This window comes from Quercus lobata, chromosome 10, assembly GCF_001633185.2.
Source record: "Quercus lobata isolate SW786 chromosome 10, ValleyOak3.0 Primary Assembly, whole genome shotgun sequence".
Lineage (NCBI taxonomy): Eukaryota > Viridiplantae > Streptophyta > Magnoliopsida > Fagales > Fagaceae > Quercus > Quercus lobata.
This window is the reverse complement of record NC_044913.1, coordinates 27,551,718-27,695,896: the sequence shown is the minus strand read 5'-3', so window position 1 is coordinate 27,695,896 and position 144,179 is coordinate 27,551,718. Positions and strand designations below refer to the sequence as shown.

Sequence of the window (144,179 nt, the reverse complement as noted above, 5' to 3'; positions counted from 1 at the left end):
CTCGGTAATCTACTAACGGGAAACTCATATGTGACAAACGGACTGCTCAATTGACACATTAAATGTTAACATGATTATTAAAATAATAATAATAATTTATTTGACATATAAAAATGCCATGTGAGCATATAAATTATTAATAATTTTAATTTAAACTGAAAATAAAATTTTGATTTGAATTAAAATTTTAATTTCTCAATTATTCTAGGGATATAACTTTTGGTACAATTTTGTATAACAACTCGTCATGTGGTGAGTTATGATTGGTAAAAATATGTTAGTGGGTCATATAAAAACACACTCTTATAAATTATAACTCATTATATAATGAATTATGACATAAAATTATGTCAAAATTTGTGCCCTTTGCGTAATTAAATACGAAATCGGCAATTGTATATACTCAGCGCAAAACTTGAAAAAATTGTCCCTATCGTGAATATCTTCTTGTTTATATTATAAATTAATTTATGATCTTCAAAAGTTGATTACGTGTTTGACTGTGCTGGTGATATTGATTTTTCAAGGCCATCCATCTTCTTTTAATATTATAAAATTAATGTGATCTTTACATTTTGATAAAGTTGATTTGTGTATGACAGTTGGTGGTTTTGATCCTTCAATGCCCACCATCTTCTTGCCTTTCACTTGTATCTACAGTCTCTTATCTCTTTTTTCGTGTTAGCATCGTTTCATGCAATTTCCTATGTATAAAAGCAATTGGCAGACTTTAGCTTGGTTATTGTACTTGAAGTTGACTATTGATTTTTTTCTTGAGAAGAAAGTTGACTATTGATGATGGTTTGTTGTTTCTGTGTAGTAATATATTATATATTATCAATTGCGTGTCTTCTGAAGTTTACACAGACGTGTTTAAAAGTTTTGTTTAGTTGGCTTCTTATATAATATATGTTTTTTGCCTTAAAGTTATACTTTTTTTGAATTGCAGTGCCGTGTTAATTTTTTCTAGATTGTTGTGTAGTATAAAAAATACTTCGGTTGAATTTTGAGAATTCAATTTGATGGAGTTTTGTTTTGACAGAAATGTCAAATGAAACTGTGCCGGTTGCTGCCCCTATTATTGTTCTGATTAATCATGGAGAAAAGTCAGAAAAATTCAATGGTATTGAGTTTAAGAGATGGCAACAAAAAAATGTTGTTCTATCTCACAACACTGAATTTGGCAAAATTCTTGTATGAGAACGCTCCAAATCTCAAGAAAAATGAGAAGGATAAGCAAGTGGTTGTTGTTGTGGAAGCTATTAGAAACCTAGAGGTTCCTAATGGGGATGAATATGAATTGTAAGGAGATTGATATGAATTATAGAGAAATTGACTTAATTCGAGATAGTCACTCTCCATAGAGAAAAAAAGAAATTAAGACAGAAAGATGCACTAAGCAATGGTTTATTCTTCAATTCATATCTAATGTTGAATTATAATTATGTATTTATTGGAGATTAGCTCTAATCTCATTGACCCACATAGCTTAAGATAATTGGCTAGTTAATTCAACACGTGCTCTATGAATTAAACCATGTGTTAAATGAGATATATGTGCTCAAATCCTAATTAATTCATCATAATCTCAGCTAACTAAAGGGATTGCAACAATTATTTCATGTTCCTAACATTTTCCTCCCCTTGAAAACACCTTGCCCACAAGGTGTTGTTATTGAATGACACCTTCATGAGGGGGAACCGACTACTAATCCAATACGTCAAAGCATCTTGACCATCGAACTCATCAAATATTTCCAAGCATTTAACCACAGCCCAAAATAGAGTAGCATAATATGAAAAGCTAGCAGTCTTGATACCAGCACTCATTGAAAATCAACATCATGTTTCAGTGTTGTCCTTCGCATTAAACAATGAGTTGTAGCAACAACCAATGCGAACGGTAGCGCTAACTGCACATGTAGATTCATAGTAATAATATTGCCGCGTTGACTCTATAAAAGTTTCATTGCATTGCCACTTTTGCTTTCCTTGTGTTGATAATGTTGTGAATAATATTGTTTCTAAAGACAATTCTTGATGCCCTTCCACGTGTTCCAGCCTAAGGAAACCAAGACTTCCACCATTAGCAAGATACATTCCATTACATGGAAAAGCAATGCTAGCATTGGAACCTTGGCACTTCCCACTGTTGCCACCAAGAACTTGAACGTGTCCTTATGCATTTAGGACACCATATGTCATTGTAAGGGCTTCAGAAGGAGAGTTATAAGTGGCGGCTTTCCAGATTGTAGCCAAGAGCCCTTCTTGGTACATTAACTTGGGCTTGCCACAAAGAAGTAGCCACGTATGAGAGAAATTTTCAAACCAAGAAGGAAATGTGATTTCTTCTACACTTTCAAATCGTAATTCAGAGACAAAATTCCATCTGATCAGAACCAATGGACTACCAAGTTTCCTGCCTTGGTGATTGCCCCATAAGAGAGAGACTTGGTCACCATAGCCCAGTCCAAGATCAACTTGAGCCCCACTTAATAGCATCAAGCCCCATTTCTTTAAGAGACCAGGATAATCCTTCAGAATTACTTCTCCGATGAAACCCACCTGCATTAAGACATGTTAATCAATGTGCTCAGTTTTAAGACCAATAAACCGTGAACCAAGTGACACATCTTCACTAGCATACTTCTGCAATATAGACTTGTTGATGGAGATGCATGTGACCTCAACAAGAAGGCCTAGATTAATCTCAACAAGTTGATTTTCCTCCAATTTTTCTTCGGTCTTTGTCATTCGTACTCCAGCTTCCATTGCACCAAGAAGTTGAAACTCTTCTTCGGACATGTTTTCAAGATCCTCCTGCATCCTTGAAAGTTCTTCTTTCATGGCCATGTTAGATTCAACCAAGACCTTGACCTTCTCTTGTTAGTCATATTCACCCATCTTGAGATCAACGGCTCTGATACCAAATGTTAGGAACCTAGAGGTTCCTAATGGGGATGGATAGGAATTGTAGGGGGATTGATAGAAATTGTAGAGAAATTAACTTAATTCGAGGTAGTCACCCTCCATAGAGAAAGAAAGAGATTAAGAGAGAAAGATGCACTAAGCAATGGTTTATTCTTTAATTCATATCTAATGTTGAATTACAATTATGTATTTATCGGAGACTATTTCTAATCTCATTGGCCCACATGGCTTAAGATAATTGGCTAGTTAATTCAACATGTGCTCTATGAATTAAACCATATGTTAAATGAGCTACATATGCTCAAATCCTAACTTATCCTAATCTCAACTAACTAACTAACTAAAGGGATTGCAACAATTATTACAACAATTATTTCATATTCCTAACAGAAGCATGGAAACATGCTGACTTCCTATACAAAAACTATATTCTAAATGGATTGGACAACACATTGTATAATGTGTATAGTTCAATCAAGACAGCAAAAAAATTGTGGGATTCCTTGGACAAGAAATACAAGACAGAAGATGCTGGAACTAAAAAGTTCATTGTGGGCAAACTTCTGGATTACAAAATGGTGGATTCCTAAACTGTGCTTAGTCAAGTGCAAGAGCTACAAGTAATCCTACATGAAATTCATGCTGAAGGTATGTCTGTAAGTGAATCTTTTCAAGTGGCTACTATCATTGACAAACTGCCTTCATCTTGGAAAGATTTCAAAAATTACTTGAAGCATAAGGGCAAGGAGATGCGGCTAGAAGACTTGATCGTAAGATTGAGAATTGAGGAGGACAATCGTTCTTCAGAAAATGCTGTAAGGAATCACTACATGGAATCTAAAGAAAACATTGTGGAGCATAATAAAAATAAGAGGAAGTACTCCGATGAAAGCTCGAATCAAGGAACCAATGGGGGTAACTTTACAAAGTTCAACGGAAAATGCTATGTGTGTGGCAAGATGGGCCATCGTGCTAAGGACTACCATAAGCATAAGGATCAAGGGACCAAGAAAGGCTCTCAAGCTAATAGTACTGGAGTGGAAAAACTTTCTAAAGATGTTAATGATATAGACCTTTCTGTAGTGATTTCTGAAGTGAACTTGGTAGGAGAAGATACCAAGGAATGGTGGATGGGTACTGGGTCTACTCACCATATATGTTTAGATCAGAATTTGTTTTCTTCATACCATCCCGTGGACAATGGAGAAGAAATATTCATGGGTAATTCAAGAAAAGGAAAGGTAATATTGAAGATGATTTCAGGCAAGGAACTTACTTTGAATGATGTGCTGCATGTGCCAGATATTCGTAAAAATCTTATTTCTTGCACACTGTTGAGTAAAAATGGTTTCAAACTGGTTATTGAATCTGATAAGTTTGTACTCACAAAGAATGGCATGTATGTGGAAAAGGGTTATATGAGTAATGGGCTATTCAAAATTAATATTGAGTGATTCTGTATTATTGCAAGTGTGGATTTGGTTTATAATAATTTAAGCTTGATACTGTAGTGGTGTGATACTGTAGTTGTGTGATATAGAGGTGACTTTTATATATATAGCTTGTAGTTTATGTACGTTTGTATTGTAAAAGTATATATAATACCTCAGGAGGCCTTTTACCGTTAGTGATATTAGACCCGTTAGTACACTAGATTTTCCATGTTCTAACTTAACTAACTTACCTCTCAAAAAAAAAAAAAAAAAAAAAACCTCAGGAGGCCTATATGTTTTTAATGTTATATAATATAGAATTAGTTTATTATTAATTTCTTTCTCAAAAAAAAAAAAGTTTATTATTAATTTCAGCTTCTCTTTAACTGTGCGTATGATTCTTAGCACCTTGCTTTTTGACTGTTTTTTGGAAAAGTTGTGTTGGCACATTACCGATGGAAAAGAAAAAATAAAATTACTTAATTGGCCTAGATGTCTAAGTTGACATGCTAGACTTGTCAGATCATTTAACGTGTCTAAGTAAGCCATGTGTACTTGTCGAAAGTGAGGCTTTAAAAGTTTTTTTCACACAAAATGAAGTTGAATATAATTTGTAAAAAGGGGTTTCAGATGTGGGGAAAGACATTCTCACGTGTGAAAGGAAGAGTTCATTTGTTAAAATTATATTCTCTAACTAGTTGCGTCAAAGAAAATATGCAAGACACTATAAATTATGGAAAGGTCAAATATCTTTTTATAATTCTATAAAGGTAGGAGTGTCTTCTTAAAAAGAAATGCGGTAGGACCAAAACTCATGTGAAGGCTTATTTAAAAAGGTTTTTGATTGAGATACAAAATAATAACATGAGAAGGCTTCTCAAAAAAAAATAATAACATGAGAAATATGCTACTTATTACTAAATATGTAATTACCAATTAAGTATTTTGGTAATACACAGAATTATGGTAGGTCTTGACATATTCGTCAGAGACATATTACCACGAGACAATTGCTCTCTAATGGAAGTAGTTCCAAATTATAAAACGGATCCGTAATCAAATGTTTGAGTGGAGAGTAAGTAAACTGCTCATCGAGGGGAATTGGGTTAAAACCTATAACCTAAAAGTTTTCGGGATGACAACCCAACCTAACTGATTGGAGATCCCAAGATCTAGATTCAAATGGATAATTGAATCGTGGAGACTAGTTTTTATCACTATGGAGATAAAATCTCTTACCAATTCCTATGATGAAATAGTGATGCCTGTAAGCGATGTTTAGGGTAAGCTTTAATTTTAATGATTCTTATATCTTGGAATTCCAAGTGGGGTATAGCAAGATACTCTTAATAAGAGTCATCTATATGAGTGTGAAGTGGGCCGCTTCCATGAGAGTTTTAAGGCTGAATTCTCTAAAGCACTTCATGAATTTACCAGAATATGTTTAGGACCAAAATGAACACAACTATAGAAACGAAATATGTTTGAAAAGGAGCTGTGTGAATTCTATTGTCTAGGTATACACAAGCAGCTGAAAATTCAAAAACATCATGTTCATTGATTAGCTAGTATATCTGATAGTCTTTCACAAAGAAAGGTTCAATGCCAAAAGCCACCTCTCCCGATACAGTAAATTTTCTTCTACTCTCTTCGTGTCCGCATTCACATTTGCATTGTGTTTTTATCAATTTCCATTCATGTGGGGGATGTTGGAAAAATAGTATTGAGTGAATAAGAAATTGACGTTTAATTTGTTCACTTGAAAATGTTATTTAAAGTAATGAAAATCCTAAGTCCCACATAGAAAATGAAAGAGATAATATATGAGTTTATATGCTCATGGGTCGGAAATTGGGTTAGGCTTTGGCATATGTGGACTGGGACCTCTTGTCCAAATAATAATAATATTTTTTTTTTAGTCAATCAGTCTGTACACAGCAGTTTTTCTTTGAACAGTGTGTTTGTTCACTAATGTATATAAATTCGTGGTCTCTCAATCATGAAAACTAACTATTCTAGAAAAACTTTTCCAAAGAAAACAAATTTTGTGCATTCATTTGAGTCAAAGAGAGAGCAAAAGATGTATAGTAGCTCACAGAGCATGGACCTTGTGTGCTTCTTCTCCGTGCTATAGATCATTTTATCCTAGAGGCAAACGTTCGTGAGTCTCAAAGCACCACAGATCATGTGAGGGGCGAAATCTGCTTTAAGGAAATTGTGTCAAACATAAGACTTGATCTAAATCATTCATCCTTCATGCATTTGGTCTGTAAGTTGTTAATTATTTGCAGATTTCTTTTTATATATATGTACAGTATTTATTTATTGTTTTGCTATCAAAGCTTTTTATGTTATTACTTATATTTAGATCTGTATGTTGTTCTTTTTGGTTAATCACAAAAGTAAATTGTTGAAATATATCCAACATTTAGATCGCAACAGCGACTTCGGGTTCAGATCAGTTGAGCATGTTGTCGTGGCGGCGGTTCGGCAACAATGGGAATAAGGATTTGGTGGTGTTGTGTTATGGTGAAGCCTAGATCGGTGGGTGTGCTGTAATGTTGTGAAACCCAGATCGGTTTAGGTGGTGGTCAGTCCTTACGGTGAAGCCTCAAGCAGTGGCTCTCAAACCTCTCTCTACCTCACCCTTGCTCTTTTCCTCTCTCAAGCCTGATCCCAGCCATTGATAGGCAATTGATTGGGTGATTTGGGTTGTGGGTCTACCTCTTAGGCTTCTCCCTTGACCAACGATGAGCATATCAGCATCTGTGGGGCTCTTGATATTTGAGATTTTGATCATGGAAGCCACATTTCTACCTCATTCGTGGGTTATATTTGAGGTTTTGATCATGGAAGCCATGGGGTCCTAATGCAAAGAAAATGATGAGCAACATTTGGGTTTTTGGATTTTTTTAAAAATCAATTTCAAATTTAGATCTACCTCTGGGGTTTGTTGAGATTTGTGGTTTGTGGTTTGATGATTTTGGATGGAATTTATGGAAGCATAGAGGTTGGATTTTGTTGGTCTGATCGGTGATATGTTGTTTTGTTGTTGATTTGGTTGGGTTTTGATCTACTAGTTTTAAAGATATGTTTGGGATGAAATTCTATGTATTTAGTTGAATTTGTGATATAAGAAATGTTGGAAAAGAAAATCTTTGAATACTATGTTCTTGTGATCTGAGTTTGTGTTCTTGTAATATGGGTTTAAGTTCTCGTTTATTCATGTTCTTCAACATGATTTGAATTTATGTGTTTTTACGTCTTTAATTTTGTTTTTGTGTTTCTTAATTTTTTTTTTAAATTGATAAATTAATTTTTAAAAATAAGATGCTGAAGTGGATGTTGATGTGATGTTGATGTGGTATTTTTAAATATTATTTTAATAGCCATGTCAACATTTTCTGTGCCAATTGGGCTTTTGTATGCCACGTAAGAGTTTTCTATTAGTGGGTTGATGACAGAGACCAAAATAGAATTAATTTTCTATTTTTAGGGACTAGAATAGTAACAAAATCAAAATTGAGATCGAAATGAGAATTGGGCCAAAATGTAAGGACCAAAAGTGTATTTTCGCCAAAAAAAAATATGTGGAAAAGTTGGACTAAGGAAAAATCAAAAGCATTTATGAAAAAGTACTAAGGAAAAATCAAAAGTAGTAATAGAAAAGGTGGTATTGGTACTTTTGTGTTTACAACTTTAATAAACTTGTAAAATTCAATCCCAACCCATGGAAATGGAAGCCGCTGAAGAGGAATATCTTTCTTTGTCCATCTTTTTACCACTATGACGGAAGTAACTAGATTTCCTTTTATTCGCAGTCTTTGCTTTTTCCATGAAGTAACCAACCCTAGTCTCTTTCTTTTCTTTTCTTTTTTAAGATAAAACCCATTCTTATCTCTCTCTCTCTCTCTCTATATATATATATATATATATATACATATATAAAACCAAAGTTTTTGAAACTTCCACAATTTTCCACGTTAGCACAATTTTTTAAATATAATATAAAAACAAATTAAAAAAAAAAAAAACATAAAAACTAATGCACGAGAAATTCAGCCACTAAGTAGTAATATATAAATCTCTTAAAACCTAAACCTGAACGTAAGGACTAAATGGTTGAGAAACATTGTTAAAATTCACAGTTTTATGCGACTTCTCTTGCTTTCTTGATGTATTTGGTTTATGGAACATTTGCAAAGCAGGATCAAGGTCACGGAATGTTGACAAAATTGATTGGGGAGAGCAGTTCAAAGGTATATATTTTATGAATTGGTAAGTTAAACAATGTTTCTCAACCATTTAGTCCTTACGTTCAGGTTTAGGTTTAGCTTTTAAGAGATTTATATATTACTAATTAGTGGCTGAATTTCCCGTGCATCAATTTTTATGTTTTTATTTATTTATTTATTTATTATTTTTTATAAGTCAACAATGATAATCAATTTCTCTGTAATTTTCTCTTTTTAATCAGTTTTTTTCAAATTCATGGTGATGGGGTTGGCCTCTCTTCACAGAGATATTGATTTTTGTGATTATGTGAAAAGGACTTTGGGTGTTCTAATTTCTAAATAACTGTGATCAATTGTTAAGTGCTTGAGTTTGAAATTTTTTATATTTTGTTTGTTTTGCTTCTATTTCGTAAACACTGCCAGCCAAAATCTGTTTTGTATCTTTCAATGACTTCTTTGGATCGCCTTTTCAATGGGTCTATTGAGTGGACTCATAATCTCAATGATTTTCTATAGATTATGCTATTTTACTGTGTTTTCTTTTCTTTTATAGCATGTAGCTTATCCAAATTTGGACAGTTCACCTTTCTTTGGTGTCTATGATAGTCATGGAGGTTAGCATATGGCTTTTATTTATTTTTCCATATTTTCCTCCCATATCATTCAAAATTTCTTCCAATTAAAATTCCTTTTCGAATTGAAGTTTATGTCCTTTTTTTGCTAGTGTTGGCATCTTTTTGAGAATTAATACATTCTTTTGGGCGATATTTAGATTTGCTTATGAATCTTTAAATTTTTTGGCCTTTCAAAAGTTTTAACTTTTAAATTTTTGGATTATTTTTTGCAATATCTAAAACTATTTGGCAGATTTCAACAACTATAGAGTATAGCCATGTAACTTTCTTTTTAGGGTAGCCCATCTTTCTTTTATATATTTCTATTGTATGGTTATATATATATTTTTGTTTTGTTTCATTAATTTCTAACTCTGGATCTTCTGATTTTTTTTTTTTTTTTTAACTCATTGTAACATTGAATAAAGTGAAAATATTTAACATTTGTTAACTATACGGTGCATCGCACGACTTCGGTTTTATATATATATATATTAGAAATCCATATAAAATACTTTTGCCGACTTAAGCAATCCAAGTCCTAATTGGATGCTTATCAAAAAAGTCCTACTTGGATTCCATAATTATGCTCCACGGATACACACACACACAAACACATGTTTTGTGCCTCAACATTGGTTTTGTAATGTAATTAAGGTTTCTCCTTCTAGTGAGAGAGCTCTTTAGAGTTTGGGTTTTGTGAGAATATTTTGATACTTTCTTTGTAATCTACATCTTTTCCTTGAATCATACAAATTTGTGTATTCTTTTATACACAAATACATGAGAGAGAGAGAGAGAGAGAGAGAGAGAGAGAGAGAGAGAGAGTCAAACTTAAATTCAAACTCAAAAGTTGATCATTTATCTCCAAATTTGCAAGATTAATCATGAACACTATAAAAGCAGTGCAAACCCCTATATATATATATATATATATATTTTTTTTTTTTTTAAAGCTGAGTATAGGTATGAGCTCTTTTTCTTTTATTTTCTTCTCCTCTACTTTGTTTTAAAAAAATTATTTTATAATTTTTTATCGTTTAAAGTTTAGACCCGTTAAAATTTAAAACTTATTGTTTTATGGGTTTGTATACTTTTTTCTTTTTCTTATATTTCTCTTTTGAATTGTTTCAATAACTTATTCTTTAATTATATATCTTTTTTGACATTTTGGAAGTTTTAATATCTGAATTTGTGTTAGTTTTTGCAATATTTGAACATGTTTAACAGATTTCAATGACTATACCATGTATTATTCTTTTGAAGGTAATCAATTTTTCCTTTATATTTCTCTATTGTGTAATCATATTTTTTTTTTTTTTTGTTTCAAAAATTTATAGGAAGTAAATCTTATGATTCTTTAATATTTTTTAGTCTTTTAAAAGTTTTAACATCTGAATTATTCTTTTGATGGTAACACATCTTTCTCTTATATTTCTTTGTTGTGTGTGTGTGTAGGCTCTGAATCTTTTGATTCCTTTTAATAATTATAGTCATGGATTATTCTTTTTAATGTAATCCATCTTTCTCTTATATTTCTCCATTATTTAGTCATACATATTTTGTTTTGTTTCAATAATTTCTAAGCAGTGAATCATCTAATTCTTTAATATTTTTTGGTCTTTCAAAAGTTTTAATATCTAAATTTTTGAGTTATTTTTTTGAAGTATTTGAAACTGTCTAACAAACAAATTTTTTGTAAGCCATTGCAAGTTCAAGCAATGGCTTCTTCATCAAATTGTAACACAAATTGAAGTCATACAAAAGCAAATCATGCAATGGTATAGTTTCTTAATCAATTTAAGATTTTATAAAATTATTTTAATTTACCTTACAAATAGGTAGGTTCCCATGCATAGCACGGGTTAGCGACTATTGTATGTTTCAATTACTTCTTTGTTATTTATTCTTGAGGTTTGGATATCAATTATCAAGTACTAAACAATTAAAATTCAACAATAAAACTCATAGATAATAAATAATCAAGAGCTTATTGCTACGGACACTATGAGTTGTGAGATCACAACTTCAATAATATTCTATATACTCAATAGTAGATTTTAAATCACTTTTGAAAGAATTGGGATTTGTCTCAACTTTTTTTTTTTTTTTTTTTATATGAACTTTTGGTCTCAAATTTAGCCATTTCTTTGTTTTGGATTACAAGTTTGGCCATATAGTGGATCTCACTAGCATTACATTGGTTCTTTATCTTAAAGATAAGGCTTCTATTTCTACCATAAGAACTATTTAGGTATGTATCCCTTGCAAGCATACATGAACTTAAATTGTCTTTTAATATATGCATACTTTATTATTTTCCAATAGTTTTCCTGTGCATCATACGGGTTAGCGACTAGTATATATATAAACCGAAACCTCTGAATCTCTCATAATTTTTCACATCATCATTTTAATTTATAAAAAATTTTAATTTTTTAAACTAAATAGTGAAAGATTCATATCAGGAGTTTCTCTCTCTTTTTTCCTTAATCCTAAAGTTTTTTATTTTTTATTTTTACGTGAGTCTTTCTTTTCTTTTTTTTTGAAACCTAAAGTGAGTCCTTTAAAAAAAAAAAATTTCCACATCAGCCTTTTAATTTATAAATTTATAAATTTTTTTAAACTAAATAGTAAGAGAGTCCTAGTAAGAGAGTCCTATTAGGAGTCTTTTTTTTTTTTTTTTTGGGTGAGTCTTTCTTCTTCTTCTTCTTCTTTTTTTTTTTTTTGAAACCTAAACTGAGTCCTTTTAAAAAAAAAACCAATTTTCCACATCATCATTTTAATTTATATATATTATATATATTTTTTTTTTTAATTTTTAGAACTAAATAGTGAGAGAGTCCTAAAAGGAGTCTCTCTCTCTTTTTTCCTTAATCCTTTTTTTTTTTTTTTTTTTTTTTTTGCATGAGTCTTTCGTTTTTCTTTTTCTTTTTTTGAAACCTAAAGTGAGTCATTCTTTTAAAAAAAAAAATTCTAACTTGTGGTCTTTTTTTTAACTAAATAGTGAGAGAGTCCTAACAGGAGTCTCTCTCTCTTTTTTCCTTAATGCTAAAGTTTTTTTTTTACATGAGTCTTTTTTTTTTGAAACCTAAAGTGAGGTCTAATTAAAAAAAATTATAATTATGTTTTTAATCCTAATTCTAATGTAAGTCTCTCAAAGGTCAAAAATTTTGGTTTTATGTTATATATAGATATTAATAATGATGTGGCAAGCTCTAAGGATATGGGAATGCAATTTGTAGATCTACTATAAAGATAACGTAGATTAGATTGGTGGTGGATAGTAGATTTAATTGCAGTTGAGTATTATGTGAAGTCATCACCATAGAATAGCCCATCTTAGGATGTGTTTATGTGAAACCAATGATATGAAAGAAAGAAAAAATTCAAAACCATTATATTGAACAAAAAATTACTTATTTTCATTCATTTTCAAGTTATACATTTTTTAAAGTTAAGTCATAAACCTTTAAGCAAAATAAGTACTTTTAATTTTTATTTAACTATCCTGTGTATCATACGGGTTAGTGACTAGTTATTATTATTATTATTATTATTACCTTTTTCCTATCTAAAGGATAAAGTAAGGAAGAAACTGCAAAGTTGGAAAGGCATGCTGCTATCTAGGGCTGGGAAAGAGGTTCTCATCAAGGCAGTGGCATAATCCATCCCCACTTACACAATGAGTGTGTTTCAACTTCCAATTAAATTATGTGATGAATTAGATGCAATGTGTGCAAGATTTTGGTGGGGACAAGTTGGGAATGAAAGGAAAATCCATTGGAAAAGTTGGGATAAATTATCGATTTCAAGGAAAGAGGGTGGAATGAGGTTTCAAGACTTGAGAGCATTCAATCTAGCTAGCTAAGCAAGGGTGGAGAATGTTACAAGAAGATGACTCCTTATTATATAAGTGTTATAAAGCTAGATATTTCCCACAGCCTATTCTTGAGGCTGTTGAGTCATCAAATTGCTCCTTTGTTTGGAGAAGTATAATGGCAACACTTCCTATTCTTAAATCTAGTTGCTGTTGGAGAGTTGGAAATGACTCTTCCATAAGAGTTCAGTGGGATAGATGGATCCCAAATCATCCAACACACAAAATCTTCTATCTTACTAATGAAGAAACAGAGGATTTGTTAGTTTCAGATCTTATTGATCCGAATTTGCATTGGTGGAGATGAGATTTTATCATGTCCATGTTTCACAGAGAAGATGCTGAAGCAATTTGTAGGATTCACTTGAGCCGAAGATATGTTCCTGATGCAATTATTTGACTCCACAATAAGAATTGACTGTTCTCTGTAAAATCTGCATACAGGGTAGCTACACAAGTTTTGAGGAGTGAAGTTGGACTGAAAATTCCAGTGGCTGTGTAGGAAAACAAGTATGGGCTGCTTTGTGGAAACTTCGAATTCCTAACAAGATCAAGGTCTTTGGATGGAGAGCATGCCATGAGATTCTGCCAACACGTCTGAACCTTACTAAGCAACGAGTGGTTGATGACAATATTTGCCTGAACTGCACTAGCTTTCCAGAATCGGTCATACATGTCTTGTGGGATTGTGATGTTGCTCAGGATGTGTGGGATGGGAGCATATTGAAGCTGCAAAAGTGCTCACATGGACAATCTGACATGATCCAGATTATTGAGTATTTGCTCAATTAGCTTTCGCTGCAGGATTTGGAACTATTTTTGGTCTAATCTTGGTTCATCTAGAATCAATGGCACAGAATGCCACATGGGGGAATGTTTCAAGATCCAAATTGGTTGAATAAGAGGGCTGCAGAATACTTGGAGTATCAGTTGAATGCAGCTCCCTTTGTGCAATCAAGCAGTGATATATGGAAACCGCCTCTTCAATCTATCTTCAAATTGAACTTCAATGCGGCCATTTTCTCGAAGAGTAACAGTTCTTGGTTTGGAGCAATTATTCGAAATGATAAGGGCGAGATGATGGCAGCCATGTCTGCCAAAGTTCCATCTTTGAGCAGTAGTGAGGAAGCCGAGATGCTGGCCTGCAGAAAAGCAATGGAGTTTGCAACTGCTGCTGGATTTTCAGAACTTGTTGTGGAAGGGGATAAATGTTAATGTTATGAAAGCTATATCCTCTTCTATGGCTGACCTGTCATTGCTGGGGAGCGTGGTGGAGGATGTTCATCAATTGATTCTTGATCTGCATTGGATCAACATTTGCTGTGTAAGGAGAGGTGGGAATAGGGTAGCACATGTTCTCGCACAACACGCTAGGAACATCTTTGATGATATGTATTGGATGGAGGATTCACCTCCGCCAGCTATGGAAGTTTTATACCAGGATTCTCTTATTTTATGAATGAATGAATATTCCGTTTTTTTTTTTTTTAAAAAAAAAGTAGGTAGCTAAAAGGTAAAAGAAACAGTTCACTGTCCAAACAGTACAAAAATTTAGAAAGACTATTAGAGATGCTCTTAAGGAGAAAAATTCATTTGAAATTGCTACAATGCTCTCTATGTCAAGAGAGCTATTGTGGCAACTCTAAAAAAATTATTGGAGGTAGAGCGGCCGTTGGAGGATGTTTTTTGTGGGTTTGCTCTCCACAAATGACTTTAAGGAGCTTGTTGGAGATGCTCTTATAAGGTAGAGCAAGATGGCCCCATAGCAGTACTACTTCTTTTTCCCAACAAAACATCTTCAATAAAAGCTAAAATCTTACTTAGTCAATAATATTTAGGCTGACAAGTGTATATCTTTGATTTATTAGCTCGAAAAATAAAACTAATAAGTTAGGTTTTTGCTTATTAGTTTTGGATTAGCTAATAAGCTAACTTCTCTTTTCATTTTGAATCTAAAAAAAAAAAAGCTAACTTTTTTGCTCTTTAGCAGTGTTAGTTTAAGATGCACTTGGAGCATTCACAGCAATGGAGCTAAAAATTTAGCTATTTAGCTCCACCAAAAGTTATTTTATCTATTTTACCTACACACATGTTGCAGCAGTAGATCTATTTTAACTTTCAACACAATAAAATAATATAAACATCACAATAAAATAATATATCTACTACAATAAAATAATATACCCACTACAATAAACAACAATCACAATCACCCGCAACCGCTACCGCTACCACTACCGCCGCCGCTATCGACTCTCCCACTGCCACCGCAATCGCTACCGCCGCCACCATCGACTCTTCCACCGCCGCCATCACCAATTCTTCCACCGCCGCCACCACATGATAACAAATAATCATCTAGTGTTAACACGTGATTTTTTTAACCCCAAATTATACTTATACATTTTTTATTTTTTTTTACTAAAACAATTTCTCAATCATCATGATAGCAAATAAGAAACTAGAGTAACAATAATATTTTGGTTTAACCCCAAATTATATATATACAAATTTATCTTTTGACTAAAAAAAATTTCTCAATCGTTATGATAGCCTATTATTGTCTCAATTGTCCGAAAGCAATCTTGGAACAATGTGAACTATGAAATGGAGAAACTTTATAAGAAAACATATAAAATAGAATACATATTATAGCTGGAACAATGTAGTCCATAGATTACTCACATACATAACTCAAACCAAATTACAATAAAACTCACACGCTCGCACAAATTCCTATGACTCATGCTTCTCAACATATAAAAAAGGAAGTTCCTATGACTAGCCTTGCAATGGCCATAAATGTTCAATGAGGTCCTCCTGGAGTTGAAAATGAATTTCTCGGTCTCTAATGCGTCCATACCTCTCAATGTAGGACATAAATCCATCACTTTGTTCACGTAACACTTGCATAGGAGGATTATCCACACCATCAATTTGTTCATAATCCAAGTCTACCACTTCATTATCATCCCGCTCATCTTCAACAATCATGTTATGGAGAATTACGCAGACTTTCATGATCTTTTGGAGTGTTTTAAGATGGAAATATCATGTAGGTCCACGGACAATTGCAAAACGTGCTTGAAGCACTCCAAATGCACGCTCAACATCCTTCCTACACGCCTCTTGGGCTGCTACAAATAATTTTCGCTTATGTCCTTGAGGAGATGGGATTACTTTCACAAATGTTGCCCACTTTGGATATATACCATCAGCAAGGTAATATCCCATTGTGTAGTCATGACCATTGATTGAGTAATGTACTGCAGGAGTACGTCCTTCAGCAAATTCATTAAATACATGAAACTGTTCTAACACATTAATATCATTATTTGACTCAAGTAACCCAAAAAATGCATGTCATATCTAAAGATCATACGATGCTACTGCCTCTAAAATAATAATAGGCTCACGAATATGACCACAATATTAACCTGTCCATGCAGATGGACAATTTTTCCACTTCCAATGCATGCAATCAATTGAACTTATCATACTTGGAAACCTCGACGTTTGCCATGAGCTAACAGTCTAGCAATGTCTTCATTGTTTGGCTTTCTCAAGTATTTTTCAGAGGAAACATCAAATACCGCAGTAACAAATTTTTTTCAAACTTTCTAATGCAATAGTTTCTCCAATCCGTACATGTTCATCTATCAAATCACCCAATACTTCATATGCAAGCATTCTAAGTGCAGCAGTTATCTTTTGTAATGAAGATAAACCAAGTTTGTTGGCACTATTTCTTTTTTGGACAAAGTAAGAGTCATGAGCTTCTACCTTAGATTGAATACGGAGAAAAAGAGAATGCTTCATCTGAAATCACCTACGAAATAAAGCGGGTGGATATATTAGTGCAGGAGCAAAATAATCAAGAAAAAGCCTCTCATGGCCTACCAAATGATTACGTCGGATAAAGCGACGACGTTTAGGTTGTGATGTTTTCATAACAAGTTCTTCGATTATCTCATCCTCATCTGAGTCATCAAATAGCAACTTGCACAACAAAGAGCGATTCATGGATGATTCAAGACAATTGGAAAGCAATTATTACTATAGATGCAAGATTAAAGTCAAGTGACATAAGCCACAACAAAATGAATATAACCAATTCATACAATGTAGTCACAATACAAACATATACATCTAGTTTAAGATTAAAGTCAAGTGACACAAGCCACTACAAAATGAATATAACCAATTCATACATTGTAGTCACAACACAAACACATACATCTAGTTTAAAATTAAAATCAAGTGACAAAAGCCACTACAAAATGAATATAACCAATTCATATAATGTAGTCACAACACAAACACATACATCTAGTTTAAGATTAAAGTCAAGTGACATAAGCCACTACAAAATACATAAGTTACTACCAAAATACATAAAGGCCTACATAAGCCACTACAAAATACATAAAAGCCTAAGCTGCATCCAAAATGCAATCAAACCCATTAATTACGTGAACTTCGTTTTGCCATGATTTCCTCTTGGAGTTGTTTATAAAAAGCTTTTTGTGCTCCAGTCAAGCCACTTGAATCTTTCATCATGATTCTCTCCTCCTCTAACATATATTCCATATCAATTTTTTTCTTCTTAATCATGATTCTTTCCTTCTCAATTTCAAGTTTTTCTTCACTTCTTTCCTTCTCAATCGCAAGTTTTTCCCTCTCAATAAACATTTTTTCCTCTTCCAATCGAGTTACATCCTCAATAAATTTCAATTTCTTGGTCAAATATTCCACTACATATTTTTCGGTGGCTTTGTTCTTTCGGATGGCCTTTTCAGCCTTCCTACCAATTGGCCTCTCAAAATGGGAAGTGTCACCAAGTTCAGACCCACAATCCCCATTGCCAATAAATGTTGACTCTGGAGTTTGAGGCACGGATGCTCTCGATTCTCCATTAGGATCGGCAAACTTTGGTTGGTCCTTTAACATGAGCCAACAATGATCAAGAAGAAATGATTTCTTGTGCGTCTCTTTATACAAAGCCTTTGCATTGGTAAGCTAAACAAATTAAAAGAAATATAACATGATTAATATCTTCAAACTATTAGTGAATGGGTATATTAACACTATTGCAATATAATTTATACCTTATCTTCTTCGGTTATACCACTTTGATGATGTGCGTTAACTTTAGCCATACGTGTGACAAACTTATTTGTCTTTTCACTAATCGTTTCCCAACGACTTAGCAAGGAGATAATAGTACGTATGGTACCGGATGTATTGTACTGTGTGAAGTATTCCCAAACTTTTTGTCAAAATGTATTTAGTGTTTGTTCATTACTGTTTATGGCATAACACTAGTATTGAGCCATGCTGACACTGGGAGTTGATCTTCCTCTACACTAAAGTTAGAGCCCCTTTTTCCTTTTGTAGAAGAGGCATTTTCAACTTGAAGTTGAGGTGGAGGTGGAGAATCAGAAACTAACATCGGAGTATTTTGAGATGTTCCCAAAAATTGTAAGTCAATTTCTATATCCCCATTCATGATACTCGTGAAATATGGTAGGTCTCTATGTAACTCCGTGTCTCTACGTGACTCCATAAAATTAGAAAAAAAAAAAATGTAAACTTCCCTGCACACAGAAAATTCCCAAACTAACATTTATATCAAAACTTAAAATACTTAGAATTATAACAATAGAACATGATTATGCATAAATACTACATGCAATTTCATAAATCCATCATTCTAACAAAAAATGTAGCACAACACTTCTAAAACACACAATTGTGTGAAACATAAAAAAAGTAAACAATTAAAACACACCTAATGCCAAGATGCATTAAATTCCATGTTCACAGAAGTAAATCAACGAAAGATCAATGAACATTCCAATAGGAACTTGTAGGAATCTTAGGAATATGAAATGCAGTAGCATATAAGAATTGTTCTAATAAAGAAAACATAAAGATCTTTTCCATAAATAATTATGGTTTTTAATGATAAAATATACAACGATTATTAAAAAAAAAAAAAAGCATCAAAAAAAGGGTGTTATTCATTCTAAAGAGAGCGAGACAGAGGAAACTTTCCAAACATTCCTCTTAAACTAAGTTATCAACATTTTAACCTCTCATGGACCCAACAAGCAAATTAAACACAAAAAGAAAATAAAGTGTAAACATCAAACATTACCAAACAAACATTCTTTTCCCCTACTATGCGCCTTGAAAAAAAAGGCATACAGTATTCCTAAAGCCTACCAATTCGTGGAAATTGTGACCCACTATTCCAATTTCAATTCATCCTAACAAGAAATCTGACCTCAAATTCATGGCAAATACCAATAATCCAGAACAACAATAAAATATCATATATCAAAAATCCCATATTCTTTGATGTTATATCCATTCTTTGATGTTATACCCAAATCAAAAACCCCAAGCATCCACATGAAGAAGACAGAGACAACAGACCTGAAGTGGATTGGCGGAAGAGAAGTGGGTCTGAGGTAGATAGGCAGTGTGGGTCTGAGGCTGATTGGCAGCTGGTGGGTCGATGACGTCGAGCTTCGATGGCGGCAACGTTGACGATGGTCGGGCTAGCAGCGGTAAACAGAGTGAGCTTGAGAGACCGGAGTTGAGAGAGTGAGCTTGAGAGAGATGAGATGAGAGTGAATGAGAGAGAGAGGCACGGTGTGATAAAAGAATGAAAAAAAGAAAAGAAAAAAAAAGGATCAAGTGGCATTATTTTAATGCCGGTTGGAATAAAAATATATTATTTTTTTAGCTTTCAGCTATAGTGCACATCTATAGATAGATGTGCACTATAGCAATTAAGCTAAAAAATATAGATATAGCTCCACTGCTGGATGATGGTTTTTGGTGTTTTGGTGGAGCTAAAATAGCTATATAGCTATTTAGCTCCACTGCTATGAATGCTCTTATAAGCCAATTTATTGCTAATTTTTTTTAATACTATTTTTGAATTTCACGTGAGTTACTTACTTATTTTATTTAGTTTTTACCGTTTATCTATAGTACTTTGAACAAAAAGCTAGATAAGTTATTTTCAAACGGATACAATTAAATTTATATACATTTTTTTAAAACTTCATTTTTTTTTCTCATTTTTTAAAGTGCAAATATACTTTCACATACTTTTAGCAAAAAGTTTTCAAAAAAAAGCTAAATAAGTTGTTCCTAAATGGCACCAATTAGTTACCATCATTAACATGGGTGTAAATTCTATTGTTTGATAATTTGAAAATTAGCAATAGTAACTTTAGTATAAGATCAATAAAGGTAACTGTTAGTTATCAAAATAAAGAAAAAAAAAAAAAAAAGATAACTGTTAATTCTAAGCAAATTTTTTATAGGCAGAGTACAACCATGTAGATATAAGCTTTTCTTTTTTCTTTTTTCTTTTTTCCCTTTTTTTTGAGCAAAGTCCGTAGATATAAGCTTCTAATCCTAAACTATTAGACTTTAAATTTCCATGCATAGACAATACTATACACAAAGTATGGTCTATTTTTAGACTTAATTTTTTTTTTTTTTTTAAGTTTGACCTTAAAATAAACTAGTCACTAACCCGTGCGATGCACAGAAAAACTATTGACTCTGAAAAAAATGAAGAAATATTTACCTTCTATACTTTTCCATAATTTAAAAGTGTTGTCTAACATTGAACGTTATTGAGTTGTAAGTGCATAGTTACTGAAACTTACAAAGTAATTTACAATTCTTAAATTAATAAAGCAAAACTTCCAATAGTTATATATACACACACGTTTAAAACTAATATAAACTACAAATATATAAACAAATGCCATGATATGAGGAAAATACACCAAGTTTCAAATTTGAGTAGCAATATAACTTTCTCGTAGTAATAACAATATAGACAATTCAAAATTATAATACCTAATTCCATTATCTTTATGTTGAATCCATACAAATAATTAATTGAAATTAATCCAAACAAATAATTAATCAACCAAAAATCATAGCTTTTAATAAGAAAACAAAAAATCGCATGAACCTAAATAAAAAACATTTAAGGTGAAGAATTAAGATCAACATATGAAAGAAAATTAATTCTAAATATAACAAAAGAATAAGATAGAAAGAAAATCATAGGTACATATGAAAGCAAATAAAAAATTCGACATAAAAGATAAAATTCATTAATAACAATTGTAAGGACGCGATTCGTGGCGGACCGTAATAGTGTCGGGTTCGCACGTAAAAAGGCCCCTAACAATATGATTTGTAGAGCGTGGGTTTGGAAGGCTAGGCCTTGATAGACAGGCGGCGGGTTTTCGCGGTGTTCGTACGAGTTTAAGTTTTCCTTCACCCCTGGAGTCTTTCTCCTGGAGGTGGGCTGGGAGGCTCTGGTTTTTGGCCATTTTTCCCAACCACCTCTATAGATTACTTACTCTTCCTTTTATACTAGTTTGCGTCCACTGTCCTTCGTCCACGCGTAGGGTTAAACTTTCCAAGATTGATACTTGTCCCATCAGTTCATACTCAAAGTCGTTAGGGATGGTTGTAAAAGTCAAAGAATGCGGCTCTGTCAGGTTCAGAGCATTAAATGGCAGTAACAGCAGCTTTCCCTGGATATTTTAGATCTTTCTTCCAAGTTTCAGTCCTATACCGTCTTTACCCTTATTTCTTTTTGGGGGGACTTTGGGTCGACCGAGGACTGAGCTGTCCTCGGCGGTATCCAAAAGCTATTTTGTCGAGCTTGGGCCATAGCCCTCCTTGGCTTGGGCCTCTGGATTCTCCCCGGGTAGATGGGCCTGGCCCATAAATCATTTGGGCCCCACAATAGCCCCTCAAAACCCGGCTGTCCAACCTCTTGGTTGGAAAGGGTGGTTTTGGTGATGTCCAACCTCGTCCTACGGCCCAATCAATTTGGCCTATTAATAATGCTGGCGGCTCTTCATCTGTCCAAGAAATGCACCGGTCTATGAGACGGTTTTTTGATTTCGCGCTTGATGCGTTCTTATCGTTTGGGTATCCAAAACGCGCTTTTAATGACCACTATTTACAAGACTACTTTAATTCGGCGGTTTGTTTTGATGGGGTGGAGAAACGGAACCGGCATGTTTGTGTTGGCAGATTCCTTTGGAGATCTGAACCTATTAAATGTCTCCCGCTCCACCCTCTGTATAAGAAGGAAGGGAGGAGGTTACTGTTTTTTGTAAAGAATTCCTTTTCATCCTTCTGAGATTTGAAATACTTGGCCTCCCCTAGGGTTCATTTTTCCCACTGGTTCACAAACTAAATCGTGATACACTTTACCTTAACAACGAGTGATGCAGGAGCCAGACCCCTCCCATAAACGCCATGTTCCAATAAAGTTCATTATGGCTCGATCGGGACAGGGATGGCGAAGACTCAAAATCAACCTCATCCTTCTTTCAATCAAAATCCGAAGCAGGGACTCGTCACGTCAAACTTTTGGCGTGACCGAGTCGAGGACACCCATTATCAGTACCAACCGCTCTCCTATGAGCATACCTAGTATGGCTCCAGTGTGTTGGGAGTCAGGATCGAGGCAGGGACTAAGTGTCTCTACTTCTTCCCCTCTTCCTTCACTGGTGCTATCCTCCGTCTCCCTTTCTTAGTCTTCCCAGCACCAGTTCCATCCTGGTGCTTTCAATTCTCCCTCTTTTGCTCCTTTTTCTTTGTTTTCATCTCTTCTCTCTTCTTCTCCTCCTTCTTTACTCATGTCCTCCATCTTCTTCATTCGTCTCCTCCATCTTCTTCATTGATTTCTTCCTTACTATTTCCTTCTCCTTCATTTTTTCCCAAAGAAGGTTCTTATCGTAATATAAGCAGTATTGAGGCAAAGATTGGAGAGACTTTGAAGACGAGTTTAAAAGACGCCTGACAGTTTACTTATCTGTACTACGGATGTAATTTGTTGCTTAGGCAGTTCATATTTTGTATAGGCTCGTTTAAGCCCCTCTTTGTACGTTGTAATAATTTTTTGTATTAATAAAAGTTGTTGTTATTTTATTTCGCATGTTTTGTCTCTATGCCTTCTCTTTTTTTTTTTAAATTTATAAACGCTGCTCGGCACAATAATATAGCATCTAAATCAATGAAGACTAAGACCAAAATACTTGATAATAAAAAGATGTCGCCATAACTTTAATAGAAACGCTTGGCACAATAAGGCCGACCAGTGAAAAGTAATACTTACCCCATGCTAGCCGAGGAGTAAAACGAAGGTTTGATGCCGTGTGAGGAATAACCATTTGAAGATATATCACCCACCAAATGAACAGCCTTCTTATACAACTAAATGCTGGGGCGTTTCACCACCTTCCTTACAACTTTATTGGTCTTAACCTTTTATGGTGTTTAAGCCGTGGATGAAGTGACCTGACATTTTTATCAAGTAACCCATCTTACGAAATTCAAACCTTTTCTTATCCAAGTATTTGGTTTCCCCATTGGCTTGGGTCCGAGGACCATACAAGGCCTTGGTTCTGTCCAAAACTTGTGATTTTTTCCTTTTTGTACTTGGTTTCCCCATAGGCTTGAGTCCGAGGACCATGCAAGGCCTTAGTTCTGTCCCTGGGCCCATATGCCGAACGGGCCTGGGCCGCGAATTTACTGGGCCCACAAATTAAGAGGTATTTCCGTAGTCTTTGATCACGCGGTACTTTTTGGCGTCCCAGTGTTCGAGGTGCGCCTTCTCGAGACTCCTTTAGCCTCAGGGTTGCAGACGACGTTGGAAATCGAGCCAGAGACGTTTTGTCTGTAGCGTTCCTTGGGACGCTGCGTGAATTAAATGCCACTGGTTTACTTCTGGGTATAAATAGGATAGAGGATCACTTCACTTGCACATGACCTCTCCTGTTCCCTTCAGAACCGTATTTCTTCCATATCCGCGATCTCTCTTTCTAGTGCCACTGCCTCAAAGCAAGATGTTTGAGGCGTGGATGGGGATGAAAGGTCTCCGCACGCTTTAAAGGCACTGAATCCTCAAGGTGATATGGTATGGACAGGGATGGCACAGATTCAAGCCAGCCCTTCGTCTTGACAGGAGGAAGATGGTATTCCTCCTTCTTTTAGTCAAAATCCGAAGCAGGTTCTGGTCATGCCAGATTTTTGGTAGGTCAGAAAAAGGAATTTCCGCCATCAGCGCCGTCTGCCCTGTAGCAGGCAAATTTTTGCGGGGGCTCCCCAACTTCCGGCTCCCTGCACCTTTTCTGTAGATGGTGTTAGCCTGAGGTCAGGTTCCCTGCACCTTTTCTTCACCGGTGCAGGCCCCAAGTTGGGTTCTTTTGCTGCCTGAGTTATGGGCGTGCAAAAGCGTTGAGGAGGAACAAGGTCTCGAGGCAGTAGCCAACTTCTCCTCTGAGCTACCTCCTCGGCTTTATCTTCACTCTCTTGTATTTTTCGTTACGTACGTAGTTAGCTTCAATGTAGGCTTTGTTTCAGTTTTTCATTGTATACTGTACTATTCCTTTGTCTTAATAAAATATGTGTCTATTTCTCTATACATATCTTTCTTCTCCGTAACAACTACTTTATGCATGAATATTAAATATAAGCTTGCCCTTAATGATATTCCAGGCAGAAAAACGCCTTAACACAGATTCCTACTAGTTTAAACTTACAAATATTATCAAGCATAACAAGGTTAATCATCAATAAATCAAACTCTTGGAACTAACCGGGATAACCGCTGAGCGCTGCGTGATGTATGCTAGAGCGATGTCCGAGAACGATAAACTCTAAGTAATTCGTCTGAGAGGGTAGCCGAGTAGCGAGGGACTTTGGTTGTGCTTTTGGGTAATACGTTGCGCCGTATCGCATCAACCCCTTTGATACTGGGGATCAGAGGGTAGACCGAGGAATCCGCGCAATCAAGGTATTAACCCATCCGTCAACGCGGAGTTCTTTTCGGATGGATTTTGAGGTTTATGTGCCATTTTTTTTTTTTTTAAAAAAAAATAGTTGGTTCCTCATCCAGGTAGTTGGTTTCCCCATAGGCTTGAGTCCGAGGACTATGCAATGCCGTGGTTCTGTCCAAAACCTAGTTTTCCTCATCCAGGTAGTTGGTTTCCCCATAGGCTTGAGTCCGAGGACCATACAATGCCCTGGTTCTGTCCAAAACCTAGTTTTCCTCATCCAGGTAGTTGGTTTCCCCATAGGCTTGAGTCCGTGGACCATACAATGCCCTGGTTCTGTACCATAATGCAATGCCTGGTTCTGTCCAAAACCTAGTTTTCCATCATCCAAGTAGTTGGTTTCCCCATAGGCTTGAGTCCGTGGACCATACAATGCCCTGGTTCTGTCCAAAACTAGTTCCCATCCAGGTAGTTGGTTTCCCCATAGGCTTGAGTTGGACCATACAATGCCCTGGTTCTGTCCAAAACCTAGTTTTCCTCATCCAGGTAGTTGGTTTCCCCATAGGCTTGATGGCAATGTGGTTCTGTCCAAAACCTAGTCCTAGTTGTTGAGGACCCCCTGGTTCTGTCCAAAACCTAGGTTTTCCCCATAGGCTTGAGTCCGTGGACCATGCAATGCCCTGGTTCTGTCCAAAACCTAGTTTTCCTCATCCAGGTAGTTGGTTTCCCCATAGGCTTGAGTCCGTGGACCATGCAATGCCTGGTTCTGTCCAAAACCTAGTTTTCCTCATCCAGGTAGTTGGTTTCCCCATAGGCTTGAGTCCGTGGACTATACAATGCCCTGGTTCTGTCCAAAACCTAGTTTTCCTCATCCAGGTAGTTGGTTTCCCCATAGGTTTGAGTCCGTGGACCATACAATGCCCTGGTTCTGTCCAAAACCTAGTTTTCCTCATCCAAGTAGTTGGTTTCCCCATAGGCTTGAGTCCGAGGACCATACAATGCCCTGGTTCTATCCAAAACCTAGTTTTCCTCATCCAGGTAGTTGGTTTCCCCATAGGCTTGAGTCTGTGGACCATACAATGCCCTGGTTCTGTCCAAAACCTAGTTTTCTCTCATCCAAGTAGTTGGTTTCCCCAGAGGCTTGAGTCCGAGGACTTTGCAATGCCCTGGTTCTGTCCAAAACCTAGTTTTCCCTTTGTGTGGGATCTTGGCTTTAGGGGAGTTAACTCCTCAACCAAGCCCCTAGAGTTTATCCGTACAATTAACGCTATCAAGTTTGCTCTTTACGGGAGACCTTGGCTTTAAGGGAGTTAGCTCCTCAGCCAAGCCCCTAGTCAAGAAACGTAGCCCCTAGCAGAACTTTATACTAGAACTCTATAACCAACGGTTAGAAATAACGAAGAAACTCTATCGACCTACATCCTATACCAACATACAAGCCTTTCCCACAGACGGCGCCAATTGTAAAGACGCGATTCGTGGCGGACCGTAACAGTGTCGGGTTCGCACGTAAAAAGGCCCCTAACAATAGGATTTGTAGAGCGTGGGTTTGGAAGGCTAGGCCTTGATAGACAGGCGGCGGGTTTTCGCGGTGTTCGTATGAGTTTAAGTTTTCCTTCACCCCTGGAGTCTTTCTCCTGGAGGTGGGCTGGGAGGCTCTGGTTTTTGGCCATTTTTCCCAACCACCTCTATAGATTACTTACTCTTCCTTTTATACTAGTTTGCGTCCACTGTCCTTCGTCCACGCGTAGGGTTAAACTTTCCAAGATTGATACTTGTCCCATCAGTCCATACTCAAAGTCATTAGGGATGGTTGTAAAAGCCAAAGAATGCGGCTCTGTCAGGTTCAGAGCATTAAATGGCAGTAACAGCAGCTTTCCCTGGATATTTTAGATCTTTCTTCCAAGTTTCAGTCCTATACCGTCTTTACCCTTATTTCTTTTTGGGGGGACTTTGGGTCTGCCGAGGACTGAGCTGTCCTCGGCGGTATCCAAAGGCTATTTTGTCGAGCTTGGGCCATAGCCCTCCTTGGCTTGGGCCTCTGGATTCTCCCCGGGTAGATGGGCCTGGCCCATAAATCATTTGGGCCCCACAACAATATAAACAAATATCCACATATTTTGAATTGAAATTTTATTAATAATAACAATATAAACAAATTTGACATAAAATTCATTAATCAAAGAAGAAAGTTGAATTTTTGTTTTTGAGTCTTATCAGAATCTTTGTTTTTATATAGATTATCAACGTTTGAGTTTGAATTTAAGTTGGACTTATTAGAAAGATAAAGTTTTACTCATTGTTAAGTTTTGATCAAACAAAAATAATTTTGTTTTAAAAAAATGATAATGATGAGTTTGAGTTTAAGTTGGACTTGTTAAAGAGATAGAGTTTCACTCTTTATTAAGTTTTGACTAAACAAAAATAATTTTATTTAAATAAAATGATAATAACGAATATATATGTGTGTGTGTGTGTGTGTGTGATCAATCCTAACGAATATCTTAAAAGATCTATAACCGACCACAAAAAATAAATTAGATCATGATTTAGTTGTTGTGGTTGAGGATTATATTTAAAATAAAAATAAAAACAGTACTTAAAAATTAAAAACCAAGCCTACAAAACCACCTGAACAACTCAATTTTTGGAGTGGCTTGAAAACAATGGTTAACGTTTGGTTGTGTGAATGCATATTAAACTTAAAATAATTAAAAGTTAGTTTTGCTTATCTATATATAAATTATGAGGAAAACAGTTTTTGAACATTGATTTTTATAATACGTTATAGTGAAAAAGTGTAGAATAGAAAACAAAAAAAAAATGGAAATAGTAAGAGTATGAACCTTCAATTATGTCGTCTTCGTCTTTGTCATCATCTCTTTCAATTCTCTGTTTCTTCTGAACCTTCATGCTTCCTACCATGGCTTTAATTTGCCGTGTGTGTTTTCTTTGTGAAAATTTTAGTGAGTATGAAGAGTTTTGACCTTGGGAAGGGTTTATATTTGTTGAAATATTTGTTATAGAATTTTAGTTGAATTAGAATTTTCAAGCTCTTGAACCATATATCTAATAGAATTTTATTTAAACCAAACTATTGTAACACTTGATAAGATAATTACACATTGAAGAGAAATAATAAATATATAAGATATAAAACCTAAAATAAAAAGAATCTAAAATAAAAATAAAAATAAAATAGTGATGACGTGGAAAAATTGTAACACTTGATAAGATAATTACACATCGAAGAGAAATAATAAATATATAAGATATAAAACCTAAAATAAAAAGAATCTAAAATAAAAATAAAAATAAAATAGTGATGATGTGGAAAATTGTGGGAGCTTTAGAGGCTTCGGTTTTATATATATATATATATATATATATATATAGATAAGAAGGTTTTGTTAATTCATTTCTAAATTGAATAAATATTAATATAATACAATGCATCATTAAATTAGTATCATGTATCAGAATGAAATGTAAGATAATGGGGTATTTATTTCTATCTTTCATATTGGCAAACCAATATGTAGACTAGGATTGTCCAAAGACCCGTTCAAATCGATTCGTTGGGAATTCAGTGGTTTCAACAGTTGGCAGCGGATTGAAGTCTCCAAATACTGACCCTTTCAGTTTGAGAGTTGGTTTCTTAGACTGGAATATATCCAACGCAACCAAGCCGACCGACAGAGATCTTTTGCAAAAACTCATCTTTGAGATGTTGCAAAATTAGTTTTATCATCTTTTTGAACACTTAGACCAATTGACTTCACATATCATAAAATATCTCACCTTGTATGGATTTGAATATTAATCATTAATCTATTGATGTAAAACCAAAAGTTATGATCTTGGCAAGCGCACCCATAGAAAAGTAATTTACGAATATAACATAATACAACGAAACGACAATGATCTAGTGAGGTATCTCATACCTATAACCCTAATAACTAACAATGGCATGCACACAGCATTTTACCAATGATATCATCATTCTTATTCTTGTCCTATTAATGAAATTCATGCAAACTTATAATAGTTTTGATAGTGAAGTTAAGAGTCTCTATTTGTGGAGTTTAGGTATGTCTGTCACTTATAAGCTTGATATCTTTTTCTAAAGCACAATTATGTTGTTGGTTGGTTATTATAAGTCAATATCCAATACGCTAAAAATTTCACATAACATGTCCTGGTCTTTTATGTTTTGATATTCAATATGTACAAATGATTTTTAAGCTTCTTAGATTGTCATATTCTTTTAATAAATGAAAAAGATTGTCCATATGATTTTAAAAACATTGATATTGATTCAAAAATGGTGAATGGTGAAGAGATGGACCGATATTGCTTAACAAGATTGTCCATATGATTTTTAAAAACATTCTTTTGCATTGCGATTCGTCAGCTCGGTGCTTAACAATGTCTTTGATTCAGTGAAGAGATAGTGCTTAACAATGTTATTGGGTTGTATACTTGTATTGTAAGCGGTAGCAAAATTGAGATTCGCTGGGACTTAACTAAGGCAAAATTTGGTAAATAGTATATTTTTCGGAAAAATTTTGGTGATTAGCACGCTTTTGAACTTATTTAGTTAGGTGGATTGTTTTTGGAACTCAAGTTTGTGAAACTCGAGTTTCAACCCAAAATCGAGTTTCCCAAACTCGATTTACTCTTGGATCCCTCTGACTTGAATTGAAGAAAAAGAAAAAGTGGAACTCGAGTTTAGTAAACTCGAGTTCCATTTAAATTGCAAGGAACTCGAGTTTGCTAGACTTGAGTTCCAAGCGAGAAAAAAATAACTCCAAGGAACTCGAGTTTCCACTTTTTTTTTCTTTTTTTTTTTCTTTTTTTTTTTTTTAAATCAAGGTCAGATGAATCCAAGAGTAAATTGAATTTGGGAAACTCGATTTTGGGTTGGAACTCGAGTTTCACAAACTCGAGTTCCAAAAACAATCCAACTTACTAAATTGTTTTATCCGCATGCTATTTTGCTAATATTTTTCCAAAAATATGCTGTTTCCAAAAATATGTTGTTCAGCAAATTTTGCCACTAAACCAATGCTAAATGTGGTTATGGGCTAGAGCCCATGGAGGGATTTTATTTAGCTGCTGTGTTTAATCAAGAAATAGTAAATGTGGTTATGGGCTAGAGCCCATGGAAGGATTTTATTTAGCTATTGTGTTTAATCAAGAAATAGTTTTACTGCTTTTGTATGCTTGGAAGAATGAATAGAAATGTATTTTTCATTTTTGAGTGTGAGCAAATACTTGTAGTTGTGTTTTGATTTTTATTTTAATTTTTCAAAAAGTGAATTACAGGTCTTGCTTGCTTTTAATGGAGCAATTGCAAGTTTTTTTTTCTTTCTTTTTTTTGATATGAAGATTGAAATTTTATTAATGATGCGAAAAAGGAAAGTACATCATGGATAAGAGCTTGCTCAAGGAAGCAAGGGTTCTCTTCAATCCACGCAATGAAATCAACAATTCCTAAAGCATGTTTCGCTAGTAAATGGGTTGGTCTGTTACCCTGTCTACATACATGAGAAAATTCAACATGGCGTAAGTCCTTGCAGATGGCACGCATACCTTCAATAAATGGTTCCACTAAGGATGGAGGAGTGGACGTTTCACATAGAGCTCTGTGTACGATAATGGAGTCACCCTCAAGGATGAGGTCCTAAATGCCTATGTCCTTGGCAAAGAGGAGACCTGCTTCAAGTGCTTTTGCTTTAGCCTCTACAGCACCCAGGGGGGCGAAAATCTTCTTGCCTATAGTTGCCTCCACTCTGCCTTCACCAACTCGGATAATAATCCCAATACCCATGGCCTTTTGCACTGACAACACTACCCCATCGACATTAACTTTGAACAAGTTTGCCGGTGGAGATGACCAGGAGCTCTGAAATTCGACCATTGGTGCTAGCTTGCATGTGGCCTCAACAACTTCGGTGTACTCATCCAAATATATGGCTGCCCAGTTAACCAACTTCCTCCCTGATTTCCATTTGCCTCCATTTCGCAACTCATTCCGGTTACACCACAGAGGCTAAGCAATAGTTACTACCTTAGCTACTTTGTTTTCCTCCACTTTATCATGCATTAGCATCTGCCATAGAAAATCATCACATATACCATCCTACAATACGTTCTATCTCATGAGATTGGTCTTCATAGGCAGAATATCTCTACAAGATCTCCAAACCAAGTGTTTGATCTTGTGTGGTACAGGGAGGTTCCACATTTTTCTCCAAAAGCGCCAAACCTGGCTGTTATCCGAGCTTGCACCTATGTTAGTAGGAAGAGCATTTCACAACTAATGTGTACGCCCTACACACACTAAAGGATCCATTTGGTGACATAGCCCAAATTAGCTCATCTTGTGGGACCCGAGAGCTTAAGGGTAGGCTCTTGATCACATCTGCTTCATGTGGATAAAACAATGCATCAGTGACCACTGAATTCTAGCTTGCAGATTCAGAATTAATCAGTTCGCCTACTCTTGTATTTGAGTGCAAGAAACGTTAGGGAGATATGACTTTATATGTTGAAGCCATGGGCAACCATTTGTCACCCCAAATTCTTATATCATTGCCATTTCCTACCCTCTAGCACATCCTTTCACGCACCAATGATTAAGCAGCCAATCTACTCCGCTAGGTGTAGGAAGGGTTGTTGCCGAGTGTTGCTTGGACAAAGTCACACCTTGGAAAGTACTTGGTTTTAGGAACTTGGTAGAGAAGAGAGTTACGGTCTGTTTGAAGTTTCCATCCTTGTTTTGCAAGGCGGGCCAAATTGAATTGTTTTAGCTTCTTGAACCCCATAACACTGAAGGACTTTGGTTCACAAAGCTTATCGCAGCTAAGCCAAGCTATTTTCTTTTCATCTTTTTTCTGGCCTCACCTAAAATTCTGAATCATGCTCGTTAGATCTTCATAAAGAGAGTCGGGTATTTTGAAATAGCTCATTGTGTAAGTTGGTATAGTTTGTGCATCTACCTTGATTAACACTTCCTTCCCAGCTTTAGATAGCATCTTCTCCTTCCACCCCACTAGCTTCTTCCCAAGCTTCTCTTTCATACTATTGAATGTATTCCTCTTATTTCTCCTTACTAGAGAAGGTAGGCTAAGATACTTTTCATGTTATTTTATGACTTGAGCACGGAACCTGTTTTTTATCTCCTCTTGAACCTCACTAGGTGTGTTTTTGCTAAAAAACAAAGATGTTTTAGCCCGATTCAATTGTTGGCCTGAAGCTTGCTCGTATACTTGTAAAACTCATTGTAGCAATTCACAATCTGAAAGAAAAGTTTTGCAAAATATCAGACTATCATTAGCAAAGAAGAGATGAGAAAGTTTAGGCCCTCCACGATAAACAGCTATCCCTTCCATGGCTATGTTCCATTGAATTTTTTTATCAAATCCGACAAGCCTTCTGCACACAAAAGAAAGAGATAAGGTGATAGAGGGTCTCCTTGACGGATTCCCCTTGATGGTACAATATGTCCCATTGGACTTCCATTAATCTTTATAGCATAGGTTACAGAAGTTACACACTGCATAATTAAGCCCCTCCATTTCCCATCAAAACCCAACTTATTCCCAAACATTCTCATTCCACCCTATCATAGGCCTTACTCATATCAAGTTTTAAGGCCATCTCTCGAACCCTTCCACTCTTTTTCTAGCTTATATGGTTCATAGTTTCAAAAGCCACAATAACATTATCAATGATAAGACTACCATGCACAAAGGCCCTTTAGGTATCACTGATAATGGCAGGTAAAATCTTTTTCAGCCTATTAGCTATAGTCTTGGAAGAAATTTTATACACCACATTACATAAACTAATAGGCCTATAAGCTCATTGACTTTTGAAATTAATACAATGTGAGTCTTATTAAAATTGGTAGGAGATACACGAAGGTTAAGGAAATCAAGTACTGTCTTAGTCACCACCTCGCCACTAGTAGACCAAAAATGCTGAAAGACTAAAGGAGGCATCCCATCTAGACCTGGGCCTTTTAGCGGGTACATTTGTTTCAGAGCCAACCCAACTTCTCTTGCTGTAAAATCCCTTTGAAGCATCTGATTCATTGATGGGGAAACATTTGGCCTGACTGCATTTAAGAGCTCTGTGAAGTCTGTAGGGTTGCTGGGAGTAAATAGGTCTTTGTGATAGTCAACCACTATCTCTTCAATCTTCGTCTCCTCATCCTGCCACCCTCCATTTGAATCCATCAATGAGATTCTTTTTGTATCGGGCTGAAGCTTTTGCATGAAAGAAGTTTGTGTTCCTATCTCCTTCTTGAAACCAATTGATTCTGGACCTTTGGCGACACATGGTATCTTCCTTATCAAGCCAGAAATTCAACTCCATCCTTGTGCTTCGCATACACTGTATAATGTTTGGAGATGAGGGTTGAAGCTCAAGCCATTCAAGCCGATTTTGCTATTCAGATATTGTCTTACCCACATGACCGAATTCAATCTTGTTCCAAATATCCAGCCTAGTTCAACATTTCTCAATGCAATTTCCAAGCACGTAATTTTATCTTGTTAACAGTCCTTCCTCCCATGCTTCAGTAACAACCGTGCTGGATCTTTGGTCCTTTAGCCACATTAACTCAAATTGAAACATCATCTTTGCCCTCTTTTTTTGATTTTTATTCACCATTCGAAGAACCAGGGGTGAATGGTTAGAAGCAGAGGACGTAAGGTGATGGAGTTTAGCCATAGGAAAGAGAGCAAGCCAGTCAAACATTGCCAATGCCCTATCTAGTCTTTCTCAGATCTATGTACCGTCGGCCTTTTGATACAACCATGTAAACTTCAGACCAATGTATCCAACATCCCGTAATCCACAAAAATTAAAGGCCTTGATGAAGTTCTGCATTTGCTATCTTGGTCTAGCACTCCCACCCTCTTTCTCAGACAATTTATGATTTCATTGAAATCCCCAATTGTAAGCCAAGGTAAGGTTGACATATCTTTTAGTTGTTTTAGCCTTGCCCAAGATTTAGGCCTCTTCCCTGTATCTTTGTTCCCATAAAATCTGGTGAGGTGCCACCACCCCACCTTTGCACCACTATCTACCAAGGCATCAATATGCGTTTGAGAAAATGTTTGAACCTCAACTTTAATACCTTCCATTGCATGGCCAATCCACTACTCTTTCCATCGCTTGGAACTATCAAACCATGTTTTAGCTCACATCTATCTTGAACCTTTCTCATCCAATCTCTATTTGACTTTGTCTCCATTAAGAAGACGATTGTGGGCACTTCTGTTTTAACTACCTTCTCCAAGGCTTTAACTGTCCGGAGGTTCCTAAGCCCTCAGTAGTTCCAGCTTACAAGATTCATTGGACCCAGCTTAACAACCTCCACCAATCCTAAGTGTGTTGCCATCAAAACACTAAGCGCTTTTGTTTCTTCCTCTACCTTTGGTTCTTTTCCTTACTCAAGTCATCTAGAGTACCACCCTAGTTGCACTGCTCTTCCTCTCTGGGCCTTCAGTCACTAATGGATCCTTCCCCATGCTCTGGTTAATGGGCCTAGATGCTGCTCTGGACCACGTACCTCAACTTGGAATGATTTGGCCCACATTTGTAGCTTCCACACTCTGGCTAAGCTGTTTTTCTTGTGAAACACATGGGGAATGATTAATATTTTTGCTCTTTCCCCGCCCCCTATTGGACCCACCTCTGCCAACTTACAAATTTGGATTATTATTGCTGCCAACTGTGAAGTTGATTGCCGTAATAACCGTACTGTCCGTTACCAACGTAGATGCACCAACCTTTTGGTCCTCCGAGTCTTTAATTATCAGTTTTGTATCATTAGGCCCAACTGCATGTTGTTTGGATTCCAAAACATTACTATCCACCAACAATGATGTTTTAGGACGGTTTTTATTTGAAACCGCAATCACTGGGACATAGTTAATGGCCTCATCGATATCCCGAATAACCGCCTCAAAATCTTGGTTTTTATTTTTTTTTTTCTTCTGCTCCCCAGCTTCGCCGTCGTTGAACCAGTCAGTGTTTTCAGCTACCCCACCAGTAGCCCTATCGGTGTAGAGATGGTCAAAGAGTAATGGAACTACTTTTGCGAAACACGCTATGTTGGGCCCCTTGGCTCTCGAAACCTTGCACCTCAACGACAGTCTTTCTTGCCGGATTAAATTATGGAGCCCTAATTTATGAGCTGAATTGTTGATCCTCCAGAGTTAAGGTACCCTTGCTATTAAGCAATAAGATACAGTCCTTATCATCTGGGATAAATGGCCACACCAGTAGCATATATTCGGAAGATGCTCATACATATTAAACTGGTTAGGAGATTGTACGGTAGGTTGTGTATCTGAACCCAGAACGAAGTTGTATTGAAGATAAGCTCTTAGGCTGGGGTTGAACCATCATACCTCTGTAGTGCAACTAAGTGCCTATCGAAAGCCCACGGTTCACCTTGCAGTACCTTTTCCGCGTCAACTTCTAGATCGAAAGCTATCAGGAGTACATTGTTCCCTGCATCGCTGACCTCAAACTTACTCCATCACCGTGTATGCCATATTGGATGGAACGTTCTCACCACTGCTTCGATGTTCAGTGACCGCCATGTAAAAAATTACACCGCTAGAACGATCTCCGTCTTCTTTTTGTCCCCTGACAAATCGTTAAATAGCATATACTGTGACTCTTGCTTGCTTTTAATAGTTCAACTAAGAATTCTTGTTTTGCATGTATTAATCCCTTGTACAAAATTTCTCAAACCCATCGCAATTACCAAAACAGCAACTAAAAATACCCCTGTAAATGTCAGTTGACAAGCACCATATAGATTCCCTAGATCCTAGAAGAATCAAGTTCATTTCATTAATAGGTCAATTGACATTTCTCCTATAAGAATGGGTGGAGGTGAGCGCCTGAGGCGTAGGAAAGCTAATAGCTAACAAGCACTATGTATTTGTACCTAATGGTAGTACACTTTAGGAAACCTATGCTTTTTACCTTTGTTAGTGTAAAATAGCCAACAAACTCTATATAAAAAATTTACCGATTAATTTATGTACAACAGCAATAATTTCCAAAACATAATATAAATTCATTTTTTGAATACAAATTTCTTTGAAGTTAGACATATTAGCCATATTATCTTTGGTGTTTAGGAACATATTGAGCTTAGCTTTTGCTTTGTTCAAGTTTGGTTCATTAATTAATCAAGCTTCAACTTAACTTTAAGATTGTTCATGTAGTTAATGAATGAGCCTCAATGAGCATCTTAACAAGTCTAATTTGAGTTGTTCAAGAGATCCTCCATTTTGTCACCGAGTCCTTACAATTTGATTTTTTTTAACTATATATTAATACTTTTGTACTGTGGTGATACTCTTGGGACTACTTTAATTGGTTCAAGTGATCATTAATTCTGTTATTAGGTCATGGGGTCAAAATTAGATAATTATTTTCACCATGTGCACCTTAATTTGCTCCAATGTATTTTGACACTGATATCTGCCACTCATAAATTAGCTTAAAGGGTATGCACCACTTGAATAAGCTTATTTTGAAATTAGCTGAAACAGCCACTCATATATGTTCATTTGTTATATATATTGCAGAGGAGTTTGAATGAGACTCATGAATTAGCTGAATGGTTTGAACCATTTGAATAAGCTTATTCTGAAATTAGTTGAAACTGCCACTCATATATGTTCATTTGTTATGGTATATTACGGAGGAGTTTGAATGAGACTGGGAAGTTGAAGCCTATAGACTTAATATGTTCCATTTTAATACACACGCACATATATATTAATGATTATGTGCGTTGTGTATATTTATCAGTTATGTTGTTGATTCAATGTTGTGGCACTTAGTTCTGTTTCAGATGTATAGATTGAGTTTGTTGACTTTGTTGCTCAATGATTTTGTGGTATGTTACAGACTCTTAGCTATTGGATGCGTTTTAAAGCTAATATAAATGGCTTAGTTGTCTAGACTGGGTCTATAGGCTTTGTTGTCTCAAGTATGTGATTCGTACAGCTGATATGGCATAGTTCTCTAGATTGAGTTTGTATGTTTTGTTGTTTCAAATGTGATGATGTTATGTCTCTGCTATCAAAATTTTGTATCTTGCTGATTTTCTTAACGAAATTGCTAAAATATCTAAAGAAACAATTAAAATCTCAAATCTTATTTACATCCCAAACAAGCATCTGACTGATATATCTTGGTTACAATTCTTTTGTTAAATTTATATTATCTAAAGATCTGTTAACTCAAGCTTATTTAAATATATAATATATATTTGCGTACACAATTTTTTGAATAAATGTATTGACAATTAGATTTTTTTCTATCATTTTTTGTGGTTGTTGGGACCGAGTTTACACGTGACCTACGTCTTAGGTTTTGGCTTGAGAGGACGATCAGGATGCTTGACAACCAATGCTAATGAGCTCATTAATTCCAAAGACAATGAAGGAATAAGTGAGGATGAAGTTGTTGCAATAGCTTTTTGTTGGGAGGAAGTTGTTTGTTGGTTCACATCTTTAATCTGCATTTTCGAATGAGAATTCCTCCTACAATTCTTATTGTTCTAAATAGTCCTATTGTGTATTTTGCCTCAATTATTGCGAGTCTTAGCAATTTATCAGCTTTAATTCTATTGAGTTGTGTCTGCAATTGTTATAATTTGCAAATAAGCTTGCTGATTTGTAAATGTGTGTATCAATTGATGAAATTTGGATTATTTGTATAAAAAATTTATTATTATTATTATTATTATTATGTTGACATTAATGAATGGAATATCTACTCATTTTAATCAATCAAAAAAGTGGACACAAAAAAGAATTCAAACCCGTTCTCATTTAATATTGACAAAAAAGTCAATTGTTTGTTTGATTTTTTTTTTTTTAAAGGAGAAAAATAAACATAAAAAGAGTGAAAGTTGTTGGCTTTGAAATTTTTTTCATTTTTTATAAATAATTTTATAATTTTTTTCATAATAATTTATTTAACAAATTGTGTGGGCTTGTTGCCCAATCTGACTGGTTAGCCCTGAGGTCAGACCCTCAATTGACTTATATGAAGTGGGTAATGAGATTCCTACAATGGGAAAATCTCCTAAGGCCAATCTGGCGACCCAAATGAAAGAGTTTATGGTCCAGCCCGTATCTTCCTACCCTTTTTTTGTGTATCCCTCGAGGAGTCCCATGCTTGATGGAGAGTTACTTCTCTTTTGTTGTTCCTCACAATTTTCTCTCGTGTGTATCTCTCACCCTAAATTTTTTCCAACCCATTTTCTCCCTCCTTCAGCTCTTATTTATAGATTTCCCTTAGTGGAGTTGTCATGATGATGGGGAGGCTTTTTAGGTAGGGAGGGCCCCTTTTGGGATATATTCCTGACCAGATAGATCCCACTTCTTAAGACAAATGTGACTCCCTTGAAACTTGCACCCGCTGCTGTGGACACAACGGAGGAGTTGCCACCTAGTTTTGCAATGGCCTAGGAACCATGAATATAGCGTCCTTTCGAGGAATGACCATTGATCTTACTATCAAATATATGGGTTCAGAGTTTAGGTACATTCTTGGGAAGGTGTTAGGCACTCAAGAACACCTAACCCTAAGGTTAGCCTCCCATCATTGTGTCTTACGTCTTAAACTCGATTAAATCATGTTCAACAATTATGTCCTAAAGTCACACACACACTAGCATACATCTAAGCGGTCAGGTTCTAAGGAATTAGAAACTAATGTATTAGAATTTCAATGTGTAATGTTGGCAAACTATGAACAAAACATTTAGGCTGCTCAAAGTGTGTTTTTGTGTAAAGTTGGAATCGAGTGTATTGCAGGATTTATTGTGTAAATTTACAAGGCTCGATCAATCAAAGCTCGTGCAGATTTTTTTTCTGCAAAATTTTCCAACTTAAGCCCAAGCCCATATGACGTGTTGGGTTTAATGTTTTTCCTTAATGTATAAAAGGAAAATCCCTAGCCACGTTTTATTATTGTTGTTTATGCTGTGTATGTGAATCTCTTGTGAGATCGAGAGGTGTTTGCCTTCATAAATACTTAGGGTTATCAAGATCGAGATTGATGTCGAGAGTTTGGTGATCGCTTCAGTTATTGCATAAAAAGCTTAAAGAAAACACAAGTGGGAGTACTTGTGGTTGTTGTGAATCCAAGAAAGAAGTAGTCCGTGGACTCAGAGTTATTACGTAGTCGTGGTAGTAAGTTTTCTACTCAAGGTAGCAATAGGATGTTAGTGGTCTAAGTCGCTATTGTAAAACTTCAATTCTTTCATAGTGGATCTGTTTAAACTTGAGGATAGCTAGGTTAAATCCTCCTTAGGTTTTTTACAGGTTTGGTTTTCCTGGGTTATCATATCGTTATGTTCTTTATTTTCTGAATTGTTTCAATTATATGATTTACTTGTGTTAACCTAGATTTGAATAATTTACCTAAGTTAATCACTTGGTTAAATAACTAAGTTGATTTGTTTGTGTTTAAGGGGTCTAAAAACATACATAAGCATACAACATGGCATCATCATCCCAAAACACATACATATCCATTTATAAAGCATAAAAAACCAATCCACACATATACAACCCTAGCATTCATCTAACATGTGAAAACCCTGTCATGACATATATAAGGTAGCAATTTAAGCATGGCAGCAAGTACATCATCTATCAATTAAACACAAAACACAAAACGCAACACAAAAACACATGTACATGTTCATAAAAAAAAACATAACAACACATATGCATGTGAATGTGAATGTATGACTTACTTTTACTCACCTTGTAGCAACTCAGCACCTATGGCATCATACATAGGCATATGAATGCATGTTCTGTTAAGATATGTGCCCTTTAAATCCTATTGTATGATGCTATGTATGACATTATGTTGTGATTAATAAAGTTGTTTTATTATTATTTAAAATAATGGTAACATGAATATTTGGACATTATCATATAGTCCATGAGATGCATAGTATGTGATTTAGTCTCAGAAGATATAAGTCATAAGTTCTTTGTAAATTCAGAATTTTAGTTTGTAGTCGGTGATGAAATTGGGCATTTCATCTACAAAGACTATAAAATATCAACTAAGATGATTTGTCTTGATTATGGAAGTGGAGACTTCTAGTTGATATGTTGATATGTTTTAAGTGTTAAGACATATTGAACTAGACCGCTGTGGGATTTATTATTCTACTAACGACTGTCAAATGAATAATAAATCTCATGACTTCTATTTACATCAACTCTTAATCCTGAGAGAATAATAAACTTGATCATAAAGTGAAGGTTTTTTTGATATATTAGGAATAAGATCTAAAGTCATGATCAAAACCTCAGTATGTTGGGCAGCCACATTTAGTGTTGAAGGAACATATATTCTCAAAATGAAATTCATAATTTTTTAAGGGAAATATAAAATATTCTCTTGAGATAAGTTTAATGGGTTTGGTTATTCAGAGTGTTAGGTCTAACCACTTTAGTAAGGAGTTACTAAAGTATATATTTATGAAACTGGATTTCATAAACATATGATGAATAACTTAAAGGATTAAATTGGGCACTCAATGATTAAGATGTAGTAATTTTCAAAGTGGCAGTCAACATAGATGACTTTGTATTACTACAAATATTTTATGAAGAAGTTAAATGTATAATAAAGTCCTGGGATATAATTTATTAATAAGTCCTAGAGTGCAATTATATTTATATAGTAATATTAAATATAGTTAATGGTAATTGTGGACTTGTCAAGAGTTGACAGAAAAGCCCAAAACCCTTTGGAATTAGAGTAAAGATTAAAAGTGTTCCCAAGTACTTTTAATATTTGGTTTTGAATTTCACCACACCAAGATACGCTCTCTTGTTCTTATATTTTGAAATTTACATAGTACATGTTATCAATTACGAATGAAGTAGATCTGTTAATTTTTCGCTGCGTATATTTTGTATGAGATACAAACACGTATTTTTCCAATGTGTCCATGGTATCAAACTAAGAAACAAGAGATGAAACCCTAATCTATCATATCAAAGGTATATAACAATAAAACATGTGAAACAGAGGCATCAGATACACATATACATAAAAATAAACTTAAATAGGAACATGTGAGATAAGTAAATGAAATGAGACAGAAGCAAAAAACTAAACTAGGGCTTCTAGACAGTGGCTTGCGTGCACATACCGAAGGTTGCTTACACAGGAGGAGGCCCACGTACACATGCATAGGCATGCATGTGCATCTCTGCTTAAAACTCTAACCTAGAAACAGTGAAGCAAAAAATCAGAGCACAAATAAAAACCCTAATTTTAACAACCAAACATGCTTAAGATATAAAGAAAATTATAAAACTAACCTAAAACACACACACACACACACACATATATATATATAAGCATAAATAAAGCAAACAAACAAGATTAAAACTGAAAAGAAAGACAAAAAAGAAAAATGAATGAAAAGAAAGAGTTAGACTCAATACCTCAAATGAGAAGCTTTATAAGCTAATTTTGATTGTTCCCCTCAGTCAAACAAAATTGACTTGAGGGTGTTTTGTAAAAAAGTCTCTTTTGACTCATTATTTTCCAATGAATCTTGTATCTTTCCCATGGGATTTCTGTGTGTTTTGAAAATATATCATGTAAGGCTTTACAAAGTGGAAAAATATGGTTTGGAACGGCTCCCAGACGATGTGGGATTCATTCCAAACCTCAGACATTATTGCAGAAAACTTGTCTCTTTTATGTCTTTGAAACCCTAGCTGAGTATGCAAGAGTGTGCTTGCATACCCATGCTGTGGCCAATGTACGCAAGCTGTTGCCCATGTATGTGGGCCGTGGGTCACTTTGGTCATTTTATTTTCAAAAATAGATTATTGTTCATTTAAAAGGTTATATTTTCTATATTAGCACTCCTCAAGTCAATTTGATATTTGATTGAGCTCTAAACTGGCCTTGGGCCTTAGAGTTTAGGCATTATTGAGGAATGGGAGCCCGAGTCGTAAGGGGTACAAAATGCGGTATTTATAGTTGTCAATTAGTTCTCAGCAGGTAATTTTCCTTAAGGCACTTTCGTTGCCGAACAGTCATGTCCCTGATATGTAACAGATTTCTAGACCAGTGTGTCCTACTACTTGTTATTGGCTTCAAGGTTCTCGATATATTGAAATTGATTGGTTGAGCCTCTATATCACGCCCATATAATGGGCTAGGCCTCTATATCATGCTCATATAATGGACTGGGACCCTATATCATGCCTGTACAATAGCCCCTCATGATTCCATTCCCATGTTGTGGGGATGGGATCAAGGTTAACCTTTACTTGTCGATGGAGGGATGGTCGGGATTAAGACTGCACGTCGATGGACGGATTCCTCGGTGCATTGATCCTTCTTGGGAAAAACTAACTGCCAATCATTAAATGTGATGGACAGGTCTGTATGTATTCCTTGCATGCGGAACGACAGCTTTCACATCGAATGGTCAGGATTCGTTGTCACTTTGTATACCGAGACACACGTGTAACGGATAACTAGGGGAAGTTATTAATTTTTCCTTCCAAAAGCATCTAAAGGCTCTCTCCCTATAAATATGCCCTAACCTCCCTTGGCCAGATTTTTTTATTTCATTTCCTCCTTTCAATCCTTATTTGTCTCGTCCTCCCAAGCCTCCATCTCGAGATCACTCTTCCAAACGACAAGGGTATCACTGTAAGTCCTCTAACCCCTCCTTTATTCCTCTTAGTTTTTCTTTTAGTCACCCCCAAAAATGGGTTTTGCACACCTTCTTAGGACTGAGGTTGCCCTAGCAGCCTTTAGGGCGAGGTTCAACATCCCCCAAGATGTTTATATCAAGTTCTGCCCTGAGGGAAATATTTAGAATGATAGACTTCCTAGGGTATTTTTCCTCCCCCTTTTGTCAATCCTTGAAGGCGAGGTTAGATTTCTCGTAAACCCCATATTGCTTAGGACCCTTAATTTCTATGGGCTCAGCCCCGACCAGTGTCTCCCTCATTTCTACAAGGTAGTTAATAGTGTGATTCGCTTAAATAACATGTACGATCTAGGGCTCAACCGTCTTGACATTAACTTCATGTATAGTATCTACGGTGGCCTTAAAACCGGTAATTACCTAAAAATTCATGACCCCACAGTGAAGTTAATATCGTGTCTCCCTAACTCCAATAGGAACTCCACGGGGGAGTTCGTAAAAGTGACCGATAACTGGCTCGCGAGTGAACTCACGCACCCAACATCGCATTGGTAAATCGGTCGGTACTTTTACTTCCCGAGCACACATAGTGTAGGATTGATTGCCTCTATCCTACCTCCCCTTATCCCCTTCTTGCATACATTTCATTAGATTTACTATTATTATTTATTATTATCATATATATATATATATATATATATTATTTCTATTGCTCTGCTTCATTTATTATTCAGCAGATAAGATTTATTGTGTAGTCTTCAAGCGCTTCAAACTAGACCTTAACGCCTTTCACATAAGGGACTTGAACTTCATTTTGCATTCGAAGATTTTTGTGCATTTCAACGGGCATCTCAAGGCATCACACCTAATCCTTGGCTGCATTCCCTCTTATACCAACTATGAAGATCCGAGACTTGCTTTAACAATCGGCAACCCCCTACTATCTTATATCAACGCTCATCAAGCCGAATTCTACCAAGGGATCTTACAGTAGGTGAAGTTTAGCAAAAAGGACCTCAGTTGGTAAGGGAAGGCTCCTTAGTGCTAGCCCAAAATGGTTCTGCAAACTCAGTCTTCCATGGTAGAGCCAAACACATTCCTGTTGAAGATCCTGCCGTTGCTGAGCCAAACGATGACATGGTTCAAAGGTGTAACATAAACCTCGGGCGTTGGTTCCCGGGTGCCCAACCCGCTGGGGGTCAATCAGCCCCACAGCAGGCCTCTCAACAAACGTCACCCCTTACACCCTGCACTCGCAGAAAAAGGCCGAAGGTTTCTGACAAACCCTCCACGGGATCCGACGTTCCTCCCGTTGAGCACACCCTTGCTCCAATCACTGCTACCATGGTGACTCCGCTAGCCAGGGACACTGCCTCAAAAATAAGACCTACCAAGCAACCAGTGGTCATTGAGTCCAACGTGGCCTCCACTTTTGCATCCTCTTCCTCAAGGTGGCACAACACCTTCATGTTGGGGGACAAACCTCTCCCCAACGACTCTTCAATTTGAACTTGGAGAGCAGATGGGGGGATTTGGTTGCAGACAGCCTTGGTCAAGCACTGCTTTTGCCTAAGGACATGCAACATTACTCGAGTTGCCGAGATGAAGACATTGCCCTTAAACTGAAGTGGCATACCATAGCTGTAAATACCCCATCTCCCCTACTGCTCTTGTGTGTTCATTATTGTTAGTTTCTCTCTTCTTCTCTTCTTTTTTTTTTTTTTTTTTTTTTAACTTAAGTGTTAGTCCTCGGCAATGTTTAACCTCTTTTTCCTTCTTTTTTTAGTTAGATTTTGTTCTTCATCCTGTATTAGCTTTATGAATTGAATAATACTTTGGTTATTGAATTTTGAAATTGAAAATATTATAAGTATGTATGCTCAGTTAAGATCTTTTCATGTAATTTTAAGTTCAATTTCAAAAATTATCTCAAGTGTTAGTGATTGGCATATATCTTTATAATTAGACCTTTTGATTCGAGTGATGCACTCTTAAGACTTTTGGATAACATTGTGAAAATTTGTTAATAATTATCGTGGATGTCTGTGGGATGTTCGAAATATCTCCTAAAAGATAACTTGGAACTTAGATTAATTAATTAGGGTCCTCAACTAGTTGATGACCGAGGTCAAACCAAGGCTATTCCTTTGTCCTTAGAAAAAATTCTTTAAGGTTCCACCTAGTCGGTGACTAGGGTCAAGTCGGAGCTAGGCTTCTGTCATCAGAAAATGCCCTTTAAGGTTTTCATCTATTTGGTGACCGAAGTCATGCTGAGGCTAGGCTTCTGTACTTAGAAAAAAAATACTTTAAGGTTTCCACCTAGTCGGTGACTGGGGTCAAGTCGAGGCTAGGCTTCTATCCTTAGAAATAATTTTTTTTTTTTTTTAAGTTTTCCACATAGTTGGTGACTGGGGTCAAGCCAAGGCTAGGCTTCTGTCCTTAGAAAAAATTCTTTAAGGTTTCCACTTAGTCGGTGACTAAGGTCAGGCTGAGGCTAGGCTTCTGTCTTTAGAAAAAAAAAAAAAATTTAAGGTTTTCGCCTAGTTGGTGACCAAAGTCAAGTCGAGGCTAGGCTTCTATCCTTAGAAAAAAAATTCTTTAAGATTTCCACCTAGTTGGTGATTGGGGTCAGGCCGAGGTTAGGCTTCTATCCTTAGAAAATATCTTTTAAGGTTTTCACTTAGTCAGTGACCTGGGTCATGCTAAGTTTGGGCTTATGTCCTTAGAAAAACTTCTTTAAGGTTTCCACCTAGTTAATGACTGGGGTCAAGCCGAGGTTAAGCTTTTGTCCTTAGAAAAAATTCTTTAAGGTTTCCACCTAGTCGATGATCGGGGCCAGGCCGAGGCTAGGCTTTTGTCCTTAGAAAAAAAAAAAAAAAAAAAAAAAACTCTTTAAGGTTTCCACCTAATTGATGATCGGGGTCAGGCCGAGGCTAGGCTTCTGTCCTTAGAAAAAAATTCTTTAAGGGTTCCACCTAATCGGTGACAAAGTTCAAACTGAGACTAGGCTTTTGTCCTTAGAAAAAATTCTTTAAGGTTTTCACCTAGTTGGTGATCGGGGTTAGGCCAAGGCTAAGCTTTTGTCCTTCATCCCTTTAGATAAACAATATGTAAAGTGACTGAACGAATAACTGCCACAATTTAATGAAAAGCAATTGAATTTTTTTTTTGCATTTTTTTTATTTACAACATGAGACATCCATTATTACAATTACAACTAATGATTGTACTTCTTCAAATTTCTCATGTTCCAAAGTCAGGGGAGTGGTCTCTCCTCCATATCCTCTAGGTAATATGCTCCAACCCCCGCCACTGTGGTGACTCGGTATAGGCCCTCCCAGTTTGGAGCAAGCCTTTCAGTACTTAAATCCTTCATACCTAACACCGCCTTTCGCAATACTAGATCCCCTACGACAAACTTTCTTTGTCTCACAATCTAGTCATATCTCTGAGCCAGTTTATGTTGGTAATTTGCCTACCTGATCAAGACCATTTCTCGTTGTTCTTCCAGTAGGTCCAAATCCTTGGCTAGCCTGGTATCATTTTTCTCCGAGGTAAAGTCTGAGACCCTCATGCTACATAGCCCTATTTTCGTAGGGATCACTGCCTCAGTTCCATAGGTCATTGAAAAAGTGTTTCCCCTATAGACCTCCTAGGCGTTGTACAGTAAGCCCATAGCACGTTCGAAAGCTCTGCAACCCATCTTTCTTTAGCTCCTTCTAGCCTTTTCTTAAGTGCGGCAACTATTATTTTATTTGTTGCCTCTACTTGCCTTTTGCTCTGAGGATACACAGAGGTGAAATATCGGATCTTGATCCCTAGGTCATTGCAGTACTTCCAGCAAGCCTTATTGTCGAACTATAATCTGTTTTCTGAAATCAATGTTTCAGGGGCCCTGAACCTAGTTACAATGTTCTTCCAAACAAACTTCTTCGCATCCACATCTCGAATATTTGCTAAGGCTTCAGCTTCGACCCATATAGTAAAGTAATCCATCGCGACAATGACAAAATTTTCTATTACTAGTGGCCCGAGGAAAAGAGCCCACAATATCTAACCCCCATTAAGTGAAAGGCCATGGACAAGAGATCGGATTTAGGTGTCACCCTGGTTGGTGAATATTTGGGGAATGCTTCTAACATTGATCACACCTCTTTACGTACTTAGTAGCACCACTTTGCATTTTCGGCCACTAGAAACCTTAAGTCATTGCTCAGTGTGCTAGTGATCTTCCCCCGGTATGGCTCCCACAGATCCCTTCATGCAGCTCGGCTAAAAGGCTGTCCACCTTTTCAGGATGAAGATATAATAAGTACGGTCCACCAAATGACCATCGGTACAATCTCCTATCTTTGCCAACCAAAACCAAATTGAAATTCTCTGTATTTTTTTTGCCTCCTTCACCTCGCTTGGTAGTACTTTGTCAAATAAAAACTCTATAATCGGGTCCATCCCACTCAGACTGGTCACCAAGACCACTGAGACATTTAGCTGTCACTCTATACTCAACTTCTCTCATACCTCCACTGAGATCATTTGGGTACACAATTATCCATGGACAAAGCCAAGGTGGCCAACGAGTCGACATGATTGTTCTTTCCCCTTGAGATCTGTGATACCTTCGCCCTCTAGAAACCAGCTGATAATATACCCACCATCTTTAAATACTCGGCCATTCGAGGATCCCTGGCCTCAAAACTTCCTTCCACTTGACTTACCACCAAACGAGAATCTGAAAAAATCTCAACTACTTGTGTAGCCAGCTCCTTATCTGTCCTAAGCCCTGCTATAAGTGCCTCATTCTCAGCTTTATTGTTGGAAGCCCTAAAGCTCAGCCTTAATGGATGCTTTAACCTTATACCCTCAGGTGACACCAGTACAATGCCCACTCCATCCCCTCGGGCATTAAATGCCCCATCCATGTACACTTGCCACAACCTTAACAAAACTAAGCTAAACTGAGCCACATTGCTCATGGTCAGAGTAAACTTCACCACAAAATTTGCCAACACCTGTCCTTTTATAGCATTCCGCGACTTGTACCTTACATCAAACAACCCAAGCCTCGTTCCCCATTTAGCTATTCATCCCCTGAAATCTTATCTCTTTAACAATGACTGCAAGGGGTGTTCAGTCAATAGATAGATCGTGTGGGCCTAGAAATAGTGAGGCAACTTCATCATAGCGTGGACTAGGGCTAGAGCCAGCTTTTCCAATGGCAGGTACTGTGTTTCAGCATCTACCAGGGTCTTACTAATATAATATACCGGCCACTATACCCCATCCCTAATTTTTAACAACATAAGGCTCACCGCATGATCAGAGACTGCTAGGTACATATATAGGTCTTCCCCGAGCTCTAGACAGGTCAAGATGGGTGGGCTCATCAGATAACGCTTCAAATCCTAGAATTCCTCCTCACACTCCTTGGTCCACTAAAACCCTTTCCACTTCTTTAGCAATTGAAAGAATGGCCTACACCTATCCGCCGATCTTGACACAAAAAGATTTAACGCATTGATCATCCCTGTAAGTCTTTGCACATCTTCCGGGTTGCTCGAAAGTACTAGCTATTGTATGGCTTGTATTTGATCCATATTTACCACAATTCCCCGGCTAGAGATCATGTATCAAGAATTTTCCAGCATCTACACCAAATGCGCATTTGTTGGCGTTAAGGCGAACCTTGTGTCGCCTAAGGATCTTTAACATCTCAATCAAGTCTGCCACATGCTCTTCCTCCTTTCGACTCTTTACTACCATGTCATCAATATAAACCTCCATTGTGTTCCCAATCTTATCTCGAAAATCCTTGTCACCATTCGTTGAGAGGTGGCCCCTACGTTCTTCAACCTAAAGGGCATCTCTATGTAGTGATAGTTTCCCTTAGGGGTTAAAAATGATGTTTTCTCTTGGTCCTCGTGCTCTAGGGTTATCTAATGATACCCTTGAAATGCTTCTAGAAAGCTCATCCTCGAGTGCCCACATGTGGCATCAACTAGCTGGTTGATCTTCGGGACCGAGAAAGGATCTTTAGGGAATGCCCGATTCAGATCTGTAAAATCCACACACATTCTCCATTTCCCATTTTTCTTTTTAACTACAATAGTATTTGATAGCCATTCAGGGAAGAACACCTCTTTAATAGACCCAGCTTGTTTCAACTTTTCTACCTCTTCCTTCACGACCTCCACATGATGCTTAGCAAATCTTCTTGACTTCTGCTTTTTGTGCGGGAAAAGTGGATCCACGTTCAACTTATGAACGATGAAGTTAGGATCAACACTAGACACCTCGTATAGACTCCACACGAATACATCCAAATTTTGCACCAAGGCCAAAGGCACAGCAACTCGATCCCCCAATGGTAGACTCTTTCCGATCTAAAAATACCTATCTTCGTATGCAAAGATCTGAACTTGTATCAGCTCTTTCGCACTATTAGCCCTAATGTCCACTATGGGCTTAAGTAATTGCTATATCGATTCAGGCTCTACTTGCTCCTTTAGTTTGATCTCATGATTGATCGTCGAGACCAGACATTGTCGGGAAACTGCTGATCCCCCTAACCATGTTGACCCCATCCTCAATCAGAAACTTAACTTTCATATGTAGCGCAGAAGGCACTATCCCCATGGCATGTATCCACGACCTACCTAAGATGGCCATATAGGGAGAGAAAGCATTGACCACTATGAAGTTTACCATCACTTCCTTCCCTTTGGTCATAACGGGGAGCGAAATTTTGCCCTTCGAGCACCATTACCTTTCGTTGAACCTTACTAAAGACATGTCATATTTGGTGAAGTTTTCTTGCTTCAAACCCAAACCCTTGTAAAGGTCGGGATACATTATCTCAGCCCCACTCCCCTGATCTACCAACATTCTTTTTACCAAAAAAAAAAATAACAATAACAATCCTTGAGGTCATGACTAACGCGTTGTCATGCGGCTAAGACGTCCTTTCCAAATCATCATCCCCAAAAGCAATTGGCTCTATATTTAGCCTCGGTCTCTTCTTTGGCCGATCACTGGCCTCTATCCCCAACTGTGGGGTAATACTGAGAACCCCTTACGTCGGCTCGCCTTAGTGTTGATCGAGGCCGCATGGATAACTTCAATAATTCCCAAGGGCAGAAGGAGTGTTTTCCCACGGGTCACCGACATTTGTCCCATTGCGTTACCTCCCTATTCGACCATAAATTCCTTCAAATGCCCTGCCTTCACAAGTTACTCCAAATAATCTTTAAACACCCTGCACTGTTTGATGGTGTGCCCTTTCTCTAGGTGATAGGTGCAGTACAGGGTTTAGTTTCTCCTGGATGGGTCCCCACCCATTTTACTAGGCCACCGAAAGTACAACTCATTCTTTATCTGCTCGAGAATTTTATGAACTAGTTCCTTAAACACCAAATTCACCCCTTTAGTTTGAATGTCGGGCTCTACTGCCCTGGACTCCTCCTCAGCCTCTACTGGAAGCCTCCGAAACGCGGGTCCCTGCTAAACTATGAGGTCTCTACCTTTCCCTTACTCTATTGCCTATCATCCTCCAATTAATCCTTCTCATGAGTTGATCCATGTTCTCGAGGGGTCGCATTGTCAGGGGTTTCCTTAATTCTGACTCCTGAGGGAGCCCCAGCCTGAATGTACTCGCTGCAACTTGCTCATTTCCCCCACCTATCTCGTTATACAACTCCCAATACCAATTGGCGTAAGATCGAAGTGTCTCCCCACTGCCCATCCTCATAGTCAGCAATGCATCGATAAGCTGAGGGACCCGACTACAAGTGATGAACTGGGCCCCAAACGCCTGGATTAGTTCTTCGAAGTTGTGTATAGATCACTTCCTTAAACTGTTGAACCATCTCATCGCTGTGGGCCTAAGGCTAAACGAGAATACTTTACACATTACACCATCATTCCAGAAGTACGGTGACATCGTTTGAATATAATGGCTTGTGTGTTCCACCGGGTCAATTTTTTCGTCGTAGCAAGTAAAAGGTGGGTGATTGAAACACCTTTGCATCTCGATGCGCTCTATCTCATCAGAGAATGGTGATCGAGCGGCTCACTGAAGTGCTCGTCTCATGGCATCCAAGGCCACACTTGGGTGCCTGTGCCTGTTCCTATCATAATGTCACCCCATAATTTCATTGGACCTTTCTCTCGAATGCCGTGAATCACTTTGATAAGATGACCTAGCCATGCTGCCTACTTCATAGTTAGGATCACTAGATGACCCCTTGTGGTCCCTCCTACAATGTTGGCCCTAATCTCAATTTCCAACTCCCTGACCTGCTTCCGTAAGTTCTCTATCTCGCAGTCCTACTCACTACGATGTGAATGCTCGGGTACATTAGTTACTGATCTTTCCCCCTGCGAAGATCCCTTATCCGAATCAAGTCTTGTCTCATGCCCATCTTGCATGTGATCCTGTTCTCTTTTTCGTTCTCTCTCCAGCCTCCTTTAGCCCTGGGACGAGGCCCTTGATTGATTGCCTCTAGGGCCTATTGATCCCTCTCCTCCATCCTGGGCAACAATAGATTGGCTTTGGATCTTTAGCTGAGTAGGCGTTTCCCACAGACGATGCCAATTATGCGGGCCTGTTGCCTAATGTGACTGGTTAGCCCCCCTACAAGGGGTTTACATCAAGGAGACCCCATCTCTCCATACTTATTCCTCCTTTGTTCTAAAGGTTTTACAGGATTGATAATGGAGGTAACCAAGAACAAAAAGCTTTCTAGAATCTCAATATGCAGAGGCAGCCCAAGAATAACCCACAGCTGTTTGCTGATGACAGCATTTTGTACTGCAAAGCATCAGGAATGGAAAGTAGGGAGCTTGTAAACATCCTTCTAACGTATGAAGAGGCATCGGGTCAGAAAATAAACACAGACAAGTCATTTGTCTTTTTAAGTCAAGATGCAGATGAAGGAACAAGAAGTGAAGTGAAGGAAATTCTTGGCCCAATGCTTGATGCCCATCCGAAAAAATACCTGGGGCTTCCATCCTTAATTGGTAGATCAAAGAAACAAATTTTCAATGAAGTAAAGGGAGGGTGGGGAAGAAGCTAATGGGATGGAAAGAAAAAATGCTATCCATAGGTGGAAGGGAGATTCTGATAAAAGCAGTAGCCCAGGCAATACCAACATATACAATGGGATGTTTTTTTGCTCCCAAAAGGGTTATGTGAAGACATTGAAAGAATGATGAGAAACTTCTGGTGGGGACAAAGGCAGCAAGAGTCTAAGATTGCATGGGTTGGATGGTCTAAGATGTGTAAATCAAAATGGGAAGGTGGTATGGGTTTTAGAGATCTCCATGCTTTCAACTTGGCGATGTTGGCAAAACAAGGGTGGCGAATGTTAGTAGATCCATGCTCACTGATGGCTCACTTGTACAAAGCAAAGTACTTCCCTAACAGTGATGTCCTAAGTGCAAAAATAGGGAGCAACCCATCCTATGCTTGGAGAAGCATACATCAAAGTCTAGAAGTATTGAGACAAGGTACAAGGTGGAGAGTTGATAATGGGAAGTTGATTCATATCTGGGATGAGAAGTGGCTGCCAACTCCTTCAACATGCAAGATTGTTTCCCCACCAAAAGATTTTGGAGATTTTCCTATGGTATCTGCACTTATAGATACGGACACAAAACGATGGAGGAGAGATAGACTGGAAAATATTTTCCTTCCTTTCGAGGTGGAAACAATACTCAACATCCCTGTTAGTTATCATCTTCCTGAGGACTCTATAATCTGGGTGGGTAATAAAAAAGGGTCTTTTTCAGTGAAAAGTGCTTATTACGTGGCTAGAAGGATCCTAGAAAAAGAAGACCATGGTGAATCTTCTCTGGGTGATGTGTGTGCTCCGCTATGGAAGAAGATGTGGCACTTGAATATTCCGGGAAAAATTAGAATATTTGCTTGGAGATTATGCATGAATGCAATCCCCACATTGACCAATTTGTTCAAAAAAGGAATCCAAATGGATGGCACGTGCCCCATTTGTAAAAAAGATCCTGAGACAGTTGAGCATGCCATTCTAAGATGTGTTTCTGCTAAGGCAGTGTGGGCTAAATGGATTGACTGCCCTATCAGAATTCTTGATTGCAGCCTGGATGTCTCTGATTTGGCTCTCAACTTAATGAACTAGGGAACTCAAAGTGACCTGGAGAAATTTTTTGGGGTGGCCTGGTCAATTTGGTATAATAGGAACCAGGTGGTGAATGAGAATGGTGGTGTTGTTGCTGAACTTGTCTGGGGATTGGCTATCCGTTTGATAGAAGACTTCAAGGAGGCAAATATTCAAATAATAAAGCAAAAAGGGACAAAGGATAGAGCCTGGAAACCTCCTCCTAAAGATGTTTATCTTATAAATGTGGATGGGGCAATACCAACTAAGGAAGGGAACTCAGGAATTGGAGTCATAATTAGAGATTGGAATAATCAAGTTGTTGCAGCTTTGAGTAAGCCCCTTTCGGGTAGATTTGCAGGGGAAGAGACTGAGGCAATTGCTATGGAGCAGGGCATTGTTCTTGCTAAGGAGTTGGGATTAAATCAAATCATCTTGGAAGGAGATTCAATGCAAACTGTTCAAGCAATCTGTAGCAAAGATGTGTGGGGAGGTGCAGGCCATATAATTCATGGCATTTTGGAAGGAATGAATGGCTTTAATTATGCAGAAGCCAGATACATTTGCAAGAATAGCAACAAAATAGCCCATGAGCTAGCTCAACAGGCCAGAAGATCAGGAGAGGAATGTAAGTGGATTGGTGTGGTCCCGAGAATCTAGCAAGTTTGTGTAGGCTAGATGGGATCTAATGTTTTATGTTTGTCTTTCTTTCCTTTTCTTTTGGCTTTGCTGTCTGTGGTCTCTGTTGGTGCTTTGTCCTGCTATTGTCTTGTGGTGTTTCTGCTCTGTACCTATTTCTGTCTTTGATTAATGAAAATTTCAGTTTCAAAAAAAAAAAAGAACACACTGCATCCCCGTCAACAAATGGCCACTATGTCTGAGTCCACCATTGTTCTTTTCTTTGAAGTATACATCCAAGAACTTCCTTAAAGTTTGCAGAGTCAACAAGGTATCCGAACCAGGCTGGTGACTCTTCCCAGCCACGCGTTCCACTCCCAATCTGTTAGCTACCGTCTCTAAACCCCAAAAAAGGCCATCACAGAACTTCATCATATGCTTCAAGTCGAAAAGACTTTTCCCCAATAAGCACTGCACCAGGTTCATATATCCCACCAGATCATATGGTAGTGATTGTCGGATCAAGATTTTCATCAAGTGGGCAATGTCATAGGCACCATGAAAGGTAACCCAAGCGAAAGCAGAGTGATTGCCTAACAACCCAGATTTCAACATCAACGCTGCAAAGTCAGCAGAGTCAACACCCTCCTTCAATTTCTTGTCGAAATTGATTCCCTGGCTTTTGAGTAACTCGATTGATTCTGTGTTCTGGATGTCATTATAGACATCAAAATCTCTAAAGTTAAACTCCCAAGCGTATTGATACTTGGTGCCGAAATTGGGCAATGATCCTTTGTCGTAACAGAGTGCCAAACCCAACTGAATAATTTTGGTAGCATTGACATTATCTCTGATAATATTGTAGTTCAAGAAAGAAGGTAGTTTTCCAAGCTCTCGCTTGTCAATGTTCATTGGGCTGAAAACAACAACTGGGAATTCAGTGTCGAAAGCCACCATTCTGTGAGTCATCCCTGCAACTTTGATGAGATCAAACTCCTTTAAAAGATTGTGTTTCCACACCTGTCTTACCACAATCAGAGGAAGAGAGACACCATCCATACTGTATTTTGATATCAAAATTTCTCAAGACTCAGAGCAAGAAAGAATCGAAATTGTGCAAACAATTTATTTGCGCTTATTTATAAGCACAATTGAAGAATGGCTGTGTTGTGAAGCGCTTGTTTTACGAATAGGAATAGGAATAGGAAATTTGAATAAGGCGGTGGTTCAAATTTGGGCTGTGATCGTTGGGCTGGTGTTTGGCTTTGCTAGAGACAATTTCTATTCCCAGATGTGCCATCTTGATCTTCCAAAACAATCTCACAAGTCACAAGTCACACCGCATCCCCTAAAATCAAAATCCAAAACAACAAACGCTATGAGCAAAGTTTTGTTTCTTTCTCCCTAATTCCCTCTAATTCTAATTTGCACGTTTATCTATGTTAGGCCTAGGTCAGTTTGGTTCGTCGGATTTAATTTAAGGACTAAAGTATGGATTTCCTTTTTCTGTTCGGAAAAGGAATTAATAATTTTATTTTTTACAAAGGGATTACTTCTTTATTTTGAAGTGTTAAAAAAAATGTGAATGGTCCAAATTATATATAATTCCCAAAAAAATTAATTTAAAAAAAAAAAAAGGGAGAGAAGAAAAGGGGAACTTTTTTTTTTTTTTTTTTTGGGCTTGGTTTCATTTGATTAATAAAACATAAATAATAATATATTTTTCAACATAAATTAAATTCAATGTAGTTATCTAATTACAATTAGCTCAATTGATGAAGCTTTTTGTCGTTGAATAAGAGATAAATTGTTGTCTTAGCCTGCTAATAAGAGAAATCATCAAGGAGTGGACACAATAGATTTAAAATATATATATATATATATATATATTAATCATTAGTCAAATATGCAATATTTTGGAGTAAATTGCAAAGTACACCTTGAAGTTTGGTTCCATTAATAAAAACACACACTCGGTTAGTTTTGGCTATTAAGTGACACATCATCATGTTGATGTGTATTTTTTTCCCAAATTAGCCCAAACAACGTAATTTCACTTAATTGTCAATTACACACACTCCTTTGGATACATTAGGTTAAAGATATTTTATAGTCCAACAACCCAAAGTTATGCTTAACCTTCACTAACATAATGTACCCACAATTATATTGAAATATTCAAAGGTGTGGATGAGTTCAAATCCTATTTACACACAAAAAATCAATTGTTGTCTTAGCCTGCTGATAAGAGAAATGATCAAGGAAGGGACACAATAGATTTAAATTCTGTTGCATCTATACTTTTGTTTATCATTAGTCAAATATGCAATTTTTGGTGGTAAATTGCAAAGTACACAATGAAGTTTATGATTGCTTAGATTTTATATCCTAAAGTTTGGTTTTGTTAGTAAAAACACACTCAATTAGTTTGGCTTTTAAGTGACACATCATCGTGTTGATGTGTTTTTTTTTTACCAAATCAGCCCCAAACAATGTGTTATGGTACTTTTTTTTTACACCTAATTTTATTTAAGTACCACCTATTTATTTTCAAATACCACTAATAAGTTATTAGGTTTTCCCAAATATTTTTTGCTCTATTATTATGTTAATCACAAATATTTCATATCTTATTATCTAAATTGGGTCATGATATAAACTATCACAAAAAGCCCAAAAAACTTATATTTTATCCAATTTTATTATCATTATTTTGCTAAGCTCAAAACCGGCCCTATGAGCCCAATACACACATCCTATTCTATTTAAAGCCCAATAATACTTATACTTGGCAATATTTGAAAAGCCCATGATTCAAGTCCATGGCAAAATAATTTTATCAATAAAATTCAAATCCATAATCAAAACTCATGATTTAAACCCATGGCAATTTTACCAATAGAATTCAAATCCATAATCAAAGCCCATGGTTTAAACCTATGACAATTTATTTATCCAAAGCCCAATTCTCATTGGTAATATCAAAACCCAATTCTCGCTGGCAATATTTAAAACCCAAATTTCATTGGCCACATCAAAACCCAATTCTCATTGGCAACATCAAAACCCAGTTCTCGCTGGCAATATTTAAAACTCAATTCTCATTGGCAATATCAAAGCCCAATTCTTATTGGCAATATCAAAGCCCAATTCTTATTGGCAATATCAGAAGCCCAACTTACGTTGGCACTATTAAAAGCCCAAGCTAACTACTTGACACTATTTTATCAAAAGCCCAAGGTTATTAATATTTTGGCAAAATACTATATCATAATTATTTCACTTAAAAGTCCAATAATGAACAATACTTTAGATTTTTAAACCTATTACTATAATATTACAAACTAATGGAATTTATAAATTATTTATTCTCAAAACCCATGGCAATCATCTTATAAAAGCTCATGGAAAGTTATGATTATTTATCTTAGACCCATAACATTTATTTATTTCATATCATATTATAAACCCATGTTCACTATCTATCTTACATCACAACATTCATAATATTTATTTCCAAAACTCATGACAATTATTCACCTTACAAGCATATTATGATAAAAAAAAAAAAAACCATGAGAATATCACATTATTCCATTGTAGTGGTTGTTACCATATTTTATTTGAAACCCATGGATATTGCCTCTATTTAAAATCCATGGTAAATATTATTCTCAAAAAATATTGGAGGTCATTATTTAAAAGCCCAAAGAAAATATCATTTACAAAAATAATCCATAGCAAAAATTATGAGAAACTATACGAGTTGTTATTTAAAACCCATGGAAATTAATACCCAATACCTATCATAAATATTTATTAAGGTTCATGGATTCATTTTATTTCTACTAACAACTAAAACCCATGTGGAATAAAAATCTATGGCAATATATGGTAGCTTTGTCCATTTTGTAGGGCTCACAATGAGAAAACAAAAGGATAAGCTCTGATAGGCCAAAATGTATTGGCCCCTTGTGATAAATTAACCAATTAATTAGCCAAGTGAATTAATTAAGCTAATTAACATGTAATACGTGTGGTAGTACAAACAAATCACCAACTAAGTTAGATGCAGTGGAAAGTAAAGTTGACAAGGTGATTTGTTTTCAAATAGGGAAAACCTCTAAGGCAAAAACCCTACCGAGTGATTTTAAGGTCACCACTCCCGAGAATCCACTAATATCACAACAGGCGATTACAAGTAAAGGAATCTCAGTACCTTATACTAACCTACAGTTGAACCCTTACCCCAATACACAATTGGACTTGTACCATAGTGACAATCTCTCCTTTTGAATGTATGGCTCCCAGTACATGATTAACCAATCAATGCATAGATCCAAGTACATGACTAACCACCAACTTGAGAAGGATATTGGCTGCAAAGTTCTTCAGTTCATTAATACGATGAAGACCACGAAACTCCTTGGTTACAAAACCCTACGGCGTACAAAAACAGTAGCTTCTTCAAGAGAAAGATGAACTAGGGAAAATTTATCTCCGGTCACTATTTGCTTGAACAAAACTTTTGTATCAAGTTTCATCAAGTGTGACGGCCCTTAAAATAATCCTTATATATGTTTAAGATTGTAAGAAAAGAAAGTCTAAACAAGTATACACGGATATGTGTGAAATCAGATCTAAAAAATTGATATTCGTAAATCTCGATAGACAGGTTATCTATGGAGCAGCTGTCGAGCATGGGGCTAAACATGCCTTTTAAACCTCAATAGATGCTATCTGTTGAGTGAGCTAATGAATTTTAAAATATAGCACTCCTTCACTTGATTCTTGGACAGATTTGTATGGCTTTAATACTTGGACTTGAACTCTTGTTCCTTGAAGTATTAAATACATCCTAGATCTACCCAATTACAAGTAAATTGCGTTTTGTCAAAGGATTAACTAATTCTAAATGGCATATGTTCCTTACATGATTCACATATGTCCTAACAGGCCCAAGTGGAGAGAACCATCAAGTCAGAGGCTCACCAAAATAGTCAACCCTTATGGCCAAGCCCAACATGAAATCTCAGCCAAAATAGCCAATGTATGCAAACTAACCCCGCTAGAGAATTTCATTCAATTCTGCCTTCCACTGGAGGTCACCTCAAGAAGCAACTAAACTCCCAAACCAAATTAGGAGCTAGCCACCTGTCCCACTTCCAACTCTGACGTGAACAGTACCAGAGGCTGACACCTAAAAGGCTAATGGGCAACAAATACCCTTCTTCCCCAAGTTTTGGTCACAACTCAAGGAAGCCATAACTAAGACCTCCAAGCTCATGAAATCCTCAACCAAATAGTTTATTTTATTACTAAAAATGTATGTAATTGGTTCATGAACCAAGCCCATGAATCCTAAAAGGGAAAATTTGAGAACATGTGGTTTGAAGGGCATAAAGGGATCTCCAGCGGAACCCTCTAAAGTGGACTTAAACTTTGACACCTGGCTTGGGGTGTTAAATCCTACTTCCAAGGGTCCAAATCTCAATTGCAGCACTAGGATTTCTCCTTAATACCTGCCTTAATCCCATTGGCTAAATACAATCTCAAAATTCTTAGCATTTAATGCAAGATTATGCTGATTTTTACCCATGTGTGACATTGCCCAAAGAAGCAGCCCCAAAAGCAAATCTCTCATTTTAGGCCAAATCCTAGGATAATTAAATATGTTGTCCTGCCCCTAATTAATCCTACGTTTTTGGACTTTTGCTAATCAATCCCTTAAGCTTCACTATAAAAGGGAACTACCATCAATTCATGGAGGACAACAAATCTTATCATAAAATTCCTCACCCATCATACTATTTTCAATCCATAAGTCAGTCCCTTAGTTCAGAAACTAGCCTTTAGTCCATAAATGCTCATATACACTTACCCATAAATGTCACATTCCATCTTCTCTAGAAAATCCCAGCACCTTAAAAGTAGACACCAAACCGCTCTGAAATTTTCGATTTTCTTGTCACTTTGCTTGTGGTTCAACTCTCCCCAAGCTCATAAATCATTCCCCTTAGCCCACGTTCACTTAGCCTCACACATTCCCTTTCTTTTTCTGCATATTCACAACCCATAAATGTTTCCTAATCAGTCACAAATAACTCTTTACTCATAAAAGCCTTAGCCTCAACATTAATTCCATCACACCACCACAAGCTTAAATATCCACTCACTTAAAAATAGCCTACACTACACCATTCATGCCCCACATATAGATATTCCAAAAATCTTAGATTAATATGTGCTGCACTGAGCTGGAATCTCTCTCTCTCTCTCTCTCTCTCTCTCTCTCTCTCTCTCTTCATTCCATCCTATTTTTTCCTTTTTTACTTGCAATTATGAAGCCTTTAATCCTTGTTTATTAAGCCTTTTTTCCTCTCTCATAATAACTTGATAATAATAAGGAAAACATATGGTTTTTACCATGTAAATACACTTATTAACCTGTCAGATGTCTACCGTTGGAGGTCTGTCATGTTCACTGCTGAACCATTTTTTCTCTTGTGTACTTGTCATAATGGACCCACTTTTATATTAATTGACTATGGAGGAAATGCATAATTTTTACTATGAAAATATATTTATTAATTTTCCAAGCATTTACCGTTGGATGTTTCTCTTGCTTATCGCTAGACTATTATTTCAGCACTTGTTGTGATGGGCCATCCTATGTGCTATTTTATCTTTGTAGGGGGTATTTTTGGGCCTTATTATAATCTTTGTTGGATGCAACCTAGACCTTGAGCAAAATGGGTCTTTCACACTTCACCGATAGCCTTTGGGCCATGTTCCAAGCCTAAAGTCAAGTCTCAGTCTTGACTCCCCTAACATCATGTGGGCGACAATAAAAAACGCCCCCAACACAATGCAGTTTCACTTAATTGTCAATTACACGCACTTCTTTGGATACATTAGGCTAAAGATATTTTATAGTCCAACAACCCAAAGCTATGCTTAAACTTCACTAACATAATGTAATCACAATTATATTGAAATATTCAAAGGTGTGGAAGTTTTGTTTTCTTCTAAAGAAAAATATGACTTAAAATTTATGATAAACAATGATAGTCACATAGACTATAAGGGGAAATGCATAACCCTATGAAATCTAATAAAGTGCAAGCACTTGAAACAGGCTGAAAATGACCAAAAGAGAAAACTTTTAAGGAAGTGGACATATAAACTAAACGTATATAGAATGACTAGGGTCACAAGTAATTTAGTCCAAGTATATGATAAGGCAAATCGGCTAAGCATGATGACTTTGAATCAGCACAAGCCCAGTTTGATATTTTGGTTATTTCCAAGTTTTTCAATGCTTGTATGTAAATTTAACAATTAGTTAATAAGTGCACAATTTAGGTCTCACCCATTTAACATGTATGCGAATTGAACAATTAGTTAAATGCACAATCTAGGTCTCTCCTAGATTCATGGTCCATTTGAATTGAGGGGGAGAGAGGAAGAGTAGAGTAGATTTGGCCCAAAATTAGTCTATTTTTAGGCAACTCTACTTTACTCTCCTCCACTCCCCTTCCTTTCTCCCTCTATCCAAAAGGGCCCTAAATGAATTGGATGGCTAATGGTCATGAGTACCAAACACAAATTTAAACAGACAACCAGTCTAATTACCACCTACTTTTGACACAAAAATAAAAGTTAAAAGGATTAAAATAATACATTTGAAAAGCTAGGAACAAGATAGTTTTTTTTTTTTTTTTTTTTATTGAGAAGAAGGAACAAGATAGTATTTCAACCTCAATTCAAATACTTCAATTGACAATGTGAAAAAATAACAACTGGAAACAAAACAAAGATAAATAAAAAACAAACTCATAAGCCAATCTAATCCTATCAGATCCTAAAGACAGAGAGCTCATAAATGTTGTGGATAATTCCTATATCACCACCAATAATCCTTAATCACAAAGCTCCCTCTTCCTTCAACCAATAAGCTACTTCTCTAATTCTCTTCACCAAGTTATATTACCTTTCTTGTGGAGTAACCCTTGCGGCATGCAACTGATGCACAACTACCACCATTTCCGGCCCCAACCCCATTATTTTCTCTTCAATCTTCTTATATTTTTTGGTATCAAGCCTTGCCTCTTTCAAAAGGGTACACCAAACAATCTTCATAAATTAAAAAAAAAAGTTGGGAGCAAGATTCCCTTAATAAATTAAATGATTTATAAGTGTAAATTGATTCGATAGAGTGACAATTACAATTCCATAGAAAAAAAAAAATGGAGCTAGATGGTCAAGCTTAAAATCTTTGTTCTTTTCCACAAGAATATATTATTTTTGAAAATATTGGGCTACTGGCAGCCAAATTTCCAATACACCCTAACAAACGGACATGAAGAGATATTTTTGCATATTTTTTATACATTCACGAGGTGGAATGGACTGAATTAAGTCAGTCCAAATTGAACCATTACTGTAGTTTACATCACCAACTTGAAATTATGCCCTATTCACGGGCTCCTTTTTTGACCAGCAACTTGTCTAATCAGAAGGGGACCAATCTTCTACGGGTAGGGCCTGAACTCATTGTCCTCTTTTTTTTTTTTCTTTTTTCTTTTTTTAATGAGCTCATTGTCCTCTTTAACCTTTCGTTTTTCTTTTTGTTATTTTCTTCCCTTCCCGTTTTGTTCTAGGACAAGTATGGACCATCCAAACTCGATTAGGATAAAGTTCCACTAATCTATGCTCCTCCTTTGCTTCCTCAGATTCTTTTCCTTTCGGCTTTTGCTCTAATTTATGGGACTAAAAAGAGGGGTCATGGACTTAATGTCGAATCTTTAACACTTTTAATTCAATCGGGAAAAGTGAGTAGAAAATGAACAAGATTTCTCTCCAAATTAGTTTAAAGTGAAATCATTCAAACTTCTTTTGTACATTTTTACTATGTGTAAATTTTGAAAATCTAACAATTACATTATATATTGTTTATGTTCTTCACATACATGTTAAATTTCATTCAAATCAGATGTTATTTACTATTCAATTAATAAACTTATTTTTTATGTATAATTTTATACTACAAAAAATTAAAATTTAAACATTTGGTTGATAACATAACTATTGATCTTTGATTTTTTTTGAAATTTTGCAAGAATAGAAGATATAATAAGAACATACAATCCAACGGTTAGATTTTCAAAATTCACATCTAATAAAAAAATATAAGAGAAGTTTGAAGGTTTCTATCCAAATTATTTTGGAGAGAAACCTTTTCTGGTACAAAATATTCCATTGTTCCTTATTTAATTTAATAAGCTTATGTATACAACATTTTTCATAATTTTTTTTTTCACAATTATTGACATAACTGAAAATGATATATGAGCTACATGATAGTAATAGTAATATTAATTGCTTCAATCATAACTTGACAACTTAACAAATTATGAAAAAATGTATTAAAAAAAAAACATTATTTTTAATGAGAAATTTTGTTCTTATCATCAATTAGGAATAAGAAAGTGTTGTTTATTTAAATGCCAGTCAAATTCTGAGGAAAATGCTAGTTGTTGGTGTATAGGAAAAAAGAAAAAGAAAAAGGAATATGCTAGTTGTTGGAAACTAGCTTAAAAAAATCAAACAACTAAATAAAAAATAGTTCTTTCTCTCTCCTCTCATCACTTTGTTTTAGTCGCTTTGCTTCTCTCTCAAAGACTCAAACGTCTCACATAACCATAATAGAAAATACAAAAAAAAATCCAATTCTTATTATAACAACAAAGTTGAATCAGAACAAGAAAATAAGGAAAAAAAAAAAAAGAGATAGGCCAATCTGACTTAGTCTGGCGGTGGGGAGGCAAACGAGGTGGTGCTGCATGGTGACTCCATCGACCTTGTCCTTCCAATGACTCAATCTCCACCAACCTTCTCTCAAGGATATGCAGCGGTATGTAGAAAAAAAAAAAAAGGGGCCAATGTGGAGGTCCTGGAGGAGACGAGGTAGAAAAAGAAAAGAAAATAAGAAATCATATGGATGAAAAATAAAATAAAGAATAAGAAATTAAAATTGAGAAATGCTACTATAATATTTTCACTAGATTTTCATAATAAATTTTAAATGAAAGGTTGTTATTGGCTATTATTAGTGAGTAAACAAATAATTTCAATGACGAGTGCAAATTAGGACCAACAAAAACTTATCACATAAAATTTACTATGAAAGTGTTGTGAAAAATATTGTGAATGTAGTATTTTTTTAATTAAAATTAGATGACCTATAGCTCACTACATCTTTATCACACAAGGGCTTCATAGATTTGTTAAAAAAATATTATTAGGAAAAATTTTAAAATTTTACCATTGGAAGATATAAATAATATGGTTATTGAGTATTTGAAAAAAATAGCCATTAGAAATGACCAAAGGAAGATTGAAAAAGCAAACAAAGAAATATTTTTTTAAAAATGAAGAAATAATATTTAATTGGATAGATAAAAGGATAGAATGTTTATTGGAAAGTGTATTTAAAAAAGTAGATAGCTAAAAGGTAAAAATGAACTGTTCACTCTTCAAATAGTACAAAAATTTAAAGAGACTATTGAAGATGCTCTTAAGGAGAAAAATTCATTTGAAGTTGCTACAGTGCTCTCCATGTCAAGAGAGCTACTGTAGCAACTCTAAGAAGAAGAAAAAAATAAGGTAAAGAGGTCGTTGGAGGATTTTTTTTTTTTTTTTTTTTTTTTTTTTGTTGATTTGCTCTCTAAAATGACTTTAGAGAAGCTGTTGGATATGCTCTTATGGGGTAGAGCAAGATGGCCCCATACCAGTACTACTTTTTCCCAACAAAACATCTTCAATAAAAGCTAAAATCTTACTTATTCAATAATTTTTAGGCTGACAAGTGTATATCTTTGATTTATTAGCGTTAAAAATAAAACTAATAAGCTAGCTTTTTGCTTATTAGTTTTGGACTAGCTAATAAGCTAACTTCTCTTTTCATTTGATTCCAAAAAAAAGAAAAAAGTTAAGGTTATTTTTGGTAATAGATTTTATTTTCTATTTTCAAAAACTTGTTTTTGGGAATTAAAAAAAAAAATTCTTATATTTTTTAAATCAAAAAAAAAAGTTTGGTTAGTTGAAATTAAATATATATATATTTGAAGAAAAAAATATAAAATACTGAAATATGTTGTTACTAGGATTCTAACTTTAGTGTTAACTCATTAAATAAGATGGATTTATTAAATCAGACTCATGTTTTCATTGGCTTTGAAAACTAGAAACTGAAAACAACATTTTGCTTGTTTTCAATTTTCTTCACAAATTGAGTTTTAAGAACAATTTTTGTCTTCTATTCATTTTAGGTTGCCAAACAAGTTTTTTAGTCTCAAAAATAGAAAATTGTTTTTGGAAACAAAAAATAAGAGAAAAACACAGTTACCAAACATACCCTAACTTTTTGGCTCTTTGGTAATATTAGGTTGGGATGCACTTATAAGCCAACTTATTACTCTTTTTTTTTAATACTATTTGTGGATCCCACGTGAGTTACTTACTTATTTTATTTAGTTTTTATCTTTTATTTATAGTATTTTCAACAAAAAGCTGGATAAATTATTTCCAAATATATACAATTAAATTTATATAAATTTTTTAAAATCTCTTTTATTTTTCTCATTTTTTAAAGTACAAATATACGTTAACATACTTTTAGCAAACAGTTTTTAACAAAAAATTAAATAAGTTGTTCCGAAATGGACACCAATTTGTTACCATCATTAACATGGGTGTAAATTCTATTGTTTGATAATTTGAAAAATAACAATAGTAACTTTAGTATAAGATCAATAAAGGTAACTGATAGTTATCAACAAAAATAAATAAATAAAGGTAACCGTTAATTCAAAGCAAATTTTTTATAAGTAGAGTATAACCATGTCCGTAGATATAAGCTCCTTTATTTATTTATTTATTTTGGAGCAAAGTCCGTAGATATAAGCTTCTAATCCTAGACAATTAGACTTTAAATTTCCATGCCTAGACAATACTATACACAAAGTATGGTCTATTTTTAGACTTACAAAAAAATTTAAAAAAAGTTTGACCTAAAAATAAATAAGAAAGTTTGTGATTCATTTCTAAATCAAATAAATATTAATATAATACAATACATCATTAAATTAGTTTAATGTATCAGAATGAAATGGGTTCCAATTAACTCAACTAGTAAAATCTTAAATGGTTGAATAAAAGATCTGGGGTTCAATCAAATCCCCGTTTACACCAAAAATCGATTGGTGACTTAATCTGATGACCATCAAGAGCAAATGCCATAAGCTAAAACACTCTTTAAAAAAAAAAAAAAAAATTAAGTGGAAGATAATGCGGTATTTATTTCTGTCTTCAAATTGGCAAACCAATATGTAGACTAGGATTTTCCAAAGACCCATTCAAAAATTGACTCGACTCGTTGGGATTTCAGTGGTTTCGATAGTTGGCAGCGAATTGAAGTCTCCAAATACTTAGGGGCTGTTTGGATTTATGATTTCCATAACTCATAACTCTGTTTACATCACCCGTAACTCAAAATATGTAGGTCCCACAGTTGAGAAGTGTGTTTGGCATCATAACTCAGTTTTTGTTTCCATCACTCAATTCTCTGATTTTTGTGATGAGTTATGGAAACTGAAAACACATTTTAGGTGTTTTCAGTTTCCAAAACTCTGTTTCCAATGACAATTTTGTAATTCTTCATCACAAATGGGTCCCACTGCCAGTGTCCTGTCCCACTAAAAACACTTTTTGCCTTTACTCTCTATTTCTCTATTCTCCGTTTCCTTTCTTCTCTCTATTCTCATTATTTTTCTCTAATCTATCTCTTCTCGTCTGTGGTGACGTTTCAATGGAGTTGGGTATTGATGTGTGGCGTTTCGGTGGTGGAGTTGAATCGGTGGCTGGAGTTGAATCAGTGGCCAGCATTTCGGTGGTAGGTCTCGTCTATGGGTCTGTTTCAGCGAGGGTGGGTCTCGTCTATGGGTTTAGGTTGTGGTCGTGGGTTTCAAATCGGGTTTCAAGTTGTGGGTTTCCGATGGGCGTGGGTCGTGGGTTTGATTATGGTGGTATCTAGTTTGAGATTTGAGAAGTGGGTATGATTGTGGTGGTCACTAGTGTGGGTTTGGTATTTGGTTTGAGATTTTAGAAGTGGGTGTGATTATGGTTTAGCCGTGGATTTGGGGTTTGGTGCGTTGGGTTGATTCAGTGGTTGTTCAGGGGCCGTGGATTATGGTGGTGTCTGTAAGTTTTGGTTTAGCCGGTGATTATGGTGGTGTTTGTAAGTTTTGGTTTGGCCGTGGATTTGGAGTTTGCTTTGACCAAGTTTCAGGTATAGGACCTACAAAAAGTTGAAAATTTTAAGTGATGACAAGTTGAGTGATGTGTGCCAAACAGACTTCGGGCAGGGAGTTGGGGTATTTTAAATGATGAGTAATGAGTGACGAAAATTAAGTAAGAAGTGATGAGTGATAAAAAAAATCCAAAGAGGGCTTTATCCTTTGAGTTTGAGTGTTGGTTTCTTAGACTGGAATATATCCAACGCAACCAAGCCGACCGATAGAGATCTTTTGCATAAACTCATTTTTGAGATAAAATGCATACACCAAAAAAATAATAATAATAAATAATCTTTTGCATAAACTCATTTTTGAGATAAAATGCATATACCAAATAAATAAATAATAATAAATAAATAAACTAAGGGAAAGGAAAAGGACATGTCAACCTTGAGGAATGGTCCCTTCTGCTGCAAATGACAAATCACGCGCGTGCCTTTTGGGTCTGTGAAGTTAGTCCATGCGGCAGGCAAGGCATCGTACTCTAGCGGAAAAAAATAATCAAAATGGGTACCATGGTAATTTTAACAAGTAAATTGTAAAGAATAATTATCATTAATATAATATGCCAATTTCTTTAAATTTAATTAATAATATTTTAAATTTTGTGAATAGAATTTGATTTAAAAGATTATGTTCACATTATTGATATCGCCCAACTATGACGTGTAATTTTTCTATTTTATTTTTTATCATCTATACTTACTATATATAAAAGGATTTCTTTATTTTAACTGGATTTTTTTGTGATTCAAAGATATCCTCGTTAATGAATGATAACATCATTTAGAAATAGAGTCATAAATGTTAAATAATAAATTTCATTTTGAATTTAAAATGAGAACTCTTAAAATTTAGAATTTTTTTCCATTCATATTCAAAAAAGAAATTACAATTATTACTTATCTATAAAGTTTATCATTTTTATTTGTTTGAAAATAAAAAAAATCTGATAAAAAAAATTAAAATATATATTTCTAAATTATAATAGATGCAAATTATTAATTTTTACTCAAAAAAATAGAAGAGTCTTTGAATACGTGTATGAGCGCGCACTTAAAGGCTAATATATAATAATATGATCGATAAATTGAGTGATGCCTAATAAAAAGAGTGAAATGATTTACCTTACACCATTCTTTGTATGAATTATAAAAATAAGCAAAAAAAAAAAAAAAAATCAATTTTCAGCTTGTTTTAGTTTATTAATTATGTATGTACTTTTTAAAAAAATATATATAACTATACTTATATCCACTCCAAGTCTCCTATTAGTTAATGAAAAAACAAGGTTGTACTCAACAAGCCAAAATACTCACATAAAATTTGTAAATAAAAAAAAAAAATTATCTCACAAATATAGCAATAACAAGGAAATTACAAATTTTTATAAACTATATAAATTAACGTGTCACTCAACACAAAAACACATTTTTATAATACTTTTTCAACAAATTATAGGTAGTTAATTGTTATTGGTTCAAATTTAAGCATACTACTAAACTTTCTTTTTTGTCCTACCAATAACAATCGTAATTCTTTCTCAAAAAAAAAAAAAAAATTAACAATTCGTAATTACGTGTCACTTAAGATTTATTATGAAAATGTTATAAAAAGATTGTCCACATCACAACTCTCCAAAAAGATAGCTCAATATTTTATTGCTAGGTTTTTTTTTTTTTTTTTGGTTAAGAATTGCTAGTTGTTGAAATGAATATTAATTATATTCCTTGTCCCCAAATTATAAATTGACACGTAACTAATGAAGATAAGATAATTAAAATATTATAAAATAATGTTTAGTATTTTTAAGGTAAATTTTGTACCATATGTAGTTGCCAACGCATCTTATTAACCATTATACTCCTTCTGAATTAAATCCAAATTCTCTGTATTATTGCTTGTCTATATAATTGCTCACTCGCACATTAACATTCTTCACTGCCAATACTCTCTCTCTCTCTCTCTCGCTCTCTCTTTATCTTTCTTTTTGTGTGTATGTATCTGTGGCTTCAAGATGAGAATAGGAATAGCTCCAATGTCAACGTGGTTGTTCTTGCTTAGTGTTGTTGTTATCCAATGCGTGGTGCTTCATGCAAGTGGTACTACAGAGCCCAAGAATGAAGGTTTATTCTCAGACCCAGAGACTGAGAGCATGAGTTTGGACAGTGGTGGACTTAGCAGAGACAAGTTTCCGAAGGGCTTTGTGTTCGGAACGGCCACTTCTGCATATCAAGTGGAAGGCATGGCCCACAAGGATGGTCGTGGGCCCAGCATTTGGGATACCTTTGTTAAAATTCCAGGTTATTTCTAATATCCATAACCATGTTAATCTAATTCTTCCATTCTTTTTTGCTTTTATTTCTTTTAAGAATCAATTCTTTTGAGTTAGCACTTAGTATATATAATTGGATATCAGTTATATTAAAACAAAAAACCAACACACGTTCACCAGCCACCATCACCGGCTCCACTAGAAAGAGATCACCAACGTTGTCATCGGCCATCCACTACTGCCGCCAGGTCCACACCTCAGCTGGCCAGCCAGTTACCAAAAAAAATAAAACCCAACACATCTTCACCGGTCACCACCAGCAAACAATCCATCAAAAATTCACTAGATACTCAACCCCAAATTGGTACATGTCAGTGCGTAACCTTTTGTCCGTACTTTGATTACCACAATTAATCGATCGGCATCACAGAAATTGAAAATTTTCAAGAATTGAAAGCCACGAAGCACCGTGCCACACAGTAGAATAAACACAACAAAACCCTGTGTTGGTAGGTGTGGAACTGGCGGCTGAGTTGTGGACCTAAGGTAGCCACTAAGGTAAGTGCTCTAAGCAGCATACAAAACATGGCAGCCGCTAAGGTAAGCCTGAAGCTTTTGATTGACAAAAAGAGTCACCAAGTGCTCTTCGCTGAAGCAGCAAAGGAATTGGTTGATTTCCTTATTACTATTCTCGCTCTGCCGATTGGACCGGTGATGGCGGCTGGTGAACATGTGTTGATTTTTTGTTTTAATTTTTTTAGGAAACTGGGCCCGTTTGGTAATCTAATCAACCCACATTTTTCACATTTCAAACATATTTACACATATTTCAACACACTTTTTTACTCACACGTATATTAAAAATATCCAAAATACCTTACTCAAACTTAGTTACCAAACCGGCCCAAAGTTCGGAATATAAAAAGCCAAAAAATTAGCATCTAATTAAATAGAATAACATGTGACAAATTTTTATTATTTATAGGGTATAAAGTGGAGTATGTAGTTATGTATTTTTTAAAGAGTTTGAATTCGATAAAAATAGGGTATAAAACTCATATTTTATACTACCTAATAAGAAATTGTCACATCAATATTTTATTTAAAATTTAATGTATCCAACCATACCTAATAACATCTCAATAAATTTTCAATCTAGTTGGATTTATATATGGGTATTATTCCTTGAAAAAAAATATGAGTATTAGAATTGATTAGATGCAATTATATTTATTCTTAAATATGTGATAAACTGATGTAGCATGTTAGGATTGAAAGGGTAATCCGTGAGTTTTACATTACATTTTTATAGAATTTAATCTCTTTTAAGACATACATTAATCATCTATTTTAAGAAAATTTTATAAGAAATTAAAAAAAAGTCATTTTTTCAATTTTTTACTAAAACCCTTTTTGAAAAGAAAAAAAGAAAAAGTAAAAGTAAGCTTTTAAAAAGCTTTATTTTATTTTATTGAAACAAAACCTGAAAGCTAAAAACAAAATGTGCACAAACAGACTGACATGTCTGACCTTTTTGCATGTGAGATTAATTAAAAGTAACTAAAAATAAGAAAAATAGAGAATTTCTTTCCTATAATTCGGAGGAAGTATTCTAACTTGATTCTCTTAATAAAAATAGGCATGTTAAAATTCGATTTGAATTAGTAGTGTCAAATATTTATTTATTAGTGCCACTTGTTTCAAATATTTAATATTTCACTTGAATTTGAAACAGGGATTGTTGCAAACAATGGGACTGCAGATGTTTCCGTGGACCAGTATCACCGTTATAAAGTAAGTGCTCTTATAGCAACGAAACAAGAAGGGTCCTTTGTTCTGCCTTTTTTAGAAAATAAAAATTGAGCTTACTATGACAAATTTTAAATATAAGTGTTTGTGGGGTGTGGGGTGCAAATCTCTTAAGAGGGAGCTTACACACAAATTTCATTGTGATTCCAATTATGCCATCAATTACTTAAGTGATCCTCAAGTCATTTTCAATTTGTCCCATGATGAAACTCATATTAATTAGTAATAATAATAATAATAATACAATTTGCACATCCAATGGCATCTAAAAGGGTCGGGTAACAGAGTCAACTTGAGCAGGGATTAACAGTAGCAGTAGCAAATTTTGATGCATCATTATAGCTATTTCTGATATAAGGGAAACTCTGAAATATAAAATGTTTCTGTTGTTACAGGAAGATATTGAAATAATGAAAAAGCTCAACTTTGATGCATACCGGTTCTCAATTTCATGGTCCAGAATTTTCCCAGGTAATTTCATCAGCATGTTTATTCATCACATCAGGTCATATTATGGTAATGCAATATTATTACTTGCCCTATTAAATCCTGTGTAACTCCTTGTTAATAATGTAGATGGAACCGGGAAAGTAAATCACAAAGGTGTGGCATACTACAATAGATTGATCAACTACTTGCTAAAAAGAGGTAAATTGCAATGGCCAAGTAAAAAAACAATTTCTCATAAGGGCAATTTGAGCTCCAACTCAAAATATTAAACTTGAGTATTCATACTATGTGATCAAAGAAGGGTATGATAATTGTATAACCACAATACCTCTAAATGTTCTGTAGGCATTACTCCATATGCAAATCTATACCATTATGATCTTCCCTTAGCACTTGAGAAGAAGTACAAGGGATTATTAAGTGACCAAGTCGTGTAAGTACCTAATAAATTTTTTATCATATATTTCCTTGTTAGAAAATTGAGGTTGATTAAATGTCCAACATAAGAAGTTGTTTCTATAAAGATTTGGAATTTGATAAAATTTTCAAACCTTACAGGAAAGACTTCGCCGATTATGCAGACTTCTGTTTCAGGACATTTGGAGACAGAGTGAAGAATTGGATGACATTTAATGAACCTAGGGTGGTCGCTGCTCTTGGATATGATAATGGGTTCTTTGCTCCTGGAAGGTGCTCCAAGCCATATGGAAATTGTACAGCTGGAAATTCTGCAACTGAGCCATATATTGTTGCCCATCATTTGATTTTAGCTCATGCAGCTGCAGTGCAGAGATATCGGGAAAAGTATCAAGTAAGATTAGCATTTTTTTTCTTTCAATAAGATGATTTTGTTTAATTCATTAAAAGGCATTAAAGCTTAATTTAACTAATATATATGTGATTTTCAGGAAAAACAAAAAGGAAGAATTGGAATTCTTTTGGATTTCGTTTGGTACGAACCTCTTACCAGATCTAAAGCTGACAACTATGCAGCTCAAAGAGCAAGAGACTTCCATGTTGGATGGTAAAAATCTTTAAGACCAACATTTATCTCCTCGTGTTTGGTGTCTTTGATCAAAACTTTCGGCCTTACTGATATAGTTACCATTGAAAAACTATTAGATAAAACTCATTTGTCATTGGTAGTGAGTTGGATATAAAACTTATTTTCAAAAATATATTATGCAATTGTGGAAAAATTCTATAAAACTATATATATATGGAATAGAAAACTAATGACATTTTCCTATTATTTATGAATAATTTGTAAGTAAATGGGAATAAGAGAAAAAAAAATAGAATTTTAGATACTACTCACAATTCTTTTTATATAAACAAAGAGCTTGGTTGTAATTGATCTTACTTCACATAGGTTTATTCATCCCATTGTATATGGTGAGTATCCAAGAACAATGCAATATATTGTTGGGGATAGACTACCCAAGTTCACAAAAGAGGAGGTTAAGATGGTGAAAGGTTCAATGGATTTTGTGGGCATCAACCAATATACTGCTTACTACACGTATGATCCACATAAATCAAAACCAAAAGTTTTAGGGTACCAGCAGGATTGGAATGCTGGATTTGCTTGTAAGTTATTCCCCTCCTCCTCTAAATTTAGTATATGAAAGTTATTTTGTCACTCAACCCTATTCATTTTGAACGGTATTTTCTAATGTCCTTTGCATTTTTCATTAACTTTGCAGATAAAAAGAAAGGAGTGCTTATTGGTCCAAAAGTAACTACAATCCAATCTTACACATCATTTCATAATTATGTCACTGCATAATTCAAATTTTAATTTTATTTATGTTTAATTGGACATTTGCAGGCAAATTCTTATTGGCTCTACAATGTACCATGGGGGTTGTACAAAGCCATAACGTACATAAAAGAGCATTATGGAAATCCTACTGTGATTCTATCTGAAAATGGTAGGAGTCGGTTACATGTCTTTTTAATTCTTCCTATTAAACTTTTGTATTTTGTTCATTATGTGAGTTGAAAGAAAATGAGTTTGAAATAAACATTGATGTTTGTTTTGCAGGCATGGATGACCCGGGTAATGTCACAATTTCTAAGGGATTGCACGACACTACTAGAATCAACTTCTACAAAGGCTATTTGACTCAATTGAAGACGGCCGTTGATGAAGGAGCAAATGTTGTTGGTTACTTTGCATGGTCATTGCTTGACAACTTTGAATGGAGATTAGGTTACACTTCAAGGTTTGGAATTGTCTATGTTGATTTCGCCAACCTCAAGAGGTATCCAAAGATGTCTGCCTATTGGTTCAAGCGTCTACTTCAAAGAAACAAGCATTAAGCAGCCAGCTATGTTCTTGTTAATTAGAAATGGTGTTATGCAGTAAAACTATAACTAATATCAAGGTACTAATGCAGGTGCTAAGGTTCTTCCCTTCTGTTTACTTTTACATTAATAAAGTTTTTTTTCTTTTTCTTTCTTAAACTGTAATCATATGGAAATAACCATGAAATTTTAAGAATGTCTTTCGATGACTTCTGCAATGATTGTTATGGCCTTGTGATGCGCACACCAAACATATGCAACCCTTATAGTTTACCAATGAGTACAGGGGACATTTTGCGAGGGTAAAATGCCAGTAAATTGCTTGGATTTGTAAATGCCAAAAGAAATGAAGGTGCAGAAAAAGTAGCATAAAATTCAAGACAAGTTTACAGGGAGATACATCCTAATCTCAATTCTTAAATAGTGATAGCCAAGAAAATGTTAAAAAAAATTCACTTGATAACAATCAAATTTAACACAACACTTGGGGCAACTCAGGACAATCCCTTGTGAGAAACCTAAACTAGATGTGCATTCCAAAGATACTCTCTTTCTTATCAAATCATCAACCGGTTGCTCATTCTTTATGTTATTAAGAACTTAAAAGATTCAATCTATGTTTAAGAAAGATAGCATCTTGTCACTGTATGATAAAATTACAGGACAACAACACTTTATGAGAAAATGGTTTCACCTATCTTATCATTGCTTATCTGAATTCTTCGGCAAATGCTACCCCAGTTTATGAATCATTTAACATGGTGAAGTCTTGCTTTTCAGTTTTGTTTTTCCCACCAAAGCTGAACCTATAGCTAGCTGGCAGCATTTCCTTTTATCATAGTTTTTTCAAATTTTGCATATTCTAATTGACATGTTTTCTCATGCTTAGATATCACATAAGCTATATTTTTAAGCCATTAGTCCTATTTATCGTTCACATTTTGTCTCCAGTTCCACTTCCAAACCATAATTTTAATGATCAAAAAACAAAAATGAGCTGCTCCAGCCTCCAGCAATCTTCTTCTTTGGATTGAATAAATGCTTGAAGGAACTCCTTAAGGAACTGAAAAATAAAGAAAGAAACAAAATATAGCTTACATAAAAATCAAAAGATTAAAGAAAAGAAATTCAAGATACTGCTCTTTTTACTCTCAGAGCTCTTGCTATTACTTTTCTTTGACTTCTCAATTTTCCCTCTCCTTTTTCTATCAGTGTCCTTTTTAAGCTTAGAATTTACACTCACTTGGGATGCCAAATTTATGCACAGGATGTCGGAGTCTTCTACCTCAGTTATACCTGAAACTTGTTCATGCTATCTGATCTGAGTGAATATTCCTGAGCCCTTCTTTTCCTAGAAGATTTGTCAAGAACCTCTAATGGAGTACCGCTATATAGAGTAACACACAAGACGTCCAAATTTTCAACACCAATCACGAAAAGATAATTCAATATTTTATTATTAGTTGTTGAAGTGATATTAATTAAATTCACTACCAAGTGAAATTGTAAACTATGGGATAAAGATATTAAAGCAATTTCAATATGCCTTATAAATGGACATGTCACCAACCACGAAAAGATGTTTTAGTATTTATTATTTATTGTTAGTTTCTCCAAAAAACAAAGGTATTTATTGTTAGTTGTAGAATTTTTTTTTTTTTTTTTAAGAATAGTAATTATTTTAACACACACACGGGAAGATGGGAAAAAGTCTCAAAGAAATTGATAGTAGTGTATATCCAAAATAACCTAACTGTTGAATTGATATTAATTAAACTCACTATCAAGTCAAATTGTTTTTTTTTTTTTTTTTTAGAGAAAAAAGTCAAATTGTAAACTATAGGATAAAGATATTATAATAATTTTAATACACCTTATAAATTGACATGTGACCGATTACAAATCAGTATTTACTATTTATTGTTAATTAATTCCTCAAAATAAGGAAAAAAAAAAGTATCTATTTTTAGTTGTTGAATTGATATTAATTATATTCATTGCCTAGTCAAACATGTAAACTAATAAACTAACATGTAATTAATCACAATAAGTATTTATTAGTGGTTAAAAAAATAGACTTAAAATAGCAATATTCAAATTCACTGTCAGTAAGATGATTAGTCTTTTTATTGTAAAATACTTGTAGTAACTTCACAGTATATATGTCACCCTCTGTCCTCCACGATGTGGCTGCCAACAAATCTTAATCATTATAAGATTGTCTTTTGGAGGAACTTTATTTAAGGTTATCCCTTCGTTGTCTCAGACATTATCTTTTCTTGACAAATGAGTACATTATTAAAGAGGATTTTTAAGAAAACTATCTCATGTTTCTAGCTACTTTAAAAATAACTTGGAATCCTTTCTTAGCGGAAAACAATCTTCTAAAACAAGAACCTTACTTTTAATAGAGTTTTTCATTGACCATAAATAGTTTTTTGTTAATTCATTTTTTTCTAATGCCACTAAAAAAACGCAAAAAAACTATCTTTATGTTAAAAAGAAACCGACAGTAAATCCCTATATAATTGCTTGTCTATATAGTTGCTCACTCTCACTCCTCAACATTCTTCACTACCAATACTCTCTCTCTCTCTCTCTTTATCTTTCTTTTTGTGTGTGTATATTAAAGATGAGAAGAGGAGCAATACCAATGCGGTTGTTGTTGGTTATTAGTGTTGTTGTTGTTGTTGGTGTTATCCAATTCCAATGTGCAAGTGCAGAGAGTGTGAGTTTGGAGACTGGTGGGCTGAGCAGAGACAAGTTTCCGAAGGGCTTTGTGTTCGGAACGGCGACGTCTGCATATCAAGTGGAAGGCATGGCCCACAAGGATGGTCGTGGGCCCAGCATTTGGGATGAATTCGTTAAAATTCCCGGTTAAATTTCTTATCTCCATAAAACCTTCTTCTTCTTCTGTTTTTGAGAAAAAATATTAAGCAAGAACCAAAATAATAATAATAACTATAATATTATTATTTTCTGAGAGTACAAATTATTTATTGTTGTCACTTATTTCAATAAATTATTATTATTATTTCACTTGAATTTGAAATAGGGGTTGTTGCAAACAATGCTACTGGAGAAGTTTCTGTGGACCAGTATCACCACTACAAAGTAAGTGATTTTTTCAGCAGAAGGGTCCTTTGTGCTGCCTATGAAAAAACATAGAAATTTAGCTCACTATTATTAATTCCATGGAGATTCCAATCATGCCATCACTTACTTCAGTACTGGTCCACACATCACTTTCAATTTGTCCTATGATTTATTATTTTTTTTGATAATTTGCAATAAAATTTTATTCCAAACTCCAAAGAACCAACCCAGAGGGCTACACAGAGGAGCCTAAGCCATTGGCTTGCTCCAACGAAATTACATAAGAGAAGACATTAGGTGCAGAGCCCAATACAAAACAATTAGTTAATCTATTTGTCCCCGTGATGAAACTCATAATAATAGTTATTAAATTCTACTAACATGCTCTAAGATTTGGGTTAATACTAATCAAGTCTATGACTTTTTATAACGGACCAATTTGATTCCTAAAGTCAACTATGACTAACTGGCTTAACAGTGTCTAAAGACTAAGTTGGCCTTAGAGACCAAATTTGTTGGTTTTGAAAAGTAAAGTCTTGAACCTGATTAGCATTAGCTCAAACATCTCGGAATATGTTAATACAATTTACCCTAATAATAAAATAATAATATTGAATTTGTACATGCAACCAATGACTTATTTAGGATTTTTCTTTTCTTCATAAAGTGTACATTTTAATTCATAATTGAGTAAAATTTCCTTAACGTGTACCCCTATTCATTAACCCCCATGTAATAAAATTTATAGTATTCAAGCACTTTCCATGTAAATAAAAACAAAGATATTTTTTTATTTTTGAGAAACAAAAAGAATTAGAAGCATGTATGTATATATCCGTGGATATTGTACACAAGCCTAGGAAGCAAAATGTTTGGATAGGCATGGTTTTGAAGTTTCCAAGCTTGTTTATTGTATGTTTACTCTATATTTGATGCGCAGAATTGGGTTGGCATGAACTAAACCATGACCAGCATGCATAGATAGGCTTCAAACTATTAAATCTGTCAAAATCGATTTCAATTTCAACCCTTGAAGCTAGGCTTCTCAACAAGGGAAGGTGATTTAAAACCCACATCCATAGATAATAGCAACGTGAAAATATCATTGTGATAGCTCTAACTAAAACATGTCATTTGAAATTAATAAGTGTCCTTTTTATTTTTATGGTTTGTTATCTTTTCCTACTTTCCCAAATAATTATTGGAAATTATTTTTTGGTGCTAAGTTTATTAAGAATGGTGTAGGAATGGCATCTAAAAGGGACGGGTAATGAAGTCAACTTGAGCAGGGATTAACAGTAGCATATTTAAATGCTTCATCATAGGTGATTATGTTATTAGGGAAACTCTAAAATATAAAATGTTTCTGTTGTTACAGGAAGATATTGAAATAATGGAAAAGCTCAACTTTGATGCATACCGGTTCTCAATTTCATGGTCCAGAATTTTCCCAGGTAATTCATCAGTATGTTTATTTATCACATCAGGTCATATTATGGTACACAACATTATTACTTGCACTATTAAATCCTGTATAACTCCTTGTTAATAATGTAGATGGAACCGGGAAAGTGAATCAGAAGGGTGTGGCATACTACAATAGGTTGATCAACTACATGCTCAAAAAAGGTAACTTGCAATGGCCAAGTAAAATAAATTTTGATTTGGGAAATTTTGAACTCAACTCAATGTTTTAAACTTGTGTCTTCATACTGTGTGATCAAAGAAGGGGATGACATCTGAATTGTATAACCACAAAACCTCTACATGTTCTGTAGGCATTACTCCATATGCAAACCTATACCATTATGATCTTCCCCTAGCACTTGAGAAGAAGTACCTGGGATTATTAAGTGACCAAGTGGTGTAAGTACCTCATAAAATTTTTACCATATATTTCCTTGTTAGAAAAATGAGATTGATTAAATTTCCAAAATAAGAGGGTATATATATATATATATATATGTAATTATTTGGAATTTGATATATATTTCAAACCCCACAGGAAAGACTTTGCCGATTATGCAGACTTCTGTTTCAAGACATTTGGAGACAGAGTGAAGAATTGGATGACATTTAATGAACCTAGGGTAGTGGCTGCTCTTGGTTATGATAATGGGATCTTTGCTCCTGGAAGGTGCTCCAAGGCATTTGGAAATTGTACAGCTGGAAATTCTGCAACTGAGCCATATATTGTTGCCCATCATTTGATTTTAGCTCATGCAGCTGCAGTGCAAAGATATCGTGAAAAGTATCAAGTAAGATTAGCATTTTTCTTTTGATAGGATGATTTTGTTATAATTCATTATTAGGCATGAAAGCTTAATTTAACTGATATATATATATATATATATATAAATTTTCAGGAAAAACAAAAAGGAAGGATTGGAATTCTCTTGGATTTTGTTTGGTATGAACCTTTTACAAGATCAAAAGCTGATAACTATGCAGCTCAAAGAGCAAGAGACTTCCATGTTGGATGGTAAAAATCTTTAAGACCTACATTTATCTCCTCATGTTTGTTGTATTTGATCAAAACTTTCAGCCCTCCTGATATATTTACCATTGGAAAACAATTAGATAAAACTCATTTGTCATTGGACGTGAGTTGCGTATAAAACTTATTTTCAAAAATATATTATGCAAAAGTATGGATAAATTTCATAAATGAATAGATTGTAATAAGTAATAACCATCCTACAAGAGAATAGAAAATAATTGACATTTTTCTATTATTTGAGAATAATTTGCTGGTAAATGGGAATAACAGAATAAAATAGAATTTTAGATACTACTTCAAAATTCTTTATATATAAACAAAGAGCTTGGTTATAATTGATCTTACTTCACATAGGTTTATTCATCCCATCGTATATGGTGAGTATCCAAGAACAATGCAAGATATTGTTGGGGATAGACTACCCAAGTTCACAAAAGAGGAGGTTAAGATGGTGAAAGGTTCAATGGATTTTGTGGGCATCAATCAATATACTGCTTTCTATATGTATGATCCACATCAACCAAAATCAAAAGATTTGGGCTACCAGCAGGAATGGAATGTTGGATTTGCTTGTAAGTTATTCCCCTCTTCCTCCAAATTTAGTATTTGTAAGTTATTTTGCCACTCAAGCCTATTCTTTTTAACAGTATTTTCTAATGACCTTTGTGATTATCATGAACGTTGCAGATGAAAAGAATGGAGTGCCTATTGGTCCAAGGGTAATTACAACCTAATCATACACATAATTTCTTAATTATGTCAATGCACAATGCAAATTTCAATTTTATTTATGTTTAATTGCACATTTGCAGGCAAATTCTAATTGGCTCTACATTGTACCATGGGGTTTATACAAAGCCATAACATATATAAAAGAACGCTATGGAAACCCTACTGTGATTTTATCTGAAAATGGTAGGCATCAGCTACATGTCTTTGTGCCTATTAAAAATTCGTATTTTGTTCATTATGTGAGTTGAAAGAAAACAAGAAAACAAGTTTGAAATAAACATTGATGTTTATTTTGCAGGCATGGATGACCCTGGAAATGTCACAATTTCTAAGGGATTGCACGACACTACGAGAATCAACTACTATAGAGCCTATTTGACTCAATTGAAGAAGGCAGTTGATGAAGGAGCAAATGTTATTGGTTACTTTGCATGGTCATTGCTTGACAACTTTGAATGGAGATCAGGTTACACTTCAAGGTTTGGAATTGTCTATATTGATTACACCAACCTCAAGAGGTATCCAAAGATGTCTGCCTATTGGTTCCAGCGTCTACTTCAGAGAAACAAGCATTAAGCAGTCAGCTATGTTCTTGTTAATAAGAAATGGTGTTATTCTGTAAAACTATAACTAATATCAAGGTACTAAGCTTCCTACCTGGTGCTTTGATTCTTCCCTTCTATTTTCTTCGACATTAATAATGTTTTTTTTTTTTTAAATTGTATTAATATGAAAAGAACCATGAAATTTCAAGAATTTATTTTGATGACTTCTGCAATGATTTGTTATGGCCTTGTGATGCACAGACCGAACATATGCAGCTCTTATAGTTTACCAATCAATACAGTGGGCATTATGCACTGGCAAAATGCCAGTAAACTACTTGGATTTGTAAATGCCAAAAGAAATGATAGTGCAAAATAAGTTGCATGGAATTCAAGACGAGTTTACAAGGAGATACATCCTAACCTCAATTCTTAAATAGTGAAGGCCAAGGAAATGTCAGAAAAATCACTTGATAACAATCAAATTTTACACAACACTTGAAGCGACTCTGGACAATCCCTTGTAAGAAACCTAAACTTGATGTATGTTCCAAGGATACTCTCTTTCTTACCAAATCAACTGGGAGCCCATTCTTTATGAACTTAAAAAGATTCAATTTATGTTTAAAAAAGATAGCATCTTGTCACTGTATGAGAAAATTACAAGACAACAACACTTTCTAAGAATATGGCTTCATCTATTTTATCACTGCTTATCTGAATTCTTCTGCAAATGCTACCTCAGTTTGAGTCATTTAACATGGTGAAGTCTTCCTTCCCAGTTTTGTATTTCCACCAAGGCAGAACCTATAGCTGGCTGGCAGTATTTCCTTTTATCATAGTTTTTTCAAATTCTGCATATTCTGATTTACATGTTTTCTCATGCTTACCCTAGATTTAACTATTTTTAGATGTCACATAAGCTATACTTTTAAGTCATTAGTCCTGTATAACGTTTACATTTTCTCCAGTTCCACTGCCAAACTGTCATTTTAATGAGCCAAAAAAAAGACCTGCTCCAGAAATCTTCTTCTTTGAACTGAATACATGCTTCGAGGAACTTAAAGAACTGGAAAAGAAAAAAGAAACAAAATATAGCTTACATAAAAATCAAAAGATTAAACACGAGAGAAGAAATTCAAGATACTGCTCTTTTTATTCTCAGAGCTCTTGCAATTACTTTTCTTTGACTTCTCAGTTTTCCCTCTCCTTTTTCCATCAGTGGCCTTTATAGGCTTAGAATTTACACTCTCTTGGGATTCCAAATTTATGCACAGGATGTCTGCGTCTTCTACCTCAGTTATCCCTGAAACTTGTTCAGCTGTCTGATCTGAGCATATATCACTGAGCCTTCTTTTCCTGGAAGATTTGTCAAGAACCTCTAATGGAGTACTGCTATATGGAGTAACACACAAGATGTCAAAATTTTCAACATCAATTGCAACTGAAACTTGTTCAGTCATGCTCTCTACTTGATCCAACTGGATTTCATCACACTTCATTTTCTTGAATGGATTGTTGTCAGGGACCTTCATTAGATTTCTGTTCTGAACCATTGAACTATCTACCGTTTTATGAATTTCCAATGGCATAACTAGTTTCTCTAGTGCTGCAGCTTCCTTCAAATATTTACCTTCATTTGAAACTAACATTTGCTTCTCTGTAAATCAATCAATGTGCAAAAAAAATATTTAGTTTGTAGACCATTTTTCATCTATAGTATTCATATACGCACATCCATATGTATGCCCACATACAATCATACATACGTAGTTAAAAAATAAAAATAAAAAAAAAACACATACACACACAACAATGCATTAATGTATGCATGCAGGCGTATATCAGATACATCAATGTATGCAGGCACATAACTTCATCATTCTCATGCTTACATCAGTGTGTGCATTTGTTGTGTCGTGTGTATATAGAGAACTTTGGGATTTGCAAATGGGCCAAAAGCAGTCATTGTACTTGCTTTCTTCATTTGGTTAGTAAAATTGTTTATTTGCCACTCATTGGTGCTATCTGAAACCAATAAGCTTGCCTGCAATATTATGTTCTCTGGTTTTATGGGAGGAAAAGACTGTGAAGCAGCTCTCTTGTGTAGATACCACAGCAGCTTCGGGTCTTGAAAGTTGACAAGAGGCTTGGATCACAATTGGATCTGGATGACATCCAGAACTTACGAAATGATCAAACGCCTCCATGCTTATAGGGTCTAAATTTCCTTCAGCAATGGCAGTAGCAACTGATGGAGGCATTTCTCTAATTCCATTCATAATCAGTTAAGGAAAATTTGAACATCTGACATAACCCTTGATGCAACTAGCAACAGTTCAAGGACAAACAAGTTTAACACCAAATAAATAAATAAATTGTGGTCTAGTTTCAATATGGAACCTCATGGCTACTATCATAGGATACTTTTACTTTATTGATTCTTAGTATTAAGTTTCTTTAGGTTAGAAAATAGAAAGTTTTTGCTGCAGTTTTAAAGAAGTTATACTAGAATAGGGGTATATTGGTAATTTCTAGATTTTCTAGAATGTGCTGCAAGCCTGTAATAGGTTGAACCAGAGGCCCATCTGGTTTACTTTATGTGTTGAGTCAGTTTCTATTGGATTTAGATGTTCTTCAGTACTTCTATTTTATATTAGGAGCCCTAGTATTTCTATGAAATAATTATAGGAGTCCTAGTCTTTATAGGAAAGGGTTTGACGATAACCTATACAGAAGCTTCTGTGTTAGTCTAACAATTGAGATAGAGAGAGGTTGAGTTTAATAAAATTCCTTGAGTTAAATAAAATTCCATACTCTTATCTTAAGCTAAGATGTGATTGGCTTCTTCTTCCTAAGTACAATTGCTTATGGAACCTAGACGTGATTGTTAGAACTTATCTTCTTCTTCTTTTCTTGTTCACTTTTCAATTTCAACTGCAAACAACTATCAAATTCCCTCCAATATCCATTGAGAATACAATATTTTATTTTCAATAGATATTGGAGAAAATACAATCTTTAATTTCAGGGCTCTTCTTTAGAAAGGTTCCTTATGTTATATAAAATAAATAGATGCATAAATAAAAACTTTGTTATTTACCCAATCTTGCCTAAATCCTTAAACACCAAACCCTATCTAAGAACCCTTCAAGATCTTGTCTTGTCAAGAACCATAATGTACTACTGAATTCTAAAGATTCTCAGAATTGGTGGTAGAGCCCACTAAAGCTTCCATCCTGCACCCCCCCCCCCCCCCCGGCGGGCGGGTTCTCAAATATTAGCAGTTGCCTTTTAGCAAGAAAAGTTTCATAGGTGATCATGTCAAACAGAACAAACTTTCCTATGTTCAAACCTCAAACTAATTGAACTTTGATAACTATGTCATGTCCTAGGACTTAGAATGGAGGCTTATGATCTATGGTTTATGGTGTTTGACATAGTAACATTGCTGAAAAGGAGTTGTCTTGATAGATGGCTTCACAGTATATTAGAATCAAGGGAAACACTAATTAAATGACAAAACAAAGGATACGGTCCCAAGAATTCAAGCTCTCCATTCAGAAACTGTAGAAGCTTTTCTGGAAGCGGTTTCATATGTTTGAGCTTTTTAGTGTCAACATCATATCTGCATATAGTTAAACAAGAAAGGCAGTATTAATCACTAACAGAAGGGGGAGAAGCCCGTATGCATTCACAAACATGCGAGACAGTTAATGAGGAATGGTTAACGGATTATTCAAATTTCACAAACCACACACATTTGGGCATGCTGGAAAACTGCAACTGCTTCTCTGAAAGATTTTAAGTAATCTTCAGGCATAAGATTGCCCTTCTCAAGCTTCAAAACTGATAGAACCTGTAAACATGGCACACATGATATTAGTAACACCAATGCCATAATAGAATGAATCATTTACATCACCCACATCTCTAAAATTATAAATCAATAAAGCAAAGTAGAAACAAAAATAACACAACAGTATCAATACTACCTAGTTAAAAATAGACATGAAATCATACACACAGGGATGTTTTGAAGAGTTTCTTGATAATTCAATAAGTCCATTTGGAAAGTTTATAAGTTTTTTTAATTAATTGTGGCTTTCTGAAAATCTACTAGTCTTTTTAACAGATTAAAGTCCCTATGCAAATTCACAAAGTTCCAGTAATTGAAGGCATATTTTAATTTTAAATTCAAAATAAAAAAGTAAACTCTCAAATGTGATCAAAATCTTATCAGTTATCTGAATTCCAACTCAAATCCAATAACCAATGCAGTAATGTTACTAAAGCCTAGTATCAGTTTTGAGGTTGGTCAAAGTCAAGCAATGGGTGGAAATAAGTATTCTGATTCCTGAAAATGAATATAGTCTAAAAACATGATAGAAAATAAAGCAATTTTCCCACTTCTTTGAATATAAATCTTTTTTGCTAACTTCCCATTCTTTTTGCTAAATACAACGGTGGCACCAAGCTTAATCAGACATGATGTACTTCCGAGCTCATAAATGTGGAGAACCAAGCTCCAAACTTTTATGGAAATTTTGTTCAACCTTTGGATGCCGAGATGGCATAAGAAAATAATTGAAACAAACACTTTAAACTCCTATCTTGCTTTGCATTGCTTTCAATAAGAACTCAACAGAGCATACAGTGGTCTTGAGGTTTTCTATTGCCTATAAACCTGGAAACAGATTAAGAGACCTCAATTTCTTCTCTGCTTTACCACAGTTTTCTCAAGAAAATGAATAGACATAAGCAGAACAAATTACAGATGTAGAAGACCTGTCTAATTCAACAAGTATTAGCACCTGTCTTGTAGACTTCCTCAAAGAGGCAGCCAACAGAAAACCAATCAATCTCCTCAGGAAGTATATTTGATGGCAACAAGCCAACAACCAAATTATTTCATTTTCCTAGTGAGCTAATAAAATTTCTAATCTGTTCGAAGCTTACCTTGCATCATGATCTGATCAAGGAACTATTTCTAAATAGCCTAAAGGATTACTTTTGAAAAGAATTCCAATTTTATCTTACATTTAACATAAGAAGCTAAAAATCTTTTTGAGTTGTTATCATCTGCAACCCACCAGCTACTCCTCTGATGAAACATAAACATATTTGATATCCTAATTCCCAGAATAAGGGCAAGATCCAGCTAGTTATCTTATGATTATGTACATCAATGATATTAAACATTATTCAGAAGCAAGTTACTGATACTTACACGGTCTAAGTTCCGGTACTTGGAAACCAAGGCATAAGCTTTTCCAATCCCAATTCCAGGAACAGATGGAAGGAAATCACAGCCGGCTATAACACACATACCTGTGAAAAGGCCACAATCTAATTTGGTCATTGTTTCAAATGCATCTAAAATGAAACCACTAAGAAACTGAGATACTGTTTTTACTCATCAGATAGAAAGAGGAACTAATTTCAGCTTTCACATTTATCAAACAAACTTCTTGATGAAAATAGGTGGAAGGGTATTATCCACTTTAGACGCATGAGTGGAGCAACGCATGTCAGCATATGAGGTACAGAACCCCGTCATTTGTTCAAAATCAATTTTTATTTGGTATGCATGTGTTTTCTATGCATTTATTGATGTTATGCTGGACGCCCTCAATTAAGTCCACCCTTTAAATTTTTTTCATGAATACAAACTTTTTTTTTGCCGTAAAAAACATACAACTAAACCTGTAAGCATGTTATGTCACACTGAACCCACCTGTGAACAATTCCATATCTAAGTTTCGAAAGGAAGGTTTACGAGCCACTGAATCAAAAACATTGTTAAGCACTATCTCTTCACCATTCCCGAATCGGTCCATCTTAAACACAATCTGTTTGCAACCAATGCAAATCAAAACAAAACAACACCAGCATTTTTAATGAGTAAATGAAAATGAAGTCATCAGGAGAGCAGTAGACCTCTGCCTGCATCATATCAAATAATTGTGGGAGATCTTACAGCTTGGCAACCATATGCCACTAGATCACTGTCTTCTGTAATCACTGCTACAATTCCACCCTTTTCTGGTTCAAGGCTGCACAGATATGCTAACTGAGCATCAGCCTCATATGGAGCTACCACATATTCAATGTTTTCTGATCTAAGAACCTGAAAGGTCACCAGTGACACATTTACTAGCATTGAATTAGGTCCCAAAGCTTGTTAAAATCTAAGTGATACTCAGAAAGAATTGGGAACTTCTAACAAATAAAAATGCAAGGCCTAGAGTCCTAGAAGATGCATATAGCTAATAGTGATATGATAATTAGGTACCTGTATCACTTGATGTGCCATGGATGGATTGATACTCACTGCCCTCTGCAAGATAATGACAGTAGAAATTGAATTTTCAGTAGTTTTTTAAAACATATATAGGAAGAACACCATGAGAATATTAAAGAAGAAGATTATGCTTGCTAATGCAGTGAACTGTAAGTAATGCTTTAAAAATTTGTACCTAAGAAAGACTACTGACCCTACTAAACAAGCACTCACATGATACATTATTGTTTTACCGAACAGTCAAACAGTTGCTCAAATTTGAACTATTTTTCCATATCAAATCAAATTATTCATAAGTTTGAACAAGATTTAGTAAGGTAGATAGGTATAGATTGAGCTCATTTAAGGCAAACTGTACTAACCAAATATGTTTAAATATTATTAAATGATTTTACATTCAATAATCTGCAATCTATCAGGGTATTAAAGAAAGTGGTTCTGCTCTACCTCCAATATAAATGTTGAAAATGCCACATGTTAGGTCCCACTTATTAAGGGAAATGTTGGGCCCAAACATGAAGAATAGTGTTAGAATATTAATTAAGTAATGATATTCATCATTTCCTAACAACTTAAACTTTTAAAACAATCGGTAATTTATCACATTAACTCAATAAGAGACATAATAAGTATGTATGGTAGTTTACAAGGTAGATAGGCATTTCTCCAATTACTTAAACAATCAAACAAAAAAAGCAGAAAATAGCTGCGGCTAATAGTACCTGGAAGAGCTCAATGGCAGCACTAACATTCCCTTCTTTAAGCTTTACCATTGCTAAATCATGATTAGCTTTCCTTTTTCTGAATCAATAACACAATTACAAAATATTTTATAATTTTTTTTTTTTTTTTTAAAAAAAAATCAAACCTTTCAAACAAATTCCGCATTATCGAAATGAAGCTTGTATTAGAACATTGACAAAAACACAAATGTGGATACATGCCTATGCCGATCATCCTCGGTGGCGGCCTTACACGGAATATTTCCGCCATCGAAAACGACAACGGGCGTTATCTTATGGTGTCGAAGCAGATTAATTCGGTGCATAAAGTATTCTATGTACCGCATTTTCTTATTGTTGTCTGAATTCAGACAAAGCTCCATGCTACATGAATAAGCTGCCCCAAAAAAAAAAAAAAAAAAAAAAAATCCCAATAATTATTTTGTTAATTTCTTTCCAACCCAATAAAATAAATTAAACAATAATACCAATAGCAACTTAAATCATAAATATTGAAGAAAGTTACCTCCTTTGTGAAGCCATGAATACGCGTCAATACCCACCTGCCAAAAAAAAAAAAAAAAACCATTAAAAGATGTCCTATTCACCATAAATAGTTTTATAGCTCAACTGACATTTTCTGATCCAACTATCGAATTGAAAATAAATAAAAGAGTATAGGATATTTACACGCTTGCCGGCGTATTTTTTGATGTGAATGGGTTCAATGTGGGGCTTCATGAATCTGAGCAGATCTTTGATACCCATTTGCAGCTCACCTTCAAATATTTCTGGGTTTTGCTTAGGTTTATCTCTCTCTCTCTCTCTTTCTTTCTTTTTTTTTCTTTTTTTTTTTTTTGGTTTGTTTGTTTGTTTGTTTGGGTTTAAAAAATAGCAGAAGGAAAGGGAATGAAGAAACTTGAATATATTATAAGGAGGAGAAAATGGCGGGAAGGGGGAGCAAATGTTGTCAAATTTACAATATTTCAGCTGAGTCAAATGGAAGAGTGCCGCGTGTGATGATGGTGTTGTGGCGCTTATTGATTGGTTTGTGATTTGGATTTTTGTGTATGTGAGGAGGGTAATACGGTCTTTCTGTATAGCTCTTTTACCGCGTGTTCCTTTTTGAAATTTTTAATACGTGAGGAAATCTCGCGCGCGATTTTCTTTCCAATATGGGGAATTCCCACGCTCGGTTTTGGCACGTGGGGATACAATTGTGTAGTCCTGTTTTGCATTTTTTTTTTTTTTCTTGGTTACATATTTTGTCATCAAATGCTGTGATTTTGGAGCAAAGAGCAATACCTGTGTTTCTGTCCTACTTAAAATGAGGAGAATTTGGAGTATATTATAAGGGGAAAAAGGAAAAAAAAAAAAAAAAAACAACAACAACAACAACAATTTAAGCATATTTGCTTGAATAATGCTACTACACAAAACTCCCAACTTGCTCATGGGGCGAGTTATGAGTGTTGAGTTCATGTGAGTTCACAACTCTATCACTCACAATTTGCCACGTGATTAACAAGTCTCAATTTTAACTTTTTTCTTTCATTTTTTTTAGAGTGGTGATAATTACACACTGTGTGTATGAGATACACAATATTACATAAGTTGAAATCTTGATTTAAAAACAAGTTAAAATTGTGAAATCATGTTTTTAATTATGTGCAACTATTAGTCTGTAACAAGAATTAGCCTTCTTTTTGTGCCTAATCCTCCGAACTACTGAGTCTTTTAAATGTGTCCTAATCGATGAGCTATATCTTCTTCTTTGTTCAATGTCACCCCCATAGAAAGCTTCTATTTAATTTGTTAGAATCTTCGTAAAATTTTACTAGGGAGATGAATGCATTGTATAACGTGGGTACTTATGGCAGTGGAAAAGTTCACAAGTGAAACTTCATGCCATTGACAAAAAGAATCTGGCTTTCCAACCCGACAACTTCAGATGTTATCCACTATATACTTACATGCTTTTATAATTTATATCCCTCCCATCACTAGTACTGTTAGTGCTACCAAAGGATAGGATGTAAGTTAATGTTACCAATTGCAACATCCTTTCTGCCATTGTACAATTGTCATAGTCATTGCCGCAAGTCCCATAACCAGCCCCACTAGTAACTGACCTTTTCCTTTCGTTTTCATGGTTATTGTGTTGCAATTACCAGCACCACAATAATGTCATGGAGGATGCCCTTCCTTTACATCAATGCCAGCACCCACCAGGTTGCCATGGAGGCTGAAAAGACTTAAGTGTGAAATTTATGAGAAAGAATAAAGGCTTTAGATTGGTAGCAATCTTATTACAGTTGATGCTCTAGTAATGTTAGTTTTTTATTTGGGTGATGTGGGTGTCTAAGCTCTAAAACTCTTAAAACCCTCAAGTCTATGTAATATCTCGACCAACACACATTAGGTAATTAGAGTAATGAATCTCTTGGAGGTGGCCTTAACTAATTAGGAGTTTTGTACCTAAGACCTCATGGGAGTATGAGACATTGGGACGTGGAGATATAAACAGCTAGTAGTCATCTGAAAATGGAGATTTAATAGCTGGTGCTGTTGCAAATATTTGAAAATTAAAAACAGCCAATACTCTCACTGAAAAATACTGCACAAACTATGACATTTGCAGTGGTATATAATATCATTTCATATGACAAATTCAGTGGGATATGATTATGCATAGTTCTGTTTAGTATATAACATTTACTTGAGCCAATACTAAACACTCTTTTGTTTATAATAGAATGGTGGACAACCAGATAACCATACTTGTTGGAAGTACTAAATAGATGAAAATTAGATGGAATGGTCGCAGGTACAGCGGTATGTAGTTAGCTGGAGTTGGCATTGAATCCCACACTGAGAATGCACTTGAACATGTCATCCATTTCCTCGTCATTTCAGGGAAATGCCGATCAATCACATCCTTCAAATTCTCGGTCTTGTTAACCCATTCTAGGCCTTTCTTTGTATATGTTTTGGAGTTGAAATTGGTTGTGAAAAAGCGATCAGCTTCTAGCCTCCTAAACAAGATTATCATGCAAAATGAAGGCATAAATAAGTGTCTAAAAACAAATCAAATTTCTCATTTTATTCTTAGTATGACATTGAGCATACCTTGAAGCAATTAGTAGGAAGATAAAGAAAGCAGTCTCACTGATGGCAAAGCCTTTGATCTTCTTCTCTGCCTGTAAGCCAACTTGCAGGTCAAGCTTCTCTACATCTTCTCCATACACTTCATGGAGAGCTTCAATAACTTCTTCATCATCTGTCAAATCTTCCCACTTGCTAATAGGAATCATCATCAAGTTCCGTCGGAACTCATTGTACCTAGCAACTCCCCTCTCTCTATCTCTATAAACTAATGGTCCAGCATTGTAAAATTAGATTTGGAAAAATGAAAGTGGAAATAAAATGAAATTTGTAAATAGAAATTGAAGAATGAGATGATATACTTTCCAAGGTGGCCATATCAACAGGATCTGGTCTATCTTCTCCATTAATATCATGGGCTACAAGGTTTCTCATCCATGATGGATAGTTCCACAATGTGAGTGCCCCACAAGCCTGATGACCCAATGATACCAGCATTTGCTCCATTCCTATTGTTGACAGTTTTCTCTCTCCTTCAATACCCACTAATTCCCACATAGGCACCCTGGATTCATAACCACTGCAGTTAGTCATGTAGAGTTTCTATCAAGGAAATTTTAATTAGTATCTCAAATTACTTTCCTTTTGAAAATTAATTCTAAACATCATTCTCTTGGAAAGAAAAAAAAAATGCAATGTTGCTTCCTTAGTTGAGGAAAATTGGACACTGTCTTATATCTGAAAGCATTTGTTTTTTACCCCCACATCAGCAAGAACACAATCAGAAACTAATGATTATTAACAAGTTATAAAATGGTACTAGCACAAACATCAACACCCCATGGCAACACCACTGATATACATCTCTCCTCCACCAACACTGCAAGGGTGCAACCTCTACCAACTCTGTTACCACCATCAGTACTAAGCCCACACCACCAAAACCAGAAATGCAGCAATGGTACTATGTTGGAACTTGGGAGGCTTGAAATGATCTAAACTTACATTCAAGACCAATTTTTTGTAGAATACAAGAATCCCCCCCCCCCCAAAAAAAAAAAGAGAGAGAGTATCTATTACACATATAATATAACCTTATAATCTTAAACTATAAATAATGTTTTCTCTAACTTGACCTCCAATTCTGTAATCCTGATTCCACACCTGCACACGGTTCTTTGTTCCTAGAGCATTTTTGCCAAATGTTCATCCTACTGGTGCCTAATATTTTGGTGATGTAAATATAGTGCTTAAGAGAAAGGGAAGTACTCATGTAGTATGGGAGGACATTTTTCTTCTGTAGTTGAAGACATGATATCCCTAAGGACAAATGTATCAGGAAGAAGTGAATGCATTCTGTAGACGCTTACGAACTCTTCAGTTAGTGAATAGGGAACTCCACGATCTCTCGGTTTTTTAAGACCAACCAATCCACTCAGTATTGGTCCCAATAAATGTCCAAATAAATCCTTAAATTTCTTCCCCAAAAGTCCATACCTGCAAAAAGCATGGTTTATGATTTTCAGTGAAGTGTAAATTAGAAAGCAATAAGCATTAGTATTGCATCACTATCTTACCAGTTTACCCTCATCCCTACTAGGAGAGTATCGGTCTTCAGGAGTTCAACAGTCCAATCAATGGTGTGGATTTTAGCAATGACAGCTGCAGTCACCAATCTTGCATGCCTATAGAGTTGCTCATCATCCAAATCAGGATAATGTACCTAAAACCAAAGAGCTATCAACTAAATCATTGGCTGAACATTATCTTATTCATAAAGTGCAGACATTATCACACATACAACTTTCATATGAGGGAAATTATAGCATAAAATTCTACAATTTCTAACCCAATAAAATATAACACTAATATTATGCAGAAATATTGTAATTTTTCTGAAAATGGTCCAAAACCATTCAACTGAAATTAGATTATAGAAATGTTCAAGTACATATGCATCAAATTCACCATGGGGTAAAAGAATCATATAAATATAAACTAAAAAAAAACTTACTTTTAGCATTTCACATACAGCATTGTGCTCTTTGACAAATAAGGCGTGTAGGAGTGAAAAGCCAGCCCAGCAATTTCGAACATCACCTGAGATAGGAATACCTTTCTCATTATGCTGAAGCAGCCCATCTTCTGAGATCTTCAACTTTCCATCCTTGAAAGTCCTCACTCTTTTCATGCCCTCCTTGTCATTACCATAAATTACACTCCCATCCCTAGTCATATGTCAAAAGAATTCAATTCTCATAGAATGCACATATTCTTTTCTATTGACTTGTTTTTACAAACCTAGACAAGTTGAAAACTTAAAAAGTATTGACAATCAAAATACAACAGAAAGCTCAGGTCTAGTTGATTGCCCCACTACACATTCTTCATTATCAGCCTACCTAACAGAAACTATAAAATTGCCCCAGAGAATCAGTTCCAAAATTACACGTCCCCAAAAAATTTTGAGGGGAAGTCCTCCCCCTTTTTCTTTCCCTTTTTTTTTAAAAAATTCAATTCTTTTTGTTTACTCAGACTAGAAACTCCCTTTTTGTGACTGTTATATATTGTACTCCTCAGTCCTCAATATGTTATCCATGGCAACAAATGGAGCCAGTAGGAACATGCAACATTGTTTAAAATGATTAGATTGGGTTTTGTAATGTAATTATTTGAAGAATAAATGTCTGTTTGTATTGCGCATCCGCATTTCAGGGCTTCCTTTTTTTTTTTTTTAAGTCCAGCACACCAAGGCAAATGCACAGTGTTCTCTCTAATAAACAGTAATTAAAAAATATAATTTTATTGTTTTCAGTTTTTAGTTTTCAGCAAAATAAACTGTATCCAAACATACACTAAGTTTCTTTTCTTGGATAAATATTTGAAGATAAATGTTATTAGTTATTCATAAGAATATGTAATATGCTGTTTTATTTGTATATGAATAATTCTATCCTAAGCTTCGTTTAGTTACTAAGAGAAAGGAGAAAGATAAGAGAACAAATCCTACATCATTTTTGGTCTAATTTGATGATTTTAGTTTCCATTTTCTCTGCATCCAGACAGAGAGGGGATAACATGTGAAAAATTTTAAACATGTTGTTTATTAAAATTAAAAATTTGAAAGAGTTATTATAACCTATATGCACTTATGACTTATAATAGTAAAAGGCAGTACTTTGAAAATTACTTACCACCAAGGAGTTCTTGTATTCAAAGAGCCATTCTTGAGATGAGGTGAATCAGTGGAGACTTTTTTGGTCTTAAAAAACTTGAAAGACTTCAAGGGACACCCACTTGAAATTTCATCAGGAGCTCTAATCTCTATCTGTTAAAAGAATTATGAAACAATAATTTCTCTTGCTTAATTGATAAATAAAATGTTTCTAAGCATGTCATTATAATTTATAAGCTTTGAGCCATATATACTAGGCCTTTTGATATTGCAATATTCTTTGTCAATTACAATGATAAGATTAAACATATGGATGGCTCATGGCTGTAATTGGTTATCATGTATATGGTACATGACCGAATTGGTTTCTGACATATCCATTTTTACATAAAATAGAAAGAATTCATTTTACGGTTAAGATTTTATTTGTTGGATCTCATAATGTACACCTTTCATATTTGTAATGTCTGAACCATAAAATGGATCCATTTCAAATGGAGAAGATCCTAATACTCAGTGATTGTTATGCTTTAACTTGCTTTGCTAAAAAGCGAACTTTGATCACAACAATATTCAAGTTAAAACCTGTTCAGTGTCCTCCAAATGATCGACCCAGTCATGAATCATGAACTGTATCCATGAGCAGGCTATCATGTTGAACTGCTTCCCATTGTCTATGAACTTTTTCCTCACCAAAAGCTTTGAGGCTACTACTGTTGGATGAGGCTCTAACAGCTGTAAAGATTGATGACAAATAATACATGAACATCATACACCTTATTACTTGTGAAGAAGAAAACTGAGTTACCTACTAACATACCATAAATTGACACAAGGAAAAAAAAAATGTTCCAACATAGAAAATATTGACTAAATAGTGTTATTGAAACAATCATATGATGCACATGATCATGCTATGCTATAAACCCTCAAAATATATGGGGAGGGGATTGTTTTGTTTCATTTAACTGGTGAAGATACTAAATATGAACCAAAGTAAATCCAAAATACTGGATAAAAATTTGGACCTAGGCCCCAGAATTCATAAATCTATGGGTACAATAAATACAAGGGATCAAGTAGCAGGGGCCACCGGGGGGGGGGGGGGGGGGGGGAACTACTTGTCTAGCAAGGGGACCGTGGTCCTCTTAGCATTTTAATTATGGTAGCAACTTGTTTGTAAACTTATCTCACTTTCATCTATATTCAAATTACTATTTGAAAATGTGGGTTCCAGTTAACTCAACTAATAAAGTCTTTGATAATTAAATAAAATATCTAGAATTCAATCTCTGCCTACATCAAAAACCGATTAGTGTCTTAGTCTGCTATTTGACTACACCTAAATGATTTTATTTTATTTTTTTGGTTTTTTTTTTTTTTTTCACTTGGCAACACATTAGACAAAATATTGGACATATTATAGAATATAATACTGAGTGACTAAGGCTGATCAATAGTTTCAAACTTTTGCTTGTGTTTGGAGAGTTTTTATACAATTTTTTAGTTGACAACTCCAATTAGTTTTCAACTAGCATGTAGTCCGTGCTTACGCACGGAAATATTAACAATTGTGGTGATAAGATGTTTATCTTAGTAGATTCAATTTCCACATTGAGCATTATGAATGGAAGTAACTTAACACCAACATTTAAAAATCAAATTGGACACATAGCATGAAATTAAACTACAATTTGAAATTAATTTGATTCAATTTGAATTCTAAAATTGAACTTCAACTTAATATAATATATATGATTATATTTTTGTCACTTTTAACAAATTAACAAAATCTTAATCCAAACACACTAAAAACTATTAAAAAATAAGAACTAATCATTGAGCTTGGAATCTTCTTGGAGGCGCCAATGAAGCGCTAATGTATGAGAGTGTGAAGCAAGGAAGAGTGGGATTGAACATTGTGTTTGAACCTGGCCTTGCTCTAAAAAATCCGTAAGGAGGAGGAGAGGGCAATGTGTGGATCTAGTTGGTAGAGGTTGAGAGAGGAGGAGACATGGGATGAAGATATGGAATTAGGAGGAGATGATGTTTTACTTTTATAGTCTTTCTCGTTGGACTCCTTGCTTCTGGTTGTGGGATTAGAAGAGCTCTAGACTCTATTGAGATCACCCATAAAAGTGTGCAGGTGAGATGTTCTTGCTTAGGCCAATGAGTATTATTATTGTGGTTTTCTTGGCTTCCGTGTTAAATGTTAATGCATCATTTATTTGGGCACAAAAATTAGAAAATTTAGATAAGATACATGACACAAAATTGGAGTCCAATTTATAATCTCCATGAAAGTGTGCAGGTAAGATGTTTTTGTTTAGACCAATGAGCATTATTATTGTGGTTTTATTGGCTTCTGTGTTAAATGTTAATGCATCATTTATTTGGGCACAAAAATTAGAAAATTTAGATAAGATACATGACACAAAATTGAAGTCAAATTTATAATCTAATTAAATTTTTTTTTGAGTTTTGGTTAGGACAAGTGGCGCAAAATTGAGAATCCAATTGAAATCTAATTGGATTTTCTCTCTGCTTCACCTATTATTATATATATATAGATTAGAAGAATAATGAATATATAATGTGATAATAAAAATAATTTTTATTTAATTTGTAGATGATGGGAAAACCAACTACAAAATTTGATCTTTCTAGCCATGAATATTGTCAAGAATATGCTTTGTAACAAAATAAATGATGATTTCTTAACAGGTTCTTTGATTTTGCACATTAACCAAAAATTGCAACAAAAATTTATTATAGAATCAATTATAGATAATTTTTAGATTCAAAATAAGGTTCAACTCTTGAGTTGAAATTTATTATGAAACAATTATTTTTGTTTTTTTTATTAATTTATAATTTGTTAACATTAAATAAATGATAGTTTGGATTTTCATTTATTAATTTAGTTTTCAATTTTACTTTATTTCTAATTCTTAAAAGGTAAAAAGTAAAGACTTTTTGTTTTATACTTTGGTTTTAAAAATGAAATCATGTTTCGTGCTTGGAAAGAAATATGATTTCACGAATAAGCCATGCATGAATTATCAAACTTTATGTTATTTATAATGGTAAAACTTTAAGGTGCCCTAATTAGGGGTATGTATGGATTGGGTTGGTAGGCTTTTTTAACCCATTATAATTTTATTGTGATATCATTTGTGTGACATCTTGTGGGTTATAAAATCACAAAGGCTGTTAGTAGTAACAGTAACAAGTTGATTAATACATATTCTTCCTTGAGCAAAAGGCAAAAACAGTAACAGCTTCATTAATTAAGGTGTTTCACTGTCTCTTACCCCATATGGTGAAGTTGATGGAGGCATATTGCGACCCAAAAAGGTTCCTTGGCTACCAATGGTATCATCACTAGGGTGATTGCATGTTCCATCAGCAGTCCTATATGCAAATTCTTCTGTGTTATATCTCTGCCCATTTATTTCTCCAACATGCATTAGATTATAACGTTGGTGCAAGTGTCTTCTAATTCCCAAATAAACAGCTCCAATAATCACTGGTAGTCTGTGCCATGCCTCCAGTTTGTCCACGAAATGTACAACCTAATATCAAACATATATAGTAACTGATATCACAAATTCAAGTACAACATATATAGTAAGAAAGAAAGAGCTAGAGATTGCACTAACATAGAACAATAGGGTGTCTAGTAGAGTCATTTTGGCCACAATATGCTGAAGTTGAGGGTGGATGAAGGGTGACAAAAATAGAAAGAATGCCATTGCTTTTTGTGGGAAGATGTTCCTTCTCCTGAAAAAATGGTGTAATTTGTGAAAGCTTGTTCTGCTTTACCTGAACTGAGTGAGAGAGGACAATAATTTGTGAGAGAGGGAAGTCTTACTTTATAGTTGTCCAAACGTGTCTGACCATCCCTTTATTAAATGTTCAATAAAGCTCTTACTGTCTGTTTCTTTATATACCACTTTTTAAAGTTATGTTTTACTAGTTCTTGTTTTTTATGTCCAAAAGAAATCGTAAAGTTTTATCTTTGTGACAGATTAAATTCTATATTTTCAAATGTGTAAATTTCACAATTTTATTATTGTACCAAATACTTTATACCATGGAGTTTTATTTGGTACAATAATAAAAGTATGAGGTTTAGAGCCACACATTTAAAAATATGAGTTCTAATTTGTCATATAAGGATTTTTTATTTAACTTTTTCCTCTTATTTTTCATTTATGATAAAAAATTTTACCCAATGTATTTTTTAAACCAAATAAATCATTAAAAATAAGTTATTTAAAAACAAACACTTGCATTTTAGTCAGAGACAGACCCAGGATTTCAAGCTAAGGGGGCCGGAGATAAGTGAAAAAAAAAAATCAAATACACATACATATAGTATTAAGAAACTTTCGACCAAAACAAATACACAAAAATCATTGTTTCTTAATATATTAAGATGCAATCATCTATCAACAAAAACAAAAAACACAAAACACTATTGTTTCTTTACATTTTTTTTTTTTTAAGATTTACATGGGCAAGGTTAATGATTCATGATTTTGGAGGGGGTCCAAGCTACAAAGTATGGGGGGCCAAGTCTAAATTTTTTTTTATTTTTTACTGAAAATTAAAAAATAAAATTTGGCCCGGGGGGCTCGGGCCCCTACCTACTAGGGTCCTTCCCTGATTTTAGTCAACCATATTTACTAAGAAGTTATAGTCTTTTAAGGCATAACTTATTTTATAAGGAAATCGTATATGAGGACTTAAAATTTTATAAAGAAAAATATTATGAGATCAATCAAAAGTTAAAAACACATCTTCTATTTTATGTATATGCCCAACCCATTGTCATCCCTAATTAGACGTGGCAAAACAGGCAAGTCAGGTTGGATTCAAGTCGGGTCAATCGGGTTGCAAGTCAATCCGTGGGTTAGGTCAGGTCAAGTTGACCCGTATTTTTCAAACAAGTTTTTTTTTTTTTTTAAATAGATGCAATTTGTCAATTGTTTATAAGTTCCTCATCTATGATTAGATTTTCACTAGTGTTACTGTTCCCACTTACCAATTACCACTAAACACTTGATACCAAAATTTGGTGCAACTCTTGTTCCAGCTTCTAGAAACTAATCTTGGCATAATCTTCGATCTGTTTAAAGTAAGAAGAGAAAATGAAGGTGGCAAGTAAAGAATGACAAACTATAATGGAATACAACCAGCTAATGTATACATCCAATTTAGTAATTTACCAACACGCATAACATGCACATGCATTGTACACTAATATTAAAGAATAGGGATTTCCATGCTCCTCACCAAGGCCAAAGGACACTACGATGCTGATGTGAACTCATCAAAAGCACAATTCATGCGCTTAGTCTCTAGATCCTCCATTCATTCATTTTGATTTATGGCTGTACAATTCATTGTCCTGCACCAGTATATAGAAAAGTCACCCAGTAGTAGCTAGCAAGACCAACTTAATTAGCTTTAAAGACCACCAAAACAGAATGGGTGTTAGAAGAGGAATCTTGCTAGTAAGCCAGAGTTTGCTTCTACATTCACACACATGATAGTAAACTTGTAAACTTGTAAAAGGTATATTTTAAGTTTACATTACTAATAATATCATTCCCACAAAAGAAAAAAAAAAGAAAAAAAAAAAACTACATGTCTTGGACCCTATCAAGTTATCGGCCTTCTTAAGTGCAAATGTTCCTGTTGCATTTAAAATAATAGTAAAGTTAGGTTACTTAAAAAGATAAACTAAACAAAAAAAGATTCAAAAATAAACATAACATATTAAGTAAAGAATAATAAGTAAATATTTTATAAGAATTACACCTCAATCTCAATCTACTCAACATTGGTAACAGATTCAGCACTGCAAATATTTATACTTGCAAATTGTAACTCAAGTTGGCTAATTTCGTCAACATCTTTCTCTACAATACAATATTTTAGTATAACTTAAGGTATCATGAAAGCAAATAATAAAGAATTAAAATTGTATAATTATGAAAAGTTGAAAGTGTAGAGATAGAGGCGCTGAGACTGAAAAAGTGTGAAAGTGGAAAAGAATGGCAGAGGCGCAGCGCAAGAAACAAGAGTAGAGGAAGTAAGGAACTGACTCACTTCACGTTTGTGGCTGTGGTTGTCACGTTTCACTCTGTCTTTCACGTTTGTGAATTGTGCCTTTGGGCTTTGGCTTTGGACTACTACAGCTAAGCTAGTCAATGAATGAGATTTCTTTTTTCATTTTTTTAATGGTTGTGTTATGTTGTAACTTGTAGCTAGTAAGTCAGCTAGTCAATGAATGAGATTTTTTTTTTTTAATGGTTGTGTTGTCTTGTCTTGTCTTGTCTCATTCTCTCATGTCATGTCTGTGGAGGCAGTGGAGCTGAAGCATTATTGGTTGATGCTCTAATAGTCAAATTTCATGTGAAGTGATTGTCTTGTCTTGTAATTTATTGACTACTATTCGTTAACCCGTGCGATGCACGGGAAAATTAAAAAAAAAATGTTTAAGAAATTCCTTTTTTTTTTTTAATTCATCTTCCTCTAGATTGATGAAAGCTATAAGATTAATTCCTAATATTCAAGTACTTAAACAGCAAGTTTAAATGGTTAAATGTTGCAAGTTTGATGAATCCAAAATCATAACTTTTAAAAATACTTCATTCCAGACTTACAAAAGTAAATTTATGAATCTTTACTCCTCATTTGGCAAGCACAATTATTTTCCAAATAAATCTCCTTTCAAATATTGTTTCTCATTAGTGGTACATTTTGTAGTTGGAAAAGAGATATGCAATTCTAATGTTTTGTTCATATTGCAAAGTTACATGCTATTTATAATTTGTTTATAAATATTTGAAGATTGATCTATTTAATGAGGCATGTTATAGAAACTATTTCATTAAAAAAAATGTCAAATGTTTCTTGAAAATTCAATTGGTTGAAAACACAATCGGTGCTATCTAACAAATTTCCACTTTGAATTCATTATATTTTATTAAAATGCAAAACTTCATTTAAGACTAACAGGTATTTGCTAAACTATCTAGCCATGCAACTATATAAGTTGATAGTGTATATATTGTGTGTGGGAATGTGGATATGCATACACAAAAACACACAAAATTAAAATACAAATTTTGTGTTCCTACTTCTCTATAAAATCTAAAAGGCAATAAAATCCAACATCAAAGATGAATAAAAATTGTATCCGAAAACATAATATAAAAGACATTTCTTATTAACTTATATCCCAAAATTTTAAGGAACATCTCAAGTAGTTTAGTAGCTAAACATAGCTTTTAGTAACTATAGCATTCAGCAAGAACTTTCAATATCTAGCCTAATTTACAATTTTTTTTTTCAATAAGTAGCCTAATTTACATACATGCTTAGCAACTGAGAGAAGACTTCCACTAAAACTTCTATGGCACCGTCAAACCCCAAACTTGTCAACATGCGCTAATAGCCTTTGAGACATTTGTTGGTTCCTCTCTCCTTTAGATTCAATTTTTCCACCATGTTCTATAATAAGTTACATACAATCATCATAGAACTCCTAATCATAACTTGAGGCAAGTTTTTAAGAACTTCATAGAACTAAAATTATGGTTTTCTTACACTCTATCCATGTGTGGGAGTGCACCATCAAATACACAATTCAATGTAAACATTCATCTTTAGTCTAGCAAAAAAAAGGTAAATAATCATCAGTTGAATTATTTCCATTTAAAACAGATTTTGGATGCATGTTTGATTCAATAACTAAGTAAAAAATTAATTAATAGGAGTTTCTTTGAATATATTATGTTAAACTTATGACTATATAAGATATCAAAGGAAATGTTACCCATTTACAGCTTAATAAAGGAAAAACAAAAACCTTGAGATAGAAGACAGGTAACTCATTATCTTTGTCTAGTTCCCCCCACATCACCATTCACATCCAGTAAATCAATACGAACTACAAAACACAAACATAGAAAACTCATCAAATTTTTCCCACAAGTAAAACAATAGTACAAATACAAAATAAGTTTGTCACTGAATCCTTAACATTAAAACAGTAAGCAACGGAATTGATGTTAGTTGCATTGAAATCTATACATAAAATAAAAATCCATAAACAATTTCATCTAGAATAAGAAAATTGTGTTATTTCCATTTCAACTAACAAATCAAACGACAAAGCTATATTAGGGGAAGGAAAATAATTGAAACAAAAACATGCCAACAAACTACCTAGATGTTCATGGCCTTTATGTTGGACTTAAGTTGTTCATGGCTTTCTTGTTAGACTAAAGTTGGCTTCATAGACGGTAAAAGTTTATAAAATTTCCACACTATTACATTCCCCAAAATTCACCAAATTTGAAACAATATTCTAACTGCAAAATGTACGTACTAAAACCCCAATAACTTGCTCAAAATTTAAAAATTAACAAAATCAAAATTCTTTCACATATATATATATATATAAAATAAAAACCCTTTCTGGGTAAACTCTATAAAATAAGCAAATTTAAGAGGAAGAGGGAGAGAGATTTATCATGCACAAAATGCTTTCACCAATTCATTACAATTATCTAACATTTCCAATAATCCAATAGCAATATTAGGATCTACATCATTTTTCTTATATTTCTTGATCACTGCATCAATTCTATGTCCTATTTCATTATCTGTATCATAGTTATAGAGTCGAGCGAATGTAGGTTTTTACCCTTCAATAGGAAGAAGTGACCCAATCCGATAATTTTGGCCATTGAGATGGAAAACATATGGGCTTGTACCATTATTTACCAACCTATCTACTTTACCACCCAAAGAGGTAAAAGCAAACAATGAAATTCTTCCAAGTAGAGGTATATTTTCTCTATTTCTTGTCTTCTTTGTTTCTTAAATTTATCATATATTTTCAACTATTTTCTTAAATTTATATTTTCAACTCTTTTCCTTTCATTTGTGACTCATTTAACTTGAAATTTCATGGAATCAGATGGCTAAATATATAGATAAACAGTTGATTTACATACTCTTTCTAAAAATAACTCCATTGCCCAATCTTTTCATTAATCTTCTTAGTCAAAGTCTAATATAAAGAATATTAAAAATAATAAAAAATACTATTTCTATATAGTATTTTTATAGAATTCAAAATAGGGTTTATATTATTTACGTGTAATCTAACATACACATTTTAGTGCATTTGAGGTCCGAAATATTTAATTAGTTAACTCATGTTAAACATTACTGACATCACTTTGTTTAAAATATTGTGTCAATTTTTTTTTGGTTGTAGTTGCATATTCTGAACACATTGATTCTAATTCCTTTTCATCCATTTGTTAGTATAGTAGTAGAGTTTAAATAGAACTCATTTGTGTGAGCAGTTGGATTTTTTTTTTTTTTTTGGTCTCTTCTTTCATTTTTTACTTCAGTAGTTTAGATTGATTTCAGCATTCTCAAATAATAGAGTAATAGAATTTTCGTTAGAATCAATTTTCTTAGAGCAAAAATTGTGTCATCACTGAGTTTTTCTTGGAGTTGTGAATTTTCTTTATTTACTTATTTTTTATGCAGCAGCTAGAATTTATATGTTGGAGTAAAGTAATACGATAATTTATATAAAATTGGCTAAGCCAAAAATCAAAAACCATTGTACAGTGATAAACTAATATTAATATAATTATTATAAATAAATAGTATCTCTCTCACCAAACAATGGATATTCAAAGTAATTAAAATTATTATCCTAAGCGTATAATGCCCCACCAATCAAACTACCAAATATGCTAGAACTCGAGTCCTCCATCAATTCTAAATAATGCATATTCTTATGTTATGATTAGGGGAAAATACAAAACAAAAGGGAGTGAACCCACACATGGGGTAACGTAAGAATTGTAGAGAGTAAATGGCAAAAAAGCAAAAGCAACACAGAGCAACGCAAATAAACAAAAAAGCAATGCAGAGCAATCCCAATGAAACCAAACGGCATGTTGAGGTAGAGCAAGAGTGATAGAAAAATCAAAAACAAAAGTCAACACACCGTATCGTCTACCCAATGCCTATATGATCCTGGCCAAAACCCATTAAGTGAAAACAACATAGCGACTCACCAATGAAATTGTCTTAGTCCCTAAAACTTGATCCGTCTCAATCACTGATTTGACGGCATGCTGAAAAGAGTGTATACGGCCGATACTTAGACATTGTAAATGCCAACCTAAACCTTGTAAATGGTTTGAGAGGCAGAATCCTTAGACAATGTAAATGGCAACCTAGGCTAAAACCAAAAACACTACCACGTTTAGATTAAAACCAAAAAAAAAAGGGCACTCCCACACAACCACAATTCTACACTCCCACATTTAGATTATAAAAAGAACACTCCAATGCCACGGAAATACACTCCCACGTATAGATTAAAAAGAAACATTCCCCCCCCCCCCCCCCCAAAAAAAAAAAAAAAACACTCCACATCCCACGTTTAGATTTAAGAAAGAAAAGAGAAAAGAAAAAAGAAAAACTCAATCCCTAGTTTAACTCGAATACCCCAAACTTAAAGCATTCTTACCTATATTCCTTAATCAAAATCAAATTTAACCCAAACACCTAATTCAATATTAGTCCGACCAAAATATAAGTATATAACCAAATCCATTAAATCTACATTGACACAAACACAGAAAATTGTTTCAGCTGCAACAATATTGCCTTATTTTGCACATACTACACAAATTAATCTGAGTCGCATCACAACACTCAAGAGGCAGTAGGAAGTAACAAAATGTAAGAAGGGAATAAAAACATCAAGCAATCAAGCAAAAAGAATAGAGCAGAAAAAAACTGGGATTTAGAGATACCTGAACTGAAATATCCAAATTCTGTCAGTATTTATAAACTATGAGGAAAGGAGTAAGGAAGATAGAGAGGCTGTTGTTAGAAGGTGGGGAAGGGGAAGGAACATATTTTGTGTAAGAAGTCTACGGTTAGAAAGTGGGGAAGGGGAAGTCACACAATTTGCGTGAGAAAACTACCGTTAGAAGGTGGGGAATGGGAAGGAACACATGAGAAACAAAAGGGAAGGAAATTAAGGAGGTTGAAACCGTGATTTTCAAAGGGTTTTCAGTTTAGAAGACTTGGGTTTGGGCTTTAAGTTAGAATTTAATTTATGAGTGGTGGGCTGGTAGAATTAAATTTAAAAGAAGTGGGCTTTATGGTGGAGATAGTTAGGAAATAATTTTAGTTTTATTAGTATTTTAAAATTGCAGGATAAATTTAGGAAAGAAGATGGGAATGACATGGCTGCTAACGTGGCTCAATGTGAGCGTAGCAATATTAAATACTACACTTCAGCTTTTAGTAATATATAGATATAGATATAGATTGGTTTGGTTATGGTGTTTTGTGCTTTATGCACTCAATATTAGGACGTAGTTTAAATATATTTTTTTGCAAGTTTTTTTTTAGGGGTTGGGTCACGGGTTATCCAGGTCAGGTCAGGTTGACCTGCAAAAAATCGAGTTCAAGTAAGATATTTTTTGAGTCGGGTCAAAATTCTAACCCGTTTTGCCATGTCTATCTCTAATGGAAAAGTTAAAGAAAAAGCATACCTACATGCTTCATTGGGTTTATAGTAGTTTGAACTATTAGACAATATTTAGGTCCCATTTATTTCAATGTAACCCTTTTTTTGGTAAAGGGAAAAATGCCATGACATCCCTTAAACTTTAGAACAGTAGCTATTACACCCTTTGAATTTTTATTTTAACTAATTTATTCCCTCAACTTTACACATGTGCCAAATTAATACAATAGCTAGTCTGCCGATAACACACTAACAAATCACTCACCTGAGACCCACATGAAACTAAAAAACTATCAAAATTTGCAGAAACCGATAGATAGAAGAGAGAGAAACTGTTCAGTTTAGAGATTAAAAAAAAAAACATAGGATTGTGAGTGGTTTTGTAACTTTTGTTCATTGTCCTCCGATCTAGCTAATCTACTTCTAAATAAAGAGTAACTCTAATGTCTAAACGTCGCCCATCTGATTTTTTTTTTTTAAGAGTTGAGAGCCGTATAACAATTTTCTTCAAGATGTATCATTTCAAACCCAACTCCGTTCCTCCATGATTGAGCTGCCATTAGATCACTTACAGTTTCATGAGAAGGTCCTGGACTCCTAGCTGGTTTCCCAATGTAAAAAAACCACCTCTTTATTTTAATTCACTCTTCCAATTCAATTTGTTGTTTTGCCACCAAAAATAATAATAATAATAAAATCTCTTTGTTAGGGTCATATTTTTTATGTGTTGGCATATCTTTTAACAAATTGCACTTTACTTGTAATTTGGTAGTTCTAAGGTGTTTTAGAATATCATGAAGTATGTTGAATAAACAAGACAAGTGGTATTATTGAAGACATGCAAACTACACCAAGAAACAAGTGGAGAAAATTTGATAAGTGAACCTCGATACTAGCATTTATCAAGAATAAATGAAGAACCTTGATACTAGTCTCAACATCTCTCGATCTATTGAGCTTCGCAAATCCAGAATTCTTAGATCTATTTTTCGTCCCATGATGACTTGGATTACTAGGGTTTCATTCACTAAATCCCTAGAAGATATAAAAGCTTTATTTTAATTTATTAAAAGAATTATTACAACTTAACTTAAAAATAGAATTTACGAAAGGCTAGTTTATATAAATTAAAACCTTAAGTTATCGTTAACGATGATTCAAGCAACAATTTTTTTTTGGAAACAATTTAGGGTTTCAATTCAATTGGGTTAGATTTATATTCGTCCAATATTTTGGAGGCATTATTGGATGTGGGGGATAGAGTGTAAGCCACCTATAATAATTATTTTTAAAATTTTTAAACAAAACAATTATCATCCCACGAATTTTGGGACCTTTTCATAATCAACTATGCTATGGACAGTTGGACACAAATTAATTCATAATTTATTCACAAACTACTAATGTTGTATTTGTGAGTGGTAGATGATTATTTTCATATGGACCTTGCTTACATCACTTTTATTTTTTAGCACTCACAACTAGGGATGGCCATACCCATTGGGTAATGGAAATCCAACCCTATATGATCCAACTAGCTATTGGAAAATATGCAATTTTAAAATTTTTTTTTTTAAAAATAGCAATTTTAAAATATATCTTTTGAAAAAATAATTTAAAATATCACAATTAAACATTAGATTTAGGCTTTTAGGCTAATTTTTTTTTTGTTTGGACAATTTTTGAAAAATGCTAAGTTTACAATATTTTCACAACAAATTTAAGGTGACAATTGTTACTGGTTCTAGTTTACATATCACTGAAATTGTTTTTTTGTCCACTGATAACAATTTGCCACTTAGGGTTTATTGTAAAGGTGTTGTGAAAATATTGTAAACATAGCATTTTTCGCAAATTTTTGGTTCAATTTTCATTTGACCAAAATTTTGGGGAGAGATCAAATTTTATTTTTAACAGGCTTAAATTTTTATTTAAAATCTTCAAGTTTATTTTTAGGGTGGTCAAGTTTTTTTTCTAGAGTGGTTCACAATACACATTAGTTTAAAATTCTTTTTTTAAAAGGTATAAAAATGATTTTTTCCAATTTCAGGTAGTCCTGTGACCACCCTAAAGTATACATAGCGCCGCCCCTGAATACCCTTATGGGGTTGGAATAACAAATTATGGCTTACCGATTCCTCTGCTTCCAAACCCGGACCTAATAGATAGGGTGCTAATAGTCCCTTCCTACCCTTTTTGGTTATTAAAAAAAATAGTGCTGAAGTAGACTTAGTTTGGTAATTACTGCTGGCTTGGTTGGCTGCATTGATTTATTTTGTTTTATTGGGAAAAGAAAGTCCAAATGTTTTGTTATGGAAGGTTACATCAAATCGGGTCTCGATATCTTATGCATTAATGAATGAATTAATGGGGCTGGAAAGCATAGCCTTTGAAGTTTGAATGAGAAAGAAGAGGTGATGTTTAGTTTAGGTGCCAATTGCTATTGGCCTCCTTTTTGCTCTTGTCAAAAAGTTTCTTTAAGCATTGATTTGATTTGACGACATAGTTGTCAAAACATGAAGTATACTTTTCATATATTGTGTTTAATATTTTATTGCGTATTGTAAAATATATAAATACTTTATAAATTTATTAAAATAATTGTGTATATATATATATAATGTATATTTATTATAAATTTGGCGTATATTCAACTTATTACTAAATTAATCATCATTTATGTAATAATTAATATAAAAGCCAACTAAATAAATCAAATTAAAATATATTTAAAACATCAACGTTGAAATTGATCAAACTAGAAAGTGATAATACATAATATTTAACAAAAATAATAGTTTCTTTCACATCTCATAATCTTCTTGCCTAATCAATTTCATCTCCATAGTCCAAGTCAATTTTATAATCATTTTCATCATCTTATAAAATCAATTATTCATTGACATCTTTTTTTCTTAATCTCCAACATTTCTTTTCTTTATATTTTTTTCTTAACATTTAGGTTTTTAGATTTATTTTGTTTTAGGTAGGTTTCTTGGATTCATAAAATCTAGAACAAAAAAAATTATATATTCATTTAATACTTTATTTAAAATATAGAAAATAAGTTTGTAAATTTGAAAATAAAGTGACCTATATGATCCAAATTTTATAGGCAAAGAGAGAGAAATAAAACTCATGAACATGTGATTTGATTGATTTAAATCAAGAACCCAATGATTTTGTCTCATATCTAACTCCCCGTTAGACTATTTGAGTTGATCATGGGCTGGTTGGGTTCGGGTTGACCATCGACATGCCACTTAACTTGTAAGGTTAATGACTAATACAAGTATACAAGTTTAGAGCACTAGCATTGGGGGGTGAAAAAACCCCCCTGTTGCTATTTTACCACCTACAACCTTAAAATTACGCCACATCCGGGTAGGTAAACCTTTTTTTTTTCATCCTTGCTACAATAAGTATGGGTATTTAGAACTTATTGTAGCAGGTATGTATAAGTAAAATAATATTATTTTATTTCTCTCTCCTCTATTTCTTCTCACTCTCCGTCTCCGACTCTTCTCTCTTCTTTCTTTGACTCTCTCTCTCACTCTCCCGACTTTTTGGCTTTGGATTGCAGGGGCTATGGATCAGCGATGGGTCTTGCAATTTGGGTGGTAGTGGGTTGAGATTTTGGTCAGTGGGTTGCGATTTGGGTTTTAGTGGTGGTGGCTGGCCGATTTCTGGTGGTAGTTGGGTTGGTGGTTGGCCGATTTCTAGTATATATTATTTTAATATGTTGTATGGAATTATATAATATATGATGTTGGTGAATTGTAAAATGGTGTATTTAAAAAAAAGTAAGTTTTTGATATGTGAAATTAGAGTTCTTTTAGAACAACTGATGCTGAAGCTTTTAAATTGTGATATGTGGTAGCACACTAGCGGCTAGCCACCTAGTTGTATAAATTTCGGCAAAATGTCTAATTTGACTCTTAAAACAGTGCTGCAATGCCGTTTTCTGCTTTCACTTAAAACATTGAAAAAAAAAAAAAAAAACTAGCTTAGAATAGATTGTAGGCTTAAAAAAAACAATTTTGTAGTGTATTTGCTATTCTTTCTTTGTATTTCTATATACAAAATGAACATTTGAAATATACACCAGTGCTAGTATAGAAGAGTGTTTCTAATTTGAACACTTGAAGAGAGTTAAGGGAAAATATTTTTAGAATTATAAACTACCAAAATGACAAATATATATATATATATATATATATAAGAGAATTCTTTGCTTTAATTACCTCCTTAATAATAATAATAATTGATGTTACAAAGTAAAATCAGTAGATTGAATGCTTCGGGCTTCAATGGTAGGAGAATCACTTAGGAAACCTGAAAGGATGAACACACAATCAAAGGTGACCGAGGAGGACCGGCCAAGAACCCTCCAATGGTAAAGTCAATATTTCTCTCAAATTCTAGAATTCCAATCTCTTTGGAAATGTTCGAAAAACTTACTTTATTTTGGTGTAGACGAGTGCTTATATAGTATACACTTGAAGTGGTTACTTGTAGATAACTTCCCCTATCATTGAGGAGGTCGTAAGGTTCGGAGTTAACTTCCTTAACTGTCATGGAAATTATATTGTTTAGTCTCATTTTCCATAACCTTCATTGAAAGGGGTTTGTAGCAATGAACCCCGATTTTTACTTGTGCTCTGAAATAGGAATGTGGAGGTCGTCCAGAACATGTATAGAAAAGCACGCTCGGAATGTATGGAGGTCGTCCAAGCATCTTTTGGATGTATGACCTTGTCACGGACGAGGGTTCTATACAATCCATTTTTCAATTCTTGCCCTAGATGACCCTCATGGACGAGCTTGGGGTTGGTCTATTTTATAATACACCATCAAATAATAATAATAATAATAATTATTATTATTATTATTAATGACTTCTCAATAGTAATTGGCTCTTTTAATTTTTCTTAGAATGGAACACACTATCATTTTCTTAAAACTTAATAATTTTAGTTGTAAAAATCTTTGCAATAAGTTTTTATTGAGACTTATATTTTTCTTTTTGTAATTATTATACTCATTATTATTAATAGTATAACAACTCTTTTCAAATTATTTTTTCACTTAATGAAAGTTATGCTCACAACATTTTTCACAAAAAATTCACAATAAAATCAATGTGATAAATTGTTAATGATGGATACAAATAATAATAACATCAATAGTAGGTCCAAATAAAAACTAACAACAACTTGCTAAGAAAACTTTTTTATGAAACTGTTATGAAAATATTGTGTGAACTGTGAATAACACTATTTTTTTCTAAAGAAAAATAGCAATAATTAAAAAAACTTTGGGACACAATAAAATTTCACAATATTTTCACAATACTATTTGTTTTTAGTAGTGATCAATCCTAGTCTAATATTTTATTAATTTTTTAAAATTTTCTTTTTGACATATGAATATTGGATACCTCAACTGTTTTGAAAAATGTTGTGATAATTTGTTGTGTCATAACACACTTGTAATTTTTATTTTTTTACATGATGAGACATGTATCCCACTCAATTGACTTTTTTTTCTCCTCTTTTTTTTTTTCCTCATCCACTTGTTTCTTCTCAATCCCCCCATCAAATATCTTTTCTTTCCTCCACCCACCAACGTATCTCTTCTTCAGCTCTTCTTCTTCACCCAAAAGATGAGAAGAAGAAGAAAGAGATGCATAAGACCCAAAAAAAAGGAGAGAAGCCCGAAGAAGCACAGAGGAGAGGAACCTTAGCAACAGCAAAGGGAACTCCGTAAATTTGCTCTGATTCTAGGGCTGCACCATGTAATCTGTCTTTTAAACAAAGAGGTTTAAGTTGGGTTTTTAAGGAAAAACAATGGGAAATTAGCTTAACCTTCCAATGGTAACCTCCAGGTGCCATAAGATCTTGTATTTCTCCTTTGTATTTGGAGAATGGACTTTTTTACAAAGCGCGTTTAAAATACGTTACCAAACATGTGGTTTGGAGTTTCAGTAGGAAAAAGCATGTTTTGGGTCCTTAAAGCGGAACCAAACGGACACTAAGAGCATTCACAACAATAGTCATTTTAGCAACCAAAACACTAAAAACACACACTACAACTATAACAAAGAAGTTAAAGATAAAATATTTTGAGTCATAGTTACAGCAACTCAATGTAATTGAATATTATTAGCAAAAAACAATTTTTTATTCCGTTCTTGCCCTATCTCACTATCTTACTCCCACAAGCCTATCTTGTTTCTGCCATATCTCACTATCTCTCTCACACACATAGAAACGAGCCCACAACTCTACCTCTCTCCCTTGTGATTGCTCTGCCCTTTCTCCACCTAGCCCAGCCCTCTTTTCCCTTCGCCTAGCCCCTTCTCCCCTTTGCCCAGACCTAATCTTCCTTTCATTGGGTCCATGGATTTCTTTGGGTTAGGTTTTAGTTTGGTGTCGTAGAAGCCTGAAGAAAGCACACACGATGGTCTCTCGATGGAACAGAAACTAAACTATTAGCTTTTGGTAGTAAACCTCAAATCCATGAGAGGTTTTCTTGAATCCACAAGGAGATAAACTGGAATCTACTAGATAAAGAATTTGACAAAATTCTGTGTTTATTAATAATCCTCTATTTTGCCTCTGACGGCTACAAAACATATAAATGTTAAGAAAAAAGTCTGAAACCCTAATTCACAGTAATTACGCAATTAGGTGACAAAATATTGAAATTTACCAAAAAGGAAAAATTGAGTTAAATGCAAAATTATAAACTACTAACCTTAAGAGCCGTCCCAAAACAAGCAGAACTTTATTCTAACTTTTGAGCAAAAATTTATTAAGGAAACAAAAATTAATATAAACGGCAAAATTGTAGTTTTCAGGGCCTAAATGAATGAGTTCGCCCTTTTCAGGGAGTACCTCGTGGCAAAGCTATGATTATTGCTCCGAAGGCCGTTTCATTTCGGCCTGGCAAATTTCATTCGTTTCTGACTCTGTCACCTAATGATTTCTACTAGTGCCTTTTTACCTTGCACGATTTTAGGCACACTTGGACTCCATAAAGGCCATGGTGGTCTGTTCTACATTAGGTTTGGATTAGGTTTTGATTTTGGGTTAGGGTTTGGTTTTGGGTCTTTTCTCTCTATCACAAGCTTGAACATCGTTTGGACATCACGGTTGGTCACCGACTAGGGCAAAGCTTGCTAGCTGATTCAACTCCAAATACAAGTAATCAATCTCTGTCTTCTAATTTAATACAGAGAATGTTGATAGAAATTGTTGAACTTATCATATTGTAGTGGAATTAAATTGTTGTTTTTCTTGGAGATATGATCAATGTTAATTTTTGTGGAGCCATGATTTATAAATGGATGGACCTGCACTTTTTGTGAGTTATGGCATGTGAGATTTTATTGTGATTTCACGTGAGTTGTGTATGTGAATTTTTTTGTGGACTGTATTGGTAGTTTAGTGTTGTTGAAACTACTTCAAGTGGACAGGGTAAATTTAATAATGACTTTTATAATATGTTTGCCTTTTGATATGAGTTTTGATAGGTTCATAGTTTAGTATATGATTTATGTAAATAGTGTCTGACAAGTTGATAGTTTAATTCAATTGGAGTAGATATGTGATCGTTGAGATATTTTCAAATGCTCCGAGCTTGGGGCCACATGTTAGTGAGAAAAATGTCTCATTCGCTGAGCGCACAAGATACATTCATGGTAGTTTGAAGAAAAAAAAATATAAATAACATTCATGCCAGTTGAAGGGAAAAAAAATCCAAAAATATGATAATCACAACAAATATGTATTTCCAAAAATATGATTGTTCAATTAAAAAAAATGCTCATTAAAAAATTTTGGGTTTTAAAAAATGTGCTCACTATGTTCAAATGATCAATTGAAAATACATTCGAAAACAAAGAATAAAGAAAACATTAAGAAAGAATAAAAGAATTAAAGAAAAAATATTTAAATGAAGTGGTAAAATAATAGAAGATTTTTTTTTTTTTTTTTTTAAATATTGGGTATATTGTATAATGAGTTATTAAAATAGATAAAGTAGATTTTTTTTTTTTTTTTTTTTAAAAAAAGCTGTATGGAGTATTGTAGCAGTTTTTTTTTTTTTTTTGGGTTGATAAAAGCTACAGTAAAAACTAATATTTTTTATCAACTTTTTTTTTTTTTTTTTTGAGGGTAATATTTATCAACTTAACTCCAAGTCAAAGTCCAAAAACCCATTTACAATTCACTCTATTTCTGAAAAACGTGAGAAGATAACAGTCGCATCTGATCGGTAACAAAAGCAATGGAGGTCCGCAGAGAGAACCGCAACATTCACGACAACCAGCGCCGCCAGTTGGCCAAACAGTTCGAACTGAAGCGCAACCTGTTCAAGGCTTTCCTCAGAGACCCAGAAATTCCACCGGAGTTGAGAGAACAACAACAGTACAAGCTAGCCAAGTTGCCTCGAAACAGCTCCTTCACTCGCCTCAGGAACCGGTGCATCTTCACTGGCCGATCTCGTGGTGTGTACCAGGTCTTCCGTATGTCTCGTATTGTGTTTCGTGAACTTGCTTCCAAAGGTGCGCTTGCTGGCATTAAGAAAGCTTCTTGGTAGACAAAATATGTTTTAAGTTTTTGGGTTTTGTTCTGTTAGATTGAAAAATAAAATTTATTTGGGCGTTTTTGGAACTGAAATGCCTTTTTATGTTGTTTCTCAGATGGGATTTTTTGTTTTTAAATGGATACGAGTTTTTGTTGTTTACAACTTGACATGGAATCAAAGGAAATGTGCTCATTGGAAAATTTTTAGTAGTATACTGAATTTGATGCTGATATGAATTAAATTGTGTAACTATTATTGTTTTACGAGGTGGGAATGTTGGATTATTATGTGTTGTTATTGTTGTTGTTGAAGGTTTTATGAGGGTGATTGGAAAGTGGTGATTTTGGACGGGTTTTTTTAAGTTTTGGGTTCTGTATAGATTGAAAATAAAATAAATTTGGGTGTTTTTTAGAATTAAAAGCCTTTTTTATGTTTTGCTTATGTTGATTTCTCACTTGGGATTTTTGTTTTTGAATATGGGCTATTTTTGAAATGGATGCTGTTTGGAATTTTAGTAGCACATTGGATTTGATGTTAATAAGAATTGAATTGAATTGTGTAAATATTGATTATGAGGTGGGAAGATTGGATTATTATGTTTTGCTGTTGTTATTGTTGAAGGTTTTATAAGGATGGAGAGGGTGATTTTGATGCGAAAGCGGTGGTGAAGGCTTTGGTGTTTGTTGCTTAGTAGAGTAAATTGAAGTGAGTCCTTGGATTAGTTCGTCCTATTTTTTACTAGTATTTTAGACGTGAGGATGTGATTTTGGACTTTGGTTTTACCCTTTGGAAAAAGGGAATAATGGAAAAGATGGTTGATAGAATGTTATTTGCGTGTTTGGTTTCAAAATCAAAGTCATTAGGATTCCGTTGCATGAGTGAAATGAATTGAAGGGGATGCAGAAGCCTGTTTTGATTGTCTTGATTCAAACAGGGCTCAAGCTGGTTGGGCTTTCCAAACTATGATCAGTAATAACTTAGAACTTAGTAAGTTAATTCCTAGTTGTAGATTCTGCTGGGTTAGTACAGCATGTAATGCTTGCTGCTGCTACTGCAAAGCTGTCAGTTAGTATTAGAAGTGCCCTTTGTTGTTATAAGCTCAATCTTCCTAATGTCATCTCAGATGCGTGTAGGTTTGATTGCTCCTGTGCTGGTCTTTTGTTTGTTGATTGAAAGGATGCAGTTTATCAAAAAAAAAAAGAAAAAAGAATAGTGAAATGAATTGAAGGTCAATTCATTAGAAATCTATAAAAGTGAATTTTATGTAGAATGAGTTCTTTTGGTTTGTGGATCCAGCAACTTGATGCAGCTTCTGTATTCGGAGTTACATTCTAAAGCTATTCCCTTCAGATATCAATCTTTATGTGCCCTATGTATTTTTTATCTTTACTTTTTGATGCTGAAGTTGTTGTTATGCAATGCTCATCAGCTCATGCTGCCTATTGATAACATTGTCTAACTTGAACTATACCCTCTCTTTCATATGCACAATGTTAATGATGCTTTTGATTCAATAAGTGAAGGTTTTGGTGTTTATTCCATTTTGGTTAAAGCTTTTAGTAGCATTTTAGATGTGAGCATGTGGTTTTGGACTAGGGTTTTACCCTTTGGAAAAAGGGCACAATGGAATTTTCTAATGTAATTTCTCTTAGATTTTAAAAAGGGTTGTTTCAAAAAAGAATTTCATTTGCTTGTTCGGTTTCAAAATCAAAGCCCATAGGATTGTGTTGAATGAGCGAAATAAATTGAATTGAATTCATTTAAAATTTATTTAATTGAATCATATGTAGAATTGGTTCTTTGGTTTGTGGATCCAAGTATCCAACAAGTAAGCACTTGAACTTGATGCAGCATATGCAGTGTTATATTCTGAAGCTATCTCCATCATATACTAATATTTACGTGTCCCTTATATTTTTGAATGATGAAGTTTTTGCTGATGCTGCCTATTGAAGAGTGAGGTTCATAAGGCTTGTGCTGCCTTTTGATAGCACTGTCTGACTTGGATAGTTGGACTGCACAATGTTAATGATGCTTCATTGCTAACTGTGTTTTAAAAGTTCCTTGGGGATGAAATCTAACTCCTGCTCTCATCTATTGGTTGAATAATTTAGGATTGCACAAGTTTTCTTTCTGTAGCTCCTCTAGATTTCTTGGTAGGTCTATTAAGAGGGTATTTTCTCAAGAGGCTTCAGGCTTCTTCCACTGACACATATTTGCCCCATTTAGTTCCCTTGTGTTTGTGTGTTTCTTTCTCATTTTTGTTTCTTTATTAGTAGTATTAGATGTCAGATTGAAGACTGGTTTTGAATGGAGGTTTCCAATGTCATGCTGATGGAATTTTCTGTACCTTATTACCCTTCTTCAATATAGTTATCTTGCCAAGCAGTCTGGAAGAAGAAAGAAAGCTTTGAGGTTGCAGGGTTGACTGTCTGCATACTCATAATCTGATTAGCTAGGCATTATAAGAATTAGAATGATCAAATGATCTAACAGTAGTGTAATTCTGTCTGAAATTTTGGAGGTCAAAATAGGAAAAATAGTTTCTTATGCTATAATTTGCCTAAATTCCGCCTAAACGGACGTGAATGCTCTTACTATTCAACTCATTTTTATAGTTTGCCTAAATTCCGCTTGCCAAACGTTTGCACTTGCTTTCTTTCTACCAGGGGAAAAATTTGTTAAAGTTCTGGAAGGATGCTTTAACTGGTTTTATGTTCTAGACAAACCATGTGCTGGCTTTCACTCACTCACAACTTGAAAACTATTGTGGACATTGAGGTCTCAAATACAAGCCAGTTGCAGTGCAGATCAAACCCTGTTTGCTTGAACCAGGCCATTAGAATTGGAAATTAAGACTCTGTCTCTCACTTCAATGGGTTGAAAGACTTGCAGGGGATTCATTAAAATTAGGTGCCCGGCACTTGTGTTAGTTTTAGTGGCAGTGCCTATAGAACTCTATATTTGTACAAAAAAGGATTCAGATTTGAAGATTTAAAATGAAGGGTTATTTATATAAATTAGGCCAAATTGTTTTCCTCCTTGAATTGTGTGTGAAGATTCAATTTTGTCCTTGAATTTCAGTTGTATCACTTTAGTCTTTAAAGTTTTGATAACCATCAATGTTACATTTGGCTCTATTTGTCATCAAAGTACCTTGTACAAATCACGACTCCTTCAAAGTTTAAACCACAAAAATGAAGTTCAGATAATTTGTAATCTATAAAATGGAATTCTATGTAGAATTAGTTCTTTTGGTTTGTGGATCATGCAACTCTATGCAGCTTCTCTATTCAGGGTAATATCCTAAAGCTATTGCCATCAGATATATATATTTGCTCCTTACTTTTCGATGTTCAAATACTATTGGTACTAGTCACGTGAAGGATCACAAAAAACTAAAAATAATAGGTGAAAATGTATTTTTGGTCCCTACATTTTAGCCTCATTTCCATTTTAGTCCCTACTTTTTTCTATTTTACTACTTTTAGTCCCCAAAATAAAATAAAAAAAGCAATCTATTTTGGTTCCTACCGTTATTTCACTAATAAAAAATAGTCTACATGGTAGACGGAGTACACTATTGGTAGGCATGAAGCTGACATAGCCACCATAATAATATTAAAACAAATTATTTGGTATTTAAAAATGCTAATCAACATTTTAATTAAAAAAAAAAACCATGTCAGATAAAATTATAAATTTGTTTATTAAAAAACATTTCTAGACTTCTTATTTTTTTAAAAAAATTATATATATATATTTGGAAGAACATGAAGAATTCAAAACATGATTGTTGATGTTCTTCCCAGTTCTTCATTTTATTTCCCAAGTTAGTCAAGTCATGTTCTTTATTTTCTTCCCCAACTAACATGTTTGGTTGCCCATAAAATTAAAAAGTCAAGATTTTCTTTTCTTTATTTGTGTGGGAGGCCAGAAAACTTGATCCCATTAGGCTTGAACCAAGGAACATAAAGGGCCCAACCACCAATCCATATAATTCAAGTGGGCTTAGGTAGATCGAAAAGGGGAGTTGATCGAAGAAGCAATTGATCCAAGGAAGGTACTAAAAGAAGGACAGTTCAAGGAAGTTGGGAAGATTTGTGAACCAAACCAAGAATGTTGATTCAAGAGAGGTAATAGTAACTAGCACAGATAAGAGTTAAAGGGAAACTTCCTGGTGAAGTTACCATCACATTCACATTTAATGCACTGCACTAACTAGGCGTGTCGTATTAATGGCCAAATAACACTTGAATAGTGTCTCACAGCCTGTTACCTACCCAACACAACCTTAAAAGGAGGAGAGGAGAAGGATGTGACAAATATCCAGGAGAGAGACCACCCACCATCCACGTGGAGGGCCAAGATTGAAGTAGTGGGACTATAAAAAGGAAGGGAACCCACATGTCTAAGGATAAGATCCTGAAAATAGATAAGAGAAAAAAAGAACATTGTAAACAAAAGTCCGATATTGTATTTCATTGAGTGTAAAGGCTCCTAGGCCATTCTGAGAAAGATAAAACAAAGCAAACTTTGTCTTATTATCAGTTATTATCAAACTTTGATATCAATCCTTGGTGACGAGTTATTGTTTAAAGTTCAATTGTTGGTCAAGGAACACATCTCTATAAATTAATTGTTGCGGCCTTTGGTCCAGACCCAATATCCTTTTGGACCACCCATATTTTAACCCATACAACTTGTATTTTCTTTGAAACCAATCCCATAAAATCACTTAGATTTACAAAACACAAAAGACATTCAATAAGATTTTATTATTCTTTGAATCCAAACACAAAATCACAACTCAAACCCATATTTTCTCATCTTTATGAGAAACCAACACAAAATCACAACACAAAACTCCACCCAAATTTTCTCATGCTTTTTGAGAAAACAAACACAAAACCCACCACTAACCCTAGATTTGAAACCACCAAACCCAAATCCCAAACGCATCAATAAGTGATAAGTGAAACCCAATGATCTAAAATCGAGAGAGAGAGATACTACTATATTCCTTTCTTACATGCTTTGGAAGAATTATGAATCTCATGATATAACTATGTGATTTTGTGTTTGGTTGCCAAATTTTTTAAAGAAAAGTGAAGAAATTTGCTACAAAATTAATCTTTAAAACTAAAAAAGTAAAATTTTGTTTTTTGTTTTTGAGAATAATCGTGTTATGGTGAATTCATGTTCTTCCAACAAAATAATTAAAGGAAAAGAAAATTTTATTTTAATTTTAAAAAAATCATAAGTTTAGAATTTTGTGGCTTTTTTTAATATTTAAAATGTTGACATGACATTATTTAAATGCCAAATAACAAAATTTATTATTTTAATGACCATGTAGACATTTTGTGTGCCAACGGTGCACTCCATTTGTCACATAGACTATTTTCTGTTAGTGAGATAACGATAAGAATCAAAATGAATTGCGCATTTCATTTTGGGACTAAAAATGATAAAATAGAAAAGTGGAGAACAAAATGATAATGATAAAAAATTTAAATCACCAAAAAAGTATTTCCGACAAAATAATATTACACAAAACTAAGCCCAAACCAAGCCCAACGACATCAGACTTGTGCACTGCCCAAATCAAAACAAAAACAAAAGTGTTGGTTCAACTAGCAAAAAAAACGTTCCTGCGTCTCTCTCCCTCACTGAAAAACAAAGGGTAATATAATATATAAACTCTCGAAGGAAGTCTCTGTTTGTATTTGTAAATTTGTATTTGTAATTCTCTAAAACCCAACCGCTTTCTCTCACTCTAAACCCTAACACAGCAATGACTCCTCGCACCGATCAAGAAAAAGCAGAGTTCACAGACGATGACGACGACGACGACGTTTTGGACGATGACATCGAAGCCCTAAGGCGAGCCTGCATGATCACCGGAGAAAACCCTAACGACCTCATCAACAACAACAACAATCCCTCTACGTCTCTGTTTTCCGCCGCCGCCGGCGACGACGACTCCGATGACGACCTCGAATTGGTCCGAAACATTCAGAACCGATTCTCCAACTCCAACTCCGACACTCTCTCCTTAAAGCCTCTCCGTTCTCTCCCGCCGATAGCTTCCGACGACGACGAGGACGATTTCGAAACTCTCCGCGCTATTCAGCAGCGATTTGCGGCCTACGATTCCGGTAACTGCTCCTAATAATCTCATTGTTTTGTTGGATTATCATTTTCTAATTTGCTGCGAAACCTTTTTGTTTGGTTGTTGATAAGATTTGTGGTTGAAAATGTTGGTTCCATAGTTGTAGTAGTAGAATTTGGAAGAGTAAGTATAAATTAAAATGTTGGTTACAACATTTTTATAATAAACAAATTGATAGGTTAAACAATTTAGTGAAATCTAGACGTTGAACTACATTACGCTCATAATGGTGAAGTTCCATCTTCAAACTTAGTTTTTCATGATTTGTGAATTCTTGTGGATAAAATTGTTTATTAACAAGCAAATATCTTCAATATGTGTTTAAATGATTTAATGCTTTTGATTAAGAATTTATTACAACATAGAAATTATTTAAATGATAAGGATGCTCAATTGTAAAGTCACCTTGGTGATGATGAAGCCTGAACAATCCTTTATGTGGAGTTAGACAGCACGACGCTATCCAAATATTGAGGTCCTAAACTTTTAATTTTGATCACAAATAAGCAAACAACAAAAGTGTCTTACCAAGCACATAGTTGTAATACATAAGTCGTTCCCCCACATCCCATTATTGTTTGTGAATTTGAATGGCACCACTCGCGACTAATAGGACTAAGTGGCCACTTTAATTTATGAGTTTTTGAGGTCAAATTTCAATTTTAAGGGGCCAGGTATGAATTTTTTGAACAAAACTCTCAAGACTCAAATATTACCTATTAATATGTAGAATTAAAAAATCCAAGAGCTTTGTAGCTTAATTGGCACCTTCTGGAGTTTTCAACAAAGACATCCTGGTTCAATTTCCCCCCTCCCCCATTGTAGCTATCAAAAAAAAAAAAAAATTATCCGGGGTTGGGCGGGGAGCATGTGCTCCCTAGTCCCTTCTTAGTTCCGCCACTGACCATTATGCTTTATTGTTGTGTTAGCACTGATTGAGATTCATTGTAACACACATTTTTTTTTTTTTTTTTTTCTGTAAATTTATGTCTTCGTGTTTTGGTCCTGTCTAAAAGAGCTGGTGCGTGTGGTTATATTTGCAGATACTTTGAAACAAGGAATTGGGTTTGGGGGTTCGCTAAGTAAACCTCAGCAGCAGGTTGATGCCTCTAGTCTATCCTTGGAGAAGGAAACTAGCAATAATTTGATTGTTCATAGAACTAATTCTAGTGAAGGATTTACAGATTCTGAAGATTTTTGTAACACGCGTCCACTCAGTGAAAATTTGGGAATCCAGCCATCTAGTTTTGTTGAGAACCATCAACTGGGTGCTTCTAAGTCACCTATGTTGCCACTTAAGAAGTCATCCTTCCCAAAGTCTGCTCTGTTGCTTATGGATGCCATTAAAAAGAATAGATCCTCCCAGAAGTTCATTCGGAGTCAGTTGGTTAACTTAGAAGCAAGAATTGAGGAAAACAAAAAGCTCAAGGAGCGTGTTAAAATCCTTAAAGATTTCCAGGCTTCTTGCAAAAAAAGAACCGGGCGAGCATTATCACAGAGAAAGGATCCTCGTGTCCAGCTTATTTCGGTGAAAAAATCCTTGGTTTCTAAGGATTCAAAGGTTGGTTGATATTTATCTTTTCATTTGGCTTTCTCAAATGTTTTTTTATTTTTTATTTTTTATTATTATTATTATTTTTAATACTGAGACCAGTTCTATATATGTTTTGCCATTTGCAGCTTTAATACTGATAATACTTGACCTTTTTTTTTTTTTTCTAAATAAGTGTAATATTCATTACCCACCCCAAGAACCTAAAAAAAAAAAGTCATGTATGTTAAGAAATCAGTTTTTGAGAATCTGATCTATGCACATAATAAAGAGTTAGTACCTAGTAATCTAAGACTGGATTGCACTCCTTAAACAGAAAACCAAAAACAAAGAAGCAAGAGGTCCAATTGAACCTGTTCTCTTTTAAATTCCATTGATTTACTCTCTTTGTATGTAATGATTGGTGTTTGTATTCTTTAAGAGTATTTTGTGTACACCTTAAGGGAAAGAACGCTCGACTATTCAACTTAAATTAAATCTCAGATTTTGGGTACACTGTTTGAGTTGCAGAAGGTGTATTGCTCTGATTTCGGTTCAGGTTTAGACTTTCTGGCCTTCTTGGACAGTTTGTCTTTTACCTTTTTGTGCTGATTGTTTTTTGATGCATTCTTATCTTTTCTCTTTCTTTTGAGTGTCACTAGTACACTCCCTGTGTACTTTGGCCTTGGCCTTTCTTTTTTCTTCTCTATTTCAATAAATTATTTTCTTACTGATAAAAAAAAAAAATTGTGTATGCCTTGTGTTCATGAAGTATTGCGTCTTTCTCAATAAAAGTTTAATACTTAAAAAAATTCAAGGAAATAAATGAAAACTGGCTGGCTGGACTAAATCATTTAGGATTAGTTCTAAAGGCTCAACCAAATTTGGGTGAGAAGGGAGAGAGAGCAAATAACTGTTAAGATTTTTTGTTTTTTTTTGTTTTTGTGATTGCTAGTCATAATTTCTTATTTTTCTTTTCTTATATAGAATTGCAGAAGTTTCAACTTGCTTTATATAATTTACTTGTCTGTTTTTCTCATGTTGACATCTCTTTCTTGTTTCTGTAGGTTAATGATAAGCGGGTTCATGCCATGTATTATGGTCCAGCAGAGAATTCTCATGTTACTAATTATAGAATGGCATTGACTACCTTCCCACTTTCATTAGATCAGAAAAAATGGTCAAAGGCAGAAAGGGAAAATCTTGGAAAGGGAATAAGGCAACAATTTCAAGAAATGGTGCTTCAAATTTCTGTGGATCAATTCAGGTATAAACAGGGGTTTTGTGTGTGTGTGTGTGTTAGTGTTGTGCCCTTAAATTTTGGACAAAAGCTTGGTTGTTGCTGTTGTTGTTGTGCCCTAAAAAATCATGCTGTGTTTGATAACTCAAGTTCTTAGCTACTTGCATCTGATGTTGAACTTTATGCTATAAAGCTCCATTCTCTTATACTGAAGCATGTGGTCTGGATTATTTGATAAAGGATAAATGATTAGCAGAACATGCCTGAAGTCCATTTTTTTACATTTGATAAAGAATACATGACTAGCAGAACATTCTTGTGCTTCAGTAACTGATGTCTGACAGTGGCTGACTTTCAGCTTTAATTAATTGGAAATTGGGTTTTGGTTTGATATAGAATTATGGGTTGATTGGAGTTTAAACGCAGAAAGTATTGAGAATTAGGTTTGAGATTTAATAGACTAAGATATGTTCACGTCCGATTTCATTTAATCTTTAGACCTTTTTTTTTTTTTTTTTTTTTTTTTTAAGTCATAATCTTTAGATCAATCAGAGAAAAGTAAAGAGAGAAGAGAAAAGATTAATGAGGCAAGTAGAAGATGAATGAGAAATTTTTTTTATTGATAAGGTACACATGCCCTTGGAGGGTTTGGAACCCACAATCTCATCCTCCGCTCCCACTCATGGGAGGAGGAGGAGGTGCCATGAGCCAGAACTCATTGACTGAATGAGAAAGAAATAGGAAACTAGAAACAAGAGAGATGTACCAAGGGGGTTGAACAACGCTCTAAGTTGTCAATTTTCAATAATCTACCATGCTCTCCAACGTGATAATTGCAATTTACAACTCTTATGTAATGCTGCAGAAAACATATAAAGAAAAATAAACTTCAGCCCATATTATTAAATACACCATGGCCCTACATTAAAACCCTAATTAAAAATACCTACTGAATAAATACTGACTACCATGGACAATTAATTGGACCAAAAAGACTTCTATAATTGAATAGGGCACATAAAATGAGTTTTGGGCTTCCTCGATTATACTCTTTTCCAACCAGCCTATTGCTACAGCATAAGTTATGTTATGAAAGTAATTGTTTAGAGAGTAACATTCAGAATATGACTAATTAATGAAACATTCAGAATGACCCCTTATAAAAAACTATAATGTAATTTTTTTTTACCAGGCATCACCAAAAGCATAAGCTTGAGGAAAAAGCCTTCTGTCATTATGATCTTAGATTATGAGACCATGTAAATTCTGTCTTTTTCAGGCCTCAGACTTTGCAAATTAGTCCCCATGTATAGTTGAGACAATGTAGAATTAAAGGACCTAGTTATATCACTATTAGATGATTTCATACACAGATTCCAAATCCATGTATATGGTGCTCAGAAGGAGAAAAAATAAACTAAAAAATAAAGAAAAAGGCATAATACTAGTAGGGTACCAAGTTTGTGTTACTGGATCTTCTTCCTTCTTGTTTTCATAGACATTTCTACGTATATTGAGAATATTGCCCTTATTTGGGTAACATTGTTTGTGGACATTCGACTTTCTTATTTGGTAACATTGTTTCATAGGCATGCTTCCCTAACAAATTTCTTTTTGATAGTGATTTAGATGGATCTTGTGGAGATTCAAATGATTTGGACAAGATTCTCGTATCAATCAAAGATCTTGAAGTTACGCCAGAAAATCTCAGAGAGTTTCTGCCCAAGGTGAATTGGGAGCAATTGGCTTCGATGTATGTTGTAGGTCGCTCCGGTGCTGAATGTGAAGTAAGGTATGTGTTTTCTTAATGGTTAGATCTTATGTTATATAAAACTTCTTTGTCTTCAAATTTTCTGTTTCAAGTTGTGCAGTTCTTGACTATTGTTTTCATGTTTATTGATTTCCTATGAAGCATATGTGTCCAATGAAGCGAACTTTGCAGATGTCTATGATAATCACCATCACAGACACATATAGCATACTTGGGCTTGAATAAAAGTGCGAGGTCATCATAGATCATATAGGTGGGATCCATACATGATGTGTGCTTTACTCAAAACAGTCTTGCTAAATGCGTCTGTGATGGCTGTCATCACAGACGTCTGTGACGCTCTCATTTCCTTGTGTCTTTGGAACCACAGTCACTATTTAAAAATTGATTGCTTTGTTTATTTTCTAATGGCTAAATATGTACATTTGTTAATTCCTTTAGGTGGTTGAACTATGAAGATCCCTTGATCAACCACAATCCATGGACGACTATGGAAGATAAAAATCTTTTGTTACTTGTCCAAGAGAAGGGGATCATTAACTGGTTTGATATTGCAGTATCGCTGGGGACAAACAGGACCCCATTTCAGTGCTTGGCACGTTATCAAAGGAGTTTGAATGCTTCCATACTAAAAGGGGCGTGGACTAAGGATGAGGATGCTCAACTTTGTGCGGCTGTAGAGGTCTTTGGTGAGAGCGATTGGCAGTCTGTAGCATCTACTTTGGAAGGACGCGCTGGTACCCAATGTTCTAATAGGTTAGTTTGCTATCTTAAAAGATTATTTGAGTTTGTGTTTATTTCAACAAAGCCATCTTTTGCTGTAGTTAGAGCTACCGCAAATTATTATTTTTATGTTCTTATTGAAGAAAGAGCAGTGAGATTGGGGCTGAGGAAACCTACTAGTTAACATTGACAGTGCATTGATTATGTAGAAATATGTACTGGCATATTATATATATAATTATATGTGTGTAGATATATTGGAATTGGTACTTTTTATTGGAATTGTTTCAATATTATGTTCTACCATGTAGATTTTTTGACTGTGATATCATCTATCTGATGGTAAGGTCATTCTATATGACCTTAACAATTATCAATGTCTTGTGACATGGTCTTTAACATGTGTTGAGCGAAAACAACTATTAGTGGAAAAAGAAAAGCAGAGAGAGATCTGGGCCTGAAGCAGACACTGGAGGATTGAGAGCCTGAGCCTAAAATATCTGACAAGCCTCAAGACTTATCTTGTAGACATGCTACTTTTTCTTGTGAGAGTGGGTTGCATGCAAGTTCTTCCTTAATCTTTCAATTACCTGTCCAACAACCTGAATAGCTTTTTCTTCCCTTTACCAAAACTGGCTTTGTTCGCATTTCTTTGAGCCCTATCATTCCACATCATTTTTTTGCTTTTGGTCATTTTCTTTTAAATCTTTTGAGGACTGGTTGTGCTCTGTTGCTGCACTCTTTTTTTTGATGGCATGTTGACCATCCTCTTTCAACTTGTGCCTTGTAATAAGCCACCTCATCTTATATAATTATTTCTGTATCTGGAGTCTCTTCATTTTACCAATATTGGGCCTTTTCTAACCTAAGCAAGGTGCATATATTTTCTATTCCCTTTTGTCTATCAAGTCATTATCCCAAAAATACAATACCGTGGCATATTTATGTGATTGATATAGTACTTATGGTCATCTTTTTCTATGTAGTCAAATGAATTATATATCTTGCCATTATTTGACCTGAGTTCAAGGTTACTAAATATCTGATTTCTTTTTGCAAAGAATTTTGCTGCTGTTGCCATATGCCATTTTTAAGTTCTAAAAACATATATACAACCAAAAAAAGAACAAGGAAAAAAATCTGGCTTTGCTTTAATCAATCGTTTATTTCCAGATTTTTCTCTTTGACACATTTTTCTGGTTTCCTTCTTGCAACCATTGATTATATGCTTTGGATTATGTTGTATTCTGAAGATGACATTTTTAGGACTTGGTTGTGTCTGCTCACTGGAAATTAATTAATTTCATCATCACATTTTATGACATGCAGATGGAAAAAATCTCTTCATCCTGCCAGGGAAAGAGTGGGGAGGTGGATTGAAGATGAAGACAAACGCCTGAAAGTTGCTGTGATGCTTTTTGGGCCAAAAAATTGGAATAAGATAGCTCAATTTGTGCCTGGTCGAACTCAAGTGCAATGTAGAGAAAGGTACTATGGAATAATTTTAATTCAATCTAGATGCTGTGGTTTGAGAAAATTGCTAATTCTTTTGATTCTTATGACAGATGGGTCAATAGTTTAGATCCTTCGCTAAGTTGGAGTGAATGGACTGAAGAAGAGGATTCCAAGTTGAAAGCAGCAATAGCAGAACATGGATATTGCTGGGCTAAAGTTGCTGCATGTGTGCCTCCACGTACAGATAATCAGTGCCGAAGGTATGAAGTTTTTGGATTTTATGGGATGGACAACTAGATCTCATTATGTCAAAATGTTTTACATCTATTTTTTAGTGACTATATATAGTTTTTTTTAACCTTCTTCAATTGCATCTTCTTTCTTTAAAACCAGGAGATGGAAGGTGTTACTTCCACATGAAGTGCCCATGCTTAAAGAAGCTAGAAGAATACAGAAAGCCGCTCTCATATCCAACTTTGTAGATCGGGAGGTGGAACGTCCTGCCCTTGGTCCTAGTGATTTTCATCCATTACCAATGATTGGTTCAATATCAGAACCAGAAAACGAAAATTCTTGCAGTAAACAGAAGGGAAGATTAAGGTATAATGTTCAGACACTTGTCTCCATTTTTTTTTAATTGCATTCTGTACTGTTTCTGACTTGATGCTCCCTCAATGCACAGAGGTAAGGCAACATCCAAGGAGAAGAAGAATGCAGCTTCATGGTAAGTTTGTCTACTTGTCTAGTTTGATGCTCCAATTACAGTTGTCATAGAAGCTTTCTAGGATTTCTTAATATTTTTCTTTTCTTTGAATTACAATGGTGGATAAGCTATGCCCCTTTAATATTGTTTCGTACTATCTATAAAGGTTGACTCTGCTTTACTCAATGAGATTTTTTCCCCCTATGAATGCAGCAATGTTCCAAGGAAGATCAGATTCAAGAAGTGTGAACAACAATCTCAAGTTTGTTCTGGTAGTATAGAGAAGAAAAAGCATCCCAAACCATGTTCAAAGAGAAAGAAATGCATCAAACCAGTTGCAGACAACCAGAGTCTTGTGTTACTGCCTGAAAGTTTGGAATCAGGGACAACTAATGGTGAATGTGTAGAGGCTGCTATTGATAATAATTCTACATCAAACAAGAAGACATCCAAGCATTGTTCTGGGAGGATCAAATGCACTACAGATTTGGGGGGAAACCAGAATGCTATGTTGTCTTCTGCAAAGTCAATGTTGTCAGGAATTACTAATGATGAACTTACACTTGATCATGTATCTTGTCTGGATTCAACATTGTTACCTATAACCAATGGTGAAGTGGTTGATTCAATGAATGAGCATGTGCGGGCAGGGAAGGAGAGACCGACTAAACTGCAATCAAAAAGGAAAAAGTGTATGGAATTGGCTGAGGATAGCCACAGTTTCTCATCACATCCCGAAAGTGGGGAGTTCGGGAAAACTGATGGTGAAGGTGTGGAAAGCAGCATTTTGGATATGGGAAAAGGGGCTGTAAAGCAACAAAAAAGAAGGAAAATAAGAAATGAGCCATCGGGGAAATGCCAGGATGTATCTGTTCTGTTCCAACAAGATAAGTTGGAAGTCTCAAAACATAGAAACATTTCTTCTAAGCAGATTTTAGGGGCAACCAATGGAGATGACGTTACTCTTGCTTGCTTTCTTCATAATAAACCAAAGAAGAGAAGGCTTGAAGTGGCCAAAAATACCAGCCAGGCCTGCTCTTCATCTAGTCCAAAAAAGGGTGTCGAGTCACTTTCCAATGTCTCAGATAAACTTAAGTATGGAAATCAAAATTTATCTACCACGCAAGATAAGGAATCTCAGGCATGCTGTCTGGGTGGTAATCCTGATGAGTTGTTACCTTGCAAGCTGCAGTCTAGTCATTTGGTGGATATGCCAACCATAATAGATAGTGACAATGGACCTGATAGAAGAGATCTTGTCCAAGGGCAGCATGCTGCTCATGACCCAGTGAGCTTCAGTCCAGAAGGTGATTGTGAAGAGGATGGTGATATTACTCTAGCTTGCCTTCTGCGAAATAAATTGAAAAAGAAGAAAGGATCCAAATTGATTTCTAGAGTAAATAGACATAATGATGGAAATCCATCCAACATGCAAGGTTAGGAATCTCAGACATGCCGTAATGATGAATCTCCTGTACATTTGTCACCTTGCTGCCTGCTGTTTGGTCATTCTGAGGATATGCTTACCTTCATGACTAATGATGAGTCTGGTCAGCTGGATACAGTCAAATCACTGACTGTTGCTCTACATGAACCGGTTCGGAGAATCTTTGAACATCAATCTGGAACGTCCTTATGAGTCTGGCTTGCTTTTCATGAGGATATACTAAACCCTCATGGCTAAGGCTAATGATGAGTCTTGCTTGCTTTTTGTGAAATAAGTTGAACAGTCAGCTTCAGGCTAACAGAAGTGGTAGCCAAAAAGGATTGATCAACTTCAAGATTATAACTCCTCCGAGAATGCCTTTTTGTCATATCTTGCAAGTATGATGTTAAATCATTCAAATGATATACCAATCATCGTCATAGCTGGTGAGAATCCTAGTAGATAGATTTTGTGAAAGGCGACATCATATCTCTTCTTGTAAGGTGAATAACTAGGAAGCATATTCATGAGGATGTGATAAGCCCCATGCACTGGTGTCTCCTCACCCTTGGGGTTTTGAGGTCATATATAGTTGTAAATTTAGTTTTGTATAAGCGAGAGAGGAAATTGGGATTCCGGTGTTGGGACTAAATCAGCATATCATATTGAGTCCTAAATGCTTGTCCAGTTGAGTTAGTATAGTAAGAGGTGCATATTCTTGTTAAGGGAGCAATTTTGCCGTGTTACATTCATAGAGCAACATTCACCATTTATTATTGGTGTATTTTTTGTATCTGCCTTTATTTTTGTCTCGGTTGCCTGGTTGAGATATTGAAAATTTTGAAAGAATTTCTTGTATTTTGTGGTGCAAATTCTGTTGCTGACACATTCTGTAGTATTTTTTTTGTAAAAATTCCAAACTTAATGGACTGAAATGAAAAATCTTAAAATTCAAGGAATCAAAATGAAAACAACCCTAAACTCCTAATATAATTTACACTTTCATTTATAATTGTGAAACGAGATAACAAGGATAATAACAACAAATTAGTCTCGAAACATTATCCACATGCATTCAAAATCAAACTTTTTTGATCATACGCTAAATTTTTGTCATTTTTTTTTCCCAGTAAAAATGCTTTTCAAGCTTTATTTATTTTTAAAATTATACATAGAACTGAGAACATGAGTTTTTAAATTGAGTGACAAATAATAGCCAATCCATATGAAAATTTGGTATACATGTCAAAAGGGCTTATAATCCAAGAATAGTAATTTTTTTGTTCAAACCTCTCTCTCTCTCACTCTCTCTCTCAATTCGCCTCAAAAGAAAAGGGTTTACGGAATTGATTTATAGCATTAGCAAAATATATGGAGTATCAATTGGTAATTAGTCTGCCACTTCTTGTCTCATCCCAACAAAAGTAAAGATAAAAGGTTATTTTTAATTGAAATTTCTCCCCTAGGAATCCTCCACTTAGAGATATTTCCTAGCAAATTTAAAATCCTATGAATCACAGCATGCATTAAAAAGAAATAAAAAATAAAAATTGAAGAATAAGAGAAGGGCGTCCAACACTTGTGTGGAGCATGTCCCTAAAAGCTAGTATAGCAGTATAAATTACATGGAAGAATAACCAGCATATTCAACTTCAGATGGCTGGCTTTGATCTCTATACTTTCTAAAACCAGCTTTATCCTTCTATTTTTCCCATGACCAACAACCTACAAGAGGAAATTTACTCCACTAGTTAAGACTTAAGGAAATGCAAATAAATCTCTTCCAAGCACTTAATAAGTCTTGAACACGCAAGTGTTGCTGCTGTCCCTCACGCTCATTGCATATTTTTTCAAGTGTATAAATTAGAGCCTTAAAAGTGCAGCACCTAAAGCAGCGCATCCAGTGATTGCTTTCAAACATCTACTCAGATTAACGAGAATCCCCTCCAATTCCCTATCATTGTCTTGCATCTAAATCAAAATTGAAGAATTATTAGAGGATTCAATGGAAGAGGGATCTTATCCCAAACAAAACGTCACATCAAGCTCAATATTTTGTTCCAGCTAGGTTGTAAGCTTTCTTGGTTGATTTTTTTCCCTTGACACATAATTAAACATCGTGGAACATTCATCCAGACTCTTCTCACCCTTTTCAGCATTATAAGCATCCCTTTTTTAAACAAATAACGGGTAAAGATCTTAATTAGTTCATATTATAAGCATCCTTATAGCCTTCACTGTTTTAATAAATTAAGGGTAAAAAATCTTAAATTAGTTCAGCATTACTGTTTTGATACACCTCACTTTAAGATGAGCCTTTTTCAGCAACACAAGCATCGGTTTCCTGGTATTCTCCTCACAATCTGAATCTTCCAAACCCATGAGCTTAACATAACACTGCTGCTAGTGAATCTTCCAACTTCATATCAAAACTCTTAACAGTATCCCTACGCTCACCCAAAGAGAAAAATTATAATAAAGGATCTAAGAACCTAATTTGAATTCTATACAAAAAAATTAAAAAGCAATTTGTAAATCATGACTGATCAATAATGACATCTGTTACCCAGTAATTGTGCACACTGCGAACACAAGAGCCCAATACTACCACAATAACTTTTCTTACAATAGTGGCATTTTCCTCCATCCATTCCCATGATTATTAAAAATATCCGAATAAACATAACAGACAAACTAACCATTAAAAGAATGCACAGTACTGATCAAACCATCAAATCACTGTACATAAGACCTTCACCCCCTACCCAGAACTAAGTATAGTTACGTTTAATTGGAGTACCAATAAATAAAATATCCTGCATCCTAAATCTAGTAAAAAAACAAAGAAATTCCAGCATTCAAAGGTTTGAGCATTTAAAAAAACTAGGATCTGAATCCAAGCTAATTATGGATTTAAGCACATATTACTGAACTACAATCCATATCATCACCGAAAAAAGACATCAAGAAGAAATAATTATATATGCAACCAAACCAGAAAGGAAGGCAAACTAACTTCATATCCATATTATGAAAAGCCAATATAAAATCTAATATAAAAACTAGAAACAAAACATAATTGGCCTCAAAGCCATGTCCAACATAAAAATGATCAAAAGTTCCAGCGTAACCAAGAAAATCCTTAATCTTTCAAACAGCTACAGTTATCAAAAGTAACTTGTTTGCTCTCAAAATAGAAATGCATATCAAATTTCTGAAGCTTTTACTGGTAGCGACCAATGCCCCACACTCTGATAACACCATCGGTATACCCACTGAACAGTGTGCTTCCATCTGCACTCCAGTTCAAGCTTGTGCAGTAGATAACCTGCCATTCAATGGAAAAAATAAAAATAAATTACATTGACACACAAAAAAAAAAAAAAAAACTCCAAAAATAAAAACAAATAAAGTAGGAGACTATCCAAACTCATCCTCAAGAGAACTATAAGTTTTCTAAAAATTTTATGCAGCTAAATAAATAGAAAAAGCCATCACCAAAGACCTATGTAAATTATATGCAAATAAAAAAAAAATCTTCCAAGAATACCAATGCATCAATACATCCAAACAACCTACTTAGCATATTCAAAGAGACGATGGGTTTGAAGAATGAAATTACTCCATAGAAATAACAAACAAACTATAATGGTACGGAAAATGCTCGGTGAACAGTACGTCAATGACATTTGCAATTGTCAATAGTACGAAAAGAATAATCAATACGAAAACAAAATCAATCCTGACACCAAGAAACTGAAAAAAAAAAAAGAAAAGAGAATTGACAGATACAGAAGTTATACAAACTACATTATACTATGTAACAAAGTCAACACCACAAATTCCATCACTTTATGAAACTCACTAGCAGGGCAAGTTGCTGCACAAAATGTTCACATGATAATTTAAACTACCATGCTATCCAATCCTAAACATTTAATTATCATCGACTACCAATCTTAAGAAATGAAACAAATAACAACAAAGGGTTAAATAGCAAAATAACAAGACCCATCTGAGATCTAAACTCAAACTAAACAAATTATCAATATCCACATCCAATAACCAATAAACAAATAAACACACATTAATCAAAAGAAAGCTCAAATTATACCTTCTTCTTTGTACTATTAGAAGAGGTGGTGTCATCGGCCTTCTCAGCCTCAGTCTTGAGATCCACCTTCAAATCCTCAACAATGCTCTTACTCTCCAAATCCCAGATCTTAATGCTCTGCTCCGTGGCGGCGCAAAGCCAGTACCTATTAGGACTGAAGCAGAGGGCATGAATAATCGCACCCGCGTCAAGCGAGTACAGCTTCTTCCCCTCAGCCAAATCCCACAACAGGATCACCCCATCTTTCCCACCACTGGCACAGAGCGACCCATCTGGCGAAACCGCGACGGTGTTCACATACCCAGTATGTCCAGCCAATGTGTTCTTAATCTTGCAGTTGGTCAAGTTCCAAACCTTCACAGTCTTATCCCACGAGGCCGAAACGATGGTGGGTTGAAGAGTGTTGGGGCTGAAACGAACGCACGAGACCCAGTCCTGGTGCGCCTCGAGGTCGGAGATGGTGAACTTGCATTCTCCGAGGGTGTTCCAGAGCTTGATCGTGCGGTCGCGGGAAGCCGAGACGATCTGACGGTTGTCGATGGAGAAAGCGACGGAGAGGACGTCTTTGGTGTGGCCGACGAAGCGGCGGGCGGAGACGCCGGCCTGGAGGTCCCAGAGGCGGAGCTCGCCGTCCCAGGAGCCGGAGAGAGCGAACTGGCCGTCGGAGGAGAGAACCACGTCTTCGACGAAGTGGGAGTGGCCCGTTAGCCTACGGCGAGGGACACCGTAGGTCTTGTCTTCCTTGGTGAGGTTCCAGAGGATGATGGATTTGTCGCGCGAGGCAGTGACGATGATGTCGCTGTTGTCGATGGGTGTTGCTATGGCTGTCACCATGTCTGTGTGTGCCCTCATGGTTCCGCGGAGAACGAGTCCTTCTGCCATGGCTGTGTGGCTGTGTTTCTCTCTCTCTCGCTTGGAAAGCTTAGGGTTTTTGGGTGCTAAATGCGAGAGAATGCAGTGAAGAGAGAAATGATGTAACAACGAGAGCTATTTATACGGAATGAAACTAGGGTTTTGTGATAACCTAAGGGAGTAGAGGTGTGTTTGTTTCTATGTTTATTCCCATTCTTAACCCAAATTTACCTTTCCAAATTTCTCAGATTTAAAAAAAAAAAAAAAAAATTTGTAGAAAAACCAAAGGTTCAATTCAATAAAAATAGAGGAAAAAATTATTTTGTTGCAATGCGTGGTTTAATAAAAAATTATATATAAATTAATTAAAATTATATTAATAATTAGTGGGTCATTCAGGACTATAGTTATCATTATCGAACCATATATTGAACTATGAATATAGTGGCTCAACCATTCGATTATAATTGACTTATATAAATATATATATATATATATATATATATATAAAATTGCATAAAATATAAAATATATTAAAAATAGGAATTTTGAATTGATCTTTTGACTATTTACTTCAAGTTTAAAAGTAAAAGACTAAAAGCTCATAAATAATGTGAAAAATTAAAGAAAGATATTATTATTTGATCAAAATAACTTAACATTACAAAACGAATTTTTTTTTTTAAATAACTATAAAATCCAAATTATGTTATTAGTTAACCAATGTTTGAAACTATTTTGGTATCTAACAAATCAAGTCCAAAGGACTTGGTTTTGGTATATAAATCGAGTATATTGCACTTGATTTCCATTGCACAGCAGCTGAGCTAGACACACTGTCCACGTAGGCCTGGAAATCGAGCCCAAAGGACTTGCTTTTTCTTCTTGAAAATCGGGCTCAAAGGACTCGGTTTTGTTTAACGGAAACCAAGCCCTCTAAACTCGATTTTAGTTCAGCCAAAACATGGATTTTTTTCTTGTTCTTTCTTTCCTTTCTCTCCAAATGCCATCCCACTCTCCATTTCCAAGCTCCAAAAACCCATGAACAAATCAAATCCAAAACAAAAAATCAAACCCACTCTCCAACGTGTTCTTCTCCTCCACTGGAGTGGCGGCAAGAAATCGTGTGTCCGATCCAATTTCCATCGCCTGAGTTTGGTAATCGACGAGAAACCGCTTGGGTTTGGTAATCAGTGCCTAGGTTGCTAGGTTTTTGCATCGTTGCTTCTTTCTTCCACTGGAGCGATGGCGAGAAACCACACGTCTGATCCGATTTCCATCGCCTAAAGCTTTTGCCGCCTAGGTTTGGTTAGAATTGGCGCCTGGGTTGCCGGGTTTTGCTTGCTTCTTTCTTCTTCGTTGTTCATCACGTTTTGATCTTTGGCATCGTTTCTGCATTACTAAATCGAGTCCATAGGGCTCGGTTTCCACGAAAGAAAATCGAGTCCAGCAGACTCAATTTCCATGACGAAAACGAGTCTATTAGACTCGATTTCCATGACGAAAATCAAGTCTATTAGACTTGATTTCCAAGCCTACATGGACAGTTCCTCCAGCTCAGCCAGCTACTGGCATAAACCCAAAATCAACCCTAATGTGCTCGAATTGTTAGATAGCAAAATTGTTTCAAACCTTGGCCAACTAACAAAATAGTTTTCTTTTTATGGTTATTTCTTAAAAAATTCCTTACAAAACCATGGTTGGGTACTTTTCTTTTCTTTGTAGTTTTTTTTTTTTTGTTGCAAATCTAATTATATGTATAATTAAATAATTGCATAAAAACGAAATATAAACAATGATTAAAATAGGAAATTTGAATTGTTCTTTTAAAAGCAAAAAAAAAAAAAAAACTAAAAAGCTCATTCGATCAAAATAACTTAATATTACAAAACCATGTGGCTGGGTACTTTTCTATATAAATAAAAAATAAAAATAAAAATAAAACTGGATTTTTACAGTTTAAATGACATTTATTCAAACTGTGTGTGGTGGGCCTTTTTTGAGATTATGGGCTGTGCTGCCTCCTGCCACACTACGGCCCAAAGGTTATGGGTAGGAGAGTCAGGACCGATCTAATTGCAACTCACCTTGAACCGGCTTGTTTGCAAACTAAAGCCCCTTTGTTGAAACTTTGGTCATATGCCCATGACAAATGAAATTGTTACAAAAGAGTTACGGTAAGCAAGTATAATATAGCAACAATAAAGGATAAGCACTTACTGTTAGTCAAAACAAGCAAAGAATTCCAAATATTATAAAAAAGAAGAACAGCACAACATTATAAAAAAGAAGAACAGCACAACAATAGAAACACACTATGAATAAAATGGCAAGGATAAAAGAGAAATATCACTGAAACTTAATCAATAAAATCAAAGAAGAAATGGTTAGTCTACCGTGCTTAGTTGCATTACAGAACTAAGACCAATGAGGGAACCACTTCCTCAATGTGGATAACCTCACAGGAAGGTCCTGCTATAAAAATTACCCACTTTAAGAAGATGGGCCTAAATGGCCTATGTCCTGTGAAATCCTTAATCCTTAATAGAGGGTAGGCTTTTAGAGGGAGAGAATGGATTAGCCTATTGGTGCATGCCTGCTATCACGCTCTTGTCTACTCTCTATTTTTCTTTCTCCCTTTGTTGTGTTGATAATCCTACTGTACACGGAGGAGGCTTCTTATATACTACCTACTGTGACTGATTTTTTACCATTTCACCATTTAACCACTTTTGTCTGGGTGTGGTTGTCCTTCTAGACCACCCACCGATTTGTCAACTGCCACTACCACTTACTTGTGCTGGTCGTGCCACATCCCATTACCAGACAAATAATTCTATTTTGTTTGCTTGTTCACCATGGCATTCTCATCCGAAACAAGGTGGGCATTCTCTCTCACTATCCCTCATGGCATGTACCTAGTGGTTTCAACTCATCTTTCCCTCTTTTGGGTGATATGTCATCCCAGCAAGACATTTCCTCCAAAAGAGTTTGAGTGGGAACCCCAGAATAGGCTCTCCCTTTTTCCCACTGCCAAACCATACCCTCTCTTACCTCTGGCTCATGGCCCACCATTCCTATATTGGCTACGTACAAGTTGCTGGTGTCTAAGCCTTGTGCATGTTCCACTTCCGTGTGTGTCCAAAGCTTGTCTATTACTCATGTGTTTGCCATGGCCTAGAGGCTCGTCTGTGTGTTCTGCTGCTCATTCTTGACCTCTTGTGGCGTGAACTAGTTTCCTGATCCTTCATTCTTCATAGCTTGCTTCCTTTGAGGGCTGGGCCTTGGTTGATTATGGGCTTTTCTCTCCTTAACCCACTCTTTGCTCCTTTCGTAAACTTGCTAGCATTCCTACCATGCCACTCTGTTATTCATGCTGTGGTGTTATTTGATCCGTGCTTGCTAGACCTCTTTTGGGCCAGCTGTATGCTTTTCTTTCACTTAATTACAATGACCCAGTCTTGCCATTGGGCCTACATTCATGCTACTTCGGGCCTTCTTGACCCATTCCATTGCTTACGGGCTTCCTTGGCCCATTTCTTTCTCCTTGGGCATTCTCAGCCCATTTTCTTTCTTTGGGCACTTTTGGCCTATTCCAATTTTATATTCCCATGGGTTTTTGCTAACTCTTTTGGACTTCCCCAACCTAATTACCATATCCTTTACCTTTGGGGTTCATGGCTTTTCCATCAATCCCTTACTCACTTACTTCATCACTTTGGGCCTGCTTTGGTCCATTCTTGCTTTCATACTGCCCATGGGCTAACTACATCTTTCTCTGTGCTCCTTTAGGCCCACTTGCTTCCTTTGAGACCCATTTATTATTTTCTAGGCCTATGATCCATTATTCTTGTCATTCGGGTTTAATGATTTTTCTATCAATTTACTAACTGTTTTCTGCCTATATTGTTGGGCTTCTTCCTATTATTGGGCTTTTCTACTAAAATGAGCATCAACATCATGTATAGGCACTTTTAAAATGGGCCAAACTACAGGTGGAAAAAGTTCAATTAATCCTTAAAAAATCACAACACGGCTTATTCACATTTAAAAATCCTAACAAATAAGCACAATATAACATATATGTTATGTTTTTATTGGTTCTATACTTCTATAACATTAAAATGCCGCTTAGTTTTTACATTAGTTTCATTGTGTTATTCAGATTTGTAGGGAAGTGGCCTTAAACATAGGAAACATTGGGCTTGATGGGGAGATGGGCCTATTTCTTGTTGAGAAAATGAGATGGCAAGCTCATTAATAGGGAGATGGGCCTTGGACCGCAAAAGATATCTTAACATCCATGAACCTCGGATAGGGTAGACCTTGGAGCGTTCGATGAAGAACATAGAGAGACAAGTGAACGTTTGAGGAGCCATAATAGAGCTTCCTGATAAAGTAGCAGTTACCTCCGCATTAATTGAATTTACATGCCTGGCACAGTCACATTTATTGCTAAATGATTGGCATGGATAGTGTCTAACAAAGTTTATTATTTCTGGTTTTGTTTTCATTATCTCATGTTATGCAAGATTTAGTAACATGCTAGAATTTTTAGTGATGATGCAAGAACAATGATATTTTATGTGAGAAATTTCATGATTAGTACATTTTATAATCATTTGAAATGCATTGATCTACATATTTGAAATGTTCAAGCACCATGAACCCTAATCCAAGGCAATAGGAAAATAAAAAATGCATTATACTTGGTCTAACACTTGAAGTAATGCAATGAATGTTGTCATATTTTTTACACGATGCATGAATATTAGTAAATGACATGTGAAAATAAATCTACTCATATATAAAGAAACAAAAAAATTGCAACAATCATGATTTGATGCCCCTATATTAGGTCTATACTAGGAAAAAAATTCAACCTAACCAATAATTATTATTATTGTTATTTTTTAGAGAGTTTCAATCTATGACATCCGCTTCTAATGATAGCTCTTTATTATCAAACCAAGACACTAATCGGTTTTTTATGTAGGTAGGGATTGAATCCCAAATCTCTTATTTAACCATCAAAAACTTTACCAGTTGAGTAATTGTTGATGCCACCCGCTTGAAATCAATATTATATTTATGTGAATCCATGCAAGGAAAAGGTGGATCGAATCAGATGTTTTGGACAGATTGAATAGTTTGAGGCACGAGGCTAATTGATGGTTCAAACTTCAAATCCTAGGATCTCATGAGCATAGCTTTGATCACTACATTCCTCCTCTCGTATTTGGATTCACAAAATTTCATTATGGTTATGATGGAGTAATTGTAACATTAGTGGTGTTGGATGTATTGATGATGATCTATCAGAAAATCTTAAACTCAGTGGTAGGAACTTATGGTGGCTTATGCAAGAGTGACTTTTTTTTTTTTTAGGGAAGATGCAAGAGTGACTTGATAGCGAATGATTGTTTTTGTGGATAGTAAGGCGAAGGTGATCTAGTATAAGAATTTTGTGGGTTTGGACATATGGATGGTTCCTATAGCATAAAATGTGCATGGTAACTCTCTAATTAGGCTCCTCCTATTATATGATGACTTCTTCCATTCATAAAAGTGATTTTTTGAATTTATAAAACTTCATTCATTAAATAAGATCATAAGATTAAGATTTTACAATTGACAAAAGACACACGTGCATGTGCACACACACACACACACATATATATATATATGTGATTTTTTGAATTTATAAAACTTCATTCATTGAATAAGATTGTAAGATTAAGATTTTGCGACTGACAAAAGATACATGCGCACGCACACACACAACACATATATATATGTGTGTGTGTGTAGAGGTAATTCTACCGTACCTTTTTTTTTTTTTTTGGGTACGGTACCCACTAGTAAGCAACCTACTATACCAGGATACTAAATCATCACATTTTACGGTTTCATCCTCACATTGTGTAATTCCAACATCACATGTGATAGTTCTTTTAACAAATTTGATGGTTCTATTTTTTTTTTCTCACATTTAATGGTTATATGTGTGTGTGTGTATGGAGGTAATTCTACCGTACCCTTTTTTTGGTATGGTACTCACTAGTAAGCAACCTACTATACTAGGATACTAAATCATCACATTTGACAGTTCCATTCTCACATTGTGCAATTCCAACATCACATGTGATAGTTCTTTTGTCAAATTCGATGGTTTTTTTTTTTCTCGTATTTAACAGTTTCATCCTTACATTGTGCAGTTTCAACATTACATGTGACAATTCTTTTGTCATATTCGATGGTTCTCTTATTTTTTCTCACATTTGACGGTTCCATTCTCACATTGTGCAGTTTTAACATCACATGTGATAGTTCTTTTGTCACATTCGGTGGTTCCCTTACTTTTCTCACATTTGACGGTTCTATTCTCACATTGTGTGATTCTAACATCACATTTGACAGTACTTTTGTCACATTTGGTGGTTTTTTTTTTTTTTTTTAACATTTGACGGTTCTATTCTCATATTGTACAGTTCCAACATCACATGTGGCTATTCTTTTGTCACATTTGGTTGTGGTTTTTTTTTTTCTCACATTTGATGGTTCCATTGTCATATTCGGTAGTACCAAGTTCACATTTGACAGGACTTTTGTCACATTTAGTGGTTCCCTTTTTCTTTTCCTTACATTTGACCGTTTCGTCCTTACATTGTGCAGTACCAATATCACATATGACTTTACTTTTGTCACATTTAGTGGTTGCTTTATTTTTTTTCTCACATTTGATGGTTTCATTGTCACATTAGGCAGTACTAACATTACATTTGACTATACTTTTGTCACATTCAGTGGTACCCTATTTTTTTCCTCACATTTGACAATTCCATTATTACATTGGGCAGTACCAACATCACTTCTGACCGTATTTTTGTTACATTCGGTGGTACCCTATTTTTTTGTCACATTTGACAGTTCTATCATCACATTGGGCAATACAAATATCACATATAACCATATTATTGACATATGTATTAGTATCATAAATAATATGATGCGGTGAATGACCACTTGAGAAGAAGCATTCCAGACATAATCTATCTCTTGTATTTCTTGATGAAGTTGTTTTATAAACTCTAAGGATTCTTATATATGAAAGTGTGATAGCCATTAGAAATGGTGGCCTTAGTCAAACTTTGATTAGTTTAAAATTTTTTATCAAAATAATTGTCCTTCATTGTTTATCATTTCGACAATAATGATAAGTGTCAGTCCTTGGGGTCACAAGAGATAGCAAGGTTGAAATGCCACTACTTTGAACGGTGTCACATAAAGCACCACAACAAATTTAATTTTCCAATTATTCACAAATCTAATTATCAACTACATTGCATGTGTGCACACAACACATACGTTTGTGATCATGAATGATAAAAATTCAATCTCCCTTTCACAAAAAAGAAAATTCACTAAATTGCAGCATTTTCCAGAAAATGCAATCATCAATTTATACAAATCATTGTCATTTGAGTGACCGAAAATAATCATGTAGTAAAATTTTTCTAGCATTTTCTATAATTTTGGAACGTTGTTCATTTTCTTTTGAAAGCACTAGATTTGATGCCAACTTGCATCGCAAACGTTTCGATCAATTCTCCTACAAAAAGTAGACACTATTGATAAAGAAGCAATTTTAGCATATTATGTGAAAACTGTAAAATTTACTTCCAATAAGACTACAACAAAAGTGGGCTATGGTAACAAAATCTAGTGAGGAAAACTAAATTCGTCACTAAATAATAAAATTCGATGAGGAAAACAAAAATTTGTCACCAATTTTGATAAAATATTGTACTACGGTGACGAAATTAGTATTTCGTCACTAAAGATATTCATATTGGTCACAAAATAGGTTTTTCATCACTATAGCTCATGAAATTAAAAGGCGTCATTAGGCTGTTTTTTGGCGCGGGTTGTATTGTTATGTATGGTGACGAACAATTTCGTCACCAAAGGTGATATCTATGGTGACTAAAGGTTTGCATCACCAAATACAGATAAAAGGTAACGAAATACTAATTTTGTCACCCAATATATAAGATTTAGATTTCATTGGTGACGAATAGGGGTGGCAAATGGGCGGGTTGGGTCATAAATGGGTGTGCAATTATCCATTTATCCATTTATGACCCATTTATATATAAATTAATTATCTATTATCCGCCTAACCCATTTAATTAGTAACCCGTCCATTTAACCCAATATGACCCAAATAAATAAATAACTTGTTAAAAACTTAAAAAAAAATAAAAATAAAAAAGTTCCTGTGCTTCCACTCCCCTCAAAACTCTCTGAAACTCACCACGTTCCTCTTCCTAATCCTATCGAAATCAACAATCCATCCCCATCCTCCACCTCTGCCACAATCGCATTCCTTATTGCTGACAAATCGATCTAAAGCCACGACCTCGGAGTCCACTTTTCTAGAACCTTCTTGCTGAAATCTGGCGACGAGTATGCCCGCCGGAACTCCGAAAGCTTCGGCTGGAGCCTCTTCATAAAATCAATCTCCGCCGGAGGTAAGTTCTTGAACGAGTTGGCTCGATGGCACATGAGTTGGATATCCGGGTCTGCCTAGTCATGAACCTCTCGCCAACCTTTGGATATGAAGGAGAACACGCTTGAATTCGATGAAGAAGAAGACGATGTCATTGCTCGATTCTCATTGTCCATGGCTAACTCTGAAAAATCTAGGGTTCCTCTTCATTCTTTGAAAATTTTTAGGGCTTGAAAGAATTGAATTCTCTCTCTCTCTCTGTGGGAAAATGTTTAGAAATCTGAGGGAAGTGTTTGTGTGTCCACTTCATCATCTCCACATAGTGAGAAAATCTGAGGTGCTAAACAACTGGCGCTAAATGGGCCATGACACTTATTGTTTGGGAAAGTGTTTGGTTGCTGAGAAAAAATCTGAGGGAGAGTGAGATTTATTTAGGTTTTAGATTTTAGAAGGGTTTAGTTAGGGATGGCAATTTTTGCCCGACCCGTGGATACCCGGTCCAGTCCGATCCTAATGGGCCGGGTTTTACCTGGTTCGATTAAAAATAGGGTCAGGTTTGGGTTTTAAAAAAAAAACCCGAAGCAGGTCCGGGTCTGGGTCGGGTTTTTGTTTAATAGGGTCGGGTCCGGGTTTTTACAAAAACCAGACACAGACCCGGACCCAACCCGACCCACTTAAAACTGAAATTACCAAAAAAAAACCCTAGTATATATATAAACTTATAAACCCTAAATTATTCTCTCATTTCACTCAGCCAACAACCCTAGCCGCCCCTCCCACTCTCATTAACTGTCCTCTCCTCTCCTCTCCCAATCGTAGTCGTCGGCCATGTCTACTTCAGGGAAAGCAGCAGCAGCTTTGGGCGGTCCTTCTTGTTGTCTCCAAACCTGAGCATTATCGTTTATAGTGTGGAGCATCGACGTTGATTTGTTGGAGATTTCACGGATGGGGTTCTTGAAGTCGTCGAAGTTGTTGAAGAAGTGAAAGTCTTTGCCGGAGGGTACACCGCGAGAGGAGGCAGAGAGCTTGGACAGTGAGGAGGCTAGGGTTTGGGCCTTGTCGGCTTCGTCACGGTGGTGGTGATGCTCATTCATCATCTTGAAATTTTGATTTTGATTCTTGGATGGTAGATTTAGATTTGGTTGTTAAGATTTGATGTTCCTTGCATTTGCCTGTTTTAGATTTTGATTTCAAATGTATTTGGTTTCTGTGAATAGTTTGATTTTAGCTAGAATAGGTGCTGATCAAGAGGCAGGTTTCCTTTTGTTTTCCAGTCCGCCTGTGGACTTGCTTAAGACCTTAGAGGATGATTGTAATGGAGTTTATTTCAACGGACTTTGTACTGATTTGGATGTAGTTGTTTAGTTTAATGATATTGTCGTTTTTAACCCAAAAAAAATAGTTTGATTTCAAATGTATTTTGTTTGTGAATAGGAAATTTGAATGGGTTTGGTGGATTTGATTTGAGATTTACTTGGATTTGTTGTTTGTGTTGCTGTGATTATTTTTTCTTAGAAAACAATAATTTTTTTTTTAATTTTATTGAGCCATGGATTGGGCCACTATTTTCAGGGCCCTGGCTGGGCGGGGCCCGTGGAGCTCGCGGGGCCCGACGGGGCGGGTCTGGGTCCCGGGAAAAAAATCCGTTTAATAAACA

At 34.9% G+C, this 144,179-nt stretch overlaps 10 protein-coding genes across 19 annotated transcripts; 5 read left to right on the top strand and 5 right to left on the bottom strand.

The window, feature by feature from the left end:
• The first annotated feature begins 8,150 nt into the window (after window positions 1-8,150).
• LOC115964583 lies at window positions 8,151-14,308 on the top strand. Its single transcript, XM_031083865.1, has 5 exons — window positions 8,151-8,159; window positions 8,513-8,623; window positions 9,153-9,213; window positions 13,596-13,869; window positions 13,951-14,308. Exons 1-5 carry the CDS (start codon window positions 8,151-8,153, stop codon window positions 14,306-14,308), a joined length of 813 nt encoding a protein of 270 aa, XP_030939725.1.
• A 1,836-nt stretch (window positions 14,309-16,144) lies between these two features.
• On the bottom strand, window positions 16,145-18,252 carry LOC115964582. Its single transcript, XM_031083864.1, has 5 exons — window positions 18,202-18,252; window positions 17,810-18,112; window positions 16,994-17,092; window positions 16,687-16,876; window positions 16,145-16,374 (listed from the first exon to the last, which is right to left on the bottom strand). The coding sequence occupies exons 1-5, from the start codon at window positions 18,250-18,252 to the stop codon at window positions 16,145-16,147; spliced, it is 873 nt and encodes a 290-aa protein (XP_030939724.1).
• Window positions 18,253-53,658: 35,406 nt separating this feature from the next.
• Window positions 53,659-54,510, bottom strand: LOC115964581 (probable CCR4-associated factor 1 homolog 11). The gene has a single exon (XM_031083863.1). It carries the CDS (start codon window positions 54,508-54,510, stop codon window positions 53,659-53,661), a length of 852 nt encoding a protein of 283 aa, XP_030939723.1.
• A 14,167-nt stretch (window positions 54,511-68,677) lies between these two features.
• Window positions 68,678-73,871, top strand: LOC115962504 (beta-glucosidase 44-like). The gene is made up of 11 exons (XM_031081350.1): window positions 68,678-69,112; window positions 70,820-70,878; window positions 71,289-71,364; window positions 71,470-71,541; window positions 71,689-71,776; window positions 71,902-72,154; window positions 72,252-72,367; window positions 72,716-72,933; window positions 73,050-73,081; window positions 73,175-73,277; window positions 73,391-73,871. Exons 1-11 carry the CDS (start codon window positions 68,827-68,829, stop codon window positions 73,666-73,668), a joined length of 1,581 nt encoding a protein of 526 aa, XP_030937210.1. The 5' UTR covers window positions 68,678-68,826; the 3' UTR covers window positions 73,669-73,871.
• Window positions 73,872-76,100: 2,229 nt separating this feature from the next.
• LOC115962502 (beta-glucosidase 44-like) lies at window positions 76,101-80,741 on the top strand. Its single transcript, XM_031081349.1, has 11 exons — window positions 76,101-76,529; window positions 76,709-76,767; window positions 78,128-78,203; window positions 78,307-78,378; window positions 78,528-78,615; window positions 78,755-79,007; window positions 79,116-79,231; window positions 79,604-79,821; window positions 79,937-79,968; window positions 80,062-80,164; window positions 80,280-80,741. Exons 1-11 carry the CDS (start codon window positions 76,286-76,288, stop codon window positions 80,555-80,557), a joined length of 1,539 nt encoding a protein of 512 aa, XP_030937209.1. The 5' UTR covers window positions 76,101-76,285; the 3' UTR covers window positions 80,558-80,741.
• An 870-nt stretch (window positions 80,742-81,611) lies between these two features.
• On the bottom strand, window positions 81,612-88,437 carry LOC115962501 (exonuclease 1). The gene is made up of 12 exons (XM_031081348.1): window positions 88,243-88,437; window positions 88,079-88,115; window positions 87,775-87,949; window positions 87,553-87,631; window positions 86,822-86,866; window positions 86,507-86,656; window positions 86,264-86,378; window positions 85,757-85,857; window positions 84,288-84,385; window positions 84,062-84,154; window positions 82,574-82,794; window positions 81,612-82,186 (listed from the first exon to the last, which is right to left on the bottom strand). The coding sequence occupies exons 1-12, from the start codon at window positions 88,318-88,320 to the stop codon at window positions 81,645-81,647; spliced, it is 1,734 nt and encodes a 577-aa protein (XP_030937208.1). The 5' UTR covers window positions 88,321-88,437; the 3' UTR covers window positions 81,612-81,644.
• Window positions 88,438-90,160: 1,723 nt separating this feature from the next.
• Window positions 90,161-104,854, bottom strand: LOC115963520 (alpha-dioxygenase 2). 9 transcript variants are annotated; one of them, XM_031082536.1, is made up of 15 exons: window positions 101,718-104,281; window positions 101,456-101,519; window positions 101,223-101,359; window positions 99,134-99,248; window positions 98,883-98,966; window positions 97,495-97,615; window positions 97,147-97,407; window positions 94,418-94,567; window positions 93,852-93,988; window positions 92,672-92,885; window positions 92,235-92,380; window positions 91,927-92,154; window positions 91,020-91,222; window positions 90,682-90,925; window positions 90,161-90,587 (listed from the first exon to the last, which is right to left on the bottom strand). In XM_031082536.1, exons 5-15 carry the CDS (start codon window positions 98,954-98,956, stop codon window positions 90,299-90,301), a joined length of 2,067 nt encoding a protein of 688 aa, XP_030938396.1. In that variant the 5' UTR covers window positions 98,957-98,966; window positions 99,134-99,248; window positions 101,223-101,359; window positions 101,456-101,519; window positions 101,718-104,281; the 3' UTR covers window positions 90,161-90,298. The 9 variants fall into 9 exon arrangements, with proteins under 9 accessions (XP_030938396.1, XP_030938397.1, XP_030938399.1 ...); XM_031082537.1 differs by lacking the exons at window positions 101,223-101,359; window positions 101,456-101,519 and adding an exon at window positions 104,704-104,854 and having other exon boundaries at window positions 101,718-101,798; XM_031082539.1 differs by lacking the exon at window positions 101,223-101,359.
• Window positions 104,855-113,660: 8,806 nt separating this feature from the next.
• On the top strand, window positions 113,661-117,076 carry LOC115962722 (ribosomal protein S14, mitochondrial-like). Of its 2 annotated transcripts, none has more exons than XM_031081599.1 (2): window positions 113,661-113,997; window positions 116,690-117,076. In XM_031081599.1, the coding sequence occupies exons 1-2, from the start codon at window positions 113,721-113,723 to the stop codon at window positions 116,779-116,781; spliced, it is 369 nt and encodes a 122-aa protein (XP_030937459.1). In that variant the 5' UTR covers window positions 113,661-113,720; the 3' UTR covers window positions 116,782-117,076. The 2 variants fall into 2 exon arrangements, with proteins under 2 accessions (XP_030937459.1, XP_030937460.1); XM_031081600.1 differs by lacking the exon at window positions 116,690-117,076 and adding an exon at window positions 115,951-116,680.
• Window positions 117,077-119,613: 2,537 nt separating this feature from the next.
• LOC115963146 lies at window positions 119,614-129,902 on the top strand. Its single transcript, XM_031082042.1, has 10 exons — window positions 119,614-120,181; window positions 121,239-121,756; window positions 122,794-122,993; window positions 124,588-124,758; window positions 125,179-125,493; window positions 126,790-126,948; window positions 127,026-127,175; window positions 127,309-127,515; window positions 127,598-127,639; window positions 127,832-129,902. Exons 1-10 carry the CDS (start codon window positions 119,818-119,820, stop codon window positions 129,057-129,059), a joined length of 3,354 nt encoding a protein of 1,117 aa, XP_030937902.1. The 5' UTR covers window positions 119,614-119,817; the 3' UTR covers window positions 129,060-129,902.
• A 2,102-nt stretch (window positions 129,903-132,004) lies between these two features.
• LOC115964077 (guanine nucleotide-binding protein subunit beta-like protein) lies at window positions 132,005-134,134 on the bottom strand. The gene is made up of 2 exons (XM_031083381.1): window positions 133,159-134,134; window positions 132,005-132,372 (listed from the first exon to the last, which is right to left on the bottom strand). Exons 1-2 carry the CDS (start codon window positions 134,038-134,040, stop codon window positions 132,268-132,270), a joined length of 987 nt encoding a protein of 328 aa, XP_030939241.1. The 5' UTR covers window positions 134,041-134,134; the 3' UTR covers window positions 132,005-132,267.
• Window positions 134,135-144,179: the final 10,045 nt, after the last annotated feature.

Bases quoted from the DNA above. Each gene is read 5' to 3' on its own strand.
- LOC115964583 (XM_031083865.1), top strand. The intron at 8,624-9,152 runs GTATATATTTTA...TTTCTTTTATAG, and splicing joins TTGGGGAGAGCAGTTCAAAG to CATGTAGCTTATCCAAATTT. The intron at 9,214-13,595 runs GTTAGCATATGG...GTGGCTGTGTAG, and splicing joins TGTCTATGATAGTCATGGAG to GAAAACAAGTATGGGCTGCT.
- LOC115964582 (XM_031083864.1), bottom strand. From the start codon at position 18,252: ATGGCTAAAGTTAACGCACATCATCAAAGTGGTATAACCGAAGAAGAT. The intron at 18,113-18,201 runs GTATAAATTATA...TAATTTGTTTAG, and splicing joins GTATAACCGAAGAAGATAAG to CTTACCAATGCAAAGGCTTT. The intron at 17,093-17,809 runs GTAACTCGATTG...TTGTTGTGCAAG, and splicing joins AATTGAAATTTATTGAGGAT to TTGCTATTTGATGACTCAGA.
- LOC115964581 (XM_031083863.1), bottom strand. From the start codon at position 54,510: ATGGATGGTGTCTCTCTTCCTCTGATTGTGGTAAGACAGGTGTGGAAA.
- LOC115962504 (XM_031081350.1), top strand. From the start codon at position 68,827: ATGAGAATAGGAATAGCTCCAATGTCAACGTGGTTGTTCTTGCTTAGT. The intron at 70,879-71,288 runs GTAAGTGCTCTT...CTGTTGTTACAG, and splicing joins ACCAGTATCACCGTTATAAA to GAAGATATTGAAATAATGAA. The intron at 71,365-71,469 runs GTAATTTCATCA...TTAATAATGTAG, and splicing joins ATGGTCCAGAATTTTCCCAG to ATGGAACCGGGAAAGTAAAT.
- LOC115962502 (XM_031081349.1), top strand. From the start codon at position 76,286: ATGAGAAGAGGAGCAATACCAATGCGGTTGTTGTTGGTTATTAGTGTT. The intron at 76,768-78,127 runs GTAAGTGATTTT...CTGTTGTTACAG, and splicing joins ACCAGTATCACCACTACAAA to GAAGATATTGAAATAATGGA. The intron at 79,008-79,115 runs GTAAGATTAGCA...ATAAATTTTCAG, and splicing joins GATATCGTGAAAAGTATCAA to GAAAAACAAAAAGGAAGGAT.
- LOC115962501 (XM_031081348.1), bottom strand. From the start codon at position 88,320: ATGGGTATCAAAGATCTGCTCAGATTCATGAAGCCCCACATTGAACCC. The intron at 86,657-86,821 runs GTACCTAATTAT...GTGACCTTTCAG, and splicing joins TGGCACATCAAGTGATACAG to GTTCTTAGATCAGAAAACAT. The intron at 86,379-86,506 runs GTAAGATCTCCC...GGTTGCAAACAG, and splicing joins TGGCATATGGTTGCCAAGCT to ATTGTGTTTAAGATGGACCG.
- LOC115963520 (XM_031082537.1), bottom strand. From the start codon at position 98,956: ATGCCAAGATTAGTTTCTAGAAGCTGGAACAAGAGTTGCACCAAATTT. The intron at 94,568-97,146 runs GTAAGAGACAGT...CAATCTTTACAG, and splicing joins CATCAACTTCACCATATGGG to CTGTTAGAGCCTCATCCAAC. The intron at 91,223-91,926 runs GTACTTCCCTTT...TTATGAATCCAG, and splicing joins TGTCCTCCCATACTACATGA to GGTGCCTATGTGGGAATTAG.
- LOC115962722 (XM_031081599.1), top strand. From the start codon at position 113,721: ATGGAGGTCCGCAGAGAGAACCGCAACATTCACGACAACCAGCGCCGC. The intron at 113,998-116,689 runs GTGCGCTTGCTG...TCTTTCTACCAG, and splicing joins TCGTGAACTTGCTTCCAAAG to GGGAAAAATTTGTTAAAGTT.
- LOC115963146 (XM_031082042.1), top strand. From the start codon at position 119,818: ATGACTCCTCGCACCGATCAAGAAAAAGCAGAGTTCACAGACGATGAC. The intron at 127,176-127,308 runs GTATGAAGTTTT...CTTTAAAACCAG, and splicing joins ACAGATAATCAGTGCCGAAG to GAGATGGAAGGTGTTACTTC. The intron at 127,516-127,597 runs GTATAATGTTCA...CTCAATGCACAG, and splicing joins AAACAGAAGGGAAGATTAAG to AGGTAAGGCAACATCCAAGG.
- LOC115964077 (XM_031083381.1), bottom strand. From the start codon at position 134,040: ATGGCAGAAGGACTCGTTCTCCGCGGAACCATGAGGGCACACACAGAC. The intron at 132,373-133,158 runs GTATAATTTGAG...ATTGAATGGCAG, and splicing joins CTAATAGTACAAAGAAGAAG to GTTATCTACTGCACAAGCTT.